At 39.4% G+C, this 144179-nt stretch overlaps 1 protein-coding gene across 1 annotated transcript; it reads left to right on the top strand.

Moving 5' to 3' along the window:
* Positions 1–9527: 9527 nt before the first annotated feature.
* NRG3 (neuregulin 3) lies at positions 9528–111416 on the top strand. Its single transcript, XM_039343347.1, is given in 7 exon segments — positions 9528–9720; positions 54180–54206; positions 86545–86647; positions 92828–92954; positions 101166–101293; positions 106638–106808; positions 110909–111416. Coding segments are annotated over 7 exon segments (1173 nt in total). The 5' UTR covers positions 9528–9611.
* The last annotated feature ends 32763 nt before the right edge of the window (positions 111417–144179 follow it).

A 144179-nucleotide genomic window follows, 5' to 3' on the forward strand; every position in this document is an offset into this window, starting at 1 on the left:
CAGCTAACTTAGTAATAAACTAGAAACTCTGGATTTTTTCCTGATGTCACAATATCAGTGCACCAACTCATTCTATTTTTCCTCATGGTGCATATTATGGGACAGAGGCAAATGGAAGGAAGTTTGGCAATAGCTTGAGTTGTACCCAGACAATCCAAGGCAATCTGAACTTTGTGCTACTATCTTGTATCAATTTTTATTTGGCTTGGCTCAGCCTGGAGGAAGTTAGAGCAAAATTCCTTTAATGTTGACTGCTTAAACAATGTCGATGATCAGATGTACTAGAAAGCCTGAACCGTGTAAGGTTGGAAGTTCTGAGAATTCTTTTACTTCTTCTCTGCCCCTTACAAATGGATGTTTGGGAACCTAGGAAATTTTCACACTTATCATTTAATTAAAAACAAATTAGAAAATGAGCAATGCAATTTTTTTTCGCATTATCTTACTAAAGATAAGCCAATTTATTTCAGAAAATTATATGTCCATCTATCAATCCACCCATCTACCCATCTATCCATCTACCCATCTACCCACCTACCCATATATCCATCAATCCATCTACCTATCTACCTATTTATCCATCTACCTATTTATCCATCTACCCACCTACCCATCTACCCATCTATCCATCTACCCATCTATCCATCTACCCATTTACCCATCTATCCATCTGCCCATTTGCCCATCTACCCATCTACCCACTTACCTATCTGCCTATCTATCCACCTACCCATCTACCCATCACTCCATCTACCCATCTACCCATCTATCCATCTGCCCATCTGCCCATCTACCCATATACCCATATATTCATCTATCCATCTACCTATCTACCTATCTATCCATCTGCCCATCTATCCATCTACATATCTATCCATCTACACATTTACCCGTCTACCCATCTATCTATTTATCCATCTACCCATCTATCCATATACCCATCTACCCATCTACCCATCTTACCCATCTATTCACCTTCAGTCTAGCTAGAATCCTAATCAACATTATCAGCTTGTTTCCATTCAGAATGACTCTGCTGATGGTTGGGCTCCTTTGAATATATCTGAAAAGCTTTGCCATTTTGTGAAGAAATTAATAGTGAGTGAAAATGCAATAAAAATTGAAGTTAGCCAAATCAGTTTCACAGCTGCCGATGACACATCTCCAAACACACATCGTAATGTTCCCCCAACCTGATAAAATAGATTACAGTTCCTATTGCATGAGTTTTGTATTATTATTTTTGGTTAAGAAATGGAAAAGGAATGAGTTTTATCCTCTTTGCCTAGCCATTAAGCTAACTGATAATACATTTGTCAGTTAGATAAATATATATACAGTTCTTCTCCTGCCGCAGTCACGTATTGTTTTTTTTTATTTTCTGTGTTTTTCTTTTTATATTTTTTTTTGCCTGGATTTATGTCCTGATAACAATGATTAGAAAATGAAAAGTCATTTGTGGAGATCATGTCTGCCCAATGAACCCACACCTTGGTGTGCCAGCTAAACCAGACTGAAATTAGGTCACAGTGACTTGGCAGGAAATCTGTATTTTCTACTGAAAAACATAACACAATACAACACAACATCCTATCTAAATGTTCTTCTTTGTGTGGAGGAGAAGCCTTCTTGCTGTGAAGCTTTGGGTCTCAATGACCTTTTGGATACCAAACACAATAGATGCTCAACACCAAAGTTGGTTGATTGATAGTCTTCTCCTTCTCCCCTCCTTCTCCTCCTCCTCCTCCTCCTCCTCCTCCTCCTCCTCCTCCTCCTCCTCCTCCTCCTCCTCCTCCTCCTCCTCCTCCTCCTCCTCCTCCTCCCCCCCTCCTCCTCCTCCTCCTCTTCCTTGTCTCTAGTCTGAATAGAATCAATTTTCCAAGGCATCTTCAGTAGCTTTGTTTTATCAGCTTTTATGTAAAGGAGAATATGGAAGCCCTTAGAATTCTACAGTCCAACTTTTAAATAAAATATAGGATTATTTACTTTAATGATCAGAAAAAATGTTTTTTTTTCCTTGTGTCTTGGACTTTTACTCCTCGTTATTGGCCATCAGTATTGTAAATGGGGAAAATGTACAGTGATATGTTATTACAACAAGCAGTAAATATTGCCAGATGAATTATGTTGTGTCATATTTTTTTTTCATAGAATACTATGTTTTGCTTGCTTTTTTCTTTTCGCTTCTCCCAAATACATTTTCTCCAAAACCTATTCTTTTGTCAGAAGTAAAGACTAGACTATCTTGGAATTGCTTCCAAGAAATAATTTTGCTGTGGGAAGGAAGAAAGCAAAGTTATAAGTCTGCCAGATCTTGAAGGATGAAACAGCCTATAAAAATGTTAAGTAAACATCCAAGAACTCAGCTTCTTGAATGTATTTTACTGTTCCTTGCCTTGTAATAAAAATATTGCTTTGGACCTCCTGACTAGCAGAAAGAACCCTGGGTGGTGAAGAAGAATGAAATAAACAATATAATTAAAACAAGAATTATTTGTAACAAAAAATATCAGTGAGACCCTGATAAACCTAACAACTAGCAACTTGAATTGCACCTGGGTCCTACTAGGAGCCAGTGCAATTCACACAAGAATGGTGTTATGTGGGTGCACTATAGTGGGTCTGCTACCTCTTGTACTGTTGCATTCTGAACCAGATGCAGCTTCCAAATGCTCTCCAAGGGCAGCTCCATGTAAGGCACATTGCAGTAGGCCAACCAAGGCATGAGTGAGCTGGGAGCAGTGCCTCCTGATCTAGGAAAGGGCACAATTTTTGCACAAGATGTATTTTTCCTCTTTTGGCAAGAACCATGAGCCCAGGAGAACCCCAAGATTACATGCCAACTCTGATAGTTCCAGACAGAGTTAAAGATGGAGAATCGCCAGAAGAAAATCACCGCTAAAGCACTCAGTCTTCTCAAGGTTGAGCTGAAATCAGTTCTTCCCCATCCCAGATCCATATAAGCTCCAGGCACTGAGAAAGCATTTGATAGTATTGGTTGGGTGGTCTGGGTCTGAAAGTCCCAATTGAATATATCACAGGCTGATGGATGATCTTACCCAGCAGATTCATGAAGAGCTAAATAGGAATGGGGAGAGAACCTAGCCTTTTGACATCCCATAAATAAGGGGCCAAGGGTTGGCCCTCTCTACCTTACCAACACCAGTTGGATTCAGGTGGAACGGGAGGAGAACCGGTGAAAAACCATACTTCCCAGTTCATCTCGCCAGGTTAAAAAAAAAAAAAATTCATCACTTGGAACCATCCTTATATCATAACGGTCTCCTAGATACTCACAATGTCAATTTGCTCAGAACAATCTGGGAGTCTATGTGTTCATAATAATGAGAAGAAAGAAGGTAGAAACAAATTAGTTCCCATTCTTCTCAAGAAAGCAACATGGAATTAAAAACATGAAGGAAAAAATACTAGATTAAAAACAAAGCAAGTCGGACTTCTCCATGGAAACACCCAATGTTCAGTGTGACTCAATAGAGGCTTAATTTTTTTGGTTTCTGATTCATTCCATTTCTATAGCAGCTCATCCCAGACCACTGATTGGTGGTGAACAATCAGAATTATTTAAAACCAAGGACAAATGCAATACAAAAACAAAGCTTTACTTTCCCCTTAAACTTGCAAACCCAGAATTGCTATCAGGTGGCTGTTGGGTTCTGTTCATGCATGACACCATAGACCATGGAATATCTAAGCCCTGGTGTTGTTACTTGCTGTACAAATTCACAGGCAGTCTAGGAGTAAAACTAATTTAGCAGATTGTCCTTCACTATGCACCTCAAATTAATTAATAACTATTCTTATTCAGTCCTTTTTATGTTCTCTGCTCTGCCTTTAAACCTTGTAGAAATATGCCTAACAAGATGGTAATCTGACTTGCTGGATTGCATAAAGGTAGATGGCTTATTAGAATAGTCCTTTGTGTCCATTCAAAGTGGAGCTGCTGCAGATGAAGCCTGCCTCTTCATTTTTCTAGATGGAGGGCTCTTTGCCAATTAAAACCTTTGCCATATGGAAATGTGGTCCTGTGAACCTCCCACCATATGGAGAAGCTGACCAATTCTGATGCACTACATTCTCTCCTTCGTGCTCACAGCAGACAGATGTTCCTTCTCCATGGTTATCAGAAGAGAACCTTGCACAAATTGAACCAGGCCACAGCTCATTCTAGCCTGGCATTGTTGGGAGACTCTTTGCCTACGGAACAGAGGTTGGTCGGTAGAAGATTTTGCAATTTGTTCTCTTCGTACTTCTTTAAATATCCAGTACTCTCCATGGTAGGAGTGGGTTTATTCCATAAGTCTATTCCATAGGTTTATTCCACAAAAAGCTAACCAAGCAGAGAAGCAACCTAGAACTAAGGAGAAATGTCCTGACAGTGAGAACAATTAACCAGGGACTTGCCTTCAGAAGTTGCCTTCATTCCATCCCCCACCATCCAGTCAGAACTGAAGAAGCTTCTTGAATGAGAAGCAAAATGTCTTCAAGGAAAAACAAAGGAAGTCCAGTGGTCTCTGGAAAAAGCAACTTTGGAACAATCATGACCTGGAATGACTGAGAATCACCACAGATAGCATAGCTTGTCTGCAGTAAAGCAATTTAGGCAGCTGTACCATGTCTTTGAAGTTTCTGCTGTAAGCAAATTTGTGAATCTCTAAATTCAATAACACTAAACACTTACATTCTCCAATAGATTTAGGGGGAGAATGATTCCATTATTCCGATTGAAATAACAACGGTAACAGTAACAGTGAAGTGGTGGTAATGGTGATCTGGATGATACCGAAAAATGGGCAGGCAGGCTTAACTTAATTGCGTAGGCTTACTATTGTGTCGATATCAAACTGTCCCACAAGGTGGATGCAATTCTTGCTCATAATCTGCTAGGTTTGTCGGATAGGATAAAACGAACCTCTGAGCAAATAGCCCAAGGGGGCTGCTTTTGTTATTTAGAAACTCACCTTCTGGAGAGTAGATGGCATTTTTGCTCCCTGAGATTTCATTTCATATGAAAACAAAGAAATAAAGAGAGAAAAGGAAAGATATTCAGTGTTGGCCTCTCTGTGAACGAAGGGGGAAAAAAAACATATTTCTTTGCTTTGAGCAGTCGATTTCTGAGCCAGGCTAAAAAGAAGGGATGTAACCATTTTTTTTTTGTCAACTCACTGCTGACGTTTCATGAAAAAAAAGCAGTTATTTCTTCATTTGCACACATGGTGAATAAGCAGCCCTTATAATCTTTGTGTCGGGCCCCCATCCGAGCCTGACTCCAAGGAAGACATGGAGTTCCCTGTTGAGGCCCAGGAGGGGGTATCTGTGGCTTCGGAGGACTGTGGGGAGGAGCAGGCTGAGGCAGGCTAGGACCCTTCAGGTTTGGAACAGGGAAGGCAGAGTTCAGGCGAGGAGCAAGGAGGCCCCCACCTGATCCTAGAGCAGTAGTGGCGAAGCTATGGCACGCATGCCAGAGGCGGCACTCAGAGCCCTCTCTGTAGGCACGCGCAGCACCGCCACCAGCAACAGGTCCATCAGGCTGCCACCACTGCCCAAAGTAGGAGCCCCACCCAGCACAAAGGGGCAAAGTGGCCAACTAGCTAGCTTGAGTACAGGTGGTAGAGCAGAGGTCACCAACCATTGTCAATTGGTGTACTGGAAGAAAAGGGAGGGGGAAGCATTTTACATGCATGCGTGCGTGCATGGGGCCACGAGCATGCATGTGCTGCAAATGGGATGGGGCTAGTGCCTGCGTGATACTCACCAGCCCTGCCCCATTCTTGCATGATGCTGCGCCTTGTATCTGCACCCCATGGCACGGCCGTTTTTGCGCCTTGCAGCATGCTGGCCCATTTTTGCACTCCTGGTTTTTGCATGCCAGAGGTGGCAATCAGAGGCACCTCCCTGCCTTCCCCATGAGGGCACCACAATGTTGATGCGGCCCTTGCACTTTGCAATAAATAAGTGGGTTCTGGGTTGTGGTTTGGGCACTCAGTCTCTAAAAGGTTCGCCATCACTGTCCTAGAGCAAAGGGAGCAAAGAGGAGGAGAGAACAACGGAGGCAGGCTCACTTGCTCAGGAGGAGAGCATCCCGCCCCATTCCACAAGGCACACCTGGGGAGTAGGTATTTAAGGAGATGCTGTGGGGTGGGGCATTTGCCAGGAACAAAGGTGGGATCTTGAGATTTTTGTGCTCTTGTAATCTGGACATTTGTATGCCGGACCAGTTTGTTTCCTGCTTCACGACCACAGACTACATTCCTGATCTCTCCTTGCAGTCTGCAGTTTGCAGTTCGCAGGCAAGCTGAGAGTTAAAAGGACTCTTTCCGTTTTTTTGTTCTCTGTCTTGCCTTGAGAACAGTGTAAACTTCCCTGGCTGTATTGTTTGAAGTCGTGCCAGCATATGTGGCAGCTTTTGGGTGAACATTGGCAGTGATTAAAAGACTGTTGCCCTTGCCAGCCGACTGCTTTGCCTCCGTTCGGGGCCCTGGGTCATCACACTATGCCAAGGGAAAGCTAATTGACACTGGATTTGGATTACTTATTTCTCTGAGGTTAGTCATGGGAATGCTCACTCAGCAGAAGTGTGAAATCACTCATTTCTGCTTAAAGAATGCAGAGTTCTTATTTTTGTCAAGAGTACCACCATGAGGGTCTCTCTCTCTCTCTCTCTCTGTGTGTGTGTGTTTCTGTGTGTGTGTCGGGACATCACATCACAGAACTCACGAGATTACAACACTAAAGTTCAGGATGTTACAACACAGCCAACCACCCAAGATGTTGCAACACAGAACTCAGGATATCATACACTAGATCTCCGAATGTCATCACACAGCCCATTACCCAGGTCGTTACAACACAAAAGACTAATGGGCACACAGCCAGCACCTCAGCTACTTAGGATGTTATGAAACAGCCGAACAATCGGCAAACAATAACTCCAACACAGCCAACCAACTCACCTACAGCAACTAAGCCAGCACCCCACACACCCCCACCAATATTTATAGAGAGACAGCAGCTCCGATCACACTTTGCTTGCACAAGCACGAAGCTGAACACCCCAGCCTGAAGATGATGAGTGGGACCTCGTTGAAATGTTGCCAAGATACTCTCAATCTTACATGGGAAAAGACCCAAATACGCCAAGACCTGCATACATATATACATATATGTATATGACTCAAAACCTAAAACACTCCATTTTGGCTGTATTTATTTACTAGGTCTATGCAGGGCTCCAGATTTAATCTTTTTTTTTAAAAAAAAATGTTTCAGAGCACATGGGAGCTCAGAACAAGTCTTGATCTTGAAATAGCTGTGCTCTGATTCATGATTAAATGTTCCTCTTCAGGTTATCTTATGCTTCTTATTGACCCACCTGAAGATCTATGCACCATTCATGATTAGAATGGAGTGAAGTTTCAATTCAGACATTTGAAAGGCAATTAACTGAATGTCTAAATCAAACGATGGTCTGAACTGGATCATCAAATCAAAGCAGTGAATTGAAACAGATGCCTTCTCATTCATTGGATGATACAAATGATTTCTCGTGGTTAAATTGCATTGATGATATAGATTGGAACTAATCTGCATAGGCAGAGAGAGAGAAAAAAGAGAGAGAGAGACAGACAGAGAGACAGAGATACTGCTAATTATAAGAAAAATCTCACTGCATTCATTGCGATCTATTTTAGGGATAGCATTGTGCTATGAAACATTCTTTGACAACTTAGGGAATAGGATAGGATAGGATAGGATAGGATAGAATTTAAATAAGAATAGAACAGAACAGAATAGAATAGAATAGAATAGAATAGAATAGAATAGAATAGAATAGAATAGAATAGAATAGAATAGAATAGTTGGAAGGGACCTTGGAGGTCTTCTAGTCCAACCCCCTGCTCAGGCAGGAAACCCTGTACCATTTCAGAGAAATGTTATCCAATCTCTTCTTAAAAACTTCCAGTGTTGGAACATTCACAACTTCTCTTTTTAAAAAAAAAAAAAAAAAAAGATTTTTAAGAAGAGGCTAGACAGTTATTTGTCTGAGATAGTATAGGTTCTCCTGCTTGAGAAAGGGGTTGGACTAGAAGACCTCCAAGATCCCTTCCAGCTTCTATTCCATTCTATTCTATTCTGTTCTATTTTATAGGCATGTTGTTCCATTGGTTAATTGTTCTAACTGTTGGGAAATTTCGTCTCAGTTCTAGGTTGCATTTTATTCCATAGTTATTAGGCCAAGCAGTTTTTTTTTTTAATATTTTGCATTACACTGGGCATCTTTAAGCAGCAAGGTAGAAACCAGCAGCTGTAGCAAGAATAACAGAATGTCTGTTATGCCCTACCCTGATCTGATTATTCAATAACATTGCTAATTTTTCTGCAGGAGTTATGTTTAGCATGCATTATATTTTTTCCCCAGAAGTTACCTCCAGACTCTTTAGACATCCATGTCTCAAACAGAAAATCAACCCTGGTAGTGCTCAGGTGCTTATGTCATGTCTGCCATAAATATTGCGTATTGCCAAACGGATAGTTAAACTATAGGCTTAATCCCATCCCTACACCGCCTTGAATATGAGTTTAGTTCTTGTGTATGTATTTATGTGTGACTTTTGATTCTGTGGCTATTATATGGAGATGGGAAATTCTATGCCTTCCATTCGCTAACCACCAAATGTCTCTATTTGTCTAAGCTACGAGGAGGATTGTACTATATAAGTAGATGAGTTAATCAAAGTTGTATCCAGATAAAATTCAAGTTATAGTGGTAACCATTTTAGGGGACGGAAGATTTATTTAGATCTGGCTGGACTTGGTTTCCTTTGATTTTTCACAAAATTATTTTGTTTGGTGGATAGGAGAGATTGTGAGGAGATGACTCTGTCTATATCAGTGGTTCTCAACCTTTTTAATGCCGTGACCCCCAACCAATCGTAAGTCGAGGACTACTCAACCAGTCGTAAGTCAAGGACTACTCAACTGGTGCAGCACCATTTGCAGAATGGGACTTTTGGCAGGCTGAGCAGGGCAGAGACAGCCTGGACAATTCCTATTGGCTTTTGAAAGCCAACAGAATTAGACTCTATTCAAGAGAGTCTATTCTATTGGCTTTCAAAAGCCAATAGAATAAAAGGGAGTAGCACAGCTAAGGAAAAGGGGGAAAAAATGGCAGCGTTGTTTGGCGACCCCCATGAAATGGTCGTTCGACCCCAAATGGGGTCCCGACCCACAGGTTGAGAACCACTGGTCTATATTATGAAACAGAAAGCGAAAGTAATGCCTTCAGACGTTGTGGGTGCTTCATCACTAGAAGTTTTCAAGAAGAGACTGGACAGCCATTTCTCTGAAATAATATAGGGTCTCCTGCTTGAGCAGGGGGTGGACTAGAAAACCTCCAAGGTCCCTTCCAGCTCTATTCTGATTGGTTGATTGAAATGGTTGCCCAATCTCTTCTTAAAAACCTCAAATGTTGGAGTAACACCCATGTCTCTGGAGGTTGTGGGGGAACACTATGAACAATTATGAACATTATGTATGTTATGAACAAGATTTCCATGCCAATGATGTCTTAAAAATGAGCTTGTTATTACCGCATGCGTATGTTTGTCATTTCTTCCATTTTTCTCAGGTGCAAAGAAGGCTACCAAGGGGTCCGCTGTGACCAATTTTTGCCGAAAACCGACTCCATCTTATCAGATCCAAGTACGTCTTTTCTTTTCTCTCTCCCCCTTCTGCCTTTATTGCTTGCCAGAGGTAACAGTCCTTGCAAAGCATTTGGTATAATCTGACAAAGATAGCTCTTCTTCCTTTTAAAGATAAGCCAATTTATTTTAGAAAATTATATGTCCATCTATCAATCCACCCATCTACCCATCTACCCATCTATCCGTTGCCTATCTGCCCACCTACCCGTATATCCATCAATCCATCTACCTATCTACTTATCTATCCATCTACCCACCTACCCATCTACCCATCTATCCATCTATCCATCTACCCATCTATCTACCTATCTACCCACCTACCCATATATCCATCTACTTATCTACCTATCTATCCATCTACCCACCTACCCATATATCCATCTACCCATCTATCCATCTGCCCATCTACCCATCTATCCATCTGCCCATCTACCCATATACCCATCTTCCAGGGTATTCTTCTGAGTCATTGTATACTGAATTGACAGCAAAAAGTTAGGTTACATGTGAATATTTATGCTCCTTTAAAAGAAGAAGAAAACTTGATTTATTAAGTCAACAGACCGTATCAAAAACATGAAGCTGATTCAAAAATTCAAATAGGTACACAGAAAATGAAATTTCATAATAAAAAAAGATACAAGAGGGACATTCTTCTGAATTATATATATATATATATATATATATATATATATATATATATATATATATATATATATATATATACTGAACTGATGGCAAATGTTGAGTCACATGTGGATATTTATGTCCCTTTAGAAGTAGAAAACTTGATTGATTAAGTCAATTGACCGTACCAAATATATAAAGCGGATTCAAAAATGCAAATAGATCCAAAGAGAACAAAATTTCATAATAAATCGTCAAGCCTACAGTTAATCCTAATCTGATCTGTCCCCTTGGAAATGGTCTTTAAAATTAGGAGCACAGTCTTACTGGTGATATGCAGGTTCGTTCCAGGAAATAAGTAAGATGGCTTCTCCTGAGTGCCCCAATATTTTTCTAGTTTTTAAATAAGAGTCTAAATAAGTAGTTCTTTCTGCAGAGTACAATTTTCAGTCAGAGAAAACCCTCTTTAAAAAGAAAATGAAGGGCCAACTCCTTGAAACATCAAAGCAAGAATCTTGATGCCATTGCTAAAATATTTTTTTTTAAAAAAATGGGTCACTGATTAACCACAGTTTAGGATTCAGTGATCCTCCCCCAAAATTGGTTATCTAAAATAAAAATAAAAACTAAATTTGCAGTAGAAGAATCCATGTGGTTGACCATCAAAACTGGACCTGTGACTTCAGCTGAGGAGATTCTACCATTGTTGAATGTTAAAAGTTGTTTCAAATAGTTTATTTGAAAAGCTCATGATGGGAAGTGAAGATAGTATTTCAGACCAATGAAATACAGATTTGATTTGGCCTGATGAAGTATGTATGGAGATTCTCAATCATCCAGGTTTCCAAAAAGCAACTGGACTTCTTTTATTTTTCTTCGAAGACGTTTTGCTTTGGAAGAACTGGACTTATTGGATAAGAAGTGAAACGTCTTCAAGGAAGAACAAAGAAAGTCTAGTTGCCTTTAGAAAAAGCACCTTTGGGGACCTAACAAAGTGTGTTTGCGTATAGGCTCCTTTGGAATATATATATATATTTCATTATTTCAATTATTCATGGATATAGACAACTCGTCATATGTCAAAGGAAGCTGAAAAATATTCTGTGGTCACCATTGTTCCTATTGTAACAATTCCCCAGAGATTATGATTGTTTTTCATAATTTCTCTCTCTTACATGCACACATATGTACATCCTTGTCTGTGCGATATGTTTCAAATCAGCATCAATTTATCCTTGCTGTGAGATTTTATGATAGGCAAACATAATCTTGAGCATCAGAGCTTTTTCTTTTTGCAAACAACTATTTCATATTCTTTGTGGTTTATTTTTTAGAATGCCCTCTGCCCTGTTTGCAAGGATTATTGGGACAACAATGACAAAGAACACCTAGTTATTTTACTACATTGTTATTCCGGTTGTTGCTTTTTAATTTGGCACGGTTTTCATCTAGTCTTACATTATTAATTGTTGACAAATGAGTCTGCTTTTTCATTGTTTTTAGAATGAACATATGTCTCATATGTTCATTCTAAAGTTCATACTCTAAAGTTCATACTCAAGGTAGAACCAAGTAAGAAAGTAGTAACCTTGATGAAGAAGCAACATTAGACTTATCCAGTTCTAGTGTCACCATGCATACGATGATCCAAGAGTTCAAGATATCAAAATTTCACTTGCTTGCTCTCAAGTTTTAGAAGATTCCTTTTGGTAGGTAACCTGTACTGGAGCCCAGACCTTCAGATTTAATTCATGGCATGGGTCCAGGTTACCTGAGGGACTGTCTTACCCCACTGCCATTGGCACATACCATTCTTGCCAACAGAGGGGGCATGCTGTGGGTCCTGTCAGCCCAATTATTCCAGCTGGTGAAGTCTGGGAGGAGGGCTTTATTTGCGGTGGCTCCTGCCCTCTAGAGCATTCCTCCCCCATGTGAGATTGGCCCCAACCATCCTATCTTTTCATAAGGGCCTAAAGACATGACGGTGCCAGTCAGCTCGGTCCCCAGTTGGGGATCAGCGCAATGTAGATGGTTCATTGAGTAATAACAGGTCCCACCTTCTCCCCCATGTATTTTGGGTTTTAATGTCTGTTTTTAACACTGCCCTTTGCTCTGTTTGCAAGGATTATTGGGACAACAATGATAAAGAACACCTGGTTATTTTATACTGTTAACAGCCCTGGTGGCCAGCAGTTCAACAGTTCGAGTCTCACCAGGTCAAGGTTGACCCGGCCTTCCATCCTTCTGAGGTCGGTAAAATGAGGACCCAGATTGTTGGGGGCAAACAGGCAGACTCTGTAAACCACTTAGAGAGGGCTGTAAAGCACTGTGAAGCAGTATATAAGTCTAAGTGCTATTTCTATTGACTCAGCCTTCTGTCCTTCCATGGTTGGTAAAATGAGGACCCAGATTGTTGGGGGCAAATAGGCAGTCTCTGTAAACCACTTAGAGAGGGCTGTAAAGCACTGTGAAGTGGTATATAAGTCTAATATGTTATATATAATATATACTATTGTATATATTATATACAGTAATATATCATTGCTATGGCTATTTTAACTTTTTATGTTTTAGCTTTTATGTTACTGTTAAGCTGCCCAGAGTTACCCTATGGTAGGATAGGAGTCCAATAAATTTTATAAACAAACAAACAAACAAAATCTAATTTTATCTACAAAAACATTGGAATGCAGCTCTGTCCAAAACTGTGTCTGAACTATGGATAAAATGAGGCTTTTTATATAGCATTGGAGAGAGCGGAGATCACCTCAGGGCATCCAAGATTTGACCAATGTTGCTTTTTTCTCTGGAGAAAATGGCAAAGCTTCATCCCCCTGCTGGAAACGAATTCAGCTGAGCTGAAATCTTAGCATGTTTCACTGGAAGTGAAGTAAATATTTTAAAGCTAGTTACCAAGACCAGTTCCATTAAAGATATCGTTTAGGGATTGCCATGTTTACAAATTGTGGAAAGGGCTGAAAGTGTTTTCCGTTTTAAAAAAAAATATGGGCAGACATCATGCAAAATGTTGTGCAGAGTCTCAAAACAGTATTACGGGGTTTATTGCAGGACAGATTCAGGACAAGCTCAAGGAAAAAAAATAAACATCTTCACTTGAAGCCTTCCTACTTTCCATTCCTTCCAGGTGTCAAAGGATTATAAAACCCCAAATTCTCAGTTCGGCATGGTTTCCTGTGACAGCTTTGGGACATACAATGGTGTTAAAGGAAAAAGTTTGCGATAAACATACGCATCACCTATTGTTATCCAGCCTTCCCGCAGATATGTGTAACAGACATTGTTATGTAAGATTTTGCTTGAAATCTCCTGCTAGATCAGCCCTTAAAAATAGACCAGGTTAGGAAACAGATACTGCTAGAAATACCAGCACTCTAACCTGATTGATGTACGTATAATTAAATCTTTAAAGATAGGCAGTGTCTCTTTCCCTTCTTCTTATGCTGAAGAAAGTGAAGGTGGGGCAGTCTTGAGTTTCTTTCTCACCCTTTCCTGTTTTTGGGGGGTCAGTTTTCCCAAAAGCTGTCCATACCTTCTTCCAGCCCATCTCTGTGATCCATTATACCTGCCAATCTTCTATTTCATCTTAGAGGTTACTTCACTCTTAAGCAGTGCAATTTAGAAATTTGGAATCCTTCCTTCCTTCTGTTATATCTTCGGTTCTTTAGGCATTGAATGAGGCAGAGTGTTGAAACAGCAACAAGTTTATTAACTCAGAACAGAAGCAGCCCTAAAGGCTGCTGCACAGCTATTTATACAGTTAGCCTCTAGGTGGAAACCAATAGGTTTAAAGTAACAGTTCCCCCCCCCCAACCTCATTATCAGCTTGGAGACAGCCAGTCTGGCTTTCAGTAACAGCAACTGTTAAACAATACAGCAATGTAGGTCAGACATTAAGCAAGTGATTTAAAACAGTTGTGGCCAATACATTACACCTTCCTTCCTTCCTTCCTTCCTTCCTTCCTTCCTTCCTTCCTTCCTTCCTTCCTTCCTTCCTTCCTTCCTTCCGTCCTCCCTCCCTCCCTCCCTCCCTCCTTTCTTTCTTTCTTTCTTTCTTTCTTTTTCTTTCTTTCTTTCTCCTTCCTTCCTCCCTCCCTCCCTCCCTCCCTTCTTTCTTTCTTTTTTCCCTTCCTTCCTATCCCCATCTCTTCTTTCTTTCTTTCTTTCTTTCTTTCTTTCTTTCTTTCTTTCTTTCTTTCTTTCTCCTTCCTTCTTTCACCTTTTCCTTCCATCTTTCTTTCTTTTTTCTTTCTTTTTTCTTTCTTTCTTTCTCCTTCCTTCCTCCCTCCCTCCTTTTTCTTTCTTTCTTTCTTTCTTTCTTTCTTTCTTTCTTTTTCTGTCTTTCTCTTTCTTTCTTTCTCTTTCCTCCCTCCCTCCCTCCCTTCTTTCTTTCTTTCTTTCTTTCTTTCTTTCTTTCTTTCTTTCTTTCTCAAACTTCTTAACCACCCATCTCACTTAGAGAAGAGCTCTGAGAAGTGTGTAATTTAATCAATATAACAAAACATTAAAAAAAACATTTAGAATTTTTTTTTAAAAAAGTAAAGGTAAAAATGTAAAACAACTTTATAAAATTTCAGAGAGAGAGAGAGAGAGAGAGAGAGAGAGAGAGAGAGAGAGAGAGAGAGAGAGAGATCCAAGATGGGGAGAATAGGAGCTGTTAATACAAGTGGTGGGGGGAGGGGGAAAGAATTATTGAATTATTCTCATTGGGCCAGGCAGTCCCATGGCTATGTGGGTCCCTGGGTCCTCCCCACATCAGGCTACCCAGCCATTTTTGACCCCTTTCTGGAAAGCCAAGAGATTTTCTTAGAATTGTTTCTTCTTGGTTCCTTCTTTGTGTCAGTGTAAACATATGACAGTACCTTCTTGCCAGTCTTGTGCTTCCCGTGTTTAATAAGGTCATGTCCTCTTTTGCCCTGATGGACAAGCTAAAATTATTCCAAGAACTTGTCAGAATGTATTTTCTGGCCTCAAAGCAAGAAAGTTGAACATTTAAGCAGCCATCATTCTTGAAGACCTAGGAAATAAACACAAGTAATAGAGGTCATTTTGGGATTACCAGGAAAGTGTCCTGAATGGTCAGTTAAGGTGTAAAAAAGTTCTTACACACTGCTTTATATCTGTCTTAAATGACATTAGTTATTTTCAGGTTTCAATTTTGAAAACAGCCATTTGAAAGAGCTCTAATGACCTCTTTCTAACAAATAACAAAATTAAATTGTCACTGAAATAGCACATATATAAAAACTGACAGCAGTGTTTTATCATAGAATGACCAGTAAACATCCCATCTTAACACAGCTAGGAAAAAGCTAAGGTGGGTCACAGAATTTTATGTTCTCTTTGTTCTTCAAGTTTTCAGCAAGAAGGAAGGGGTTCAGCGCAAGCTGGTCAGATAAATATACAGGAAAAAAAAATCTGTACCTGCCCAAAAAAGGGGGGGGATGGCTACCTTTTAAAATGTTATATATTATTAGAAAAAATATATACTGTAGTACTAAAACATGATAATTCATATGCCACTGGAGATGACATCTGTATTGTATGTTCCTGGCAAAATTGGCCGATGCATGTATACACTCTGTCTGTCTCTGTCTGTCTATCTGTCTGTCTGTCTGTCTCTCTATCCATCCATCATCTATCCATCCATTCGTCCATCCATCCATCCATCCTCTATCATCTATCATCTAACAGTCATCTTTCTATCCATCATCTATCATCTATTTATCGTCTGTTTGTATCTACCTATCATGATTTTCTCTCTCTATTTATCTCTGTATCTCTCTACCATCTATCATCTATTCATCATCTATTTCTGTCATCTATATCATCTATCTCTATCTCTCTATTATCTATCCTCTATCAATTATCTATCATTTATTCATCATTTATCTGTCATCTATATCATCTATCTGTCATCTGTCATCTATTTATCATCTACATATCTGTCATCTATCTATCTATCTATCTATCTATCTATCTATCCATCCGTCTATCATCTATCCATCCATTCTTCCATCTATCATCTATCATCTAACAGTCATCTATCTTCTATCCATCATCTACCATCTATTTATCATCTGTTTGTCTGTATCTACCTATCATGATTCTCTCTATTCATCTCTGTATCTCTCTATCATCTATCATGTATCAATTATTTATCATCTGTTCATCATTTATCTGTCATCTATATCATCTATCTCTATCATCTATCAGTCATCTGTCATCTGTTTATCATCTACATATCTATCTATCTATCTATCTATCTATCTATCATCTATCTATCTATCTATCATATACAATTGCTTTGCATTGAGATGGGCCACATATAAATGTAATAAATAAATAAATGCTATGGTGGATATCAGTCACATCTGAAATATTAACTATAACAAATGTGATGCACTTAATAGCCCTAAATAAAACCATAATGAATCACACACTTAAAACAAGTTAATGGAAATGTATTGACAAGGTCTCGATACTAAAAGCTGATATTAAATTGCAACTGCTTTCAAAGGCAATGATTTTGTATGTACCTTTTCCAAAGATACAGTCTTTAGACACAATATTTTGAAACATCCTTCATTTTTTTTATTGTAGTGTTTTGAGCATGAGGAGATAAGCAAGATCAGCATTTGTGGTGCATCCATTCATGCTGTGTTGGAGGCGGTGTCAATTAGTTGTGGCATTTTACTCCTATGGACTTTAGTGTTGTATTTCTTTTCCATGCCTGCTTGATGGCCCTCAGATTCTGCCATCTCTCCAAATGTTACAGAATCAAAGTTCCTTTTCCGTGGTAAGCAGAATCTCTCTCTCTCTCTCTCTCTCTCTCTCTCTCTATATATATATATATATATATATATATATATATATATATATATATATATATATATAGGTCTTTGGTTGTTCGGGTTTTCTCCCGCGTAAAATTGGAAGTGTCTTGGCGACGTTTCGACGAAGTCCCATTCGTCATCTTCAGGCTGGTGTTTTCAGCTTCGTGCTTCGAGCAGCACATTGCTTCTCGAAGCACGAAGCTGAAAACACCAGCCTGAAGATGACGAATGGGACTTCGTCGAAACGTCGCCAAGACACTTCCAATTTTACGTGGGAGAAAACCCGAACAACCAAAGACCTATATACAAAGACCCGCGAAAACCTCAGAAAACATATATCATCTCTATCTTTATCTCTATCTCTATCTATCTATAGATAGAGACAGAGACAGAGACAGAGACAGAGACAGAGACAGAGACAGACAGACATACAGACAGACAAATAGATAGATATAGATATAGATATAGATATATACCTATACAAAATCTCAGGCATTTCAACTGGCTCGGTTAAATAGTGCAATAAACTTTTGATGGGCATAAAGTGCTGCTTCCATGAATGACTCCAAATGAGTAAAAATAACATGAAAAACACATTTGGTAGTGCTTTGCTGTCAAATCATCTTACCCTCACAAGAATGAGATTATTATGATGAGAGATCTCCACTTCTGTCAAGGCTCTTAATGAGTTTCCCATGAGTCTGAAGATCTGAGCCTGCTTCATTCCTACACCACTCAATTCCTCTCTCCACCTTAGTAGCCTTCTAATTTAAGATGAATTTGAAAGTACTGTTCAAACAAAACATTTGATAAAAAGGAAGGAAGGAAGGAAGGAGAGAGAGAGAGAGAGAGAGAGAAAGAAAGAAAGAAAGAAAGAAAGAAAGAAAGAAAGAAAGAAAGAAAGAAAGAAAGAAAGAAAGAAAGAAATTTAAGGGGGAGAGAAATTAGAAGCAAGCCATACATTGTTATGAAAGGTCATGTAATGAATACCAAGTGAAAATTAATGAAAGAAAGGTCATGTAATGAATACCAAGTGAAAATTAATGAAAGAGGCCCAAATAATTATTCATGGAATCCAGTAATCAGTTGTTTGCAGTTATCCAGGGTTGCTATACAATACTTTGCCAACATCATTCACAATATGATTTTTCTTACCTGATTAAAAAAAGTATAATATCACATTCATCTTGCTGCCAGGATCATGTGGTAACTAGGGAAAAAAATAAAATTTCTTTTAATGTCCTAGCAGAAACAGCCAATGTAAGAACGTGTGAAGGATAGAATCCCTGTTGCCCACACATTTTATGTTTACTTCCAAATAAAAGTGCTGGATGAAGGATGGCATATCTCACTCTAAAGAGTAATGATGGTGGAAACAAATACTTCATCATGGTATCTCCAGGATATTTGTACACACACACAAACACACAAATGCACAAATACAATGATTCTGGTTTCTGTTTTACTTAGCTCTCAATATCTTTATGCATTGAACCGAATTACCAAAACAATATGTAAATGGATGGATGGATAAATGGATGGATGGATGAAAACTACAGATAGATAGCTAGATAGCTAGATAGCTAGATAGCTAGATAGCTAGATAGCTAGATAGATAGATAGATAGATAGATAGATAGATAGATAGATAGATAGATAGATAGATAGACAGACAGAGTAGATAGAGTAGATAGATGGATGGATGGATGAGAGAGAGAGTAAGTAGGTGATAGGGTAGGTAGGTAGATAGGGTAGGTAGGTAGATAAGAGATAGATAGATAGATAGATAGATAGATAGATAGATAGATAGATAGATAGATAGAGATGGATGGATGGATGGATGGATGGATGGATGGGTGGGTGGATGAGAGCTACCAATAGATAGATAGATAGATAGAAGTTAAACAACACAATACTAACTTAGACATTTATCTCATGAACAAAACACAGAGAAATTCATTTTTATTAAAGAAGGAGGACATCAAATGTTGACAGATCCCACAAAGCAGGGATCCAAAGTTTTACAATAATTCTCGAGGTCAATTGCTATGCATGAACAATCCATCTTTCTTGATGTCTTGATAGATTCCAAATTTACAAAATGGCAGCAAATGGATAAAAAAATATTCTAGCTCCTTGTTGTCACCTAAGTGATTGACAGGATTTTTGCCGTATCTGTAGTCCTGGATAAATCTTAGAGGATATTTGAATCCTTAACAAGCAATATTTTGTTGTTGTTGTTGTTGTTGTTGGTTGTTTAATTGTGTCTGAATTTGGTTGGTTGTTTAATTGTGTCTGAATTTGGAATCTTGGTTTAATTTAGTTTTGCTTTTATAGCATTAGCTCTCCTGTCCAGACGGTGAGTCAGAGAAGAAACTTTGCAAAACAAAGTTGAAGGCAGCCTAGAAATAAAGTTGCTAGTGATTTTTTTTTTTTTTTGGCTTAAATGAAATGTCAAGTTAAATTAAGCTCTTTTAGATTAGAGTAACATTGAAAGAATCCTGGCAGAAGCAAGCAATGAAGACTTGGTTGGTGTATTGTCGTATGTAAAACCTGTGAGCGTATCTTGGCTTATATGAAACTAATATGCATGACAAAGACACCATTATTATCTCTTTCCAGTTTGTGATAAAAAGCTGTAAAAGAACCAATCCTATTGGTGCCATGATTATCCTAATGGTTTATTGATTGATGGTTTTCAAACACAAAAATCACAGTAACGGGCATACATGCCTACAGAAACCCCAACAAATTGATCCATCGGTTAATCAATAATATTTATTCAGTCAATGACCAGCAAAATTGAAAACCAAGCACACGAAACCAAATTGAAGTAAGTAAATACCATAGAATATCAACAGCTAACAAAATAAATCACAGATTATACATTCACTCCTCTTCGTACATTAATACAGTTGTTTACCCAGGTGATGAATCTAAAATATTAATAGGTATAAAATAAAAATCATATATCCCATTGCAGTTGAAAAATCTAAAAAAAAGGTTTCCGTGCCAACACTGTCAATGCTGTCAACACTGCAAATATTGTATATTCTTGCTTTTGACAATATGCAGAACTGTCTGGTATTTATGGGGTTAATACAGAGCAGATGGGGGGTGGGGGTAAAGCCTGGGAAAGAAAGAGGAAGGAAACCTTTGACCTTCACACTAATTGGATAATGTGATATATGATGGCTAATTTAGGGAGGAAACATGCTGATAATTTAACTGCTCAGAGGAAGAGAACTTAGATCACTGTTTCTCAACCTTGACAATTTTAAGGCATGTGGACTTCAACTCCCAGAATTCCACAGCCAGCAATACTGGCTGTGGAATTCTGGGAGTTGAAGTCCACATGCCTTAAAATTGTCAACGTTGAGAAACACTGCCTTAGATCCTAGCATCCCTCCGTTGTGCCTGTGCCGACATTTTGTAACAATAAAAGACTTTTAGGAAAATAAATGCCTGGAAGTTCTTTGGAATGTTTCATTAGCCGGAACCGTAACAATAACCATACTAATACTATATACCTAAGTGAGTTTTTGCAAGCTGTTAACTAGACATATAACATGCACACCAGTTTTTCCAGCTTGAAGCCTATTGTTCTGTACTTTACACATTTTAAATGTTGCTGTTTTTCAAACATGAAAGTTCCCAGTTCATCTTTTGCCCAAAAGGAAGCGTGAACCATACAGTACAACAGAGAACTGCTTATCCTCATCCAGGATATCTATCAAAAGCTAACTGGACTTCCTTTATTTTTCCTTGAAGACGTTTCCCTTCTCATCCAAGAAGCTTTTTCGGTTCTGAATGGAAGAAGACGTTCCGAAAAAGAACTGAAGAAGCTTTTTGGATGAAAAGTAAAACGTCTTCAAAGAAAAACAAAGAAAGCCTAGTTGCTTTTGGGAAAAAGCACTTTTTAAGACAACCATGATCTGGATGACTGGAAATCTCCACAGACGTTGTGCTTACACTTACAGTGTATTATCAAAAATTCCACTCAATTGCATGAAATGCATTTTGAAGACCCCCCACTGGGTCAGAATCGGTTCTTATCTTAAATCAGAGGATTCCTCTCTTCCTTCCAGCATTTGTCCTGAGCTGTTTTACTGCCCTAAATATCTTTATTAAAGCTTGTTGCTTTTTTTCTTGTACTGCTTACAACTTATACATGAGATACTGGCTAGATACCCGTTCAAATTCAGGGAAATAAATTGTAACTTTTATTATTTCTTTGGGGAATTTTGATATAGCAGGAACCAAACAAGTCTTCTTTCTTGAGTGCGTATGATACTACCTTTACATGTCCTGCTTTTCCTTTGGGGAATTACACAAATATTGAAATAATTAGTTCTTAATCCAGAGAGAGCGGGGTATCTTTCAAATACCTGGCTTGTGCAGGAAAAAAAAACATAAAATCCAGCTGAATGATAAATTAGACATATCTAAATATTTCATAGTGTCGAGTTTTGCAGAAATATTTGATGCTTGGACTGAATAGGAAGTTCCCAATATCTTTAAGTTGAAAGTTAGTTATCAGAAACATCGTTTGTACCTCCTAACTCCAGAAAATGATCAGAATATCAAAGTTGGAAGGGATTTTGTAACCCCTGTTGAAGCAGAAGATCTTTTATCATTCCAGACAAATGGATATCCAATGTCTTCTTAAAAATCTCCAGTGATGGAGCACCTACAACTTCTGAAGGCAAGTCATTCCCCTGATTAATTAGACTCACTGTCAGGAAATTCTATCTTAATTCAAGGTAGGATCTCTCTTTGGTAATCCTCCATCCATTGTGTGATGACCCAGGGCACAGCACCGAGGCAATATAGTCAGCTGGCAATTCAAAACCGCCCTTTAATTGCTCCAAATTTTCCCCAAATGCTCCCACATTTCTGGCAAGCCTCCAAACAAAGGAAGACACACACACCTTCAGCCGCCTCTGGCTGCAAGTAGTTTCACACACAGTCTGATTAGGAGAGTAATTTACTCAAGGCCACGGAGATAACAAGGAATGACACATACATCCAAAATCTAATGAGTCTGTGGAAATACAACCTTGCCTGAGCAGTTTCAGAAGAGAAGCCAAAATACAATTTGAGGTCTTTGAACATCCAAGCAACGTTGTCAGTCAGTCCAATGGTCAGAGAGTCCGGGCTTCCAAGCAGAAGTCACAGAACAAGAGATCAGCAACAACACACACAAAACTCCAAGGAACCAGCATTTGTTCCCAACAAATGCCTCTCCCCACAGCATCTCCTTAAATCTCAGTCTCCAGGTGTGCCTTGTGGAGAGGGGTGGGACATTCTCCTCCTGAGTAGTTGAGCCTCCCTGCGTTGTTCCCTCCTTCTCTCCACTCTCCGTGCTCTAGGATTAGGTGGGGGTGGCCCTTGCTCATTACCTGAACTCTGTCTTTCCTGTTCCTCCTGTCCCAATCCTGAAGGGCCCTGGCCTGCCTTGGCCTGCTCTTCCCCACATTCCTCTGAAACTACAGACCTCCATAGGGTTCCAGTCCAGCTCATTTTCCTCATCAGATTCAGGCTCTGATGGAGGTATGACACATTGCTTCTTGTTATGCCCTTGTGTGGTTTGGACAATAGGTTGACCCCTCTTGTCTGTGAGTTGGCAGATTACTATCAAATCAAATAGCAATGGCATGTAGGCCTATGTGTCACCCCATAGCATACTCTGGGTGATTTATAATGTAGAAGTATTATTTGCATATCACCCCCAACAATCTCCTTTTACCGACCTTGGAAGGAGGGAAGGCTGAGTCAGCCTTGAGCCCCTTCAGGATCGAACTTCAGACTGTGGGCAGAGTTAGCCTGCCATACTGCACTTTAACCACTGCGCCATCAGGGCCCACCATCTGTGATGATGCAATCCTTGCTAAAATCCAAAGCATTTTAAGACAGAGAAGAGCTTCAACCTTCCCCTCCCCAGTCCTGTTTAGAAAACGTGAAGGGAAAACAGAATGAAGCATCTTTCAGGTAGGACTAACGCCGAAGGAACCCTTGAAATGGAAGAGAGGTATAAAGAACGGAGAACACAGGTTGACATTTTATGGCAAGTTTGACCTGACATGATTAAGAGCTATTGACGGGCCTATACACACATCATTGATTCATCTGTTCCTTTTAAGAAGCCATCTGAATTAGTGTCCACCACTATATCTGCAAGCAATAAATAGCTTCCTGGTGTCAATAATTATTTCTTTTGTGTCAGGCTGGAATTTACTGCAAATTAGGGAGCCCACGTTCCATCTCTATATACCAGCCAGGCTTGATTGTGTATTCTGTTACACTTAAAATTAAATTAACCGGAAAGAAATGAAGTTGGTTTGCCTGCAAGAGGAACGTGTGGGTGTTTCCAGATCACTCACTCTGAAATTATGTGAGGTAAAAAGCTCTGGCCATTGAATAACTGTTTTAAAAATTAAATTCTTACTGTTCAAGGGAAGTAGCTGAAGATGAAGGGAAATAAACCTGGGAAATAATGACTTCTACACATACGTATTCATTTTTGCATCTACAGTTCCTCGTCCTGATCCTTGTTCTATTCTGACGTTAGTCTAAGGAAAAGAAATCAGTCTAAAATCATTATTTATTTGGTGTGGGATGAGAACATGACAGAAGAGAAGTAAACATATACACACAATCCACGTAATTGTCTACAAAACCCCTATTGGGGTATGGCAGTGTCCTCATAACTGGATGTCTGATTCAGTTAACCAGATGATGGCCTCTGGCGTTGCTTTGTGCAGATCTTCTAAGGAACCGGAGAATGCACTTTGTAGGCAATCTTGCACACTATGTCCCAAAGGTGCTTTTTCAAGAGGCAACTTGACTTTCTTTTTTCTCTTTGAAGACATTTTGTTTCTCATCCAAGAAGCTTCATCAGCTCTGACTGGATGGTGGGCAATGGAAGGATTGATATTCCTTGCAGACCACTGGTCATTTGCCTTCTTTTAGAGAGTCATTGAGGCCACTTGGAAGTTTCTCTGTGCCTTCTGAGTCATCTGAGTAGTGCAAATGGGTGTTGGGCCTTCTTGGAACTGTTGAAACTGGACTGCATTGTAGACTGATGTCATACCTCTCCCCCTCTGTTGAGAGAAGGTTGTTCAGTTTTGACATAGATGGCCTCTTTGATATGACATCATCTATCTTCAGTCTACAACACAGTCCTTTCAACTGTTCCAAGAAGGCCCAACATCCATTTGCACTACTCCAGGTGACCTCAACAGCTCATTAACAGAAGGCAAATGACCGGCTGTCTGCAAGGAGTATAAATCCTTCCATTCTCCACCCTCCAGTCAGAGCTGAAGAAGCTTCTTGGATGAGAAGTGAAATGTCTTCAAATAGAATAAAAAAAAAAGTCCAGTTGCCTCGTGAAAAAGCATCTTTGGGACAATCAAGACCTGGATGACTGAGGATCTCCATAGACACTTGCACAATGTGTTTAATAGTTTGTACATCAGCACCACAACTGCAGCAAGGGGAATCTTTCGATCCCCAGTGACACAGGGCATAGGCGTTTTTTCCAGTACCACATTTAAAATCCTTGAAAGAATATAATTCCTGAGTCCAGATCTAACGATTGGTATTCACAGTTCTAGTCTAACACCTATCCATCATTTTATTGTATGAATTAATCCACTGAACTGAAAAAAAAAATGCTAACTTTGGAAAGCCGGAGATCTCAGATATCTTCATTCATTTAAAGCAGAGAAAAATATGACACATTTTTTTTTTAGCTTAAAAAACAAAATCTCTCACTTCAGTGCAGTTAGCTTTCAGCCAGTGATCCCATATGCTAGTCAAAAAGCATCTCCTGAAGAGAGCACGAAGGAGATTGATGTTTTTTATTAAAGAAATGGCATACTCCATTTAATCCTCCAGGGAAAGATTGAAGGCAAACGAGGTCCAGGCAGAAGAAGAACATCGTGGCTTCCAAATCTAAAGGACTGGTTTGGACAAAACTCAGCAGCACTTTTTTGTGCGGCTGCTGATAAAAATAGCATGGCCAACATGATCATCAACGTCCGATAATAGATATGCCGGAGGAGGAGGAGGAGGAGGAGGAGGAGGAAGAAGAAGAAGAAGAAGAAGAAGAAGAAGAAGAAGAAGAAGAAGAAGAAGAAGAAGAAGAAGAAGAAGGAAGAAGGAGAAGAAGGAAGAAGAAGAAGAAGAAGAAGAAGAAGAAGAAGAAGAAGAAGAAGAAGAAGAAGAAGAAGAAGAAGAAGAAGAAGAAGAAGAAGAAGAAGACGAAGAAGAAGAAGAAGAAGAAGAAGAAGAAGAAGAAGAAGAAGAAGAAGAAGAAGAAGAAGAAGAAGAAGAAGAAGAAGATTAAAGAAACAATCTAAATTTAGTGCACAGGCATATTAAAAGTTAAGGATTTCCTCTCATTGTGTAGTCAAACAGAAATTCCCTACGAGTAAGCAAAGTGAAAAAGAGGGGAAGCCATTTTCCTTTGAATTAACATGACTCCTCTTACAGCAACAACATCAAAACAAGATTATTCTGACTTTCTTCTCCAATAGTTTCCGGATTCTATTCTCTTTATCAAGTCCCTTCCACCCAAAAGCACACGTCTTCCTTCAGAGCTCCCCAAGATCAATTCTTTTATTTATTTATTTATTTTAAAAAAAATAGGAATGTCATGGTTCCGATAGATGAAATAGGTAAAATAATTTCAAGGCAATAATTCTTCCTTAAAGAACATTTTACTAGGAAACAAAGTATCGGCACTTACATAGTTGAACCCAAGACTGAGATTCCCTCCCCCCAGATACAAAGTAACAAGTTGCAATTCCCACCCCACAAACTCTGTCATAAATCACATTCCCCAATTAACGCAAGACACGGGTTTTTCTCACAGCGTTGACAAGGAATGAATTATTAACAGGTCCCAATGGATCCTACTTTTATTCTGCTTCCTTCAACTTTCTTCATGAATCCTGTTTTAAGCCAATTCGATCATTCTGCAGGAACCTGGCTATCAGTTCTTACTATCGCGATCACAAGGATACTGTGACAGTCATACAGTAAGTCACTTGCTAATAAGTTGGGAATGAGTCTACTAGTAGTAGGACCCATTGTGCCCTCATCAACTGATCTTGTGGTCTTTTTCCTACAGATCAGTTCCTCAAGGCTAAATGGGAAGTAGGTTTATGGCTGATGGACTTAAATAATGTGACATGCAGGACTGTGGTTTTCAAAGCAACTCAGTGTGTAACTGTAACAGCTCACACCAAACCAGGAAAAGCACAACATCTTCATAGAGTACCAATATAAGAGAATATTTATAGCTCAGGGTTGAACTGTGGGGTCCTTGGTGCTCTCTGAGCTTGGTTGATTTCTTGCAGACATTTTGTCAAGATAATGATTTAGAAGCTAACCAGCTTGTTTAATGTGAGATGAATGATGCAATGTTAAGAATGACTCAGCAGGAGTCTGTATCCCTTTAAGAGTTTGAGTATAAAAAGGGAACGCCTTGCTGGAGTCTCTCTCTTTCTTGTCCATTTTCTATGTAATTGCTGTGTATTGGAGTTTGCTGAATGACCACATGTATGTATCTTCTTTCTAAGTGTATATTTGTAGGCATGGGTGCCAGAGGTGGCACTCAGAGCCCTCTCTGTGAGCACTCACGCCGTCACCCAGTCCAAGGCCTTCAGCTGGGTTTTATAAAACCTTTTAACTTTAGGCCTCCACCACCATGTGCAAAAAAAAAAGTTTCAATCAATCAGTCAATTTCAACTTCTTGTGGGAAAAAGATCTTGCAAAGTTGGAATTGATTGATTGAACTTTTTAGTCCCATCCAGTCTGCTGTTACCACCACAGCCATGCCCACATAATGGACCACACCCACCCAATGGGCCACACCCAGCCAATGGGCCACACCCACCCAGCACCCGACGATGCATAAGTGGGTTTTGGGTTGCAGTTTGGGCACTCGGTCTCTGAAAGGTTTGCCATCACTGCACTAGTATATAAAAAGAGCATAAACCTCCCTTCTTGCCTTGATGATGATACCTAGTGGGGTAATGAAACATCTGCAAAAAAAAAAAAAAAAAAGCTCAGAGAGCACCAAGGAATCCATAGTTCTTTACAGGGTTGTTGACAAGTGTTGGCTGAGCACCCTTGCATGTTCTTACTCATTTTTCCCTCTTCAAATCCAGAATTTTTTATAGCCCTAGAAAGTGGCTATTTGGTTATTTCTGTTGTGCCATTCAGTGGAGTTTTATTTATTCCTTTTCAATACCAGCAAAAGATATCCCCCACCCCCCTGGGAGATGCATTTGAACTAACTTCAGTTTTGGAAATGCTTTCCGAGGGAAGTCTTAGAACCACGTGTTGCTGTAGTCCACTCTTGATGTTACCCTAGCCTGAATAACAGCGATCAAAGAATGCCTGCTCACGAGAATTCCCACAAACTGATTAAATATATCCTCGTCACAGCGAGCTCGTTTAAATATACAGTTAGTAAATTAATCCTTTGGGGAGATGGTCTGACCCCAGCTAGGAAGGATTTAATCCCAGAACTCTGAGCCAACCAGCCGACTTGCACAAGACATCTATTTTGTGCATTTCACACCCAGCACAACTCAGTTACAGAACGTATTGCTACAAAAAGTGAGAATTTCCTCTACGGAGAAGATGTTATTTATATTAAAAAAAGGTTGCTAGGGAAACTGATGGCAAACCGTACCCAGTTGGCAGAGAAGATGGACAGGAGACATTATGCATTGTTATTTTTACTTGCAGCTTAACATTCCATGTTTTCAAATAATTTTTGCTGGCCCAATCTCACAAGCTGCACAAAACTCATATTTATTAGGGTTTCCTCCTCCTCATCCTCATTTATTTATTTTATTTATTATTAAATTTGTTTGCCACCTTCTTCCGACACTGCCTCCTCCTCCTTCCCCTCCTCCTTCCCCTCCTCCTCCTCCCACTCCTCTCCTTCTCTTCTGCCTCCTCCTTCTCCTCCTCCTCTCCTCCTCCTTCCCCTCCTCCTCTTCTGCTCCTTCTCCATCTCCTTCTCTTCCACTTTCCCCTCCTCCTCTCCTCCTCCTCCTCTTCTGCCTCCTCCTTCTCTTCCTCCTCTTCTGCCTCCTCCTCTTCTTCCTCTTCCTCTTCTTCCTCCTCCTCCTTCTCCTTCTCCTCCTCCTTCCCCTCCTTTTCCTCCTCCTTTTCTGCCTCCTCCTCCTCCTTCTTCTCCATCTCCTTCTCCTCTTCCTTCCCCTCCTCCTCCTCTCCTCCTCCTCTTCTGCCTCCTCCTCTTCTTCCTCCTTCTCCATCTCCTTCTCCTCCTCCTTCCCCTCCTCCTCCTCCTCCTCTGCCTCCTCCTTCTCCTCTTCTGCCTCCTCCTTCTCCATCTCCTCCTCCTCCCCTTCCTCTTCCTCCTCTTCCTCCTCCTCCTTCTCCTCCTCCTCCTCTCTCCACATGCACAAAGGCTTCAAGGAGCTACAGCATATTTTCATTTGTAAACAAAAACTAGAAGCAGAGTGAACTGTTCTGCTGGAGATACTTATAGTCTCCATGTCCTGTGCATTCCAGCAAAGAGACCCTGCAGAACAGGGGAGGAGAATTAGCATAGAGCTGTAATGTGCCTATGGAAGAACATTCTACTGAGATGCTAAAGAAAGCTTGATTAGGCTTGTGCAACATGGTATTTATGTTATTTTCCCGCTCAATGGTCTACAGTCCTTTATGCCACTGTTTGCATGATGCCCTAAGAGAACTAATTGATGATCCTATTTTTCTTAAGTATGGAAATAATTATTGAAATGTTTTCTTTTGCTCAAAATTATTAGGGGAGTGAGATTACTATGATTAACCAGGAGATGAGGTTTTTAAAGAGTGTTGGATTGATTTCCTGTAAATTATTATCTGGCACGGAAGCAGAAATGTTCTCAAGAGCTTGCTTGTAGTACGTAGCAGGAATCCTGGCTGCTGGGAATAGCCCAGCCAGGCTTACTGTAGAAAATTGACCAAACTCAGATATGCATCCAAGGATTTCATTGTACACAATTGCAAACTTTTGCTGTGGCGAAGGTTACTTTCATCATAGTTCTTACATTCCTTCTCAAGATTTAACATATAAATATATATATATATGGGGGGGTAAGGGGACGTTCAGAACCAAAGGGATTCATTATGGTCCTGAAACCCAAGAGATGTTTGATACAAATATGTGTAGTTGCTAACTCTGGATTGAGTCAGATTGACTGCCCCGTGGATGTGGTTCACCTACCACACAAATGTGATTGATTTAGTGTGAGCCCATCGATTGCTTAAGTCGTGGTTTACGATTAGTGAAATAGTAAATAAACAAACCTTTATTCTATTCTAAGATGTTCAGCCTGTCATGTTTTCGGTTCATTAGGCATTGAATGAGGCAGAGTGTTGAAACTCAGTTTATTAACTCAGAACAGAAGCAGCCCTAAAGGCTGCTGCACAGCTATTTATACAGTTAGCCTCTAGGTGTCAACCAATAGGTTTAAAGTAACAGTTTCCTGCCCAAAACCTCATTATCAGCTTGGAAACAGCCAGTCTGGCTTTCAGTAACAGCAACTGTTAAACAATACAGCAATGTAGGTCAGACACTAAGCAAGTGATTTAAAACAGTTGTGGCCAATACATTACACAGCCCACATCTATCTAAAGTGAATGCCTAAATTTATATATGAGTGTACAATGCTGTAGTAAAAATTACTCACAGAGTGACTTCTTCCAATTTCCCCCCTCATACTCTTTCTTTTATTCCAATTGCTATTTGCTTTCAACTGATTGCATGCATCAGCCTTCAGGGTTTTAGGACTACTCAGTTATGTCTTCTTGCAGGGTGGAGGGGAACAGAGAGACAGAGAATGAGAAGGTTCAGAAATACTTCCTACACCGTTGATGGAGCACAGTGGTTGGATGTGTCTGCCTTTCATTCTTAACGTCTACGGTAGTGGTCCTCAACCTTTTTAATGCCACGACTCCCAACCGGTTGTAAATCAAAGACTACTTAACCGGTCATAATTCAAGGACTACTCAACTGGTGCAGCACCATTTGCAGAATGGGACTTTTGGCGGGCTCAGCAGGGCAGAGACAGCCTGGACAATTCCTATTGGCTTTTGAAAGCCAATAGAATTAGACTCTATTCAAGAGAGTCTATTCTATTGGCTTTCAAAAGCCAATCGAATAAAAGGGAGTAGCACAGCTAAGGAAAAGGGGGGAAAAATGGCGGACTGCGTTGTTTGGTGACCCTCGTGAAATGGTCGTTTGACCCCAAATGGGGTCCCGACCCACAGGTTGAGAACCACTGATCTACGGAGATTCTCAGTAATTCATGGATATGAACAGAATAGAGCTGGAAGGGACCTTGGAGGTCTTCTACTTCAGCCCCCTGCTCGAGCAGGAGAACCTATACCATCTCAGACAAGTGACTATCTTAAAAATCTCCATTGATGGAGTGCCCACAATTTCCGAAGGCAAAAGCTGTTCCACTGGTTAATTGTCCTTGCTGTCAGGAATTAATTCCAGGTTGCTTCTCTCTTTGATCAGTTTCCAACCATTGTTTCTCATCCTGCCCTCTAGTGATTCGCAAAAATAACATGACCCCCTCTTCTATGGAGCAGCCCCTCAAACACTGGAGCACTGCTATCATGTCTCCCCTATTTCTTCTTTTCTTTAGACTAGCCAGACCCAAGTCCTGCAGCCGTTCTTCATATGTTTTAGTCTCCAGGCCTTGGATCATCTTAGTTGCTCTTCTCTGAATTTTTTCCAGACTCTCAACATCTTAGTAATAGTAATAGTAGTAAAGTTGGAAGGAACCTTGGAGGTCATCTAGTCCAACCCCCTGCTCAGGCAGGAAACCCTACACCATTTCGGACAAATGGGTGTCCAGTCTCTTCTTAAAAACTTCCAGTGTTGGAGCATTTACTGCTTCTGGAGGCAAGCTGTTCCACTGATTAATTGTTCTAACTGTCAGGAAGTTTCTCCTTAGTTCTAGGGTGCTTCTCTCCTTGATTAGTTTCCACCCATTGCTTCTTGTCCTGCCTTCAGGTCCTTTGGAAAATAGCTTAATTCCCTCTTCTTTATGGCAGCCCCTGAGATATTGGAATACTGCTATCATGTCCCCCCTTGTCCTTCTCTTCGTTAAACTAGACATACCCAATTCTAGCAACTGTTCCTTATATGTTTTAGCCTCCAGTCTCCTAATCATCTTTGTCGCTCTTCTCTGTACTCTTTCTAGAGTCTCAACATCTTTTTTACATCGTGGTGACCAAAACTGGATCCAGTATTCCAAGTGTGGCCTTACCATCTTTTTTGTGATATGGCGACCAAAATTGGCTGCAGTATTCCAGGTGTGGCCTCGCTAGGGTTTTATAAAGCGGTACTAATACCTCACATGACCTTGATTCTATAGTTCTGTAGCTGAGTTGTATTGGGTGTGAAATGTACAAAATAGATGTCTTATACAATTCAGGTCATAGCTGTCCCAAAGGTGGTTTTTTTTTTTTTTGCCTCCTGAAAAAGCACCTTTGGGACAACCATGATCTGGATGACTGAGAATCTCCATCGACATTTAGCTATGCACTTTGAGATGAACAGCCTCCGAATGCTGCGGGAGTATGAACGTATTTTCAGAAAACATTGCAGACTACAGGAACCATTTGCATTTCAGTTTGAAATTAAGACAACACAGACTCATCCCCAACAGCCTGCGCCTGTCTTCAACAGGGAAGGGGCACATCCTGCAGCCAAGAAGGCTCCACACCAAAAGGCTCCACACCAATTTGCACTGCTCAGGTGACCCTGAGGACACAGCTAACCTCCAAGTGGCCTGAATGACTCTTGAAAAGAAGGTAAATGACCAGCAAGGAATATAAATCCTTCCATTCCCCACCATCCAGTCAGAGCTGAAGAAGCTTCTTGGATGAAAAGCGAAACGCCTTCAAAGAAAAACAAGAAAGTCCAGTTGCCTTCTGAAAAAATCACCTTTGGGACTTTCATTCTTAACTCATTCATTTCCACACACATTCTGTGAGGTTGGGAGTTTATTTATTTATTTATTATTTATTTTTAAAATTTATAAGCTGCCCCACTCCCGGAGGACTGTGGGCGGCTAACAATAAAAACACATAAAACATAACAAAACGAACAGCACAAGAACAGTCATCCAGGGGTCAGATTTTATAAACCCCATTTAATATCCCCATTTTGCCTGTTGGCGTTTACAGCGATGAGACTGATAATGGTTGAACCTGTGCCATCACAGTTAGCCTGCTATTAAATGCACGGGTCTCTGAAGTACATTTCACTGGGCCTGTAGCCAAAAATATTGCAACGTAGGATTCCAGAGGACATTGTGGTTGACATGAAATGATAAAGGTTTAAGCTCCATCCTAATAAGTTTGTAGTATAAATGTATTTAATTTATTAAGTAGCATCAATGCAATTAAACTTCAATTAAGTTAAGCAATCATTGTAAACACTCCAGTGCTTATCCACCTCCCAGCATGTACTTATTTCTTTGTTCAGAGCCTTTGGACTAAATGGGTTGTTTACTTTTTCTCTAGTTCCATAAATAAAAAAAAAATATCTAGAAACATTGGGCACAAAGAATTGGGACCACACATTAAGTTCCAGTTAAGCTGATTCCTACACATACAAGAACCTGATCAACTAGTGGTCAGCACTAAATTGACACTAGATAACAGAATTCAAGAGGGGTTGGACTGAGACCATTTCTGGAAACATAAGGACTCTAGGCTGATTCCTCTCTTGACTCTGCCCCTAAGCTATGCCTGCTGTTCTCCTACAAAATATCTGTGTATTTAAATTTGAAGGAACAGGTAAGAAATTCTACCCCTTTTAAAGACGAGTCAATCAAGTAACAGAAAGCACTAATCTAGAGCTATTTAATTGTGGGTACCGCCATCAATATAGCTCCTTAACTTTATCAGATGTTCTTCCTATATTCTTGCTAACATAATCACACATAATTCTGTGAGAAGAAAAATCAGGTCCAGTTCCAAGCCGGGAGAAAGATCCTGAAAGCAAAATGGAGGCTGCAGGAAAGAAGGTCTCTGCTTATTTGGTAGCCAGAAACTAAAATGGCAGCAGCATGTTTCTGGGATGGCTGAAAAATTAGGTTGGTGAATGCAAGGATTTTTATACAGGTTTTTTTTACAGCATTTAATTATTTAGAGGCTTGCTTTGTGTGCTTTTATTATTTGATTGATTTACTTGTTTCGCAAAAGCTTGTAAAGGGTCTAAAGCAGAGGTCCACAATCCCCGGGCCATAGACTGGTACCCAGGCTGCGGCATGCCAGAAATCAGGCCATGCAAACAAGAGAAGCCCCATCTGTGGGATGCAGGCAGCACACGAAACTTCACTCCCTCCATCTTCTCCCCACAGAACCGGTCCCTGGTGCCTAAAAGATTGGGGACCTCTGGTCTAAAATATCAGCTTCCTAAGGTTTCAATCCTATCAAGCAAATGTAATTAATGTTATCCTCTTATCTTTAGTCTGTCTGTTGCGTCTAGCATGCCTCCCTTAGTGTATTTCTTTTTCTGGGTTTTATTCTTGTAAATTTGGGGGGGGGGCTTAATAGAAAAGGATTGGGGTGAGGTGTTCTTACCACAGTTTACAAATTAGCACTGTAGTCTATTCTTGGAACCACTTTAGATATTTCTTTATAATTTACAGTGGCCAGGACTGTCTTCAACATAGTCTTCAACATAGTCCTATTTTTCTACTTCGGTGCATTCCAAATGATGAATACTTGTTCGTGGAAAGAGGCAACTATGACCCCACAAAAAAAAAATTAGAGGGATTTCCCAATCTTGAACTTACACCCTCTTTGTGGCTTGATGTAAAACAGCTAAGCTGGTCTTTTTTTTCTCTTTCTCTTTTGCCGTAAGACTGATACTAATAAACAAATTAAGAGCACATTTGATATGACGAAGTTTCACTACTTTTAACTGCAAAGCAAATGAGGTTAAAAAAAAAGAATGACTATTAGATTTATACAGAAGTAACAATGTGGTTGTTCGTCCATCGATTTCGATGAGGACCTTGACATCTTGTGGATTATGGGCCATCAACAATGTGACCGTAGGTGGCTGATAAGACCAATGTTAGCACAGAATGTTCTGCCACATACTGAACAAAGAAATGTAGACACTGTTACTTCAGCATTTACAGCTCTGGCTTTGCGGAGTGCTCGCTTTTCTTGTGCCAAGATTGTCCTTCTGTGTTCATATGTCTGGCAACCCTGGTACACCAAGGTGTGCCATGTCAGTCAATCATGCGCCAGAAGTTCCCAAGAGATGTTGTTAATATCCAGGGACTTGAGAGAGGCTTTCAGTGTGTCTTTATATCGCCTCTTTTGTCCCCCGTGTGATCATTTTCCTTGAGACAGCTCACCATAGAAGAACTATTTAGGGATGCGATGATCTGGCATCCTTACAACATGGCCTGCCCAGCGCATTTTTTTTTTATACCACATTGTTGCACTGGGCAACAATGTGGTATAAAAATGAAGGAGGTTTATTTGACGTTGTTTTCTGCAAGCTAACTGTATATAAAACTGTACCCATATTTTTACGTTGCCATACATCATGTCCACAATGCAGTCTTTAAAAACCTGCAATATGGCTTCTGGTTACTTATTTATCTGGCTAGCGAATTCTGGGAGTTGAAGTCCACAAGTCTTAAAGTGGCCAGGTTTGAGGACCTCTGCTTTATCCCTTCAAGTTTATCCCTTCTTTCCTAGTTAATGGATAATTAAATAGCCTTGGGCAATTGAGATATGTTCCCTGTAATATTTCTATCTGGCGAAACTTTTCTTTCCACTTTGTCATCTTGAGGACCAAAATTGCAGGGTAGCGAAGAGTTTTCTGAATCTCACCTTGCCATCTAACATTCATCAAGATTTGTGCAGCTCCTCTCCCAATCGTTAAGTCCCATTTGCCCTAAGTTATCAAACATACTTTACAGAATTATCCACATAACATTGGCGCTTGCGAAGATACTCTGCTTCAGCAGAATTCAAAGAATTTTATTTAATTAAATGTACTTTTCTTGCTGATGGTACCACTACCAAGAAGAAGCACTTGCTGCTTCATTGACTCTGTCGTGAAGATCAATGAACCTTTACGCCATTCTCTCCATTTTGTGGCTTCTCAGAAAATGCTGTTCTTTATTAAGCTACATTGTATTTTATGAACTGTCCATGAAATAGCTTAAAGATTTTGTTAGTGCCTGGTAAAACCTACCAGATCTTATTATGCTCACTCACAAAAAGCTAAGATTGAGCTGGTGTGGCTATGGGAGGTTTCTGAACTGGATGTGAAAAGGCTTAGTTTATAATCTGTTAGATTTGGTTCTTTGATAACATCACAATAAGGAGAAGCATTAATGCCTCCAAGAAGGTGCTGCAATATCTATAAGTAAACAATGAGAGAGAGAGAGAGAGAGAAAGAGAGAGAGAGAGAGAGAGAGAGAGAGAGAGAGAAAGAAAGAAAGAAAGAAAGAAAGAAAGAAAGAAAGAAAGAAAGAAAGAAAGTGTCTGTGTAAGAATTTACGAACTGAAATAGCCATAGCAACAAACCAGCCAATGACAACTGTTTTTGATTAAAACACAGTATTGGCTGTGTGAGGCATGTGATCCAGCCTAGGTCTGGGCATGTCTTAGTCTTCGCTATGTTGTTTTTTCTGATCTCCAAATTAAGAGTTGTTGATGTTCCCCAAAGCTGAATGAAACTGTATGTATCATGTTTATATATATTTTATAGATAAAGTTTTGCTAAACTATGCCTCCTGCTCATTTTGAACGTGTGCTTATTTTGGGGGCTTATTTTTGCACTGGAAAGCTGTAAAGCTCAGAAAGAAAGAAAAAGAAAGAAAGAGAGAGAGAGAGAGAGAGAGAGAGAGAGAGAAAGAAGGAAAGAGGAAGGAAGGAAGGAAGGAAGGAAGGAAGGAAGGAAGGAAGGAAGGAAGGAAGGAAGATAGATAGATTCTGGAGTAGACACATCTCTCCTGTCATTAATATAAAATTATTTAAAGTATCTGTCAGCTATCACCCTTATGCTTGCTGTGCTTCGCTGTTATGTGGTGACAGATTACCATGAACTGTGGAGAGGGGGATGAGGAGGGTGAAGCTTGGGGAATTGAAAGTAGAAACTGTATCACCTCGTGATGCTACCCCAAGGTTACCCATCTGGAAGAAGGAGGGAGATGCATATCAGGCTGGGCATGGATACACTTCTCAGTTCTGGCTATGCAATACTGCAATACACTTGTTCTCTAATAAAACTATATCTTTCTCAACAAACGGAACCAAGGGTCGTTTTTATTTAGAGGTTCAAGTGTGGCAGTGTGTGTGACAATATCTCTCAAGGAGAATTGTTGTTGTTCAGTCTCTAAGTCATGTCTTACTCTTCGCCACCCCATGGACCACAGCACGCCAGACCCCCTCCATCCTCCACTGTCTCCAGGAGTTTGCCCAAATTCATGTTCATTGCGCCAATGACACTATCTAAACATCTTATCCTCTGCCGTCCCCTTCTCCTTTAGCTTTCCATCTTTCCCAACATCGGCCTTTTCCAGCGAGTCTTCTCTTCTCATTTGGCGGCCAAATTATTTCAGTTTCAGCTTCAATATCTGTCCTTCAAAGAACATTCAAGGAGAGTATTGCACCCCAAAATTCAAAGACGAACACTGCAAATAGCAAAGTATCCATGATTATTTGTGTGTGTGTGTGTGTGTGTGTGTGTGTGTGTGTGTGTGTGTGTGTCATAGATATAGTAAAACAGACCTTGAGGGGGTAAAGTGCTGAAATGGTTTTGTACTGATTCAGTGGTGATTTGAAAGGAATGATGAGAATAGATATGCTTTGAGATATCTAAGAAGAACATCCCACTGTTACCAATTGAGTAGGACTAGGTTTGATAACATTATCACTAACCCAAGGGAAATCAGCAGAGAAGCTGATATTCAGGTAAAGTAGTTACAGATTATGTAATTCACAGGAAAGGCACCTGATCTGCCTTATAAGAAATCCCAGGCTAGCTTTAGCATAGCAATATCTTTAACCTGTAATGCTGATGTGAAATAGGAGTCAAGGAAAACGCCTACACATTAAGTGAAAACTGACACCTAGACACAGAATGTTAGTGCCTTAAATTGTCCAGGGAGGCATTGTATTATGTGTTTCCACCAAGAGGGCTTTACGAGGAATTAATTGAAAGAGAAAAAAGTGAAACAGAGAAGGCTGATCTACTGAGACAGTTAAATTTTACAGAACATAGGTTGTCAGATGTATCAAGAGAAGACTTTATCCATAATTATTACCAGATTTTTGCTGCAAAAATACCAAGGATCACCAGATGGTGACAATGGGTTAATGTTTACAGATAGTCCTCAACTTACCAACATAACTGGGACCAGGATTTCTTGTTGCTAAACAAGATGGTTGTTAAGGGAGTCACATCTGTTGCTTCTGTTATTCTGTAAAATCCCTCAAAATGCAGTTGAGGTGCTACAGACGTGTCCTACCTCCCACGGAAGACAATGTGTGAATAATCAACACATGGGGAAAAACTCACTTTTCTTCAATTCCATATCTATATATTGGAGGTGGAAATCCATGGGGAGGGGGTTGAATAATTGATAAACCCCCATCTCAAATTGTCCCTTTCTCTATTGGGTTCCACCAGTGCTTCACAAGTAAGAACACAGGCCTAAAACCGAGCAATGAAAGAAGCTAAGTATATCATCAGAAAATATAATTGGGAAAATCTAATTCAGAATAATCTTGATGCTTGAATTTACAGATCAAGGACATCCAGGATTGTTTAAATGTCTAGCTTCTTTATTTTAAGGGTATATTTTTTTTATGAATTATAGCAGATGCCCTAAACTGCGTACATTTAGAGGAGTACTAAATAAGGTTTTCTGAGTCTTAGTGTCATTCTATGAAACCAAAAAGGGAAATGATAATTGTCACCAGAATATGATGATCCCTTTTAAGTGTATCATGCCCCCCCCCCAAATATCCTAAACCTAGGTGTCTGACAGTCATGTTGTAGACTTCAGTTTCTGCTACTTTAAAACCAGCAAACTAATGATTATTTTTTTTTTAAGTTTAAGAAGAGATGCTGCTACTTGGAATTGATAAGCTCCTTTCTCCCAGAAAACATCTAAAGAAAAATGTATCTTTCCAGTAAAATGTGCTAAAGTATCTACCTAAATTTACCCATTTTAAGAATGAACACCAAAGATATTTCAGCACCTGTTAAAAAAGGAAAGCAAAAACGGCTTACATTGTTGTGGAATCACATCATTACACCCTCCGAATGAGAGTTTGATTTTAGTTAAGGCCATAAGTAAAATCAAAACGACTAGATGTGATTTTATTGTTACTGCGTTGATTACAATGAAACCGAAAATGAGCAACAAATATTTCCCACCATTTACAAAGCCATGTAATTTTAGCGTAATTGTTGTATCCCAGCTGGCTGCCTTGAGGGATACGAAAATGTGTAGCAATTTACAGTTAGAATTTTAGCGCATGGGGAGGGCACAGGAAGGAGGTAGAAAGATGGGAGAGCATGGTAAGAGTGTGGTCTTTCCCAGCCAATTTCTAACATATTAATAAGTGTCATGATTTAGTTGCAAAGATTTATTGGATGAATTAGTGGTAAAAGGAAACCAGGGCACCACAGAACACAGTGTCTGGAAACCATCAAGGCTGAAACCAGCAAGAGCATAGAAAAACCCAAAGGAACAGGGCAAGATCCAAAGATGCAGAGAGAACTGGCCTATGGAATTGCCAAGAGTCAGACATGACTGAATGGATAACATCGCCTTCATTTGATGATACTGCTTCTAGGCAATGCTTTGACTCATTAGACACCTTTCCTTAATTTGTCCCACTTCAAAGTTGTAAGGACAGAGGGGGCAGAGCCCCCGTTAAGCAGAATGGGGGGCACAGTCATCAAGATGTAGTTTTTATTATAGAAACCTTTTCCACTGCTTTAAGAACCAGAGGAAAGGGTTTCAATCAGATCTGAAGAAGAAGAAGAAAAAGAAGAAGAAGAAGAAGAAGAAGAAGAAGAAGAAGAAGAAGAAGAAGAAGAAGAAGAAGAAGAAGAAGAAGAAGAAGAAGAAGAAGAAGAAGAAGAAGAAGAAGAAGAAGAAGAAGAAGGAGGAGAAGGAGAAACATGTTCTGTTGAAACCAGCGTAGCAAGTTTTAATATCAATTTAAAAATAGCAACAGCACTTAGGCTCATAGACTGCTTCACAGTGCTTTACAGCCCTCTCTAAGCCATTGACAGAGTCAGCCTATGGTCCCAAACAATCTGGGTCCTCATTTTACTAACTTTGGAAGGATGGAAGGCGGGGTCAACCTTGAACCGTTCAGAATCAAACTCCTGACCGTGAGCAGTGAATTAGCCTGCAATACTGCATTCTATTTGCCTTTTAGTACTGCCCATGGGGTTTCAAATACTTTGGCCACCTAATGAGAAGGAAGGACTCACTGGAGAAGAGCCTAATGCTGGGAAAGATTGAGGGCACGGAAGAAGGAGACGACAGAGAATGAGGTGGCTGGATGGAGTCACTGAAACAGTAGGCGTGAGCTTCAATGGACTCCAGAAGATGGTAGAGGACAGGAAGGCCTGGAGGAATGTTGTCCATGGGGTCACGAAGGGTCAGATATGACTTCACAACTAACAACAACAACTGCGTTCTAACCACTGTGCCACCATGGCTCCTATCAAGCCTTTTTTAAACAAAACAAACCAAAAACATTTTAGTTTCTTTTCAACAATACCTAGCTTGATGGGACATTGATAAATAATAACTTATCTGTCCAGGTGGGTGGGAGGCCTCGCTACCTCTGAAAATTGGGTTTTGAGGTGGTTATCCTAATATTCGATACTACTATGTAGGTAAGTGGATGGTAAATGGATGGAAAGTAATCAAGGGGAGAACCAACCTAAAAATAAGGAGAAATTTCTTGACAGTGAGAGCAATTAATCAATGGAATGGCTTGCCTGCAGAGGTTGTGGGTATTGCATCACTGGAGACTTTCAAAAAGAGACTGGACTTGTATTATTTGTCTGAAATAATACAAGGTCTCCTGCTTCAGTGGGGGTTGGATTAGAAGACCACCGAGGTCCATTCCAGCTCTCTTATTCTGTAAAACATCTTTGGCAGAGAGGACTGAGAAAATACTACAAGTGGGAGTGCAGGATTTGATCTTAAATGAAGCAAAATACAGGTCAGAGTATTTTCCGTATTGACAAGAAGGATCCATCCATCATCTAAATGAGACTCCTGTCAATCTTGGCTTGAACTGAACAGTTGCCCAGATGCCTTTGCAGCTAAACACTGCTCACTTTGCAAGCTCGGTTTTTCCCTTTTTAATTTCCACATTATTACAGGGCTACAAATCAGACACCACTGCCAACAATGTTAATTGGTTAGCTGTTGTGCTTGAAATTATGTATTTGCTAGAACAATATGCCACAATGATGGGGTGAAATATCGTAATGGTGCCCCTGTTTCCAAGGAATTCACATCCAGCCAATTTTTTAATGAATAAAATGTGAGGTTTGCAAGTCTCCAGAATTGAACCTTATCAGCTCACAACTCATGTTTCTGATGAGGTTGGATTGGCAGACAGCTTGAATTGAGAGTGGATCTACGCCCTGCAGGTCCTTCCAGCATTTATTTTGTGGCGTTCTGAGACTCCCTAAAGTGGATGGACAAAACAGTTTAGCCCATTTTTTTTTTTTTTTGCATTTTGTCAATAGGCAAAATGAGTTATTTAAATGTGGAGTCCTTTACAGCAGAGTTCCATAACCTTTCCATCCAGGTTAGCATCCTGGAAGGTGGGAAGGGGGAAAGAAGGGATGTTTTGTGGGAGGGGCAGGCACTGTATTCACACAAATGAGGGCCCGAGTGCCTGTGATGCTCGTATGAGTGAGACCCTGAGTGCCCGAAACACTTGTGCAAGTGGGACCGCGAGTACCCTTAACTCATATGAGTTAGGCCCCGAGTGCCTGAGATCCTTGCACAAATAAGGCCACAAGCCCCGACAACGCTTGAGTGAGTAAGACCCCAAGCACCCGCAGCACTCTCGTGAATGGGGCTGTGATGACCTAGGGCACAGCACAGAGACAATGCAGTCAGCTGGCAATTCAAACCCCCTTTAACTGCTCCAAATTTTCCCCAAATGCTCCCACATTTCTGACAAGCCTCCAAACACAGGACGACACACACACCTCTGGGTGCAAGTAGCCTCACACACAGTCTGACTAGGAGAGGAATCTACTCAAGGCCATGGAGATAAGAAAGAATGACACATACATCATAAACCTAACGAGTCTGTATGAATACACGCTTGCCTGAGCACTTTCAAAAGGGAAGCCAAACTACAGTCCAAGATCTTTGAACATCCAAGCAATGTTGTCAGCCAGTCCAATGGTCAGAGAGTGCGGGCTTCCAAGCAGAAGTCACAGAACAAGAGATCAGCAACAACACACACAAAACTCCAAGGAGTCAGCGTTTGTTCCTGACAAATGCCTCTCCCCACAGCATCTCCTTAAATCTCAGTCTCCAAGTATGCCTTGTGGAGAGGGGAAGGACGTTCTCCTCCTGAGTAGTTGAGCCTGCCTGCATTGTTCCCTCCTTCTCTCTACTCTCCGTGCTCTAGGATCAGGTGGGGGTAGACCTTGCTCATCATCTGAACTCTGTCACTTTTGTTCCTCCTGTCTCACTCACGAAGGGCCCTGGCCTGCCTTGGCCTGCTCTTCCCCACATTCCTCTGAAGCTACAGACACCTCTCCTTCAGCCTCCATACAGTCCCATTCCAGCTCATTTTCCGACAGAGGCATGACAGGGGCTATGCACGCAGCCCACAGGTTGGGGATCTCTGCTTTACAGGATACCAATAGAAGATAATATTTGTAGCTCAGACTTGAATTGAGAGGTCCTTGGTGCTCTCTGAGCTTCGTGATTTTCTTGCAGATCTTTCATTACCAAACTAGGTAACATCTTCAGTGTGAGTGTGGAGCTGCTGTCTGTTTATATGCAGTAGATTGTCCTACCAGTGTTGTCCTACCGGTCTGATTTTCTCCTTGCTAGGGTCTTGATTAGACCATTGTTGTCTACTTGATTGTTTGTCTGATATCAATCCCTGATTATCTGGGTGTTGGTTATTGGAGTGGATGTGTAGAACAATTTTTTTTTTCTGTTGAGTTCTTTAAGCCGTGTGGGTGTATAGCCCTTCATGTTCCACAAAAAGCTGGCAGTAGCCCTATTAGTTGAAATAGTGCAGTGCTGATAGAGACAATTAGGACTAGGAGAGGCATGATAGCAGTATTCCAGTATTTGAGGGGCTGCAACAAAGTAAAAGGGATCAACTTATTTTCCAAAGCACCAGAAGACAAGACAAGAAACAATGGATGGAAGCTAATGAAGGAGAGAAGCAACCTGGAATTAAGGAGAAACTTTTTAACCGTGAGAACAATTAACCAATGGAATAGCTTGCCTGCAGAAGTTGTGGGTGCTCCATCACCGGAAGATTTTAAGGAGAGAATGGACAGTCAATTGTCTGGAATAGTATAGGATCTCTTGCTTGAATCCAAGATCCTTTCCAACTGTATTCTGATTGATTGATGATTCTAGGGCAGTGGTTCTCAACCTTTTTAATGCCGCGACCCCAACCGGTTGTAAGTCGAGGACTACTCAAACGGTCGTAAGTCAAGGACTACTCAACGGGTGCAGCACCGTTTGCAGAATGGGACTTTTGGCGGGCTCAGCAGGGCAGAGACAGCCTGGACAATTCCTATTGGCTTTGGAAAGCCAATAGAATTAGACTCTATTCAAGAGAGTCTATTCGATTGGCTTTCAAAAGCCAATAGAATAAAAGGGAGTAGAATAAAAGGGAGGAGCACAGCTAAGGAAAAGGGGGAAAAAATGGCGGACTGCGTTGTTTGGCGACCCCCGTGAAATGGTCGTTCGACCCCAAATGGGGTCCCGACCCACAGGTTGAGAACCACTGTTCTAGAGCTATTTCAACAATCTTAAAGAAGTATTTACTAAATATTTTATATTCCTCATTTTTACCAGTAGAAGAGTAACAGGCAGAGAAGCATGTGTCATCAAGTCCAAGACCCCTTAGTCCATTATTTTTTCTTTACAATTAACAATCAATGTTTCTGGGGTGCTCACAAGCAGGAGACCTGAAACATCTCCATCATTTTATCCTCCGAAACTGGTGTTTGAAGACATGTTGCCCTCAACCTAGAGTTAATTTCAGGGTCAAAAATATTTTTTTCCCCGTGAATTTATCTAATTCTGTTTTACAGTCTTCTAAATTAGGGGCTATTTGTTAACTCTTCTCCTGAGTTATTCCTGTAATTGAACCTATAGATTTGAAAAGTGGGTGTCTCTGTGTGAATGCACAGGTCCCTGTACACAGTGCAACGGGGGAGGGGGGGCAAATGTTAAGTAATCTGGAATTACAGGTGTAGGAGCGTATGTGCCTTGCTAAACTTAGGCTCTGTTGTGTGTGAATCTGCTAATTTTGTAAATCTGCATGATTGATTCAACCTGTCTTGTGTTCTATTTTCATGGGCAATGAATGCAGAACAGGCTGGCTTGAATACTTAGAAACGGGACACTTTTTTTGAGTCCTCCCTTCCTGAGATTTAGTTCTCCTGTAAAAACAATTGGAATGCATGGATTTTGTGCACCAAAAAACCCCCAAAAGTATCAGGGAATGACATTATCAACAATCAGAAGTTGACTTGCAACTATTCTTTTAATACCCGTTCAAAGACACAGCAGCACTGAAAAAAAAAATGACTTATGCCCAGAACAGAATAGAATAACAGAGTTGGAAGGGATCTTGGAGGTCATCTAGTCCAATCCTCTGCTCAGGCAGGAAACCCTATACCATTTCAGACAAATGGCTGTCCAATCACTTCTTAAAAACTTCCAGTTTTATGTCATTCACTGCTTTTTGAGGCAGGTTGTTCCAATGGTTAATTGTTCTGTCAGGAAGTTTCTCCTTAGTTCTAGGTTGCTTCTCTCTTTGTTCAGTGTCCATCCATTGCTTCTTGTCCTGCCTTCAAGTGCTTTGGAGAATAGCTTGACTCCCTCTTCTTTGGGGTAGCCCCTGAGATACTGGAGTACTGCTATCATGTCCCCCCTCGTCCTTCTCTTCATTAAACTAGACATACCCAATTCCAGCAACCGTTCCTTATATGTTTTAGCCTCCAGTCCCCTGATCATCTTTGTTGCTCTTCTCTGTACTCTTTCTAGAGTCTCAGCATCTTTTTTACATCAGGGTGACCAAAATTGGATCAGTATTCCAAGTTTTAGTAGGGGCCCAAGTTGGTACTTACGACTGTTGCAGCATCCCATGGACATGTGATCAAAATTCAGCCATGTGGCAACCACTATGTACTTACAACAATTGCACCATTCCGGGACATGTGATTGCTAATTGCAATCATCCCCAACCAGCTTCCAACAAGCAAAGTCAATGGGGAAAACTGGATTCCCTTAATGGCCTCATGACTCAACAACTGAACAGATTTAACAGTTCAGTGATTAATTTAACAACCACAGCAAAAAAAAAATTGCAAAAATCGGATGCAACTCATTTGATAACCAGCTTGGTTAGCAACAGAAATTCTGGTCCCCATTTATAATCATAAGTCAAGGACTATTTCTATGTGAATATGTGCATTTTAGTTCTTCTGTTTTCCATTTTCCTCACTGCAAATGCAGTTTGATCTGTTTCTATGTCAGCATGCAAATCCCAATAAAATGTGTTCATATAAACATAAATATGGTTTCTAATATATGCGTTCTTTCATACATGTCTTGCAATCTATACTTCTTCATTTTTTCCCCATATATGAATTTTGTGCGCATTTTCTCCAGTACATAATATCTGTTTCACTCTGCATAAATTTTAGAGGTATTAGATCTGTCACCTAGGATTTTCTAAATTCATTCTCTTTCTAGTAAGCGGAGCTGTGATTCCATTTCAGAAATGAAATTGTACTTAGAAAGCCCCAGTGGATTTGCAAGCAAAATTGAGATTGCTCAAAAAGTATACAGGGTCAACATTCCTGCAGTAGCCAACTCAAAGAGCTGAAAATGTGTTTACTATTATTGTGAAAGTGTATTGATTAGTGCAAAGGAAAACAGGTTGGTATACACTGTTTTAAAACTGTTCTTCAACTGCTGAAGTCAGATTAATCACAGTTTCTAGCATTTTTATCAATTTTTTTTGTCTAGTGCAACCCCTGAATTCCAACAGAATAACAGAACAGCCATCTATTCAAGCTCTTAGATGCATTCAGTAGATTTTTTAAGAAAAAAAAATACCATCGCAGCATTAATTTCTATCAGTTGTGTACTTATGTTTTTGTATTTGCATAGAAAAGGTCTGAATTGTTCTCACTGTCAGGAAGTTTCTCCTTAGTTCTAGGTTGCTTCTCTCCTTGATTAGTTTCCATCCATTGCTTGTTGTTCTGTCTTCTGGTGCTTTGGAGAATAGGTTGAACTCCTCTTCTTTGTGGCATCCCCCCCCCCAAAAAAAAAATAGTGAAAGACTGCTATCATGTCATCCATTGTCCTTTTTTTTCACTAGGCTAGACATACTCAATTTGATTGCCATTCATTCAATTTTAAATAAATAAAAGAATCTCAGTATAATGGTTTTGTAGTATTCGTTCACTAATATATTTGAGGACATCCATTGTTTTTGGCACCCCTTCCGTTTCCAAACAGAACTTGGCCAGCATTGTAAACAATTAGTTAAACAATTAACCAGTGGAACAACCTGCCTCCAGAAGCGGTGAATGCTCCAACACTGAAAGTTTTTAAGAAGAAACTGGACAGCCATTTGTCTGAAATGGTATAGGGTTTCCTGCCTGAGCAGCCTGAGCAGGGGGTTGGACTAGATGGCCTCCAAGGTCCCTCCCAACTTTATCATTATTATTATTATTATTATTATGGATCATCGCACAGTCAGCCAGATGTTCAGACTGGATTTGGCATTTTGTCTACCTATTGAGTCGTTATCCAGGACCTGGGATAGGCAGATGTGGATGTTTGATGGTATTACAGAGATCGTCGCAGGATGGAAGCAGTTCCTAGTAAGGCCGCCTTTTGCAATTGACTAATGTCAATGCCAATGGTGTTCAAGTGGTGCTCCAGTTGTTTTGGGATTGCACCCAAGGTGCCTATGACCCTTGCTTGCTTTTGCCACAGTCTTTCTATTTCTATTTGTAGGTCTTTGTATTTTGTTATCTTCTCCAGTTCTTTCTCATCTATTCTGCTGTCTCCAGGCACTGCCACATCCACTATCCAGACTTTTTTGTTGTTGTTGTTGTTGTTATTATTATTATTATTATTATTATTATTATTATTATTATTATGGATCATCGCACAGTCAGCCAGATGTTCAGACTGGATTTGGCATTTTGTCTGCCTATGGATGTTTGATGATATTACAGATATCGTCGCAGGATGGAAGCAGTTCCTAGTAAGGCCGCCTTTTGCAATTGACTAATAGTGAATTTTTCAATGCCAATGGTGTTCAAGTGGTGCTCCAGTTGTTTTGGGATTGCACCCAAGGAGCCTATCACTATTGGTATTACCCTTGCTTGCCTTTGCCACAGTCTTTCTATTTCTATTTGTAGGTTTTTGTATTTTGTTATCTTCTCCAGTTCTTCCTCATCTATTCTGCTGTCTCCAGACACTGCCACGTCCACTATCCAGACTTTTTTGTCTTTCTTATCGACAATTGTTAAGTCTGGGGTGTTATGTTGCAGGTGCTTGTCTGTTTGAATTCTGAAGTCCCAGAGCAGTTTAATTTTATCGTTTTCTGTGACTTTCTCTATTTGATGATGATGATGATGATGATGATGATGATTACAAGATACTGAACTAAGGCAAGTTTGAGTCCCCAAGATATTGCTGAAAATACAAACCTTTGCAGCCAGATTCAGCATTCCCAGTAGAGGAGGATACTGGCATATGTAGTTTAACAGCATTCAGAGGACAGACAGCAAATTCCCTTCCCTTGAGCCAGGAAGATGTTCATTTATTGGGAAAAATAAGTCCAAAAACTTTTTGGGTGTAGTTTTATTCTTCTTCTGCAGTGATCTTTGGCTCCTAGCCATTAGCTCTCACCAGTAGTGACAATAACTATTTATTTAACATGGAGGAGAACATCTTGAGACTTTGAGTCTGTTAAGCCATAGTGTTCTTTTGTCATGCTACGGCTACCTGTGCTGGATATTTTGTGACCCAGTTGGAATCACTTAGGGCTAAAATTGTCATAATCCTCTCAGGCAAGACTAGCCATGGATGAATTCTTCCTGGCAGGTTTATCTAGCCAAGGTGGAATCAGGGGAAGGAAGAGGAAAGCGGTGACATGACAGCTGTTTCAACAACTTAGAAAAAAATAAGACACAGAGGCTGATGGCTAGCTTAACGGAAAGAAAATGTACTTATAGATGACAGGGCTTATTTTTGCCCCCCCCCCAAAAAAAAGACTTCAGAATGTCTTTGCAGGAAGGAAGAGCAACTAAAGAATCTGATATTTCCTTGAGGTTTCAGACTCTAAAATTTGAAGCTAACTTCATGCAAATAAACAGTAGTCCAAGATCAACATATGGATTTGGGCACTAAACGCACACAGACAAAAAAATTCTCTAAAGATCAGGACTTTGAGCAGGCTTGGATGTTACAAGGGAATCGTGATTTTAAGCCTTTGAGGACTTTAGGAACTACAAGGGCATCCACAGTGGAACGTAGTCACCGAGATATTAAATCTTCCGTATAAAGAGCACACGCAAAGTATAAATCTAGAATATTCAGTTGTTGAACTTCCCAGTGCTTGTTTGGCAACAAAAGCTGCATTTCGTTCATCCATCGAATTGTCTTCAATGGACAGAGCTACAGTGCTCAGCAGACTAAGATAGCAGTTTCAAACCAAGCTTACTCTCTTATGGAAAGTGCAACATGGGTGGATGTAGGCAGGTAGTGCATTTAATATATAGTTTATATCTAATTTGAAGCTAACCATGTAAATAAACAGTAATCCAAGATCAACATATGGATTTGTGCACTAAACGCACACACACACAAAAATTCTCTAAAGATCAGGACTTTGAGCTGGCTTGGATATTACACGGGAATCATATGCAGCAGTTGTTTCCCCGGAGTATCGTCCAGAGATGTGACAGTTCAGATCCTTTATTTGCCATCCAATGGTTTTCCATTTGTAGTTCAGATCCTGTACTTGCCATCCAATCCGTGTCTTCCATTTGTGTTCCATTACTTTGCTGCTGTTGTATTTTCACTTTCCATTTCTCCATATTATTGTTGTAATTCACCAAGAGTAGCCCCATGGTGAGATAGGCAATGAATAAAATTCAACAAATAAATTACAGATAAATAATACATTTGCTCTTTTGGCAAAGCAACACCCAGGGCAAACATCACAAAAACGTTGCGGTCCTGCAAAAGAGGCTTAAACATCTGGAGTGAGATTGATCCTTTCTTTATATGTTGTCTTAGAAGGTAAGCCAAAATGAAATGTGTTTATTTCAATCTTAGTGTGATAGGCAAAGCCAGATCTTAGTTTTTGACTTGTCAGATGTGTAATCAAGCTACTAAAGTGTTGTTCAGCAAGTTGTAATTAAAAGAAGCTGCAGGTTTATGTGATGTGTGAACGCAAACTCTAGGCCCCAATGTACTGAAACTGCATTCACCAGCAAAGTTAAGCTGTGAGTAAAATAAGAGGAGGAAGGTGCACTAGCTATGTTCACTGCCTTGAGTTATTTATAAAAATAATAAAGTTGGGGTGCAAATGAATGAATGAATGAATTGGTTTTTGTGCTTTTTTTTTGTAAACCACCCCAAACTGCAGGAAGATGGGCAGCCTATAAAAATGACCTAATAACAACAACCACAGCAATAATACTTATTCCTATTTGTGAGAGTGTTTGGTATATTGTATTACTCAAGCCCACTCGATTTGGTTAGTTCAAGATCCTGTGCATTGCGTGATCCCTCCAGACTGGGTTAATAATAATAATAATAATAATAATAATAATAATAATAGAGAAGATAACAAAATACAAAGACCTACAAATAGAAATAGAAAGACTGTGGCAAAAGCAAGCAAGGTAGTACCAATAGTAATAGGCGCCTTGGGTGCAATCCCAAAACAACTGGAGCACCACTTGAACACAATCATCGGCATTGACAAATTCGCCATTAGTCAATTGCAAAAGGCAGCCTTACTAGGAACTGCTTCCATCCTGCGACGATCTCTGTAATACCATCAAACATCCACATCTGCCTATCCCAGGTCTTTGGTAAGGACTCGATAGGTAGACAAAATGCCAAATCCAGTCTGAACATCTGCCTGTGTGATGATCCATAATAATAATAATAAAGTTAGAAGGGACCTTGTAGGTCATCTAGTCCAACCCCCTGCTCAGGCAGGAAACCCTACACCATTTCGGACAAATGGCTGTCCAGTCTCTTCTTAAAAACGTCCAGTGTTGGAGCATTCACCGCTTCTGGAGACAGGTTGTTCCACTGGTTAATTGTTCTCACTGTCAGGAAGTTTCTCCTTAGTTCTAGGTTGCTTCTCTCCTTGATGAGTTTCCATCCGTTGCTTCTTCTCCTGCCTTCTGGCGCTTTGGAGAATAACTTGACTCACTCTTCTTTGGGGCAGGGTTAATTCATTGCAAGGTTAAACATGTTGCATGCACGTAGTCCATATATAAGTAGGAAGTGGGTTTTTTTTTTAAAAAAAAATTCTATCAGATGGCAGACTTGTTGTCTTTTTCTCTTAGCATAGTTTGATAAGGATAAGGAATAAAAGCGATTTTTGTTTGTTTCCCCTAAGAAAAGGCTAACAAGCAGATTATGCAGCAATAAATGTTGTTTTCATGGTAATGGGATAATAGCCATTGATGCGCAAGCCAAACGTGGTGAGTTTATTGTTTTCTATTGTCTGATTGTTGGAATGGCAAAGCGTCAAATTGGATGATACAACGGACGACATTAATTTTAAAGCCTTCCTGGCAGATTTTTCAGAGGCTTTGAAATTTCTCTTTACTTAACATTAATCTCTTTAAGCACCCATTGTTTGCATTAAAACCAAAGCTGAGTCTGTTTTTGACAAGGTCTCAAGTCACTTGGGCTTTTGTTTCGATTTTAGCTAGTTTATTAGTTCTATTGATGGGTTTGTTTTTTTTTCACATTCAGTTTCTACTGAGAAGTAACAACTACAGTAGTGGCCAAAATTGTGGAAACCTTTTGGGAAAAGTGTATTTTTGAGGTTAGATGGCTAATAACACCACTTTTTTGGGGGGGAGTAGTACCATAAAATTATATATCAATGGAAGGATAATTTAATCAAGAATGTAATGCAGCATAGTTTGTTCAATTATCTGTACTGTATTCTATGAAAAGTTGCAGCTAAATAACCAGAAAAAAAAAGCACAACTTGCTTAGGTTGATCTCAGGTAGCTTTCCTTCATCTGATGGTAGCCAATGAGCATGAGTGTTTAGAGAGCCAATCAGGTGTCAACTTGTTTTGGCAATGAGCCAATTAGATCACAGTAGGATTCAGTTGTTGATGTCAAGGATTGAAGCCAAGAGGAGGACATTTGTCAGTGTGTTATGTGATGGCTATCAAGTCGGTTGGGTTTTTTTGTGTTCTTTCATTTAGTGAGCTTGTAAAACGTAGTAAAATTAAAGTAATGGTGCAAAGAGTTGACTGGTTGCCCAGAAAGCGATGCAAAATGGTGTTATTCAGTGAACAAGGCTAGAATTATAAAGAAATTAGAAGAAAAATGGGTGGAAACTTAACCAAAGGTGGCATTTCTACTGTACACTTTTCCCAAAAGGTTTCCACAATTTTGGCCACTACTGTAAGTAAAAACAGACAACTCTCTCTCTCTCTCTCTCTCTCTCTCTCTCTGTGTATGCAGCTGAAGAGAAGTTTGGAATCAAATAATTCCCCTCAACCTGAATATTCAGTGTTCACTCATATATTTTTGATGATCACTTGGATCATTTGCAAAGTTTGACTATGTAGCTTGAGAGTTCTTCTTTCAACCACTTCAGCAAAGAGTCTGTTTTAAATCTCTTCAGCTGAGTAGAGCAGGGATTTCTAACATGCCCCTTCTGTATTCATTCCACATTTCAACATGTAGCTACAAATACTCTTTGGCAAAACCTCTTTTCCCAAACACAGATGCTCATTTGTTGCTAAAAATAGATATTTTTTGAGGGGGGGAGGGAGTTAATTCTTCTCATAAAGGATGAGATAAAAAGAGACAATCTGTAGCAGAAATGGCAAAAATTTCTGCTTATTTAAAGGATCATACACGAGAAAGATATATTATTGTATGGAGAAGGTGGATAGATTATATTCAGAAGAAGAATGGGACTATAAAGTTTCATTTATTTTATGAGTAAATTTTATAGTAAATGTTGTATAAGAGATTTGTTTATGATGATGTAATTTAAGGGGAGTTAAGGGCTAAGTATGAATTTTTTTCTCTTTTTCTTTTTTCTTTTTTATTGTATATTGTTAATTTTGTTGTTAATAACTCTGTACTCTGCTCTGGGAAGTGAGGGGGGGGTTGAGGGTGGGTGGGTGAGTGTGTGGGTAAATAGGTCGAATAGGATAATATAGATATGGTAATTTATGAGAGAGGTGCTGCTTGGGCATTACCCCTATGCTGTATTCCTGTATTTGAGAGGGATGAGAGGGGAGGAAGGTGAAGGGAGGAAGTAAGATGGTAAGAGGAGAAGGGGGGGGGAAGAGAGTAGTGAGGGGAGGAGAGAAAGAGGAGAGAAGTAAGGAAGGTATTAGGGAGGGTGGATGCAGTTTGGGGGGAACGAGCAAGCGGTACCTATGGTTATGGTTATGATTATGAATTTATTTTATTTTGTAAAGTGACTTTTGTTGTATAACTATGTTGGATAAATGGAAAATAAAAAAATATATTAAAAAAAAGAGAGAGAAAATCTGTATTCCCCCTCCATAATTTTATCATTAGCTCTGCAAGTAATAAAAACTGTGTTTCTCTCCTGCTTGGATATTAATTAAGAAGTGAAAAGTGGAAGCCACAGTATGGAGTCCTTGGTGTTCTCTGAGCTTGGTTATTTCCTTGAAGACATTTCTTTAACTGACTAGGTAACAGCATCAGTGCTAGTGAAGTTTGTTCCTCTGTTTATATACAGTAGCTATCCTATATATAGTTAACACTGGAAGGGCAAACTACTGTATATAAACAGGAAATAAACCCCACACTCACTCACACTGTTGATGTTCCCTAGTTGGGTAATGAGATGATATAGGTTCTCCTGCTTGAGCAGGGGGCTGGACTAGAATACCTCCAAGGTCCCTTCCAGCTCTATTCTATTCGAAGATTTTCCTAAGGCAGAATCCCTAAAGTTGCATGATTAGTTCTCAGAAGGGTATAGAATGTCTTGCATAAACCTTCCTTGAAACCCTTGCACAGCTTGATCTAACAAATTGGAACATAATAAAAACTTTGGCTCTTTGCTAACAATCCCACATTTGTCAGTGTTCACCAAGGAGCCCTTTTCTTTCGTGGATTTTAATTGTCCAGGGAAATACAGCGTTGTGCTGTGATTGCACAATACAATTAATATGATTTCACCCTATACTTCAGTCTAAATAAAACGTGTGGTTCAGATAAAGCTCTTAATTATATTGTTGTTAATTCGGCGCACATGCTTTATGGCTTTTAAATGTGTTTTCAAACGACACGATTAACGCTCTTGAGCTTGGCAATTGCTCAGCTTAAACAAACTCAGAAAGTTTTAGGCTTAGGCATCTTCAGAAACTGCACGGCGGACGTTGTTGCTTCTCAGTGGTGTGTAAAAGACTACAGTATTTTGAATTAATTCCCCCTTGCAGCCATTCTTCCCAAAGGAAAAAATGTACAGGGCCACCTTTTGTGACAATTTACGTGCAAGCTACACTGGCTTGGATTAAAAGCATCGCATACTTTGCTACTGATTTTAAGCCTTTGAGAACAGGACTTTTGGAACCACGAGGGCACCCACAGTGGAACGTAGTCACCGAGATATTAATTCTTCTGTATAAAGAGCACACACAAAGTATAAATCTAGAATGTTCAGTTGTTGAACTTCACAGTGGTTGTTTGGCAACAAAGCTGCATTTCTTTCACCCATCAAATTTTCTCTTCAATGGACAGAGCTTCATTACTCAAACTAGGTGCACTGATGATATTACATAGTTAGGATCATGAAATGTCTGCAAGAAAACAACCAAGTTCAGAGAGCACCCCCCCCCAGGACCCCTCATTTCAACCCTGAGCTACAAATATTCCCCTTTATTGGCTATCAGTTCTGGGGTGCAAACGTCCAATTGACCATTAGATGGAAGCAAAACTGTTTTGTGTAACTGGAATTTGCAGAATGTTCTGTAACTGAAGTTTTCCAAGATTCCTGGATTCATTCAGAGCATTTGGAGTCTATCCGTTTAGGAAGAATTGTGGATTTTGCATGCATGGAGAGATGACCAGCTCAAATAAAACAGGCTGTTTTCACATGCATTTAATTTCCGTTTTTATATAGTTTTCCATAAAGCAATTTGTAGTTGGCTATGAACATACTGAGCTGTAATTTGTGTTTGGGCTAACTTAATACGATAACAAACTTCTTGAAATAAGTAGGGCAAGGCAGTCATAATTAAGTAATTTATGTTCTATTATGATAACACACACACACATATACAGAGAGAAACACACACACACACTTGAACAAGCTGTATTTTTAAAATCAGTTTCTGATATTTTACTAACGTCGTCCCTTCTCTTCCCTTTCTCCTTTGTTTCCATGCTTCCATCGGTACAGCTCACCATTTAGGAATCGAATTCATGGGTAAGTTTCTCACTTTCCTTTTATATTTTGTATATCGGATTTGTTTGTTGCACGGAGCAAACCATTTTCCCTGGGGGAGCTCAAATAGCTGGGGGGGGGAGAGGAGATGTATGGGAATATTCCCTAATTATGCTGCTGGAACAATGGCTGTGCAATAAATAGGATGCCTTAAGTCAGTGGTTCTCAACCTTTTTAATGCCACGACCCCCCCCCCAACTGGTCGTAAGTCGAGGGCTACTCAACCAGTCGTAAGTCGAGGACTACTCAACTGGTGCAGCACCGTTTGCAGAATGGGACTTTTGGCGGGCTCAGCAGGGCAGAGACAGCCTGGACAATTCCTATTGGCTTTTGAAAGCCAATAGAATTAGACTCTATTCAAGAGAGTCTATTCTATTGGCTTTCGAAAGCCAATAGAATAAAAGGGAGTAGCACAGCTAAGGAAAAGTACTCAGTGTCAATTTAAGAACAAGCCTACCAGTCTTTATTTAAGAATACTGATTAATTCACAGGACAGAGTCAGGAATATTTGCTCCAGTCAGAAGGCTGATCTGAGATTGTTAACCGAGATACCACAGCAACAGAACAGGAGTCTTCAACACTGCATGTGCCAGGAAAAAAAATGCAACGTGAATTACTGGCACAGGAAAATCTAATCAGCATGAAAAGAAATAGCAAGGAACTTTCAAACAGGTTGTCGACGCAAGGCTTTGGAAGGAGCGTGTTAAATGAAATGGATTCTGAAATAGGTTTGTTTTTTTTCCCCAGCATAGGGAAAAGGAAGTATACATCTGAAGGGAGGGAGGGGGGGGAAAGCCATTTGGTTCACACATGCAACAGACAGCAAAAAAACTTCATAGGGTGCAAGGATACCCAGCACTGTATTAAATAGAGGAAGTCAAGAACTGGATCATAAGAAAATGCATGGCTGGGCTTTAAACAACAAATGCCAGAAATATATCAAAGATTGTGTTTTGTTGAAGAGAGGGAAGGAAGGAAGGAAGGAAGGAAGGAAGGAAGGAGGGAAGGAAGGAAGGAAGGAAGGAAGGAAGGAAGGAAGGAAGGAAGGAAGGAAGGGAAGGAGACAGGAAGGGAGGGAGGGAGGGAGGGAGGGAGGGAGGGAGGGAGGAAGGAAGGAAGGAAGGAAGGAAGGAAGGAAGGAAGGAAGGAAGGAAGGAAGGAAGGAAGAAGAACCAGTGCAGAATTTTTCTCCTGATCAGCAGAATCTTAAATAGGATCTGAGTTGAGATATGTCCACGGCTTCTTTGAAAGATGAAGACTGCATGGGTTCTTGATTGACAGACAGTCATGACAAGATAGACAGTAGTAGCGGTTGCAACTTTTATTATACACTATGCACAGAACAAACATAAAATACAGCCATTGATACAATGAAGTCTGACCATACGTTATAACATTATATAAAATAGGGACCCTCTAAACTAAAAGATCCATGGCATTTAAAAATATTAAGTTCTGCTATCTATATTCAAAGTAACAGGTAAGAATAACAGTTACAACTCAGAGGAATAATAAATCAGAAATTAGAAAACAAAGAGCAGTGGGGATGGGCTGTGCCGTGAATAGTAACAGCTAACTTCAATGGGTTTAATTTCCAAATTGATTTGTAAAAACGAATTGGTTTAAGTCAGACTTACAGTAATTCAAAATCAGGACAGGCACGCTTATGCCCTTCCAAAGCCTGTCAAACCATTTTTTTCCCCAGAAGCCTCCCTTTTGATCTGACCCTTCCATTCATTTGGGAGGGTTGATTTGATATCGAAGTGATCAAATTTCCTCCCATCAAATTTCCAAATGGAATATTTGGCAGAGCCAAATGGGATTGTGGCACCAACGTTATGGAATTCTCTCCTTCTTGGTCTGCTCTCCTCTTTTTTTTTTTTTTGTTGTTGTTGTTATGCTTTAACTAAAAAAAATGAACACTTATTTTTATTCTGGCCTGCATTTTAATGCTAGCTTTTAATTATTGAGCCACTGAGTATTTTATTCTCTTGGTATATTGTTTTGATGACATAATCATGTATTGTTTTTCATTTTAAATATTCTTAAGACACTGACATTTTTGTTGTGTAAGCCCTACTTTTCGTTCTGATTGTGACTTGTGGATTTTATTATTAATCACTGCTGGCCAGCCAGTAGATAAACAAACAAAACATAGACAAAAGCATCAACTGAATTGTGAGTGCAAATAACATCAACTAAATTCTTAAATTCATATACTTATTTCAGCTGAGACAAATAGTCTGTGTAATCAATTCAGGCATCAGGAAGTTGCATGTTCTCCAATCCCAAACCAGTCCTGATGTTCCCCAGCATTAAAATCAGAGTAGAGATCAACCTTCTTGAGTTCTGTGGGATGTTGCAGTAGCTATCCCGACTCTTACTTGGTCTAGACCAGGGGTAGGCAACCTTGACTCTTTTATGACTTGTGGACTTCAACTCCCAGAATTCCTGAGCCAGCCTGGCTCAGCTTGGAAACCTCTCCCTTTCCTCTCAGCATGGCTGGCTCAGGAATTCTGGGAGTTGAAGTCCACGAGTCATAAAAGAGCCAAGGTGGCCGACCCCTGGACTAGACTTTTCAAAATGGCATGATTTGATCCTTCTGACATAGGTTTGTAACTTCTGTGAGATCTGCCGGTATGACAGCTAGTCTGTAGGTCAGTGCCTCATATCAACAAATGCCTTTCAAATCATCCTTCTTGTTTTCTGAACAACTTCAGGCTAATTGCTTCCTTGGGTGAGAAAAACAAACCGACCCATCACTTGTATGAGAGAGTTTGACTAACCCTCATGGATGGTGTCAGAAATGTACAAGATACCAAGTCAGCTAAAACCTACATGAGTCCGTCTGTCTTTGCAAGATACGTCAGTTAAACATCTATCCATCATCTTATTTATCTATCTATCTATCTATCTATCTATCTATCTATCTATCTATCTATCTATCTATCTATTATCTGTCTGTCTGTCTATCTATCTATCATCTATCATCTATCTATCTATCATCTATATCTATCTATCCATCCATCCATCCATCCATCCAATCTGTCTCTCTCGCTCCCTCCCTATCATTATCTATCTATCTATCTATCTATCTATCTATCTATCTATCTATCTCTATCTATCTATCTATCTGTTATCTATCTATCTATATAATCTATATCTATCTATCTATCTATCTATCCATCCATCCATCCATCCATCCATCCATCCATCCATCCTATCTCTCTCTTTCACTCCCTCCCTCTCTACCATTATCTATCTATCTATCTATCTATCTATCTATCTATCTATCTATCTATCTATCTATCTATTTATCTAATCTATATCCATCCATCCATCCATCCATCCTATCTCTCTCTTTCACTCCCTCCCTCTCTATCATTATCTATCTATCTATCTATCTATCTATCTATCTATCTATCTATCTAATCTATATCTATCTATCCATCCATCCATCCATCCATCCATCCATCCATCCATCCTATCTCTCTCTTTCACTCCCTCCCTCTCTATCATTATCTATCTATCTATCTATCTATCTATCTATCTATCTATCTAATCTATATCTATCCATCCATCCATCCATCCATCCATCCATCCATCCTATCTCTCTCTTTCACTCCCTCCCTCTCTATCATTATCTATCTATCTATCTATCTATCTAATCTATATCCATCCATCCATCCATCCATCCATCCTATCTCTCTCTTTCACTCCCTCCCTCTCTATCATTATCTATCTATCTATCTATCTATCTATCTATCTATTTATCTAATCTATATCCATCCATCCATCCATCCATCCTATCTCTCTCTTTCACTCCCTCCCTCTCTATCATTATCTATCTATCTATCTATCTATCTATCTATCTATCTATCTAATCTATATCTATCCATCCATCCATCCATCCATCCATCCATCCATCCTATCTCTCTCTTTCACTCCCTCCCTCTCTATCATTATCTATCTATCTATCTATCTATCTATCTATCTAATCTATATCTATCTATCCATCCATCCATCCATCCATCCATCCATCCTATCTCTCTTTCACTCCCTCCCTCTCTATCATTATCTATCTATCTATCTATCTATCTATCTATCTATCTATCTATCTATCTATCTATCTATCTATCTATCTATCTATCTATCTATCTATGTAATGATTTGGATAAGGGATGGTCTGTTGGCCAAGGAAACAATCTTTCTCATTTTCGGTTTCTCTCGCTTTCTTCCTCTGTCAATTCTTGCCAATTCTTTTAAAAAAATAATAATAATGAATTTAGCTTTATCCTGATTCAGTACTAATGGCTCCTACCTTCCCTCCGCTGCCCAGACACAAAATCTAAACTATTACTGACTTCCTTTTTATACCAGTAAATTACTTCCTTCATTTAATCTGACATAAAGTCTTTCTTATACCTGCTTCTAAGAAAAGTGTCTTAATAAGCTAACGGTAGTTGAAATAAAATGATCAGTTTCATAATACGTCTGGCTGAACCCTGCAGCTCCAATGCAAATCCTGCCTTACTGTCCAAATAGGCCATTACAGACATGCTGAAAATGTGATGGAACCCAGTTTTAGTCAATCATCTGTGATATAATTTTAGAGCAAGATTGAGATCTTTTGCCGCAAAACCTGTAATTTTGGAGATATATTGCCCAGAGTAATTTCAGACACAGCCTGAGAAACAGAGGAGTGGAGAGTGGAGATGGACTTTACTTAGTCACAGCAAGGGTTGGGAGAAATAGTCTGCAGCTTCTGCTTTTAAAGGAGCTTCCAATCTGTCTGTCTGGCTGGCTGGCTATCCGTCCATTTTGTGGAAAAGCTAAAATAATTACAACAAATATGTTTTAAATAATGCAGAGTTACCTTGTGTGAGATGGGTAGCAAATATATTAATGATAGATAGACAGATAGATGATAGATGATAGATAGATGATAGATAGACACAGAGAGAGATGATGGATGGATGGATGGATGATAAATAGATGATAGATAGATGATAGATAGATAGATAGATAGATAGATAGATAGATAGATAGATAGATAGATAGATAGATAGATAGATAGATAGATATGATGGATGGATGAATGAATGGATGGATGGATGATGGATGGATGGATAGATGATAGATAGATGATAGATAGACACAGAGAGAGATGATGGATGGATGGATGGATGATAAATAGATGATAGATAGATGATAGATAGATAGATAGATAGATAGATAGATAGATAGATAGATAGATGATGGATGGATAGATAGATATGATGGATGGATGAATGGATGGATGGATGATAGATGGATGGATGGATGGATAGATGATAGATAGATGATAGATAGATAGCTAGCTAGATAGATAGATAGATAGATAGATAGATAGATAGATAGATAGATAGATAGATAGATAGATAGATATAGACAGATGATGGATGGATGGATGGATGGATGGATAGATGGATGGATGGATGGACGGACGGACGGACAGACGGACAGACAGATTGGAAGCTCCTTTAAAAGCAGACACTGCAGACTATTTCTCCCCACTCCTGCTGTGACCGTGCAAACTCATGTTTAACCTTCTTTAACCTTCCTGAACTGAGGTTGGACGGAACATTTCACTAATGGTTTAATTACAATTATTATTCAGAAAGGAAAACCTCCTAAATCCTTAACCAAACCTGGGTCGACAGCATAAGAGCATGACAAATGCTACGGGATGAAGAAGAAAAAAAAGCATAAGCTAGCCCAAGATTAATTCTCAGGGATGGTGTGTTTGGGCAGGTATCTCTATCAACAAATCAGCATCTGCTATTCTTACTGTGTCGTGGCAATCATATGTCTGATAATGCACGGGTGTCAAACTCATCGCGTCACGTGACATGTCGTGACATATCGTGACTTTTTTTGCATTGCTGGGGTGGACACGGCCTCTGTACAATGCAACCGGCCCGCGGGCTGGCAGTTTGACACCCCTGTGATAAGGTATCAAAAATGCCCAAGAGAAGAAAGTTGGGATTTATTTATTTATTTATTTGAGGCATGAAAGGAAAAGAAGTCATTTTCACTCAGCTCTCTAATATTAATAATGATATTCGAAGGCTGTTGAAAACTTCTCAAGGAAGCCTAAGGGCATCTGTTCCCCAGAAATGAGATTATTATCATTCTCACTCTCTCTTGTGCTTGTGTGTCTTTAAGTCTCTACGTCAGTGTAGGGGAGTCTTATAGGCAGGAGAAAATGGGGGAAAATTGGCTACGTGTGTGTGTGTTGGGAGGAGGGTGTTCACATTCCTGTTGTCGCTAACGGCCTTGGTGATATTTGAAGGTGAATTTCAATTCCACTTCACTTTCTTCAGGCTTTCCCCACTTTGACCTCCCCATTTGTCTCAACTTGCAATTGGTTCTTGCAAGTCAGACACGGGGATATTAGCAATACTCTCAAGGTCCCCATTGCACTTTGCAATGTTTCTATGGGGACCTTGAATTTTGTCCCCCCTGGTGATGGTAAAGCTTTGGTTTTACAAAACCAAAGAGGTCAATTCCCTTGATGATTCTACAAAAGCCTTCAAAACAGGTAAGTGCTTCTTTGTAAGGAAAACTAAGATTCACTTCTATGCAATACATTCAATGGAATTACTAATTTGGTTCAGTTTCCTGTCTACCTTTTTCCTCTGAAGGGATCACTTATGAAGTAGAGGTTTGGTACTGTGAATATTGTGAATATTTTGTATGGGTTTTTTGTTGTTGTTGTTGTTTGAGTCATTAATAGAATATAATTATTTATTGGCCAAGGGAACTTGTCTCCGGTTCATAAGCTCTCAACAAAAAAGTGATAGGTCATAGATACATCATAAATCATAGTTACAATCATTAATCGTAAGATGCAAACAACAAGGCGACATAGGGGAAGGTGAATTGTCATTGAGTCTAGTTGTTTTGACATGCTCTATAGTGGTGTCCTGAGGGCAGAAATTGAAACAGTTTATGTCCCGGATATGATGAGTCTGTAGATATTTTCTCAGCCCTCTTTCTGACTCATGCAGTATTGTTGTTGTTGTTAGTTGCGAAGTCAGGTCTGACCCATCACGACCCCATGGACAACATTCCTCCAGGCCTTCCTGTCCTCTACTATTTTCTGGAGTCCATTTAAGCTCACACCTACTGCTTCAGTGACTCCATCCAGCCACCTCATTCTCTGCCATCCCCTTCTTCTATTGCCCTCCATCTTTCCCAGCATTAGGCTCTTCCCCAGTGAGTCCTTCCTTCTCATTAGGTGGCCAAAGTACTTGAGTTTCAACCTCTGGCCTTCTAAAGAGCAGTCAGGGTTGATCTCCTCTAGGACTGACTGGTTTGATTGCCTTGCAGTCCAGGGGACTCGCAGGAGTCTTCTCTAGCACCAGAGTTCAAAGGCCTCAATTCTTTTGCGCTCAGTCTTTCTTATGGTCCAACTTTCACAGCCATACATTGCAACTGGGAAAACCATGGCCTTGACTACATGTACTTTTGTTGGCAGGGTGATGTCTCTGCTTTTTAGTATGCTGTCTAGATTTACTATAGCGTTCCTCCCAAGGAAAGTATATAGGTCCTCAATGGAAGACAGGCTGGTTGCAATTATTTTCTCTGTAATAACATATTACAATACTACTGCTTGATTTTGAAAATCTGATTTTTTTGATTTTGAAAATCTGCCTGATTTTCAAATCTTGCTAATTTGTTAATTCTTTGGTGCTAGATATGGATACTTTCAAAGAAAAATCATAATTTATATCTTGAAAAAAACCCAAACCATTGGAAGATGTCTAGAAATAATTACATTTACCCACAGCAATTTAACATAGGTAGTTTTCAGAGTGTTTGTTTGCATTGAAAAGTTGGAAAGAATTTTGTTTGCACAAGCATTTTCTGCTAATTGACCTAATTTCATTTTTTTGCTAACCAGTCCATTAGCCATATGTTAATGATCCTTTGATTTCTCTTTTTCTGAATTTTGCCATTCAGTTCTATAAAGCAAAATGTCTATCCAAATGCTTATTGAGGGGGAAATTGTATATAATATACAGATATGATTATATCTAGGGAAAAACAGACAAGAAAATGCATGTCTATTCTTAGATGAAAAATAGAATGAAATTTACAGGACTGGACCAATGAGAAAATTGTGTTGATCGCTAGTTAGAACATAGAACAATAGGTTTAGAAGGGACTTTGGAGATCTTCTAGTCCAGTTGTTCTCAACCTTTTTAATGGCGCGACCCCCAACCGGTCGTAAGTCGAGGACTACTCAACCGGTCGTAAGTCAAGGACTACTCAACTGGTGCAGCACCGTTTGCAGAATGGGACTTTTGGCGGGCTCAGCAGGGCAGAGACAGCCTGGACAATTCCTATTGGCTTTTGAAAGCCAATAGAATTAGACTCTATTCAAGAGAGTCTGTTCTATTGGCTTTCAAAAGCCAATAGAATAAAAGGGAGTAGCACAGCTAAGGAAAAGGGGGAAAAAATGGCGGACTGCGTTGTTTGGCGACCCCCGTGAAATGGTCGTTCGACCCCACATGGGGTCCCGACCCACAGGTTGAGAACCGCTGTTCTAGTCCAACCCTCAAGAGTCAAGTTTAATGTCTAGTTTAATGAAAAGGAGGACTTGGGATGATATGATAGCAGTCTTCCAATATCTGAGGGGCTACCACAAAGAAGAAGCGGGTCAACCTATTCTCCAAAGCGCCTGAGGGCAGGACAAGAAACAATGGATGGAAACTAATCAAGGAGAGAAGCAATCTAGAACTAAGGAGAAATTTCCTGACAGGGAGAACAATAAATCAGTGGTACAACTTGTCTCCAGAAGTTGTGGGTGCTCCTATCACTGGAAACTTTTAAGAAGATATTGGACAATATTTGTCTGGAATGGTATAGGATCTCATGCTTGAGCAGAGGGTTGGATTACAAGACCTCCATGATCTCTTCCAGCTCTGTTATTCCCAGAATTCCCCAGTCTATGTGCAATTCTGGGAATTCCAGGAATTGAAGTCCACTCATCTTAAATTTGCAGAGGTTGAGAAACACTGATCTAAGGTTAGAGCACCCATTTATTCTTGCCTGTTGAGAAAAGGTGGGCTATAAATTTGAATGCATACGCAATGTGCAACAGTTAGCTGCTTCCCTTCTGTCTGCTTTCTTTAACTGGCACGTCTGTAAAATGTATGCATGTTGTTTCTGATATAATTCATCAAGCGAAAGGACCAGGAGTTGTAGCGGAAGAACAAATTAGCGGGAACGTATTGCAACAGACACGGGCAGATTGTGAAGCGTTGCTCCTTTGCAACTGGAATGGAGTTGTTGTTGTTGCCACTGCTGATGATATAATACTTGAAAAAGTGGGGCTGAAGTACCAGTTAAAATGCCTAGTTCATGAAATATGAATGCCCAGTAAATGAATACGCAAACGTTAAGCTAGTTAATGAGCTTCAGAGAAACCAAAGAACATTTTAGCTATGATAGGATGTGGCTCTTTGGGGTATTAATGAAGTCATAACAAAGGCACTATTGCCGGTGTATCGTGCGTTTATTTATCCATTACTTTTGTTCAGCCAAGACAGAATGAAAGGCACGTGGGCTTACTTAGGCAATCCAGATTTAAGTATACTCTTAGCACAATTTCCATTATTCATTGAATTTGCATCTTACCTTTTTGCTGAGTAGTATATCAAGGCTGCACAATAGCTCCACCAGAAACATTGAAAAGAGGCAGAGCAGAGATTTTTTTCATCCCAGTTGCTTCCGACTATCTATCTATTTATCTATCTATCTATCTATCTATCTATCTATCTATCTATCTATCTATCTATCTATCATCTACCTACCTACCTGCCTACGTACCTACCTACCTATTTATCATCTACCTACCTACCTACTTACCTTCCTGCCTATCTATCTATCTATCTATCTATCTATCTATCTATCTATCTATCATCTACCTACCTACCTATCTATATCTACCTACCTACCTATCTCTATCTATCTATCTATCTATCTATCTATCTATCTATCTATCTATCTATCTACCTATCTATCTATCATCTATCATCTATCTATCTAGCTATCATTTATCTATTTATCATCTGTCTATTTATCATTTATCTATTTATCATCTATCTGTCTACCTATCTATCTGTCTAGCGATCTATCTATCTATCTATCTGTTATCTCTCTCTCTCTCTATCTATCTATCTCTCTATCTCTCATCTATCTATCTATCTATATCTACCTAACTACCTAGCTATCTATCTATATCTATCTATCTATCTATCTATCTATCTATCTATCTATCTATCTATCTATCTATCTATCTATCTATCTATCTAATTTCTTAAACCACTCATCTCTCTCGGACTTTTGTCTAAATATCACTCTGCATATGAGTTCTTAAAGACTCAGTGTAACAAAAAGTGGTTCCTCTCCTATATCATAATTACAAAACGGATTTAAAAAATATGTTAAAAACTGAAACCATTTTCCACCCCAAATTGCTCCCCATCCGGAAAAGGAAAAGGTCCTATCACGTGCAGACTCTAGTCGTGGCTTCTCAGGGTTTTGATTTAAACCACAGCAAAGCAGAATCTGTCCATTGTCTAAGAAATTCATTTTGTTTGGATTCCTTGGACTGAGGGTTTCAGTGATGTCCCAGGCAGTATGAGGGAAGCTGGACATTGTGGCAATCAATGGAGAAAACATTGTAGACACCAGGACGGCCTTCTCTGAAGGTTCAGCAAAATGCAAGAGATAGGAAGATAAGTATTGTTGGTTTCCCTCCCCCCCCCAAAAAAAAAGTATTGTGCAATGCAGCTGATTCAGCTGAAGCATCACCTAATGCTTTTAATCTGGAAGGGTGTTTTCAATCCTTCTTGAGGGGGCTGGAATTGGACTGATGGATGGTGAGATCATGAAAGGCCTGCAGAGTGCAGGAGAAGGATCACAGCCCTTGAATTTTTCAGGAGCTCCAACTGTGACTCCTGAGTCTATGAAGTTGCTCACCCTACTACTTTCTACTATCCTTCCTCATAAGGCTGGACACAACTCTGGATGGCTGTTGCTTTGTAGCCAGAATCAGGCCAGGGTGTTAAGTGAACTTTAAGGTTTGTAGAAATAATGAAGGTGGGGAAATGGACAGATGGAAATGAAGATAAAGGGAAGGAAGGAAGGAAAGAAGGAAGGAAGGAAGGAAGGGAGGGAGGGAGGGAGGGAGGGAGGGAGGGAGGGAGGGAGCGAAGGAAGGAGGGAGGGAGGGTGGAAGGGAAGGAAGGAAGAAAGGAAGGAAGGAGGGAGGGAAGGGAAGGAAGGAAGGAGGGTGGGAGGGAATGAAGGAAGAAAGGAAGGAAGGAAGGAAGGAAGGAAGGAAGGAAGGAAGGAAGGAAGGAAGGAAGGGGTTTATATGCCATTATATCTGGCAGACAATGAAAAGGAACAGTAACACAACAGTTGAAATGCTGCTACAATGGAATGGAATCATAAAGTCAAGAGAAGAACTTAAGATTACGTGAAGGAAAAATTAGTGAGCAGACAGGAGCAGGAAGGAACAATACCTAGACAAGTGTCAAAACACAAATGAGACCTGAGGAATGGATCTGAATTCAAAAGCATTCTCAAACACAGACACCAATAAAAATGCTTCCCCGGATTATCCTTAGGTTGCCTCTTCCTCTTAGCATCTAACCATCGCTTTCCTCAATTCCCCAGGCAAAAATAATCCCTAATATCGTCAGGAGTGATACATTTCAGCGGCAACAAGGGCCCCACAATCTGCCTTGATACAGAGAGGAGATGAGGATTTCTATGCAGTTACCGAAGCTGCTCTGTTGCATGGATGCTTATTTTGCAATGCGTGGGAACACAGAGCTAAGCGGTTAACAGCATGTCCTACATTTCACAGTCTTGGCACAATGATTGTAGGTTATTGTTGGCATTCCTTTTGAGAAGGCGGTTAATGCTTTCGATGATTTCTTTGTGGTAATGTCGTATTCAGCGCTGAGGTTTGCCAATGTTGATGGATACAGGAAGCTCAATTTCACAAAACACGCTGGGAAGCTTACAAGATTACAACTTTAGTCTGGCAAGATTCTGGCCCTTAGGTGTAAGCAATTAAAGGTTTGAACTTGATTGGGTCTCACTGTCTTATCTTTGGGCTTAGCTTAACAATTATTTTCGATAGGACTTATATACTAGGCTTTTTTTGAATTGAAATTAAGAGTGTTTATTAGTGAAATTACATTGGTGTCATCCTATAAAGAAAATTCGTATAAGATGATTTATAGATGGCATCTCCCTCCAGCAAGACTAGCCAAAATGTATAAAGGATACTCAGCCTTATGTTGGAAATGTAAAAAAGAAAGGGCACTTTTTTCATGTGTGGTGGTCATGTAAGGAAACACAGGGGTATTGGCGTATGGTTTGGAAATGGGTAACAGAAATGAGCATACAAAATATTCAGTATAAGCCTGAGACATTTTTGTTAGGAATTGTTGAAGAAAATGTTAGTAAAGAGGATATGTATTTATTTATTCATGCGGTTACAGCGGCAAGAATAGTATTCGCTCAGAATTGGAAAAATTCAGCTGTACCTAGTGAGGAAATTTTAATTTATAAAATTATGCATTGTGCAGAATTAGATAGGTTAACTAAAAGACTCAAAAATCAGGATGTTATGGATTTTTACCAAATATGGAATAAATTTTATAAATGGTGGGGGAAAAAAATTTGGAGGTCACTGTGATGAGATACGTTAAGATTGAGTTTAGAGTGATGTTTTTGTATAGAATTTAATTAATTATGAATAGGAATGAACTGAGATGTTGGTCAAGTCTGATTTACCATGTTCAATGTTTTTAAACTTTTTCTTTTTTGTTATTTAATAAAAATTTATATATATATATTAAAAAGAGTGTTTATTAGTGGTACCTTTTGAACATAGCTTAAAGTGCAGCCCTTGAAATCTTCAGGAAAGAAAAAAAAAAGCTTTGTAAGCTGAAGGTCTATAGCAGTGGTTCTCAACCTTTCTAATGCCATGACCCCATAATATAGTTCCCCATGTTGTGGTGACCCCCAAGTGGGTGTGGCCACCAATAAGAGGGAGTACGACAGCTAGGGAAAAGGGAACAAAATGGCGGACAGCGTGGTTTGGCGACCCCCGTGAAATGGTCATTCGACCCCAAATGGGGTCCCGACCCACAGGTTGAGAACCACTGGTCTATAGTGAAGCAATGATACAATAAATAACTTTGATTCCTAAAGGCTAAAACAGTGTTTCTCAACCTTGACAACTGTAAGTTGTGTGGACTTCCACTCCCAGAATTCCCCAGCCAAGATGATTAAGAGACTGCACAGTCCTGAGCTGGATGGAGAAGGCAAAAGAGATTCAGGGGAGCCACACCCTAAAATATTTCAGGATATATCTTGTAGATTAGAAAGTTATAGCTTTAGTCTGGCAAGATTCTGTCCATTAGGTTCAAAGGATTGAATTCAATTGGGTCTCGTCTCTGGGCTTGGATTTGATAATAGAGTGCCAAACTATCAGGAATCTGTGCAAAACACCCTTGCCCTATGCTGCCATTCCAGGTCAACCTCTGACAAGTTCATGGATTAAAGAAAAACACAGGAGACTAACCAGGTATTCAAACTGCATATTATATCACAAACGAGATGGACATAAGCCAGTATTTTTCAACCTTGAAGATATTTGGCTGGGGAATTCTGGGAGCTGAAGTCCAGATGTCTTCTAGTGGCCAAGGTTGAGAAAAACTGGTATAATAATAATAATAATAATAATAATAATAATAATAATAAGAAGAAGAAGAAGAAGAAGGAGAAGGAGAAGGAGAAGGAGAAGGAGAAGGGAAGGAGAGGAGAAGGAGAAGGAGAAGGAGAAGGGAGGAGGAGGAGGAGGAGGAGGAGGAGGAGGAGAAAAGGAGAAGGAGAGAAGGAGAAGGAGAAGGAGAAGAAGAAGAAGAAAGAAGAAGAAGAAGAAGAAGAAGAAGAAGAAGAAGAAGAAGAAGAAGAAAGAAGAAGAAGAAGAAGAAGAAGAAGAAGAAGAAGAAGAAGAAGAAGAAGAAGAAGAAGAAGAAGAAGAAGAAGAAGAAGAAGAAGAAGTTGTTGCAGGAAGGAACCTTGGAGGTCATCGAGTCCAACCCCCTGCTCAGGCAGGAAACCCTACACCATTTCAGACAAATGTCTGTCCAGTCTCTTCTTAAAAACTTCCAGTGTTGGAGCATTCACCGTTCCTGGAGGCAGGTTGTTCCACTAGTTAATTGTTCTAACTGTCAGAAAATTTCTCCTTAGTTCTAGGTTGTTTCTCTCCTTGATTAGTTTCCATCCGTTGCTTCTTGTCCTGCCTCCCTCTTCTTTGTGGCAGCCCCTGAGATATTGGAAGACTGCTATCATGTCCCCCCTCATCCTTCTCTTCATTAAACTAGACATACCCAATTCCAGCAACTGTTCCTTATATGCTTTAGCATCCAGTCCCCTGATCATCTTTGTTGCTCTTCTCTGTACTATTTCTAGAATCTCAACATCTTTTTTACATCATGGTGACCAAAACTGGACGCCGTATTTCACATATGGCCTTACCAAGGCATTGTAAAGTGGTATTAATACTTCATGTGATCTTGATTCTATCCCTCTGTTAATGCAGCCCAGCACTGTGTTGGCTTTTTTGGCAGCTGCTCATATTTAATAATTTATTTTTAATATTTAATTTAATATTTAATAATTTAACAAGCTATTGTTAGGACTGAATATACTTTGCCTTCCTTGTTTCCATTTCCATCATTTCCCCCTGAGCTGAACTGGACTATTATTAACCCAACAATTACGTTAAAAATAGTTCATTTCAGATACAGAAATGGGTCAAGATTTCAATGCTGTGCTTTTAGCCATTCGTTTTGCGTAGGCAGTTGTTAAACTTTGATCCATCTCTGCCTTCTGATCTGTGCGCAATGTTCCTCGTGCAATCTCTGGGAATCATTTTATAATTGGTAATGTGAACCGTACATTGAAGGCAACGCTGACACTTTGCACAACACTACATCTCTAACCTGCTGCAGACAGCTTTGATTTTCTTTGGGAGGAATTGTAGAAGGGTGCCGTATTGATGAACATTGCTGCTTTTTGCTGCAAGCAATATGGTATTTTCATCATAAGGGATTTCATTTTTTTCTCTGTGGGAGAAACCCAGATCTATTAAAATCAATGAGAGTGTTACCGTGTTAGTGTTACTCTAGCACAGGGGTAGGCAACCTCGGCTCTTTTATGACTCATGGACTTCAACTCCCAGAATTCCTGAGCCAGCATGGCTCAGCATGGAAACCTCTCCATTTCTCCTCAGAATGGATGGCTCAGGAATTCTGGGAGTTGAAGTCCATGAGTCATAAAAGAGCCAAGGTTGCCTACCCCTGCTCTAGCAGAATGTAGATTGAACTCTAAAATCTGCTGTTGTGAAGTTCAGGATATGTAACTTCAAAAATGGTTCCCAGAAAATGAATTTGCTTTGCATCCAAAATTCTCAGCCAAAAGGACGAATGAATGAAACCTCCGTTTCCACCTCACCATCTGCCTTAAGCCATGTTCAGCTTTGTCACGTTAAGATTTGTTTCGGAAATTCAAAGGGCAGCTTTGAAACCATTCCAAAGCTTTTCTAGTCCTGTGAGAGGTTTTTTTTTTTCCATCTGGGTTGAAAAGATTAGCTGGTGACATCACCACTGCCTGGGGATGCCCATTATTGACTCTTTTCATGCCCCTGGCAGGAGCTGGAGTGAAGGACAAGAGAATCAAGATCACAGAAAGTATTAGTACCGCTCTATAAAACCCTAGTAAGACCACACCTGGAATATTGCAGCCAATTTTGGTCACCATACTGCAAAAAAAAAAAAAAAAAAGATGTTGAGACCTTGGAAAATGTTCAGAGAAGAGCAACTAAGATTCTCCAAGGCCTGGAGACTAAAACATACAAAGAACGTCTGTGGGACTTGGGTTTGGCTAGACCAGTGGTTCTCAACCTGTGGGTCGGGACCCCATTTGGGGTCGAACGACCATTTCACGGGGGTCGCCAAACAACGCAGTCCACTATTTTTCCCACCTTTTCATTAGCTGTGCTACTCCCTTTTATTCTATTGGCTTTTGAAAGCCAATAGAATAGACTCTCTTGAATAGAGTCTAATTCTATTGGCTTTCAAAAGCCAATAGGAATTGTCCAGGCTGTCTCTGCCCTGCTGAGCCCGCCAAAAGTCCCATTCTGCAAATGGTGCTGCACCAGTTGAGTAGTCCTTGACTTACGCCGATTGAGTAGTCCTTGACTTACGACCGGTTGGGAATTGCGGGCATTAAAAAGGTTGAAAACCACTGGGCTAGACCAAAGAAAAGAAGAAATAGGGGTGACATGATAGCAGTATTCCAGTATTTGAGGGGCTACCACAAAGAAGAGGGGGTCAACCTATTTTCCAAAGCACCAGAAGATAGGACAAGAAACAATGGTTGGAAACTTACCAAAGAGAGAAGCAACCTGGAACTAAGGAGAAACTTCCTAACAGTTTGGACAATTAACCAATGGAACAGCTTTGCCTTCAGAAATCATGGATGATCCATCACTGGAGATTTTTAAGAAGAGACTGGACAATCACCTGTCTGAGATGGTATAGGTTAGGGGGGCTGGAAAAGAAGAACTCCAAGGTTCCTTCCAGCTCTATTGTATTCAATACTCCCCATTAAACAAATCTGGTGATATTTTGTACCAACTGAAGCTTCCGGTTACTTTTCAAATGTAGCCCCATATAAGAGCCTATTACTTTGAGCAAGAGTTTGGACTAGAAGACTTCCAAAATCCCTCCAAACTCTCTTATTCTGTTTCCATTTCTGATTTTGTTTCATGTGAACTTCGTTGGCTGCACACTTGAATCCTCTTTACAAAATCCTCTTCTTGATCTGAAATCCTAACTCCAATCACTCCCAGGGGGAAAAAAAAAAAAGCATCCCTTGTTGTTATCCCATCTTTCTGCGCTACAAAATTGTTGGAGACCGAATGGTGAGTCGCAAGCTTTTAGTGTTCTTTGAGGGGGAAAAAAAAGAAGAAGAAGAAGGCTTCTCATTCAGAAATGCCTTTGCCCAACTTTACCCTATTTATTCCCTCCAGCTCTTCTATTAAAATTAAATTGTATAAATAATTAAAAGTTGAAATTGGTTTCTGTTTATTTTACTCCGTCAAAGCCGAGAGGTCCCCATGCGATGGTGAGCTTTGTAGCTCCCGCCTTATTTCCTGTCTCTCTCTCCCCCTCCCCATGAAACGCAACCATCATTGAATGAAATGCAGCTCAAATGTCCCAGGGAGATGGGGAATGGGTGCAAATAAATAACTTGTTAGTTAAATTAGGGAAGAACAAATGAACTCGATCTGATTACCATCAAGGGCTGTAGTTTCAACAAACAGACACTCAATTGCGTTGCCAAGCAGAGACGTTGGTTTAACAGACATACCCAATGGATTGGAGCATGTAATTAAGAGAAAGGTAGGTTTATAATCCTTCCATATGCCCTTTTATACAATTGTTCAATCTAGAAACACACTGGGAAGCCTGGGGAAGCAGTTCCCTACAGTCAGAAAGATTCTTAGAGTGGATGGCTGGTAAAGTTTTCCAATGATGCATTCCAAATTAATGTTGGCCCAAAAGGGCTGCAATTCTTTTTCCCATATGTTCTGTTTTGCTGTTCTGCCTTATTCTCAGAGAGCCTAAAAGTTTGGCTTTTCTCTGCGTATTCCTTTTTTCTTTGGAACTTGCAAAATGGTCAGGGGGAGTGGAGGTATCAATATATATATTGATGAGTAAGCAGTTAGACCAGCAAGGTGTATAAAAAGAATCTCCCCACCCCATGAGCCTCACTCTAAGGACGCTGGCAGGGGACCAGCGAAAGCTAAGTTGTTTCTTTGAATATTGTAAATAGTTGTTTTTATTGTTTTTAAATATATTTTTAGCAATAAACAACTGGTTTATACTTCTCCCGGAGATCGAAGTTTGTGCTATTGAATGTAGGTCTTTGGTTATTCGGGTTTTCTCCCATGTCAAATTGGAAGTGTCTTGGCGATGTTTCGATGAAGTCTCATTCGTCATCTTCAGGCGGTGTTTTCGGCTTCGTGCTTCTAGGAGCGTTGAAATGTCGCCAAGACACTTCCAATTTTACGCGAGAGAAAACCTGAATAACCAAAGACCTACAATGACCTACAATGAGCCTACAAACCCCTCAGAATCCAAATCAACCACACAGCCAACCAGAGATAGCATCGATCCTCAACTGACCCACTCAAGCTTCCCTCTACCACCCACCAGCAGCTCAGCTCCCAATGACCTCCCCATCACAAGATCCATCACAAGACCTTCACTGATGACCCACACCTGACCCATCTGCACCTGAAGGCAGGACAAGAAGCAACGGATAGAAGGAGAAATTTCCTGACCGTTAGAACTGTTGAACAACTTGCCTCCAGAAGTTGTGAATGTTCCAACACTGGAAGTTTTTAAGAAGAGATTGTACAACCATTTGTCTGAAATAGTATAGTCTTTCCTGCCTGAGCATGAGATCGGATTAGAAGACCTCCAAGATCCCTTCCAACTCTGTTATTCTACTCTACTCTACTCTACTCTACTCTACTCTACTCTACTCTACTCTACTCTACTCTACTCTACTTTACTCTACTCTACTCTACTCTACTCTATTCTATTCATTTTCTATTCTATTCATTTTCTGTTCTATTCTATTCTATTCTATTCTATTCATTTTCTATTCTATTCTATTCTGTTCTATTCATTTTCTATTCTATTCTATTCCTATTTCTTTCTATTTCTATTCCTATTTCCATTCCTTCTCTATGAGAATTTCATGAAACTTCTCTTCTTGGATAAAATTTTGAAAGCAAGCCTTCTTTCCCCAAACTCAATTAAAAACAGACAGAATAAAATTCAGGAGGATTTTTTTCCCCCCGCACAAGCACTCAATTGAACTGATCAAAATTCAAGCTGCCACAAGTGTGGGTCACCATCTGTATAATCTGGCATGAAGGCTGAACATCTGTCCTTCTTTATCCCATTTAATAAGAGAAAAAATGTCCTCGTGGCCAGAATGAACGTGAAATTTTAGTGCGAGTAAATTCTTCAAGAGAATTTATATGCTGGTACAGCTATATACCACCTCTGGTAGAGATCAAATTTTCAGTGAGGGAGAATAGTTTATAATCTACTCTTTTTTAAAAAAAAAATAAAGGGTTGAAGTTTATTGTCAGATAAAACACAAATGAAAATAAAGATAATAGGAAAATGAGGAAGGGGAAAAAAGAAGGAAAACAGTGTGGATCATAGGGGAAAGGGGGAAAAAAAAGAGCAGTGATTTTACTTTGGAATTCTCTACCTGAATGGAGACTGTATATCTGCTTGTTTATCTATTTGCCCTGGGGTGTACAGTAGCTTTGACATTTGCTTTTTATTTTCCTTTAAGAGGAACAGGAGAAGTTTTAGAGATATTTGGATAAATACATACATAGAGAGACAGACCATTTTTTTTAGACTCTCTCATATAATCCTCGTTTTCTCTTTATTTTGTTTATTTTATCGAACTGAAGAAATTCCTAAATTAGCTCTGCACATTCCACCTAAAATTGCGACTGACAAGAGTTGGAATGGAGGAATGTTACCTGGTTTCCTTTATTCCACATTTGTATTATAAATGAAAAGACGTACCAAAAGTTTGGTTGCAAGTGTTTTTTTTCAAATCTTTCTTTAAAATTTTTTCTTGGTATTCGCATTTTAACAGGGATCCAGTGCTCGTTTGGCTGAATTCATACCTGCTCTAAGGTAGATGAGAAGTAATTTTTAGCAAAAGGTTGATAATCATTTTCAGAGAATCTTCTCCCAGATCAACAGATGTGGCTTGAATTTGCCCTGTTCACTTTACATTCTTTTTTTTTTTTGTTCATCACTCCAGTACATTTTTATTTTTATTTTTTTAAAATATGTTTTATTGATTTTTAACATAATCACCTTAATATTTGGTAAACAGTGTGTGGTCTGGGTTAGTATTTAAAAAAACAATTAATAACAATTTCTATAATTCTATAATCCATATAATGGCTTTGCTTCATTTTCTCTTCTTCCAATAATATTCTCTTTTGTCAACCTTAAATTAATACAGTTCTTATTATTTGAATGTATGACAATTAAATAAAGACATTTTTCTCATGTTTAACCACATCAGTATAAAGCTTCTTTTCTAATTGATCATCTTGCTTGCCTCATCATACATCCTGTTTACAAAATTCTTATTTAAATTTGTTTTCCCCACAATATTCAAAGCATTCTTACTGGTTAAGATTTTCTCAAAATTAGTTACACATACAAGCCATCCCAACACTTTTACATTTCTCATATCTTAAAAAGGGGGGGGGGGAAACCAGAGAAAATATCGCTTTTAGGTAAACCATCCCAACATATTTATATTTCTCATGTCAAAAAACAAAACACAAAGAAAAAAAAGAAAGAAAAAAATACTATGTTACTTGAGGGGTTCATCCCTCTTAAACTAATCTTCATTTACATCCAAAATCTTTCCATTTATAATAATATTTGGCTATAACTTTTCATAGAGTACAGTACAGATAATTGAACAAACTATGTTGCATTACATTCTTGATTAAATTATCTTTCCATGATATATAATTTTAGGGTATTACTCCAAAAAAAAAGCAGTGTTATTAGCCATCAAACCTCAAAAATACACTTTTCCCAAAAGATTTCCACAATTTTGGCCACTACTGTAACTAGATTAACTAATAGATATAATAAATGTTAACCTGTAAATCATGATCACACTTGCCTGTATATTCCCTGATTTTTTCTTTATTGCACTCTTGATGAGAAGCTGAACTCAAGCAGACTTCAGTGGATTTGAGGCAATCTGCAATAATGTGATTATCTCTGTCTCTGGTTTACACAGACAATTATCCTTTCACACATGGATATTTTTATTGGAAGATTAAGTGGTATCTACCACTTATATCCTGTAAACTCATTATCAAGGACTCGTCAATCCTACTCTTTCACTTAGGACACTAAAAGTTGTGTTTATCCTGCTAACTGAAATCCCTTTATGACATGGTCAGCTGAGATGGCAACTTAAATGATAAATAAGGCACGGCTTATGTTCCTTCAAAAACGATATCAGTGAACGATGGGCACATTAAGACAATTACAGTGTAGAAATAGGAAACTGATAACAAGATTTCAATCTTTCTGACCGTGGCTATATTTTAGTATATGTATTTCACCAAGAATATGTGTGCTAACGACAACATCTTTTTTCCTCTTTTATATGTCGTTATGTTATTGTTATGCATCTCCATAATTATTCTCTGTTGGCCAGTATGTTTCATTTTGCAAAGAGCGGTTGACGTGAATTTTAAGAAAAGATTGTCTAGCAAAAGGAGTAGAAATCACTAACAGTATGTGCTAACAATGAAGTTCCATTTCCCAGAGGTTCAAATAAGTAAGAAATACTGTACATAAAGGTAGTACTATTGGTTTGTTAAATAGTTACCACCCTTCAATTAAAATTTATGTTTAAAATAGCTAAGATTTTGAAGAGAACTAGCACAATTTGAGATTTAGATGTGATGTTGGGATACCGATATCAAGTTCCATATTGATCAGGAGTCTAAAATTTGGGGTAACATGACAAGTTTAGTAGCTAATACAATGAATAATCCTGAACTACATCACAGCTTGTATGGCTCTGCTATGAAATCATAAAAGTAACCTTTTAAAAATAATAGTAGTAGTAGTAGTAGTAGTAGTAGTAGTAGTAGTAGTAGTAGTAGTAGAAGTAGTAGTAGAGTTGGAAGGGACCTTGGAGATCTTCTAGTCCAACCCCCAGCTCAGACAGGAAAACCTACACCATTTTAGACAAATGGTTGTCCAGTCTCCTCTTTAAAACTTCCAGTGTTGGAGCATTCACCACTTCTGGAGGCAGGCGGTTCCACTGATTAATTGTTCGAACTGTCAGGAAATTTTTCCTTAGTTCTAGGTTGCTTCTCTCTTTGATTAGTTTCCATCCATGGCTTCTTGTCCTGCCTTCAGGGGCTTTGGAGAATAGCTTGACCCCTTCTTCTTTGTGGCAACCCCTTTATCATTAGGTGATAAATGCAATCAAAGTCAAAATACTCCAAAACATATTGCAGTGATTAAGAAGTACTTTTTATGAATGTAATGAAAAATCAAAATAAAAAAAAAATTATCAAAAAAAAATATTCAATCCATGGAAGTCCAATTGAATTCATTTGCATTACTATAGAGTGATTCTAAGCAGGTAAGCAAGATTTGAGGAAACACAAAACAGATTACATGTGATTATGTTAAGGACATTTGACTTAATCTGAATAAATTCAAACCTGCATCAAATTAGTACTACTTATTCAGAACCCTTGATTGCTTACACCGAATATTACAGCTATTACTGTCCTCGAATTTCTTTAAATAAGATATATAAGAAAAGATATCTTGAGATAGAAAAGCTAAACAATGGAGTTTGAGTTTAAATATATACTCTCTTTTGTGTGTCTGTCTGTGTGTCTGTTTATGTATAGATATATACAGTACATTACAAATTAGCTGGGCAAGCAAGCGTACCTGAACAACGCTGGTGGATTTAACATTAAAAAAAAACCAAAAAACAAGGAGCTGTATTTATTGAAGGCCAACAAACCAGGATGATTTTGTCAGTGTAGAACCACAATTCCCAGCTATCAGAATACTGTCCATTAGGGTGGTCTACAAGTGCTTTCCAGAAACACGGTGCGATGTGTGCTTTGAAGACTGAGCCACAAATTAAATGTGGCCTTTGCCATCTAGTCACGCTAGATGCCCTCTCTTCCACAGACTTTTAAAGTATACAGTAGTGGCCAAAATTGTGGAAACCTTTTGGGAAAAGTGTACAGTAGAAATGCCACCTTTGCTTAAGTTTCTACCATTTTTTCTTCCAATTTCTTTATAACTGTAGTCTTGTTCACTTGATAACACTATTTTACATCGCTTTCTGGGTGACCAGTCAACTTTTTGCACGGTTACTTTAATTTTATTACGTTTTACAAGCTCACTCAATGAAAGAACACCAAAAACCCCAACCAACTGGATAGCCATCACATAACACACCGACCAATGTCCTCCTCTCAGCTTCAATACAGGACATCAATAACTGAATCCTGCTGTGATCTGATTGGCTCATGGCCAAAACAAGATGACACCTGATTGACTCTCTAAACACTCATGCTCATTGGCTACAATCAGATGAAGGAAAGCTACCTGAGATCAACCTAAGCGAGTTGTGCTTCCTTTTTCTGGTTATTTGGCTATAGCTTTTCATAGAGTACAGTACAGATAATTGAACAAACTATATTGCATTAGATTCTTGATTAAATTATCTTTCCATTGATATATAATGTTATGATACTACTCCCACAAAATAGTGGCGTTATTAGGCATCAAACCTCAAAAAGACACTTTTCCCAAAAGGTTTCCAAAATTTGGGCCACTACTGTAATTGTAACTAAAGGATCAGCCACCAAAAAGTGAAGCCGAAGTGCTTTGGACAAGTCACTGGAGAGGAAATGAATTTAACCCACAACTGACAGCTTCCACGAGAGGATTCATTAAAAGGGGGGGGGAAGATGATAATTAAATTGTGAGGTGCTTTCAGCGTGTCCCTGCTGCCATCTATGAAATGTTGCAGGGTATCAAATTAACATGAGCAATTCTATTTTAAAAGCATCGCAAAACATCTGTTGTTGTTGTTGTTTTCAAAAAAAAAAAAAAATCAAATTGGAATTATCTTGCAGCTGCAGTGAACCAGAACATCATGCTGCCGATGACAGCTCAGAAAACTCTTCAATTCCTTGATGCTTACTATTTCTTTGATAAGATGCTGCCGGAAGAAGAGTTTTTCTGTAGCATGCACAATGGTGATAGATACAGGGAAGGGCAATGCCATTATAAGTCTGTGCATTCAAAGAGAGCTTGATTTTTAATTAAGATCTCCAGCTCCTCTCCCAGCCCAGTGACCAACGTCCTGATTCCCACAACAATGATAATGTTTCGTTTTGTTTTGCTTTGCTTTTTTGCTTTTACAGCGTTGGCAAAAGTAAAATGAATCTTTTTTTTTTAATTGGAAACAATCCTCTTCAGAGTTATAAAACTCCACCTTCTTGTCAAAACACACTTAGGATCTTTGACTATGCATTTGAGAAAATAACTTCCTTGCCACTAGATTGGGTGTGGACAATGTTTGGTGGCAGAGAAGTACACCTTGCCCCCTCCCTCTGTGTGTGCGTGTGTGTGTATGTGTGTGTGTGTGTGCGTTTTGCACTCTCTTGATGAAAGCCCAGATACGCTGGGCCGGCCATGTTGTAAGGATGCCAGATCATCGCATCCCTAAACAGCTCTTCTATGGTGAGCTGTCTCAAGGAAAGCGATCACACGGGGGACAAAAGAAGCGATACAAAGATACGTTAAAGCTTCTCTTAAGTCCCTGGATATTAACACCATCTCTTGGGAACTTCTGGCACATGATCGACCGACATGGCGCACCTTGGTGTACCAGGGTTGCCGGACATATGAACACAGAAGGACAATCTTGACACAAGAAAAGCGAGCACTCCGCAAAGCTATCGATGTTCATTGATGGATGAACAACAATGTGTATGTTTCTTTCAGGAGAGAGAAGGTTTAGAACCGTGCACTAAAAGAAGCACATTTTTGTGTGTTTTTTCCTTCAATATGGCAGAAGTCCATAGGGGTCTTCTAGGGCACTTCACTTTCCATTTCTAAGGCAGAAGATCCCAAGAATCTTCTAGGTGTCCTAGGTATGTTCTAGGGGAGAAGATCCTTGGGATCCTAGAGATCAAAAGAGTTTTGGGGCTATAGGCCATCTAGTGTGGAGAGTAAGGAAGGTGACCTTATCAAAAATTTGCAACAATATTACTAGGTACTGAGGATAAAATAATTAAAAAGCTATATCATCATTTGTTAGATCAGGCAATGTATGAAGAACAGGTAAAAGAAACCATGGAGCAGGGCTGTTGTTTTTTTTAATAATTTTTTATTTTTCCAAACTCTCCCCCATACATATACCGTGATATTTATCAGATGTTAACATACATTCTTTTTACATTCATATATAAGATACTTTTAATAAAATGAAATAAATACATACACAGGACTTTTGGTGTTGCTCGCCCATTTCCCCTTTCACTGTATCCATACTCCTCCTGCTCTATCTTCTTCCTCCCTTTCTTCTCTTCCCTACTTCCCTCTTCTTCCTCTCCTCTTCTCTTTCCTTCACCTCCCCACTTCTCTTCTCCTACTTCCTACTTCCTTCTCCCCTCCTTTACTCTTTTCTCTCTCCTCTCCTTTCTTCCCTCTCATCCCTCTTCAGATGCAATTCAGGGGTAATGTCCCAGCAACTCCAAATTTCCCTATCTGTATTATATACAATAAGATTAATTTTCTCTTACATTAATACTTCTATTTATCTAACCTTCTCGGTATATACTTCTATAAATATTTATACAACCTCCAGTTATTCAATACTGTGTCGCCTGGGTCTCCCTCCTTATCTGCTTGTTATGTTATGTGGAGTAGGGATTTTGATCTCAACTTTGATCTGCATATCTGGCAAGAACTACGGGTACAAAATAGGAAGCTTACTTTGGCCACTTCCTACAAAGAAAACCTCTACAAAATGTTCTACAGATGGCATCTCCCACCCACCGGATTAGTTAAAATGGGTCCAAATATTTCTTCCACGTGCTGGAATGGTAAATTGGCAAGAGGGACATATTACCACATGTGGTGGGAGTGCTCAAAAGCCTGTGACTTTTGGAACAAGGTTAAAAAAATGGCTGGAAGAAATACTAATGATAGAGGCAGAGCTAAAGCCATAACTCTTCCTACTAGGTATAACTACGCAGAAATACGACAAAGGGATACTTTACTTGATGCTACACATTCTCACGGCTGCTAGATTGGCATATGCACAAAACTGGAGGAATAAAGAAATTCCAACAGAAGAAGAGATTTTATATAAAATCTTGTCGTGTGCTGATATGGATAGGCTCACAATGGAAATGAAGGACAAGACAGAGTCAGATTACTTTGAAATCTGGGACAAATTCTATTGTTGGTGTGAATCAAGGAGAACTGTTCGGGTTTTAAGTTAGTGTTAAGATAGAGATATATAAAACTGTATGTTAGTATATAGAGAAACAAATTAGAGACTGTATTGTATAGAAAAATATGTATATAGAGAGATTAAGAATTGTATGTATGATGAGGAACAAAGTGTTAGGAATATATACACTGGAATGTTACGTTATGTCCATCTTTGTTTTAATTGTTTTATAAATAAAAAACTTAAAAAAAAAGAAATATGCAACAGTGGTTACTTAGGCAGACGAGGCTGAAATATTCTTCAAGTGGGGTCTTTTGTGCAAGCCGCACTTTCTTCTAGCACCGATGATGTGAACTTGGGGTCCTTGGTCTTCCTTGCAAATGTTCTTGCAGTATCCAGTATCCAAATGGGCAATGGAACTTCTGCAAGAGAACAACCAAGCACAGAGAACACCAAGGACCTTACAGTATGTATTCCTTATTTATTTCTTCTAATGAATCAAATTTGTATAGCTGCCCATCTCAGGGCAAGTGACTTTGGGCTGTGTACAATAGTGCAGTTTGTACACAGTTAGTACAATGAGTTTAAGTTGTGGATTAAGGCCGTCACTCTAAGCGCATTTGATGAATAAAATGTAACAGGAGTTCAGATATGATTAGATGTCTTTTATTGCTTGGATTTTGTTATTGAATGTTTTTTTGGGGGGGAAACCACATTAATCTGTGAATAGTCATCATCTACAAAGGAGTGAATTCATATTCAGGAAACATTTTGACACTGCTGCTTCATAGAATGTTTTCTTCTAATTTCTGCTCTTTTCCTAACATGTCAGGGAATTAATTGATCACACAGAGTCGTGGATAAAAGGGTCCATGTTGCAAATGCAATATCTTGTATTTTATTAATTAGCTGAGTCATATTAAGGACGTCCTTTTTTCCAAAATTAAAAATGAATTACAAATTAAAAAAAAAACCTTTTCTAATTTTCCGTTCAAGCAACTTGATGGCAATTTTTATTGCCATTATAATGGATTGTATTATAGTCAAACTGTGAAGCAAATGAGATCTGTTATTGGAACTGGGGGTTCCTAGTAGTCTTCCATCCAAATAGTAATCAGGTCTGAATTTGCTTAGTTGTTTGAGACCTCATGAGATCAGCTTTGGACCTCATCCTGTGAAAATTCATCCTAGAATGTCAGCATTTCAGGGTTCCTGGGTAGATGTACACTTGGCAACAGATGTAGCAAAATAATGTGTGACATACTTGGGATAATTGATATGTGGTTAAATGTAGAATCGGCATGAATACAATTTATGCCTGCCAATTGGAACAAAAAGTCTGCAGAAACCATTTTATACTCTGAGCAATGGAATGGACATTTTTGAGATAGCCACAAATTGGAAAAAGGAGATACATATATGACAGTAGGTGTAACAAAATCAATAAATAGATACAGAAGGAATGTCTATGAAGATTCTCAGTCATCCAGGTCATGGTTGTCCCCAAGGTGCTTTTCCAAAATACTTTCTTGTTTGTTTGTTTTTTGAAAATGTTTCACTTCTCATTGGCTAATCCTTTCAACCCAGAAATGCCTTGATACTTCTAACACAAGTGCAATGCAAACCTTCCTATCAAGTAATTACCTTCTATCATGTAAAAATAAGTATTGCTTCATGTTGATTGTTGTTCTGATATTTAGCTTGCCCCAATATGCCTTTCCAAAGATCCCAGAATGCAGAGTTGATCACTCTGTTCTCATTGGAGAATCAAATCAGTGAAGTAAACTTACGGAACTTTTTCTCACGAGGACTTGGCAAGTGGCACACTGTACCTTCACGATCCTCCACTTAATCATCTTGAAAAGCTATTTCAAAGAGGCAGATATAAACATGGGTAACCTCTAGCTTGTTGTTGCCCTTTTTTATGACATAATGCATCTGCACAAAACAACTCAGCTGGACAGTCAATTCATTCTTCCCCGCTTCGTTAATGACTCAAGTTAAACAGCTTAGCCACTTCCAAAGCTAATGAATTGTGCATGTATTTTAATTATACAACATCAGGTAGCAAACTGTGAACATGATGAGTCCAGGAAAGGTGACCTACTTGTTTTTTCCAAGGCTTCACTTAAACAATTCAACCCAACAACACTTATAGCCTGTTGAGACTTTCCCAAAACTAGTATCCATCTCAGATTAAGGTCTTCAGTGCTCTTTGTGGTGTGAAAACTTCCCTTAATGTTTCCAGCCAAAATTCCATTTTCTCGTTTGCTTTGGTGGACCTTTCTTATGTACTTGTCTGTGATGCTACTGAATGCTCTCTAGAAGTTCAGGACTACAGTTCCCATATGCTCTAGTCAATCTGAGTAACAACAAGCCTTTGTGGAATGGGTTTAAATATCAGAAGATAACCAGGTCACCAAATCAAGATGCTCGTTGTCCAGTAAAAGTCACTATTGTATAAGGAGATAAATTGAAAGCTAGACAGTGTCGTTCATTTCTAGATAGTAAAAGACTCTCATATCAACCCTAATATTTTGCATTAGGTTTAGTTTACAAAAACCTAATGCAGGAGTTGACAGAGATATAAAATGAGGCCATAAATTCATGTAAGACTGTTTTCCTTGTGGAAAAGCACTCAGATGAAACTATAAGTAAATAATGCACTTGTCTGATTGACTGGAAAATATGGATACAGCCAATACTTAATCTATTTTCTCAACGTAAATGAAACATTTACTTTCAGCCTTAACTTTCAGGTTCACATATGTTTACTGGTTCATGACATGTGCAAGGATCATCTGACTGTTCTGCAGACATTCCTTGACATGTACAATGCTTTTTGTAAATCATAATATTTCTTCTGTGGGATTAACCTGGAGAAATCTGTCTGGTTTTATATAAACAGAATACAAGCAATTGCTGTGGATTTCAGCAGCTGACTTTACCTGCTCCGGATGTGTATTCAAAAGTATAGTTTGCATTTCTGAATGTGTGGATGAGAAATAATCCTAGCTGGTTTTTCCAAGCTTTGGGTTGTTGTTTTTTTTAAAATGGATGGAAAAGTGGTTGTGGAATGAGGGATCGTAGCCTTTTTTTGATGCATTTAGAATATTTAGAATAGAATAGAGCTGGAAGGGACCTTGGAGGTCTTCTAGTCCAGCCCCCTGCTCAAGCAGGAGAACTTATACTATCTCAGATAAGTGACTGTCCAGTCTCTTTTTAAAAACCTCCAGTGATGGAGCGCCCACAATTTCTGAAGGCAAGTAGTTCCACTGATTAATTGGCCTCATTGTCAGGAAGTTTCTCCTTAATTCCAGGTTGCTTTTCTCTTTGGTCAGTTTCCATCCATTGTTTCTTGTCCTGCCCTCTGGTGCTTTGGAGAATAATTTGACCCCCTCTTCTTGGTGGCAGCCCCTCAAATACTGGAATACTACTATCATGTCTCCCCTATTTCTTCTTTGTGTTTAGACTAGCCAAACCCAAGTCCTGCAGCCGTTCTTCGTATGTTTTAGTCTCCAGGCCTTGGATCATCTTAGTTGCTCTAAAGTCTCAACATCTTTTTTGTAGTATGATTCAGATTGTAGCCTTGATTCAGATGAAGAGATTAGGTAGCTGTTGGCTCTCTTCGCCCATATATTATGGCTGCATCTGAGATATTTTAAATATGTGTGTAAAACAAATGGGTGTGTCAGTTGTTCATACATTTAGAACAGTGTTTCTCAATCTTGACAATTTTAAGGCATGTGGACTTCAACTCCCAGAATTCCACATGCCTTAAAATTGTCAAGGTTGAGAAACACTGATTTAGAAGGGTGTATATTTTACAGGCATTAAAAACCAGATCTTCGCCAAATATCTCTGCACAATGTAGAATGGGTCTGATGAATTTCCGTGGGAGAGTTAAAACACTTGCTTCACTCTTTCCTCTTAAAATGAATGAGCTTGAAAAATAACTTCAGCTCATTCATGTCCCTTTGCATTATTCAAACCATCATGGCAGAAAGCTCTTCTATGAATATTCATATTAAATATTTAATTAAAATGCTACTCCTCACAGATATGTGTGAGGGAAGGAGGTGCTTTGCAGATTCTTGTTCAAAATCAACAATGATTGTTTAGTCTCCTTAGATCAGTGGTTCTCAACCTGTGGGTCGGGACCCCATTTGGTCGAACGACCATTTCACGGGGGTCGCCAAACAATGCAATCCGCCATTTTTTTCCCCTTTTCCTTAGCTGTGCTACTCCCTTTTATTCTATTGGCTTTCAGAAGTCAATAGGAATTGTCCAGGCTGTCTCTGTCCTGCTGAGCCCGCCAAAAGTCCCATTCTGCAAACAGTGCTGCACCAGTTGAGTAGTCCTCGACTTACGATCGGTTGGGGGTCGCAGCATTAAAAAGGTTGAGAACCACTGCCTTAGATAAAAAGTGCTAATCACTATGCCATTTCTATCAGAGAAAACAGCCAATCCTCTTTGTATTACTCTGTTCCTATCTTTGGGTTGGCTCTGGAAATGATCAAATAAATAACACATTTCTTTCCAAGTTTTAATTCAATATTTTTACCCAGATATTTGTCAATATCCTTCAGGCTGTAAGCTTGCTGTTCAACCTTAGTGTAATTAATGCTTGCATTATATGTTAATGTACAACAATATAATCCAGAGGAATGAAAAGACCAGTGAGAAAAGAAAGGCTTTGATTAAAATATTAAAATACAGTGGGGAATTCTTGATTCACTTCTACTTAAGTGTCTCAGCTGCATATTAATTGTCCAGTAATTGTCATCTTATCATCTGGAGTGTTTCCTTCAGTGTTGTGATAACTATGTTTACCATAGACATTGCTTTGAATATTTTATTTTTTAAAAAAATCAAAATTGATAGGAATATCCTGTGTATATTAGACCATGTCTAAGATTACAGAAACCCCTGACAGAATTGGCTTGTTTCCAAACTAGAGGAAATTCTTTTGAGTTGCTTTTTATTCCCCCCCCCCTTTTTTTTTTAGTGCTGTAGGTTTCAACATATGATATTGCTTTTTTGCTTGACACTCAGAGAAACAATATGGAGGTTAAACACATCTTTTTGTGTAGTTAAACGGAAAAACAAAGTCCTGAAGTACAGTAATAATTGTGTTCATGAAAGAAATTTCTGTTACTTATATGATTTTCTGAAGAAATGGGCAGCTATTGCTGTGTCTGAATACATTTGGTTTTATAATAGTGTTCTCCTAGATCCATGGGAAACATTAAGAGATATTTTTAAGAAGTTTCTTTTTTTTGGGGGGGGGGGGTGGAAGCTGTTAAATCCAAGCTTTTAGGTGAACAGTTAAATATTGGGCTGTAGGGACACTGGCCAGCTACTTAAAATAGCTTGCCATCCTATCTCAAATTCTTCCATATATACCATATAAAACGTAGGAATATTTCCATGTGATATAGTATTCCCTATAGGAAAATAGGTTGGTTAAAAGAGCTGAAGATCATGCAATAAGCTTTATTATGCATTATGAGGTCTTGGAGGATTCATGAAAGTTTAGTATATTGTTTAATATATTGTGTTGGCCAACATCCAGTGAGATTCAGCTGGTTTGCACCAGTTTGGCAGAACTGGTAGCTAATTTTTTGTTGACTTTGGTGAACCAGCTGATGCCCTAGCCCTTTTTCACAATGCCTAGAATGGACTGTCGGAAGTGCATGGATGCCACTTCCGGAAGTCTGCTCTGAGCTGGGAAGACCTCAGAATGGATTCCTGGAAGTGGCGTTCTTGCACTTCTGGTGGGCTGTTCTGGGCCTGGAAGGCCTTCCTGGCTCAGAACAGACATCTGGAAAGACATCCACACAGAGAACCAGTTGTTCAGGTATTTGAATCCCACCACTGCCAACAACTCAATGTCCCATGTAACACAAAGCTCCTTAATAAAGCCAAAGGCTTTTCATCAAAATGAGAAGCACATGCTATTGACCACATGAGCAAAGTGTTGACTACGTTTACATGTTTTTTGAAAGAAACAATCCCTGTAATTCTCAATATTTCTGTTTAACGTTGTCATTATTCTTAATTTTACTGTCCACAGAGAGCGAAGAGGTTTACCAGCGACAAGTGCTGTCTATTTCCTGCATTGTCTTTGGGATCGTCATTGTGGGCACAATCTCGGCAGCGTTCTACTTCAGAACAAAGTAAGACTCCCTAACTCGTCTCCACCCTTTCCTTCTAGTCTGCCAAGACATTGGTGTTTTCCACTCATTGTATAATTTATGTAGGCTCTTGTTCTGGAAAAAGACATACCAGAGACCTGTTTCATGCAGACTGTCTTTCTGAGATGATGCCCTGAAGTTAAAATACATGTAGTAGAATGGCAATTATGTGCTTAGGTACTACTTTAAATCAATTCAGATCAGGTGAGATGATTTTTTTCGCGGGTGTTTGTATGTAGGTCTTTGGTTGTTCAGGTTTTCTCCCGCGTAAAATTGGAAGTGTCTTGGTGACATTTCGACGAAATCCCATTCGTCATCTTCAGGCTGGTGTTTTCAGCTTCGTGCTCCTCGAAGCACGAAGCTGAAAACATCAGCCTGAAGATGACGAATGGGACTTTGTCGAAACGTCGCCAAGACACTTCCAATTTTACGCCGGAGAAAACCCGAACAACCAAAGACCTGTGTGTGTGTGTGTGTGTGTGTGTGTGTGTGTGTGTGTGTTTAATGGGACCAGTTTTTTATATTAAATTTATATGCCATCCATCCATCCATCTTACCTTGCCATGCAACTTTGCAAAGAGTCAGGATCAGCTCTAGGTTTGAATCAATATGGATCGAGGACATTGTCCACGTTTGTGTTAAAGTGGATCTAATTTACACAATTTCATGCAACAGGGTCTTTAGGATTTGAATTGTACTACCAAAATGTAGAGAAACAAGTGAAGGTCTTGGTTAGTTTTTGGCCGTCCCATTTAGGTCAGATGGCTGTAAGAATATGTAAAAAGAAGCTGATCCTTACTTACCTTAGTTCCTTATTTTATCATCTTTCAAAAATACTGAACGTTCTAGAGAACAACGTGGTTGGAAGCATTTGGCTTGATTCGTGATAGAATAATTTATTGCAGGAATGGAAGTTTGTCACTTTCTGATTAGTTGCTGAGTTACAACTTCCATCAGCCATGTTATCTGAATCTGATGAATGTTTCCAACTCCTAGAAGTAGAGAGGCTGACTTTGTACTATGCCCAGTACAAAATGTAGCAGTGATTAAAAAATAACCCATTACTTTTCTATGAATAATTCTTATATTATACTCAGGTATTTTATTTTTATATTATGATTCATTGTGCTCAGCCAGATGTTTGAACTGGACTTGTTATTTACCACCTATCGAATCCTTCCCAAGGACCTGAGATAGGCAGATGTTATTCTTCATCGGTGTTAAAGGTATAGTTGCAGGATGTAAGTTGTTCCAGTAAAACTGCCTCTTGCAATTGATGGATGGTGTTTTCGACAATGCCAAGGGTGTAAAGATGGTACTCCAGTTGTGCTGGGATTGCACGCAAGGCACCTATTACTATTGGTAATATTGGTGTCTTTGCTTTCTTTTGCCACAATTTATAGTATTATTAAAATAATTCATTGCACAGTTAGCCAGGCGTTCAGAGCACATTTTGGCATTTTTATCCTCCTATTGAGTCCTATCCAAGGAGCTGGGATAGACATATGTGGATGTTTGATGGGGTTAGAAGTCTTATTATCCTGTGTGTAGAGTGAAATGGATAAGATTGCAAATACCTGTGAATCTCGTGGCATCACAAGACTCCACTGGAGAGAGCTAAGACTTTCAATAAACAATTATCTCTCGTGAAATTGTTCTTGCTATCAGGAATGTTATGTTCTTTGCAAGAATAAAGTGCTTTGGCACTTTTATGCTACTTCCTCCTTGTTTGTGTTTCTTTTTCTTCCTTTTGTGGTTTTATTCCTGGAAGCAAAGAGAAATATTTGCTTTCTTCAAAAAAACAAAAACAAAAACCTCGACATTCTTCAGGGGAAACTGAACAGGTCAATTATCCTAATGTACTGTAGAATATTAGTGAGAAAACTCACAGTACTGGGAGTTGTTGTGAGTTGAGACCTGCCAATTTCAGAGGAAGGGGCTTTAAAACAATGTTTATTTGCCCATTATATTAAATTGGATTCAATCCAATGCCTCTTCCTTCCAGATATTTTTAAATTTTCATTTCATTTACTCCGTTTCTTTGTTCCACTTCACACTATTTAATCTGGCAAAGTCTCACAGTGGCTTGCAGTAATCTGTAAGAAAACTCACTGAAGCTGAGGGAGAAGAAAGGAAGTATATCAAAGCAACAATAGCAAATGGCAGGTGGATGTTAAATGCCTCATTTATCTTCGAAAATGGCTATTAGCCCTTCAGTTGCCCACTCTGAGGGAAAAAAAATAGATTAGGCAACACAAAGAGACCCAAGGTAATGATTTTTTTTTTTGTTAATTCAGTTTCCAAGATTTTTAACCTAACTCCTTCCAACTTAAAATTAAACCTCATTAATGAAATTCAGTATGAATCTTGCTTTCATGATTAAGCTCTGCTGTTAAGGGTTGGATATTAACCAATGATTAATCATTACCCATTGCCATCACATCCATTGTAAAAATGTACAGAGGAGAAAGAGAAAGAGGAGAAGGAGAAGAGGGAGAAGGAGGAAGTGAAGGAGAAGGAGAAGAAAGAGGAGAAGAACAGGAAAAAGAGAAGAGAGAGAAGGAGAAGAGGGAGAAGGAAAAGGAGGAGAGGGAGGAGAGGAATAGGGAGAAGAGAGAGAAGGAGAAGAGGGAGAAAGAAAAGGAGGAGAGGGAGGAGAAGTAACAGGGAGAAGAGAGAAGGAGAAGAGGGAGAAGGAAAAGGAGGAGAGAGAGGAGAGGAACAGGGAGAAGAGAGAGAAGGAGAAGAGGGAGAAGGAAAAGGAGAAGGAGAAGAGGGAGAAGGAGGAAGTGAAGGAGAAGAAGGAGAAGAAGAACAGGAAAAAGAGGAGAGAGAAGGAGAAGAGGGAGGAGAGGAAGGAGAGGAATAGGGAGAAGAGAGAGAAGGAGGAGGGAGAAAGAAAAGGAGGAGAGGGAGGAGAAGGAACAGGGAGGAGAGAAGGAGAAGAGGGAGGAGAAGAACAGGAAGAAGAGAAGAGAGAGAAGGAGAAGAAGGAGAAGGAGGAAGTGAAGGAGAAGAAGGAGGAGAAGAACAGGAAGAAGAGAAGAGAGAGAAGGAGAAGAGGGAGAAGGAAAAGGAGGAGAGGGAGGAGAGGAACAGGGAGAAGAGAGAGAAGGAGAAGAGGGAGAAGGAAAAGGAGAAGGAGAAGAGGGAGAAGAGGAACAGGGAGAAGAGAGAGGAGAGGGAGGAGAAGAACAGGAAGAAGAGAAGAGGGAGAAGGAGAAGAGGGGGGAGAAGAAAGAGAAAGGGAAGACAAGGGAAAGGAAAAGGAGAAGAGGGAGAACAAGAACAAGGGAAGGGAGAAAGAAAAGAACAAGGAGATGATGGAGGAGGAGAAGGAGGAGAAAGAGAGGGAGAAGGACAAAGAAGAGGAGAAGGAGGAGAAGGAGAAGGAATACTGATACCCTCTTTAGAAAAAACTCCACCTTAATCAATACCTGGAACTTTACAAAATTTTAATTCTAAGAAAATGCTGTTCTATAAGATTAGGCTACAACAAACCTCGGTTTCTCTTCCTGAAAAATTGTCCGACTGCCAAGCTTCCAGGAATTCCCGAGCATTTGTATTTTATCCAAAAAAGATTCCACAAGCACCACCTGGCAGTCAGAAGCAATCAGGTAAAATTTCTTCTCCATGCACAGGCAGACTCAACCACTCAATTTCAGCAGGAAAATGGTTGACCGAGCCAAATCCAAACATGCCAGGGAATTCCTGGAAAGCGAAGGACTGAGGCAGATCCGCCATCCACAGAAAAATACAGATAAACATGTCTGCACACCATTTAAATGGCAGAATAAAAGGCGGGAACAACTTATCTAGAGAAGAGTAGCATCAGATGAACAATCAAGGCAGAAACAGTCTCCTAATCATAAGGTGACCAACCGTCCTCCTTTACGGAGGACAGTCCTCCTTTTGTAAGTTCTGTCCTCTCTCGAAATATGTCCTCCTACATGTCCTCCTTTTCGATATTTGAAGACTAATCTGTAAATCTCCGTATTCGATCGATGCCGATCCGATCTGTTGTGTGTGATGTGACGTATTTGTATTTGACATGACAATTCGTCAAGGCTCGGTACAGTACGGTGAGACGTGATTATGAGACGCATGCGCTCCACACAGAAAAATTGTTTTGAGAGAGTGCGCCGCACACAAGTGGCTTTGTTTACTTCTTACTGAAACGTGACACGGCACACATGCACGCATTAGACTCACTTTTTTTTCTTCAATTTATTTGTGTCCTCCTTCTCATTGTAAAAAAGTTGGTCACCTTACTAATCAGGGAACCATTAAGAAGGAAAACCTCCATGTCCACCAAGACTGACAAGCAGGGCTACTATATGTAAGCAATACATAGTTATATATATTGCAGTTATATAGTTATATGTTTCATTCTGGGGTCCTTGCTGCTCTCTGAGCTTGGTGGTTTTCTTACAGATGTTTCATTAGCCAACTAGGTAACATCATCAGTACAGTTTTATGTGACTCAGTTGGCAAATGAAACACAGCATTGATGCTGCTACTGTCAGAAGTAAGTCTTCATCCTGGTTCATCCAAGCCGGGGATAAATTAGCAACATGGCGACTGCTTTGGGAAGAAGGTTACAGTTTATTGAAGAAGCAGAAAGATGGTCTTTGCAAGAAAGAGCAGAGGAGAAGAAAGAGAGGTTGAGCACATGGGCAGTAGGTTTTTATACCCACTCCAGCCTTGTTTAGAATAGTTTCCTATTCCTGTGGCATGAATCTTGAGGCTATTTCTGAGTGTTTTTCTAGGCCTTAATATCTGTGGTTTAATCCTATTATCATATCCTGCTTCCCAGGTGATGGGGCTAATGACTCCTAGAGTTTGGGTGGGGCATGCAGATTTTCTCTTTGTCTTCTTGAGTGCTCTGGCTTCAACTTTCTGATGGCTTTACATCTGCATTTGTATGGGGCTAGCTCTTGCTTGGGGCAGAGAGATAGATTTGGGGCCAGATTTGGTTTTAAAAAATCCTTTTGAGGAAAAATATATTTTTCTGCCCTTTTAATATTTCCTTCTCTGGGCTAACTTCCCTCACTACCTAATCTGGTAATGAAACATCTACAGGAAAACAACAAAAGCTCAGAATTCTGATCTACAGATATTCTGCACTATGAAATCCTTAAATCTCTACCTACACTCTATTGCCCTCTTGTGATCATGAGTTGCTGAACAGTCCTTACCACTGGATGAGTATCTTCCAACAAGTTGAATTCTATGTAATGAAAGAGTCACAGTTAATGATTCTCCAATGTATTGTTATTATTATAGCAAAGTCTACTGAGATGCTGATGTATACCCCAAACCTTGTATTTCTACAAACTATTACTCCCCATTTAGGCATTCCAGAGCATTTTTCATAAATCAGTTGCTTAATAATCCCTTTAACATTCACTTTTAACATTCCATGTTAATCTGAGAGCAATTGAGGTATTGAAGAACACTGTCTGTATAATTGTGAGAAACACAGTCTGTTGTTTATGTGGCATTTATTGTACTGACTGCATAGGTAATAATTTCTTACAAAAGGCAGAACAACTCCCTTTTATGGATATTTCAATAAATGAAATTACAGGAGTTTGACTTCTTTTCCAGAGAAAGTGCTGATGTTTAAATAGAATCTTCCGGTCCTGGTTTTATTTTTAATCCATTTGATAACAAGCTTCTGCTCCAACATAGTCAATGCAAAATAATTATTCCCATCATTTTCCCCCCTCATTTTCATAAGAGGGAGCCAGTTTAATGATCGATCCATTCTCATTTTGCAAAATAGATCTCCGTGTTTGCACTGTTTATTTCAGCCTTGTCCTAATCTGCTCTCTCTCGATGAGTTCCAAATTTTCAGTCACCATGGCATTCCATCACCCACTTCTAAAAACCTGGTTTATTTCAAATGAAGTCAGTTGTCCCATTTCAATCTCTTCAGGCTGTGAGTTGCTCTACATCCAGGGGACCAACCCTAAACCATATGATGTCATTGTCATGATGTCATTAGGACCTTGCTAAGGAAGAACCCAGTGCAACATCTGATTGGATCTGTTCTTCCATTGCCACTCACTTTCAATTACTAGTGAAAAAAACCAAAGTGAATTAGAGTAACTAAACCAATTTTTTTTTGTCTGTTGGTTGGTTGGTATTTCTCTGTAGAAAGCAAACAAAATACATCCAGGAACAGTTGAAAGAGATACAGAATGGGAAAACCTACAGCCTTAATGCTTCCAGCATCATGGCAAAAACAGAGACCAGGGCCCAAAGCCAAATCCATCTGCAAAACGTGAGTAAATGTGCCAATGTTAATCCTTATTATGCTGGCTGAATGTGGGAATGCTGATGGCACGGTCACTGTCACTTCTTCCTGTGTCACAAAGTGGACCTAGTTTGCACCTGTGATCCTGAGCGTAAAACAGGGGAGAAGAGAGTGTCAGCTTTATGCTTGCTTTGTCAAAGTTGGCCATGATGAATGTCAACATCTCAACTGGCTTAGCAAGAGTTGATTCAAATATGGTCAGGCACAAAATATTCAAGAGCCGATTTTATGGGACACATGGGAGACAATTTGGGTTAGAAATGTAAAATTTACTCAAGCTCAAAATTTGAGAGAAAAATTTTATAAAATGTTTTATAGGTGGCATTTGGATCCCCAAAAGTTGTCTTGTATGTATCCCAACTTGCAGCCCAAATGTTGGAGATGTGGTAGTTTGGATGCAATTTACCATATATGCCGGCCTTTAAGGTGACCTGGCGTATAAGACGACCCCCGTCTTTGGCGCTGAGTCGCATGCCTAGAATGTTATCTTATACGCCGGAAACTACCAGTATTTCCAGCGTATAAGATGACTCGGCGTATAAGACGACCCCCGACTTCAGCGCCAATTTTAGCGCTTGCAGAAGTCGCCTTATATGCCGGCATATATGGTACTTTCATATTTGGTGGACTTGTAGATATATAAAAGCTTTTTGGATTAAAATTTGGTGGAACATTCAAAAGATTTTTAAAAGAAAGATAAAGTTTACTCCTCAACTATTTTTGTTGGGTATTATTGTAGATTTTGATGTTAAGGAAACTAATTTGATATTGAATTTAATAACAGCAGCAAGGCTGTTGGTAGGGCAATATTGGAAGAAGAATTGTTTGCCAACTATAGAAGAATGGATGCTTAAAGTGTCAAATTTAGCAGAAATGGCTAAGATTTATGCTTATTTGAAGGATCATTCACAAGAAAGATACATTTCGGTTTGGAGAAGATGGATAGATTATATTCAGAATAAATATGGGACTAAAAAGTTCCATTTATTTTATGAATAAATTTTAGAATATTATTATTGTATGGATCATCGCATAGTCAGCCAGATGTTCAGACTGGATTTGGCATTTTGTCTACCTATTGAATCCTTACCCAGGACCTGGGATAGGCAGATGTGAATGTTTGATGGTATTACAAATATCGTCATTATTAGTATTAGTATTAGTATTAGTATTAGTTTAGTATAGTGGAATTTTTATTATATTATATTGTTTATGAATTAGGATTTTAATTTATTTATATGATTAAGTTTATTTGCAAATTGTTTATTCTGTGTTAAAAGGGAGTTAAAGCGCATTATATTTGTTTATCTACATAGTTGGTTAATAGTAGTTAGATTATGATTATTATATTTTTTACCCTGTATTCAGCTCTGGGAAGTGGGGGAGGGGGGAAGGGGGGTGGGTTTGGGGTATATTTTGTAATTTTTTGTAAAACTTTTTAATAAAAAAAAATATGGTCAAAGGTGGATGCTTCCACCACCTGCCACATCAGGAGAGGACATTTATATGTGATGCTGCAGCCATCAACGATACTGCTCATGCTTTGTTTGATTGTTAACTATATGCCTGTCTTAGGTTTAGATATTTAACATCTCTACTTGAAATGACAGCTCACTAAGATCTGTATTGAAAATTGTCTTTTTTCTTCCTGGCTGCTAATCTATACATCATCAGCAGAACTGCTAAGTTTATGGCTAAGGCAGTTGACCAAAATACCCATTATTTCAAATAGATTGGGGTATCCTATAAAGGCGAAGTATTTACCTGAATGTTGACCTTTTTCTTCTTCTTAACACATACCATATTTTCCCCAAAATAAGACCGGATCTTATATTAATTTTTGCTCCAAAAGATGTATTAAGGCTTACTTTCAGATGATCTTATTTTTTCATGTACAACAATCTACATTTATTCAAATAAATAATGTCAATAATATGACTTATTTAGACATCACCCTGCCAACAAAAGTGCGTATAGTTAAGGCCATGGTTTTCCCAGTTGCAATGTATGGCTGTGAAAGTTGGACCATAAGAAAGGCCGAGCGCCAAAGAATTGAGGCCTTTGAACTATGGGGCTGAAGAAGACTCCTGCGAGTCCCCTGGACTGCAAGGCATTCAAACCAGTCAGTCCTAGAGGAGATCAACCCCGACTGCTCTTTAGAAGGCCAGATCCAAGGACCTGTTTTTTGTTATTGTTTGCTCCTCTTACATGCCATTACGTCAATAAACAGCTCTCTTGAAGGGGTGGCATTCACAGGGATTTTTTTTTTCCATCTCAGAGTTTTAATCTGTTTTTCCAGGGCTTTCTTCCTTCATTGAGAGAAAATTGGAACACATGCATTATTCATTGTAGTGGATGATTTTATAATAGAGGGTTACTTGTTACTTGAAAGATACTTTGCATAAAAGCACAGGTCGAACTCTAACTGTGATTTAAAATAAGGCCAGTTTTGGCTAGATCAAATTTTGTCTCCCAGATCACAGCATTGAACTGCAACTATAGGGCAGTATTAACTTGGTTTTAATCTCATTGAGATTTCACTGGGAAAAGCCGAGATATTTTGACATTCCCAAAGACTGGAAAATATGTCAGGTAATCCTTGACATACATCCTTTCATTTAATAGCCGTTTAATAACAATGGCATTGAAAAAAGTTGACTTATGACCATTTTCAGATGCACGACCATCACAGCATCCCCACGATCATGTGATCAAAATTCGAATGCTGGGCAACAGATTCATATTTACAATGGTTGCAGTTTATAAAACTATGCAAAACTCACTGAACAACTGCCTCACTTAGTAACAGAAATATTGTGATTATGAGTCAAGGACTACCTGCTCTATATTTAGTTGTGAAGGGTTGACCATTACTGAATTCATCACTTACGTGAGTGTTGCCATTTCCCTTCAGAAACTTTAGGAAGTGCTTATTTTATCTGCTTATGTTTTTATTTATGTCCTCAGTTTTTATATCATGCCAATCAACAGGTGACTCTGTGTTCTTTTAGACTTTGGGTCTGGTGTCACTGAATTTATTTTGCCCCTTTAGGTGGGACTTCCCTTCTACCCCCAGTTGGCATGCACAGTGTAGAAATATACATTACCGTTGCTCGCTTGCTTCTTGCTCAGGAGAATGTGAGATGTAAATGTGAAGAAATAACTATAATTCTTCTACTTCTCCTTGTAGCTGGTTATAATGCATTGCAAATTTGCTTTCCACTTCAGCCAGCTCATTTATGTTTTCAGCTGTTTGCCTAGCTGCAGTTAAAAAAATGATAATACATTCCTTCCCTTCTTTGTCACCTCTCCGTGCCAGCTACAAATTCAGCCACTTGAAATACAAAAATAGTATGCAGAGCTAAAACTGCATTACAAAATCAGTGTGGAAGACTGTGCTTCCAATATATTTGTATTAACGCTTCACACACACTTTTGAGAAAAAAAAATAGTTTCCACTCTAAAATCTTCTATGTGAGGTTTAATGAATGGAAATTCATGGAAGTCGTTGAAAATTCAAATGGTAAGACTGATTCTTGACTTTGTGCAGAAATAGGTACAGTGTCATGGTTCTGACAGATGAAACTCTTCAAAAGAACTTCGAGGCATTGTTTACCTTAAAGAATCTTTATTTTGAGTAGCACAACATTGGCAGTGCATAATCAAGCCAAAAACTGAATTCCCCTCCCCTGAGCAGATAGTATCAAAGCACAATTCCCTCCTCCAATTAACAGTCATAAATCACATTCCCCAATTAGTTTGAAGCGGGGGGGGCTCCTCTCCAGTTCTCCAGCCCACCAATTCTTTATCAGCTCTGGTTACAATAACTTTGATTCTCACGCTAGGTCTAGTATTGTTATGTCTAGCTGGACTCTCATTCATCCCCCCTCCCAGCCCCATCTAACTCTAAAAGCAAAAGGTAAAAGATGGCTACATTTCCCTTTGTTGTCAATGCAATGATGTTTGCAGTGTTGACATACAGTATATAGAGAAATGACTGCCACAGGATTTTTGTAGGAACACCGGCGGTGATGCGTATGAAAATCCATTTCAAAGGTTTCTTTCCATTGGAAAATAATTATGTATGGAATTATTTAAATTGGTTATTATTGTTGCTGTTATTATTGTTATTTTAATGATTGTTGTGACTTTTGAACTGATTTGGGCCAGATATCTGAATCTGACCCAATTTGATTCAATCGATTTTTTATTAGTAGTAAAAGACAAGTATGGAAGCATCTTAATTTATCTTTATTTGATGGGATATATTTAATTTGATTTGTCAATTTAAATTGACCATCTGAAAGAGAAGAATCAGTTTAAATCAATTTGAAATGTCCAGTAGCCACAGAGACCTAATTAATACACTTATCAGGTATCTCTTCAAGATGTGGTAAAAAACAACAACAATATGGTAGCTGTATTGTGGCACACGTGACGCACTGTTTAAACTGTCAAGTTTAAATGAAAAATATCTCTGAGACATTAGATAGTTCGAGCCATCGAAACAGAACTGTATGACTTAGACATGGATTTAGTCTTAACAGAATTAGTCATGATCAAGATATGGCTCCAAGACAACAACAATAACAACAACAACAACAACAACAACAACAACAACAACAACAATAATAATAATAATAATAATAATAATAATAATAATAATAATTCTGCAACAAATATCATTTGCCTGTAAGCAAGAACTGGTGGGATCATAAAATAGAGATAGTCATAGAAAATGATAAAATTAAACTACTCTGGGACTTCAGAATTCAAACAGACAAGAACCTGCAACGTAACACCCCAGACTTAACAATTGTTGATAAGAAAGACAAAAAAGTCTGGATAGTGGACGTGGCAGTGCCTGGAGACAGCAGAATAGATGAGAAAGAATTGGAGAAAGTAACACTCTATAAAGACCTACAAATAGAAATAGAAAGACTGTGGCAAAGGCAAGCAAGGGTAGTACCAATAATAATAGGCGCCTTGAGTGCAATTCCAAAACAACTGGAGCACCACTTGAACACCATTGGCATTGACAAATTCGCTATTAGTCAATTGCAAAAGGCGGCCTTACTAGGAACTGCTTCCATCCTGCGACAATATCTGTAATACCATCAAACATCCACATCTGCCTATCCCAGGTCCTGGGTAAGGACTCGATAGGTAGATAAAAATGCCAAATCCAGTCTGAACATCTGGCTGACTTGGCAATGATCAATAATAATAATAATAATAATAATAATAATAATAATAATAATAATGTATTCCAAGTATGGCCTTACCAAGGCATTGTAAAGTGGTATTAACACTTCACGTGATCTTGATTCTATCCTTCTGTTAATGCAGCCCAACACTGTGTTGGCTTCCAAGTATCTTAGAATAAAAGCTTAAAGACATTTTGTACAACTACACAAATGTTCCAGATTTTGCAACGGAGAAGGTGGCCAGTCTGGGTTGACTTTTACTTGAAGAGCATTTTTTTTTTCGGTGCATGAATGGAAGTAAAGTAGAATACTTGAATTTTAATGAGATTCCCTATTTTCCATGCAGGACAGATTCTCAACAGGAATGTCTACGTGTTTGGGAAGCTGTGCAATTATTTAACTGGGAAATTACAGAGGGGAGATTGAGAGGTTGGAGAGAATGAAAATAGAATGGTAGCCTATTTAAACTAAAATAGAATGTAGTCTATAGGTTAGTTTTCAACAAAAATAAGAGTTATACTGATAACTAAAATAGAAGCATGCTGAAAGACTAGAGACTAGATTTAAAGAAATATGCGCTGAAAGAGTATATATGCATATCTCACATCAAAGAGTAATGCAACTCTTTCTAAGGAAAAAAACCTTGTGTTTTCTATTAAGATCTGTGAGAGGTTGGCTTTTGATCCTCATTTGAGGAAAATGTTAATGATTTTATTGAGAGGAGAAACAATAGAGCTATACTTTAAATTCCCATGTAATTTTGTGCATCTGTTTGATCCTAAATGGTCTTGGCTAAAAAAAAAATGGAAACAGACACATATGCAAAACTGTAATTGCATATTCAGTCATGTTCTTCATAAACCATTCACCATTTCGATTTATTTTGCTCTTTATTCGGTGCTTATTTTTAAGCCAAATGGCATCGCATGAAGGAGCGTATTCAGTCATAAGGCATTACAAATCTATATCTGGATTTTTGCTGAAATGTGAATTCTTTACTTTATTGCCTTGCACCTTAATCAATGTTTATACAATGCACTGGCATACACAGGGATGAAGGGTTTAGCAGAAACTATATTTGGATTGTTATTTAGATGTGGATTATTATTTTATTGCCTTGCACCTTATCATAATCAACTTTTGTACATTGTACTAGTATACACAGGGATGAAGGGTTATAAGAAGAAGCCATATTAAAAATGAGTTACTTGACAAATAAAGCATGAAAGGGGGTCCTCGTTGCTTAGAAAGACAGCAAAGTGGAACATCTTCCAGATTTTTATTATTTTTATTTTATTGTTGGAATTTGAAGAACCTCAGTGCAAGAAACTGCTTTGGGTTTGGGCCATTCTCAGCCTGCAAACATCTATACTTGTCAAGTGCGAAGAATCAGAACCACATGTCTTGCTCCAGTGGAGATGATTTATTTCTCATGCGTGTGCACGAAGAATCTAATCAATTAACAAGCACTAAATTGGCACTAAATAAGAGTCAATGGAGTTCAGGAGGAATGGACTTAGACTACTTGTGGCAATGTGATGATTCCTGGCTGATTCCTCTCTTGACTCCACACTCAGGCGTCTCCTGCTCTTCTTCTACAATGCTAGCTTAAAATGTCTTGCCTCCAGGGCTTCTGGTGTCTTTGTTTTCAGGCTCTGCTTGCCAAAATAACAGATAAAGCCCAATAGAGTCAATAAATCGTGAGATGCCTTTGAGTAATGTCAGTGGAAGGAAGAATAAAAATTTATTTTATTTTATGTTATTTTATTTATTATTTTATTATTTTACTTTATTTTATTTTACTTTACTTTATTTTACTTTATTTTAATTTAATTTAACTTAATTTAATTTATTTATTATTTTATTATTTTAATTTATTTTATTTTATTATTTTAATTTACTTTTTTACTTTATTATTTTATTTTATTATTTTAATTTATTTTAATTTATTTTATTAATTTATTTTATTTTATTTTACTTTACTTTATTATTTTTTATTTTATTTTATTTATTTTATTATTTATTTTTTATTATTTTATATTATAATATAATATATTATTATTTTATTATTTTATTTTATTATTTTATTTTATTATTTTATATTATTTTATTTTACTTTACTTTATTATTATTATTTTATTATTTTATTTTATTATTTATTTTATTTTATTTTTTATTATTATATTATTATTTTATTATTTTATTTTATTTATTTATTTTATTTTATTTTACTTTACTTTATTATTTTATTATTTTATTTTATTATTTTATTTTATTTATTTTATTATTTATTTTATTTTATTATTTTATTATATTATATTATATTATATTATTATTTTATTATTTTATTTTATCATTATTTTATTTTATTTTATTTTATTATTTATTTATTTATATTATATTGTATTATATTATTATTTTATTATTTTATTATTATTTTATTTTATTTTATTTTATTTTATTTTATTATGTTCCATTCTTTTATTTTGGGAGTACAATAGTCCTCACCTTGAAAACATTGTTCAGTTCTAACAAAGGTGAACCAGTAACCTACCTTAGCTTAAACCAAGGAACCATATTACAAACCACAAATAAACCAAGCCACCATATCTGGAGAGGGGGCTTGTTTTGCAAGACCAAAACTATTGTTGCTTATGTGCCAAAGATTCTCATTGTAGGATCCAGATTTAACGCAAGCAAGATTCTTAGGAGATGAACTTTTTTTTTTCACTAGACACATTTAATTTGAGCAAAGACATGATGGCTGTCTATTAGAAGTGAACTAGATCGAAGCTGTTTTCATCTAGCTTGATGTCCAGCTTTGAAAGAGCCACCGTGTTTAACCTGCTTCCTTCCTTCCTTCCTTCCTTCCTTCCTTCCTTCCTTCCTTCCTTCCTTCCTTCCTTCCTTCCTTCCTTCCTTCCTCCCTCCCTCCCTCCCTCCCTCCCTCCCTCCCTCCCTCCATCCACAGTATTCAACCACAAGAAGACATCAAGAGCCAGTGATGGGGAAAATGATGGAATCTAGTTTTTCAGGCACGCAGTCTTTCCCTGAAGCTTTATCTGCAGAAAGAGGATTCCAGGCTACAAAACCACATAGGTAAGGACATGTTTGTTTTTTTTTAATGGCTGTTTCTTTTGTGAGACAAATGCAAGGCAAGTGGTCACTTAGGAAACCTCTGTTTGTTTGTTAAGCAGAGAGCATGGAGAGTCTTCCCTTACAGATGTCAAAGCCATTATTCCAGCTGATGGATTGCCACCTTTCCGCTTTTCCATAAAAGGCCTAGAGGACTCTTCAACTAGAGTCACAGACCAGCGAATCAGATCATTGTATTCCATTCCCTCCTCTGATCAATTCATGAAGTTAATGACCCAGCCGAAGGCAGGCTACAGAGTTAACTTGGGCTGACAAATACGATTCAGTGTAAAAAAAGGGGGGGGCTGCACTACATGGCGCCTGTAACTAGCAAAGGCTGGTTAAGTGGAGCCTTCCTATTGGTTTTTAGTGACTGAAAGCAAAGGGCGTTATAAGGAGAGTGGATCCATGTGTGCATATTGGTCATGATGTATCTCTACCTCTATCTCATCTCTGTTTCTGTCTCTGTTTCCATCTCCACCTCTACCTCATCTCCATCTCCAACTCTATTAACCTTTACCTCTATCTATCTATCTATCTATCTATCTATCTATCTATCTATCTATCTATCTATCCATCCATCCATCTATCTATCTATCTATCTATCTATCTATCTATCTAACTATCTGTCTATTTATCTATCTATCTATCTGTCTGTCTGTCTGTCTATCTATCTATCTATCTAATCTCTATCTCTATCTCTGTTTATCTCTATATCTATCTCTACCTGTACCTCTACCTCATCTCCATCTCTATCAACCTCTACATCTATCTATCTATCTATCTATCTATCTATCTATCTATCTATCTATCTATCTATCTTTCTTTCTTTCTTTCTTTCCCTATCTCCCTCTCCCCTTCTCTTCTTTTCTCTCTTTTTCTCCTTCCTTCCGTCTTTCCTTCTTTCTTTCCCTATCTCCCTCTCCCCTCTCTCTCTTCCTTTCTCTCTCTCTTTCTCCTTCATTCCTTCCTTCCCTCCCTCCCTTCTTTCTTTCTTTCTTTCTTTCTTTCTTTCTTTCTTTCCCTATCTCCCTCTCCCCATCTCTCTCTTCTTTTCTCTCTCTTTCTCCTTCCTTCTTTCTTTCTTTCCCTATCTCCCTCTCCCCTCTCTCTCTTCCTTTCTCTCTCTCTTTCTCCTTCATTCCCTCTCTCCCTCCCTCCCTCCCTCTTTCTTTCTTTCTTTCTTTCTTTCTTTCTTTCTTTCTTTCTTTCTTTCTACTTTCTTTTTTCTGCCATGTTTAATCAAACACTTTTCAAGCCCCACATGAAGCACATTTTAGCCAGATGCATCCATCTGAGGAAATCAGGAGCCAGGACAAAGGTCTAAAATCACTATGAGTTTATTCCATGCTACCTATACACAAGAACCTGATCTACTAATGGACAAGGCCAATTGGCACCAGATAAGAGTCAACGGACTTTGAGGGGGGGTGGACATGGGTCTCTTAAAGGGGTGTAGCGACTTCATACTGATGATGCACTTGATCATTCCCTTGATCATCTCCTACAGCATGTCCTGATCTGCTCCTCTAACCCTTGAGTGGATTTCTGCCCGTGGAATGAATCCACCTGTGTTGAAGAAAGGCAAACGAGCAGTAACAAGCAGGGCATCATGTTGCAATGTAATGCTTCCATGGCTTCTCTTTGAGCATTGCTTGAAGTTAGTTAACAGTGTGGATCACAACTAATTATTGTTGTTATTTATTAGTTTGCTTTTCTCCAAGAAAACCAAACAACATACTGTATTTTTCCGTCTATAAAACGCACCTGTGTATAAGACACTCTCCGCGCCAAACGGCTGAGCTGGCAAATCTGCAAGTTCAGCTGGCAGAAGATCTTGCCCCCTGCCCCCTCCTGTTTTAGTGGCAAGCCCAGAGGGGCTTGACACCTGCACCAGGTGTCCTGGCAACCCACACAGGCATGCCCTGGTCTGCGGAGGTTACCATTATTTTTCCGTGTATAAGACGCACCTGGTTTTTGAAAAGGATGTTTGCAGGAAAAAATAGTGCCTTATACACAGAAAAATACCCTATTTTCTTCCCATAATAATAGCCCTCTATAATAAGCCAGATTTAGGTAGTGAATAACTGGCAGAAAGTTGAGTTCCAGAGTTGAACTGGGACTTGAAACAGTTTCCCTAATTCAAGTCCAACAGCTTATCTGCTCCATGTGCTGCATCATAGTCATAATGTTAGCCTAGTAATGTATAAACAGATTTGAGCTGAAGAGATTTGCGCCTGAGATGATTTTTTAAAGCTTGCTTTGGTACATTTTACAGCTCAGATCTTTAATACATCAAATACACGTGGAGGGGAGAGAGACGGGGAATAGACTTCTAAATTTAGTGATTAATAAACCTCAAGTTGAGGTTCTTCATCAATGTAGCTCCTTAAACATTGCTTTATGTTATTAGATTATGAGTGTTACGCATAGGTGAGATATTAGTCATCTGTCTGATTTCATATTTTGGTCCTGCATCACCACCAGAGTGACATATAGCACCTTCCAAACTCATCTTGATTTATTCTTGCCCTACAGCAATTTTAAAAACCTCGCATAGGAACTGGAAGTGCAGATGTTAGAATCATGACCATTTAGTGTTTGTGAAGCCAGAATTCTGAGTATCTATTAAGCAAATCACTTATAGAAACTCTGTGAAGGGTTTTTTGTGGGTTTTTTTTTTTTTTGAAAATTATAAATTGCCACTGATCAGGTGAAGTAATTACATAAATGTATGTGATATTGTGGCAGCTATGGTGGCGCAGTGGTTAGAATGAAGTATTGCAGGCTACTTCTGTTGGCTGCCTGCAGTTTGACAGTTCGATTCTCACCAGCTCAAGGTTGACTCAGCCTTCTGTCCTTCTGAGGTTGGTCAAATGAGGACCCAGATTGTTGAGGACAAGATGATGACTCTGTAAACCGCTTAGAGAAGACTGTGAATCACTCTGAAGTGGTATATAAGTCTAAGTGCTACTGCTATTGACTCAGCCTTCTGTCCTTCTGAGGTCAGTAAAATGAGGACCCAGATTGTTGGGGGCAAGATGCTGATTCTGTAAACCACTTAGAGACGGCTATAAAGCTCTGTGAAGTGGTATATAAGTTTAAGTGCTATTGTTATTTTAATTGAAGTTTTGGTAAACATAATACAAACTAATACAAATTAAACTAAAAGAAGAAGGAGAAAAAATCCATATGGTTCCAGAGGAATAAATGGTGGACTGATATACAAAAATGTATAGCTGACCTTGGGGGATGATTAAAATTGAATTAAGAGCTGGTAAATCAGCTCTTCCTCTCCAGACAAAGAAAGGAGCTGAGATCAACCACAAATGTTCCAGACAGCTATTTCTCATGAGAAGACAGCAAGATAGAGGTCTTCAGTGGGTTTAGAACTGTGGAAGATATTTTGCTCACACCATGGTTAATACCTTTGAAAGGATACAAAGTTCACATACTTGATTTTCTAATTACTTCTGGAAATTACAGGCTAACTGTTTTTTCAGATATTAGGAATCCTTGTGCCAAAAAGTTTTATAGCATCAGATGAGTTTCTTTCAAGAAAGGGAAGTTTTCATTACAAGCTTAAGAATTTTTTTTTAATAAATTGCCAAAGAGTGCTTGAAATTATGATTTTAGAAACTTACAAAGAATCCACATAAATTTGAAATAAAATTTTGGAATTAATGATAAAGAATTCTTCTCGTGGGAAAATGGTTTTGTTTTATTTATTTTTTTAAAAAAAATGTAAGATAAGATTTAAAAATCTGGACACTAGAGGGAACTAGAGATTAAAGCTGAAGGAAAAGAAGACATCAGTTTGATTTACAATTACAGAACGAAGCAAAATATTCTGACATTGCACATATTGGAGGATATTTTTGAACAATGAATTCAGAACCTAATTTTAATAGTGTCAACAGAGACATCTGCTTCCATGAATAGACTGTGTCTAAAACACGTGACATGGAAACAAGTTCTATCTGAGAACTTCAAGACTGAGTTGAAAGGGGATTTACAAATGGCAGGCTACAAGAAAGACATGGATAAAAAAAGTTACACTGGACATGAAAGAAAGGGAAGGGAAGGGAAGGGAAGGGAAGGGAAGGGAAGAGAAGAGAAGAGAAGAGAAGAGAAGAGAAGAGAAGAGAAGAGAAGAGAAGAGAAGAGAAGAGAAGAGAAGAGAAGAGAAGAGAAGAGAAGCATGGCTGATATCTTAATAATTTAAAGAAATATAGAAACAGAGTGTGACCTGGCTAATTTTCCCATATTGGATTTACAAAAGAGGCTTCTTAACGTTTTGAATCATCTTGTGAGAAGGAACAAACAAATGAGAAGAAATCAAATTTTAGGACATCATTTGAATGGACTAAAGATTAAATCTGTTAGAAATAACAAGAAGGGATATCATATTGATTTAGTTGGTCAAGGTTAAAGTTGACATATCTATACTAACCCTTAATGGACTTTTTGTGAAGGCAAGACAAGTAAAGCTTGTTAAAGAGCAATCTACCTTAGATGTAAAGACAAATTTCCAGATAGTTTCAACAATTAATCAGTGGAACAGCTTGCCTCCAGAAGTTATGGGTGCTCAATCACTGGAGGTATCCAAAAATAGAATGGAGAACCATTTGACCTGGATGGTATAAGGTCTCCTGCCTTGAGCAAGGGGTTGGACTAAGATCTCTGAAGTCCCTTTCCAAAATTATTATTCTATGCTTTTTATTGCTGATGTAGTACAACCTCCTTCCAAGAGCTAAACTCTGATGGTTTAGAATAGAATAGAGCTGGAAGGGACCTTGGAGGTCTTCTAGACCAGCCCCCCGCTCAAGCAGGAGAACCTATACTATCTCAGACAAGTGTCTGTCCAGTCTCTTCTTAAAAACCTCCAGTGATGGAGCACCCATGACTTCTGGAGGCAGCTGTCCAACTGGTTAATTGTCCTCATTTAGGAACTTTCTCCTTAATTCCAGGTTGCTTCTCTCTTTGGTCAGTTTCCAACCATTGTTTCTTGTCCTGCCCTCTGGTGCTTTGGAAAATAGGTTGACCCCCTCTTCTTTGTGGCAGCCCCTCAAATACTGGAACCTCGCTGTCATGTCTCCCGTACAGTATTTCTTCTTTTCTTTAGACTAGCCAAACCCAAGTCCTGCCACTGTTTTTCGTATGTTTTAGTCTCCAGGCCTTGGATCATCTTAGTTGCTCTTCTCTGCACTTTTCCCAAGGTCTCAACATCTCTTTTGTAGTATGGTGACCAAAATTGGTTGCAGTATTCCAGGTGTGGCCTCACTAGTTTCTGTCGCTTTGTTCCCAGGAATTTTTCTTCATGCTGCAGTACAGGTCAACAACCTGGAATGATGCACAAAAATGCCTTCCGAAGGACTCCCCCTTTACCACGGGGTAGATTCAATGGCATTGCAGGACCAGCTTACCAACAACTAGAAGAGTCCAAGATCATGGATCAGGAGACCGGATCTTCTCAAGAGTAAGTAAGAGAAAATGAGAGGAACCAGTCTGTTGTTGAGAATTAAACCGAAGGAAGGCATACGAAAATGAAGGAATGAATACTTTGTAATGAAACCCACATGTAGGTTTGACAGAACTCTCTTAAAACAGCATAGATGATGTCCCAAAAGTGCTTTTTTCCATGAGGCAACTGGACTTTTCTTGTTTTTCTTTGAAGTCGTTTCGCTTCTCATCCAAGAAGCTTCTTCAGTTCTGGCTGGATGGTGGGAAATGGAAGGATGTATACTCCTTGCAGACAGCTGGTCATTTGCATTCTTTTAGAGCAGGGGTGTCAGACTGGAAGCTGCACCCACCCCAGCTCTGGCAAGGGGAAAAAAGTTGTGATACATAGTGACACATCATGAGACGTGGTGAGTTTAATACCCCTGTTTTAGAGAGTCATTGAGGCCATTTGACTTTGTAAAGAGAGAGCAGTAAAGTATTATGAAGCTGTATAAGTCTGTGCTATTGCTATTGCCTTTGACTCAGCCTTCCATCCTTCTAAGGTCAGTAAAATGAGGACCCAGATTGTTGTGGGCAATATGCTGACTCTGTAAACCACTTAGAGAGGGCTATAAAGCACTGTGAAGTGATATATAAGTCTAGAGGGCTATAAAGCACTGTGAAGTGGTATATAAGTCTATGTGCTATTGCTATTGCTATTCATTGTAATAGGATACCACTAGTTCCTCTATCTGGGGCTACCAGATCTAGACTATAAAAATCATGGCACTCACTAGTTGAAAGCCAAGATACATAAAATCCTAATGTCTTGTGGTCATCTAACAGTTATCCAGAGTTTTGCAGCCCAACTCTGATAGATGGGTTTAATAATCTATAGAGTGGTTAAGTTTATCTAATTTTTTTTAAAGTCTTTTTAATAATATTTAATAAAAATGCACGATCTTATCAGCAAAGATGGCATGCTTAGTGGGCAATCCTTCATAGCTTATTGTTATAGGTAACCCTTAATTTCTAACGGTAACAAAGCACAGGATATTTCTGTCATAAGTCATCCCTGTCATAAGTCAAGGCACCCATGTGACCAGCCCCAATGTTCTGACTTTTTTTGTGGCGGCTGATCAACAAACATTATGATTGTTAAGTGAATAAATTTCTTCTTATGGGTGTTTTTTGCAAGAATCCAGCTGAAATGGCCAGAAACCGGCAAAGGTACCATTAAATCATGGTCACATGACCGTGTAACAGCCCTAAAGGTGTGCCCAAAATATGGTCATGTGACTATGGGGTGGTGTGCAGTCATTAGAACTATTTCCAAACTGCGTTGTTGGCCTTTGGTGTGTCTGTTGTAACTTTGAACACTTGCTAAGCACCCAGTCATTAAGATAGGAATACCTGCATGGACTAGATATACAGTATTTCTTGTGTTCATCTGTTTACTTTTAAACAGTAATATATATCTAATATCTATATACACTACTTCAGACATGTCAAACACAAGGCCTGGGGTCCAGATGCGGCCCGCGAAGTGGTTTCATGTGGCCCGTGAAGCCATCCTGGAAACAGTGAGGGAATGGCCCACATTGCCTTGGCCCTGGCCCAAGCTGGCCGGGAGCCAATGTACAATTTTGTGGTGGCCATCTATGCTGAAATGCATTCAGTCTTAGCTCCACAAGGCTGTCTAGAAACAGCAAGGAACCAGCCCCTGCTGCGTCGGCCCCGCCCCCTGGGTGCATGCTGGGGAGGTGTCACCCTTTGTGAGGAATGAAGAAATGGACCATGACTTGGCGCTTGCCCCGGTCCTACCCCCTTCTGCCAGAGACCCTCAGATCTGTCCCACTCCTGCCCAGGCCCCCACAGGCACCCTTGACGCGAATGATGTAGAGCTGGCCGTGCCCACCCAGTAGGCCACACCCACTCCATCCACACCCATCCAGTAGGCTGCACCCACCCTGGTCACACCCACCCTGCCTCCCGAGGGCAACCGCAATGCTGATGCGGCCCTCAATGAAATTGAGTTTGACACCCCTGCACTACTTGATGTAAGGAGATATTCCTTTAGGAATCCTGTTTGCAGAACATTTGGGTTGCCCTTGAATTAATTTTTAATTTCTTTTCTTTGATGTTGAATGCGTAATAAAAAGAAAAGAAGAACAAGCATGTACAGCATGAAACTCGGCTTCTTTTAGATCAAATACACCAGAGTCTTTCTTCCAGAGGAAAAAAACAATCCTCTTAGCTGATGCTCACAGACAAAGCATTTCAAATTCTTCATGCCTCAATAGATTCCAAATTTCTGGAATATAATTTAACATCACATTCACATCTCTGACCCTTATTTCTTTTTCCAGTGCACTATTTACAACCTTATGAATATTAAATCAAAAGGTGTCAACAGAGAACAGGCCCTAAACATATTTTTTCAATTATACCATCAGACTTATATTTTGACCTTTATTGCTTCCCGGAACTCAAGCAATTTATTTCAAAAACCATTATGGGCACCCCTGGAAAGTTATTATCTTTCCCCTTTAATACTTTAGCAGGGCCTTGCTTCTTATTTTATTCATAACTCAGTTGCTTTTCCCATATCAAAAGCTTTAAAACACATTTTGGAATCTGTTGAGAAGGTGATTCAGGTTTGATCTCATGAAAACTTGACATTATGAGATAATCCAACCCTGAAGATTGCTGACAAACCATTCTTATGGAATTAATGGACAAAACAGATATTAACACTTTGGTCCAGCTCATTGCTAATTAAAACTTTTAATGTTTCACAACAATAAGATTGCTGAATGACAACAGATACAATTAAAACACCTTGTCGCTCAATCTAGAGTTAGTTTTGACTTTCAGTTGGAAACATATGTTAAGAGATGTGATTAATTTGGAATATGGACCTGGACTATCCTATTTCAAAATCAGTGGTGGGATTCAAATAGGTGAACAACCGGTTCTCTGTGTGGGTGCCGCTTCCGGAAGTCCATTCTGGACCTGGGCAACAAAAAAATTAGCTACCAGTTCTGCCGAAGTGGTGCAAACCGGCTGAATCCCACCACTGGCTATGGCCCTGATTTAAAAGTAAAAGTAAAGGACATTTGGAAATTTTCTGAGAACAGCCAAGAAATTTCCCATTGAGCATAGAAAGATTGCTGAAGTTACAATGATGGAATGACATAAAGGTATAGAATAGGTGTCCCAAAGGTGTTTTTGCACGAGGCAACTGGACTTTCTTGCTTTTTCTTTGAAGAGGTTTCGCTACTCATCCAAGAAGCTTCTTCAGCTTCTGAAGACTTGAAGAAGCTTCTTGGATGAGAAGCGAAACATCTACAAAGAAAAACAAGAAAGTCAAGTTGCCTTGTGAAAAAGCACCCTTGGGACAACCATGACCTGGATGACTGAGAATCCCCATAGAAAAGGAGGTACCTGGCTCAACAGTAGCACCCATGAGAGGGATCTAGAAGTCCTAGTGGACAATCACTTAAGTATGAGCCAAAAAAAAAAAAGCCAATGCAGTCTTGAGCTGCAACAACAGATGGAGAGTTCACAAGATCACAAGGGGTAGCACCACTCTAGACTGCACTAGTGAGGCCACACTTGGAATACTGTGTCCAGTTTTGGTCACCGTGTTCCAAAAAAAGATGCTAAGATCCTAGAAAGAGTACAGAGAAGAGGAACCAAGATGATAAGGGGTCTGGAGGCTAACTTATACAATAAACAGATAAGGGAACGAAGTATGTTTAGCTTCATGAAAAGGAGGATTAGGAATGACATGATAGTAACCTTCCAGTATTTGAGGGGCAGTCACAGACAAGAGGAGGTTGACTTATTCTCCAAACAATGAGGGCAGGACAAGAAGCCACAGGTGGAAATGCCTCAAAGGGAGATTCAACTGGTAGTGAGAACAATTGATTAATGGAACAGCTTCCTTCCAGGAGCTGTGGGTGCTCCATTGCTGGAAGGTTGAACAATAATTTGTCTGTAAGGACTCCTGCTTAGAAGACGTCTAAGGTCTCTTCCACTCTACGATTGCCTGATGTTCTAACATCAAAGTACCTGTCGTGTTGACTCGTTGTCTCTTATAAACCAATGATTCTCACCTATTTTCCTTCTTAGGTTACCTCCTGGTTTAAAAACATCACAGAACGCTTCGATAAATATGCAACTGCCTTCGAGAGAAGCAAGCTCTTATTTCAATAGCGCAGCTCCAAGAAATACAATGGGCTACTCATCGCCGAGAGCCAATTCTGTTCCCATCATCCCTTCGGTGGGCCTAGATGAAGCCTGCATGCAGACTCAAAACACTTCAGACACCACAGGCATCAAATGGTGCAAAAACTCCTAGTCCACTGAAATGGTCAATATGAGTGCCCCAGCCAGCAGCTGTCTTATTGCAGAACAACAAGAAGTCAAACTGTTGTTAGAAACTGTCCAGGAACAGATCCGAATTCTGACCGACGCAAGGAGGTCAGACAACTTCGACCTTTCCAAGGTCAAGGCGGAGAACAGTAGAAGTGGGAACACAGCTTTTCTGCCCATGAGCCCTGTGGCCAAATCGGAGCGAGAGCAGACACAGTTTGTCTTAAAAAGGGAATCGAAAAGAGACTCGGCATCAATCAATTGACTTTGACCCGGGGGGGGATGGGAGGGTAAGATGGGTGGGGTGGGGTGGGGCTGATTGGTTCTGTGCATTTGAAGCTTTGCTAAAACAGGAAAGAGAGGAAATTACAAATTATTTATATGCATTAATTTAAAAAAAACATCTACTTAGAAGAAACCAAATAGTCTATCACCCTCATCTCAGTGTTTTTTAACAAAATATTTTTTTAACGGAAAGAGTTACCAGGTGGTATGGCCCTTAACCAGAAGTTCTGTTTTTTTTTTTGTTTTGTTGTTTTTTAATTCTTTCTGGTTGGTTTTCTTTCTTCTTTCTTTTGTCCCTTTCTTTTACTTTTGCCCATCTCTCTTTTTTGGTTGTTCCTTCCAAGCCTATGTATTCTCCCCCAACTTTGTTGACTGAACTGTCAATGAGACGTTTTCACCTAAATCAGTGATGGCGAACCTTTTAGAGACCGAGTGCCCAAACTACAACCCAAAATCCACTTATTTATCACTGGGTGCCAGGTGGGCGTGGCCCACTGGGTGGATGTGGCTGCAGTGGTCATGGCAGACAGAGTGGGTGTGGCCAAGGTGGGTGTAATCACCTCAATGTTGCTCGTGGGGAGGGACGCCTGTGGGGGCTGGGCTGTGTTGAGGGAGATTCAGGGGGTCTCTGGCAGGTGGGATGGTGGGCAGGAGGCAAGGTGAGGCAGTTGGGGGTGCCATTGTTGCAGGGCAAGGTGAGGCAGGGGCCGACTGCTGCCTGACACCATCGGCCCCTGCACACAGAGGCCAGCGAGTACACAGGGGCCGACAGTGTCCATCAGCAGCCACAGCCTGCTGGCCCCTCGACCGGCACACTCTGGGGCTCTGCAGCCCACCGCCAGAAGTTCAGAGAAGCTGCATCTGAGCTGGATGGACAGCCGACAGCTGAGGAGGCAATGCAGTGGGTCATGCCCGGGAAAACGAGAGCATGTGAGGCCAGGAGGGATGGGATGGAGGGGAGAGAAACCAGATGTGCTGGGATGCATCTGGCCACATGGGACCTCAGCGAGTTAGCAGGCGGCTGGTTGAAGAGGGACAGTTGCCATCTCCAGGGCATGGTGCATGTGCCCATAGAGAGGGCTCTGAGTGCTGCCTCTGGCACACGTGCCATAGCTTGGAATGGAACCGTACTAGAATGCAGCTCCTAGTCTCACTAAATTCCCACTGATTTTAGAGCATTTTATGTGAAAGGTTTTCGACTGCTTACAAGGAATTCACGACTTGTCATCCAAATCTCTGAAGTCCTTTAGTAATAATTTGACTCCTTCGTTCTCCAGATCTACAGCGAACACCGTTGCTATACCCTAAGCCTTAGGGCACACATTTGTAATAATAAAACAAATACAAATGATAAAATCAATGAAAGACAATCCCAAGTTGTTTTCACCAAATCTCTCCAGATTCTGTGACTGATACCTCTCACCCCAGCTAGCCATGCTGTGTGGGACATGATGACCAACCCAACCAGTATATCTGAAGGAGAACGTCAGAACATTGGCTTAAGCCAGTGGTTCTCAACCTTTTTAATGCCGCGACCCCCCCAACCAGTCGTAAGTCGAGGACTACTCAAACAGTCGTAAGTCAAGGACTATTCAACTGGTGCAGAACCGTTTACAGAATGGGACTTTTAGCGGGCTCAGCAGGGCAGAGACAGCCTGGACAATTCCTATTGGCTTTTGAAAGCCAATAGAATTAGACTCTATTCAAGAGAGTCTATTCTATTGGCTTTCAAAAGCCAATAGAATAAAAGGGAGTAGCACAGCTAAGGAAAAGGGGGGGGGAAATGGCGGACTGCGTTGTTTGGCAACCCCCGTGAAATGGTCATTCGACCCCAAATGGGGTCCCGACCCACAGGTTGAGAACCACTGCCTTAAGCAGAAAACTAAATATAACAGCAACATCTTCACAAGTAGTGAACTATTTGCCTGGGTTAATAAATTTATTATGAGGGTGAAGGTGAAGAGAATTTGGAAAGAGGGTGTGTGTGTTCATTTGTTTGGGCTTTTTTTTTTTGGCAAGTGTCTTTTCTCCTAAAATTTTAAGGAAATCCCAAAGTGCTTTTAGATAAGGCTAGCAACATTCTTCAGGAGAATGTTCTTTTCCCTTCATTAATGCAAACAGACTCTTCTCCTTTATGATCCTCAGTGTTTATTGTCACGTCAAGATTCACTTTCTAATACTCCAGCAAATATAAACATTTGGCAACTCCCTTTTCTAACCAGATCGCTTGCATTTGCAGTTCTCCAAACTCAACCAGTACAATGAAAGATGATTTTTTTTTTTGAATTTGTGAGTTATAATTTAACACCATCTGCACAATGCCAGATTGAGTATGACTGTCTCACAATAGATTTTTCTTTGTTCCTCTTTCACCTAGTCCAGAAAGCTTAGTTTCAGAAGAAGAGTATTTAAGTAGAAAAAAAAATCTAGGAAACTGTTTTGCCTGTTTTATCTTCAGGATCTTTGGGAAGGAGGTAAAACATTGCAAATATGCAGGTTATATTTATATATTATGATTTTAAAAAAAAAAAAAAATTAAGAAGGTCCCTTAAATTACATTATTTTCCAGGAAATGTATGCTATTATTACCATGTTGTTCCTGAAGGTTACCTGTGAACTCCAAGGAAATTGTTCAAATATATGCTTTATCTGGTGGGTTTTTTGGTTTGTTTGTTCTTACCCAAGAACTAAAGGATCCAATATGTTTCTCTATTAAACATATATTTATAATTGTCAGTTCCATTTCTACAATCCCTATTGGTGCCAGCTATTGAGTACTGAAACCTACTTTGGCCGTGTCAAAAAGTAAGGCTTAATTTTCTCACATTATTCCTGATTGCCCTCATGAGGAGTTTCATGGAATACAAGAAAATGGATTAACCAATGTGGACTTTTTTGTGAACTTCATACCCTCTTTTACACGTTTGAAGTCTTCAGGCATTAAGAGATGGTAGAAAAAGGTTTCTTGGGTATAACTTAGGGGGCCTTTGGCTGTCAAAACGAGAAATACACGTCCCATTTTCTCTTCTCCTTTGCAAAGTTATTAGAAGAATTTACACATTTACCCACAGAGGCATCATGCTAATTTAACTTCTGAGGTTATGAAAGCACAGGACGGTTATGTACCCTCTGCAAATTGTAAGGTCCTGAGCTATCATTCCAATTTGCCCTTACAGGCCTATAAAGTGGCAATTGGTGATACTCCCCAATCTTAACGGGCCCATTCGCATCTATCTGTAGTTGGATGCTAATTATATACATTGTGCATTCTGCTCAGCCAAAGTGGTTTTAGAAAAAGTGTTTATTGGTTTAAAGGGATTTCTGGCTGAGCACAGGATCAAATCCTTGTTTTTTTTAAAAAAAGAAAAAGAAAGAAAGATAATTTGGGGTTTTCTTAAGCACTTGAAATTTATTTTGTATTGTTTTTATTTAACCACAAACCACACTATGGCATCAGAATAAAGAAGTTGTGTTCAGTAACCACCTATCTATTAGTACTTTTTTAATTTTGTTTTTGAAGAAACAGCTAGTTCAATTGTTATCTATTCTCTCTCTCTCTCTCTCTCTCTCTCTCCTCTCCCCCCCCTCTCTCCACACACTAATGCAGAATCATATATTTTAAAATGTATGCACAATGAAGATAAAATACATTTAACACTCCGACCCAAAGCCAAAATAAATTGTGTTAGTGTGATTCCATGCTTCTCTAATTGGAGTGGCGTAACACCATTGTTCTGTTTCCAAACTGAATCCGAAAAAAAGCAATATTTGTGCTCTTGTGAAATGAACTGGATAAAAAGACCTTGAAAAGTATCTTGCATTTTTTTTCTCCCAGTTCCACAGCCCTCATATATATATATATATATATATATATATATATATATATATATATATATATATATGAACAGAGTGCCCAAAACACATGTTTTCTCCCTTTCCAATGTCGATGAAAGTATCTTTATACAACTTGATACAACTTTCTAAAGCTGCAATCTTTCAACGTGTGTTTTCAACGTAGCCATATGGGAGGGCAAATTTGTACCAGGTCTGATAATTCCCACAAAGTAACAAGAATGATCCAATATTTTGCCCCTAAGAGCAAGGGCCCTCTTAAGGCTAGATAATTCTTAAGGTTTCTCTTGACAAGAAATATTGAATTGGCAGTAATGCCTAAGAATGAACATATAAAACATTTTTGCATCCCAACGATCTTCAAAAAATACTTTGGAAACACACTGAAGGATTTCTGTTGGAGAAAGAATTCTCTGCTTTAGACTATATCTGTCTTAAAACGTAACACCATTTACTTTTCTTGAATGCAGCAAATTTAGACCAGCACTGTATTAATGATTCGATTATTGGGTTTCCCCCCTTTTTTTGTTTAGTTTTGACTTTTGTTTTGAACTGACCTGAGAGTTGAAGATCTAAAAAGGTGGGAAATCTTCCATTTGTGTTAGCAATGCTCTCTGTATCCAATTAAGGATGTGTGTGACTGTTATATGTTATCTGTTCTATTCAGTTTTTAGCATGTTTGAATAGAGAGACATTAATATTAACCACATGAAAGACTAATGTAGTTATTTGCTAAGAACATAACTTCATCTTCTCGATACAATTAAGGGGAAATCTGAAAGATGTTCAGATCCAGGGCATTTTTAATCTGGAGAATGTTTCTGTTCTCTGATTTATTTTCCCTGTTAGAGATTGAATACTTTTTCTACTCCGATCTGACATTTTAATTACGGCGATTGGGCATTTTATTACATACATTTGCTGCACACAAAATCCAAAGGTACTGGTGGAATTGTGCTCTGCCTTTATCCACCCTATGAAAGAGAATATATAATAATATGGAATATACTGTATACTCTGATGCACAAAGGGTCCCAGAGTGGGAATCAAAGCTACCTAATAAATGTTAAAAGCAGCATCAGATGTATGCAGCCTGAGGTCCACTTCTTTTGGCCATGGACAACACATCACACACACACAACTTAGATTGCATCACTGCAGTGCTCCTTTTCTTCATTGGAAGGAAAATATCAGATTCCAGCGTGCTTCTGCTGACAGGCTTGATCCATGGGAATCTGTGGAGCATCACGTGATGTCACATGCCTCAGGATCCTTAGAGTCCAGTGATGACAAACCTTTTAGAGACCGAGTGCCCAAACTGCAACCCAAAACCCACTTATGCATCATAGAGTGCCGGGTGGGTGTGGCCCATTGGCTGGGTATGGCCAATTGGGTGGGGGTGGTCCATTATGTGGGCATGGCTGAGATGGTAACAGCAGACTGGGTGGGACTAAAAAGTTCAATCAATCAATTCCAACTTTGCAAGATCTTTTTTTTTCCCCATGAGAAGTTGAAATTGACTGATTGAAACTTTTTTTTTGCACGCGGCGGTGGAGGCCTAAAGCGAAAAGGTTTTATAAAACCCAGATGAAGGCCTAGGACTGGGGTGATGGTGCAAGTGCCCACAGAGAGGGCTCTGAGTGCCACCTCTGGCACTCGTGCCATAGGTTCGCCACCACTGTTATAGTCTGATCCAGCTAGATGCATATCCTCTGTAAGCACTGCAGAAAATGCTCTTTTGCTCATGGTGGGAGGAAAAGTCCCATGTTAAGAATAGCAGGGACTATAAAATATATCCCGTTTCCTATAGTTTATACTGTTGAACCATCATTTTGGATTTTATCGATGTATTTGCAGAAATTGCAGATGTGATGATGCTGGCAGCTGTTGCAACAATTGAATGTGGAGTACAGTTTTGAAACAGATGGGTAAAAATGCATTTAGAGCAGTGGTTCTCAACCTGTAGGTCGGGACCCCATTTGGGGTCGAACGACCATTTCATGGGGGTCGCCAAACAAGACTGTCCGCCATTTTTCCCCCCTTTTCTTTGTCCACGCCCCTGGCACCCGGTGATGTATAAGTGGTTGGGGGTCACCACAACATGGGGAACTGTATTATGGGGTCGTGGCATTAGAAAGGTTGAGAACCACTGATTTAGAGGCACCACAACTCATTTACATGAGCATGTGGTTCTTTTATCCTACATGGTCTGACAACCCCACCCAGCAAGACTTTTCTATATCAGCACCAGGTGAGATGGTCAGCATAGAAGTTGAATGGAATGAATGAATGAATGGCTCTGTTGGCACTTGACATACAAATAAAAAGAGTTAAAATTAGAGTAAGGAGAATTAATTTGTAAATTCCATCCATTTAGGCTGGTGCAGGATTCTGTGTGTCCCATTTTACCCTTTCTAACAGATTTTAATTTTTGTGAGTTTTCAAGGCCTTGGCAATATTCAAGATTCAAGGGCAATTTGGAAATAAACCTCCATTTGGTTATCAATAACAGACACTGGCAGAAAGAGAAATTTTATTATTCACATTGGAATAATTCCTTAGTAATAGTCGCCAGGTGCCAAATCTGGGCTATAGGAGGGGTGATCAAAAACATCCCAACGGAACTGCTTCAAAAATTCTTGGGTGCGTCTAGCAGTATACAAGGGAGCATTATCATGAACCAACACCACACCAGAAGTGGTGCCATAGAAAATCCCGCCAAATGTGAAGATGCCAAAAGAGTAACTGTTAGTGAAGTTCACGGAGCGTGGTTCGACCATCAATTCATAAGTTTACTGTGAAACATTACAAAAACTCAGACAAGCCATCCATAACAAGTGTCAGGGCCTGCTGACTTCCATTGTGGTGTTGGTTTGTGATAATGCTCACCCACACACTGCTAGATGCACCCAAGAACTTCTGAAGCAGTTCTGTTGGGATGTTTTTGATCTATAGCCCAGATCTGGCACCGAGCGACTACTACTAAGGCATTTCAAACCTTGTAAGATGTTATGACAGGGGCCTCAATTTGAATGGCGATTAGGTTGAAAGCTAATATAATGTTGTAGTTTTCTAATGTGTATAATAAAAGCTCTGTATCTGCGAGTGTCTGTCATTGATAAGCAAATGGAGGTTTATTTCCGAATTGCCTTCATAGATCAAAGGATCATAGAATAGATCAGATCAAGATTGAGGAGAAATGCTCAGTTCTTTTCCAAATGATGGAGTTCTGAAATTAGAAGAAACGAAAGCATAGAGAGGAACTATGGGGGGGAAAAAAACCTCTCTGGCCACGCAGCTCTTTTCTTTCATCTCTTGGTAACACAGAAAACTTGAATTAACCCTAATATTCCATTTTTTTTCCCAACCAGACAATTCTGTCTACTAGTTTGGGGATCCATTAGGACTATTAATAATTCCAATGCCTGGCTTTTTCTGAAGCTGGACAGAAATGTATTTGTTAGATTTCTTTCCTGGGCAGCTTCATGAAATTAAAAGCATTATAAAACAAAAAGAAATGTTGTTGTTGTTAATTGTGAAGTCGTGTCCGACCCATCGCGACCCCATGGACAACGTTCCTCCAGGTCTTCCTGTCCTCTACCATCTTCTGGAGTCCATTTAAATTCACACCTACTGCTTCAGTGACTCCATCCAGCCATCTCATTCTCTGTCGTCCCCTTCTTCTATTGACCTCAATCTTTCCCAGCATTAGGCTCTTCTCCAGTGAATCCTTCCTTCTCATTAGGTGGCCAAAGTACTTGAGTTTCAACTTCAGGATCTGGCCTTCTAAGGAGCAGTCGGGGTTGATCTCTTCTAGGACTGACCGGTTTGAACGCCTTGCAGTCCAAGGGACTCGCAGGAGTCTTCTCCATAGTATGGTATAAAACCAGCATCATATGAAAACATACTCTCCTTCTACATTATCCTGGACTTAAAGAGGTCCATCCAAACATCCTAACTCAAAATCTGGAGGAAAAGCCACATCTTTAATGAGGGGCAAGGTAGGGGTCATAAAAAAATCTCTGGAGATGTTCCAGAGAATAGACACAGTGTTAGAGAAATCCCACCTCTTGGATCCAACTCCATGAATTGCACCTGGAAGCAAACCGGTGTAGCTCAACTAGAATAGAATAGAGCTGGAATGGACTTTGGAGGTCTTCCAGTCTAGCCCCCTTCTCAAGAACCTATACCATTTCAGACGAATGAAAAAAATCTCCAGTGATGAAGCGCCCATGATTTCTGAAGGCAACTAGTGAGCAAATGAGCAAATTGAAAAGTTACCCATCATTGTTCCTGAGGCCAAAACCTCAGGAACTTAAGCAAGTCTTAAAAACAAGCTAAATAGTCAATTTCAACATCTACCTTTATTTATTTTTCCAAATTTCTCATTACTAATTTATAAAGAAAGATATTGTGTGTGTGTGTGTGTGTGTGTGTGTGTGTGTTTTCTGAGGTTTTCGCGGGTGTTTGTATGTAGGTCTTTGGTTATTCGGGTTTTCTCCTGCGTCAAATTGGAAGTGTCTTGGCGACGTTTCGATGAAGTCTCATTTGTCATCTTCAGGCTGGTGTTTTCGGCTTCGTGCTTCTAGGAGCAATGTGTGATCGTAGCTGTTTCTTCCTTTATACCCCCACTGGCAGTTAAAAGGAAGAAACAGCTATGATCACACAACCCGAATAACCAAAGACCTATATATATATATATTAGGTTGCTAACAAAGAATAAAGAGAGAACTGGTATAGCTATTTCGAGTTCCATTAACTCTCTTCAGCCAGACTTACTCTTCTGAGATTCGAACCTGGGCTTATCTGCATGTTAGGCAGTTGTTATAACCTCTAAGCCACAGGCTCTCTCCCACTCTGTTAGCTATCAGGAGAGAGACAGGGGGAGGAGATTTTTACCTTGAATGTACACCCTGTCAGCCCAAATATGGGAGAAAGAAATCTTCTTTCTTTTTCTTTTTCTTTTCATATATATATATATATATATATATATATATATATATAGAGAGAGAGAGAGAGAGAGAGAGAGAGAGCATTTATTTAGGATTTATTGAGCGAGATTTACTTCTCAATAAGGTACAATAGATTGGATCTGTCCTTTCAATACCAAATATTTCTCTGTGAGCATTCTTGTATTTTACTTTTTAACCTTGCCATACCACCCGTTCTTTTATGAAGAAAAAAAAAATAGGTTAAGTTGGTCTTATGTAATGTTTTTCTACCAAGCTGCTTTTCATCATCTTGCAGTTCAATAAAGCATCAGTTTCAATGATTCACGATATTGAAGATATATCTTCAGAGTGATGAATAAGAGGTACATTTTTTTAATTCCACTTAAGATATACAGCAATATGTCTACGAGGTGTGGTGAGTAAAAGAACTAACGCAGAATAAAAGCACCATAATTCACAAACCAGTTGATCGAGGAGGGAGGCAAAATAGACAAAAACTGTGCTTTAGCCTCAGGCTACAGACTTTTTTATCCCAGAGGATAATATCTATCTATCTATCTATCTATCTATCTATCTATCTATCTATCTCCACTGGACTGGATAGCTTTTGATTTTCTTTTCCCAAAATAATTTACAATTCAAAAAAAATGGAATTGTCCATTGATTAGCATTATTATTTATTTAAATTTATAGGCCACCTGACTCCCAATGACTTCTTCAATGTCTGTAATACAGGGATTCCTCAAAGTATGACCATAATTGACTTTCCTTGTCAGAAGATCGCAAAAGGGGATCACATGACTGCAAATGTTGTAAATATGAACCAGCTGTCAAGCATCCAAATTTTAATCATGGCCAAGATGCCCCAATAGGCTTAATTGTGAAAAACGAGTCATGTCCCTTTTTTGAGGGCTGTTGTAAGTTCGAACAGTCACTAAATTGGAAATTGCAAGTTGAGGACTATCTATAAATTCCTAACTTAAAAGATGAGCAAATTAAATATAAATACATAATAAAATAAATAAAACTAAAAGGCATTCTGTATGTGTTCCGGGATACAATGCTTACAATAATACTGTGTTTTATTTTTTGTTTGTTTGTTTTGTAAAATTGAAATTAAATAAAATTACCACTCTAAAAAGCTGACAGAAGAACTTTAGGAAAGAACAGATGTAACACTGCCATAGATCAGTGGCAGATAGAATCAGTAAAGTCCTAGAATTGTACGTGATTCATATTCTTCGTCTCGTCCCAGAATATTAAATAAGATTTACATCTTTTCCTGCCAGTGTCAGCCAATAGTGAACAGCTGGGATGGAAAATGCGAAATAATAGAGATTGGCAGGCTTAATTCTTAATTTATTTTCCAACTTCTATTTAAAAATGGCAATATACGGTAAATGGCTTTACAGAGGCAGAAAATTGCAAACAGGTTTTGTTAGTTTGGGTGCACAGAGTGTATCTACTGGAATATAATATTTTTATTGCTTTTTTTAAAAAAAAAGTCTGGATGTGGATACACTTTTAGGAGCATCGTTTTCTAAATGTACTATAAAATGTATCATGAACAGCGTGGTTAACAATTCTCTTCTTCTCTCATGTGTTACAGGTAGTCTTCAACCAATTGGTGCCAAAATTTGCATTGCTGAGCAAGGTGGTTGTTCACTTAACTGAGCCTGATTTTGTGACCTTTTTTTTTTTTTGCCATGTTTAAGGGAATCATGTAGTTGTTTAAGTGACTCACGGACCTTAAACAAATTGGCTTTCTCTATTCACTTTACACATCAGAAGCTAGCTGGAAAGCCTATGTCTGTGTAATGCTTTCATGCTTAGATTTTGTCACTGAGAATAGATGATGTCCTTAAGATTTACAAGGAATGAAAAAAAATTCAAATTCAAGTCAGGAGGCTAATACAGAAATACCGAAATAGCACTAGAGAAATGGGCTGAGCAGAGTGAAAGTCTATGAAAAGTCCAAGGTCAACCATTTAACCAGTGTGTAGTTGTGGGTGGACCTCATCATAGATCTTCCTGGCCCCAACCCATCATGTAAAGCACAACTCAGCCTGTAAGGACATCCTGTTATCCAAAATACCTATGAATACAAAAATTGGCCAAACTTTTTAACTTTTTAACCTCTATAAATATTATTCAGAATTCTTTCAGAAAGGATAAACTCCCATCTATTGAGCAGTGAGGGGCACACTGAAGTTTCTCTGCTCCTGTCTCATTTGCGTCCCCAAATTCACATTCTGAGGCAAAATTTTGAATGCGGTAAAATCAGCAGGAGAATTCTATTTATATGGCTGGATGCCGGTTGAAGAGCTAAATTTGAGATCCTCAATAGATGCCGTTCTGAAAAAAAAAATGACGTGTTTCCCTCCCACCATTCATAAAGATGTAAGTGGGGTTTTGTCTTCTTGATTTTGTCCTTTTCATCCAGCTGAGAAAAAAAATCTACCTCATGCTAAGTTTTGGAAGAGCAACCTGGAGAGATGCGATGTAAAAGAGGAGCCATTTCCTATGTCAACAGAATATTTTAAGAACCATCATGTGTGAAGAATCATCAGAGCAATGCTGGAAACCCTTAATATAATTTTAATCAGGAAGCTGACTTGATAAGATTTAATCGCTGTGATCAACATCATCATCAGAGTGACTGAACCCATAATTATTTGCAAAACTTATCTGGAGCTGATACTTCCTGTCCCTTCAAGGGGGTTCATTAGAAATCTATCCAAGATGTTTTGAATAGATGTCTTACCTGGAAAGGGATAGAGTAGCATTCATTGCCCTTGAAAGAGGAAGAAAAGGAACCCACCACAAAAAGCATTATTTTTTTGGTCTAATACATCATGAGTGATAGATTGCAATCTTACTTTTTTTTTAGGGGGAGGGAGCCTGTGCAGTACATGACAAAATGAAATCTTCTAGTGTTTTATGTTAGATCTCATCTCTAATACATAAGAACCCGACTGTTCTTTAATCCAGGAAGTGGTGATTTTTTAAAATGAGGAATTAGACTTAACAGGAGAGCTTGAAACAAAGAAACACCTCCTGAATAATTGTCTTTATGGGATACCTCCCACCATCACCCCAACCCCTAGAATGAAAGGGCAAGAAAGATGCTTAGCAATTCTGAAGGAGCTAAGAAAAGAGAGGGAGATAGAAAAAGGATAGGTAAGCTCTTATTGTCTGGGGACCACTCAGGGATATCTGCAAGGTCTGGTCAAAAAAAGTCAAGATGGCGTTTGTGATGGATCGATGGAAGATCTACTTGTTTTTGGTGGATATTGCACTTTTAAAAACAGATAGAGCTTTGTGCCATTGCGGCCACCATGTTGACTTTTGACTCGACGTGGTGGCCACAGTGACACAACCAAAACTCCGTATGTGTGTGTATATATATATATATATATATATATATATATATATATATATATATATATATATATGGTTAAAAAGGTTAAAAATATGAACCCTGGGAGTATACATGGTAAAGAAATAAAATGAACACCAGGGTAATAAAAACTGTAAAAGTTTTTAATTAATTAAAACTATAAAAGTTTAATTAAAAGCGCCAAGCTTTCGCCGTCACCTGCCGGCATCTTCAGGGCTAGCGCACCAGAGAATGAGGAAGTCCTTTATAGGCGTGTCAAGGTTTGCGCCCGGTTCCTTGACCTTGTTATTGGGCCTGATTGATTCAATTGCGTACGGTTAACCTGTTTTTCCTTTCTCTTTTTGGTTGCATTTCTATCTTCATCTATCCTTATTTCTCTCAACCTTGGGGTGGTTGGGTGGCAACTCCAGTTGTTTCGGTTGTCTTTGCATTCTAATCTCCCCCCAGGTTCAGGTGGTAGTGCACATTCCACGTTCCTTTCACAGCCATATCCTACCCAAATGTTCCTTTTAAAGTAACTTTCCTTTTTAGTCCCAATACTTTCATTTTTGGTGCGCCCGTCATCCGGATGGTCTTGCGAGCTGTTACGAGTCAAATACGGTGTGGGGGGGTGTTCAGCAAGGTGGAGGGGTCGTTTCCTGGTCATCGCCATACCCAGCTGTCTTGCGCGCGTCCTGCTTCAGGTACAATTGAATCAATCAGGCCCGATAACAAGGTCAAGGAGCCGGGCGCAAACCTTGACACGCCTATAAAGGACGTCCTCATTCTCTGGCGCGCTAGCCCTGAAGATGCCGGCAGGTGACGGCGAAAGCTTGGCGCTTTTAATTAAACTTTTATAGTTTTAATTAATTAAAAACTTTTACAGTTTTTATTACCCTGGTGTTCATTTTATTTCTTTACCATATATATATATATATATATATATATATATATATATATATATATATATATATATATATATATATATATATATATGTCTTTGGTTATTCGGGTTTTCTCCCGCGTCAAATTGGAAGTGTCTTGGCACGTTTCGACGAAGTCTCATTCATCATCTTCAGGCTGGTGTTTTCGGCTTCATGCTTCTAGGAGCACGAAGTCGAAAACACCAGCCTGAAGATGACGAATGAGACTTTGTCGAAACGTCGCCAAGACACTTCCAATTTGATGCGGGAGAAAACCCGAATAACCAAAAACCTACATACAAACACCCGCGAAAACCTCAGAATATATATATATATACACACACACACATATATATACACACACACACACACACATATATATATATATATATGTGTGTGTGTGTGTGTGTGTGTGTGTGTGTATGTATATATATAAAATGCAATACCCACAAAAACAGGGCTTCCATTCATCCATCATGAACATCATCTTGACTTTTTTTTTTTACCACATTCTGTGGACACCCTTCCTTTTACCCTTAACATTTTGGAAGAGGTAGGGATCAATGTTGTGTAATGATGGTTCTAAATAAGCAATTCTTAGATTTTAAGGTTTCTTTTCCCCCTCTGAAATGAAGGGTTGTAACCTTTGCTTATTTTGAAAAAAAAAATGTATCTTAAAATGAATGCTTCATGCTTCCAAATCATTAGAAACTCTGCCACTATTCTCAACAAGATCAAAAGGGAGCTTCAAAGCCTTTCCCTAAACAAGATGATAAAAAATAATAAAATAGCACATTAAAAGATAAAACCCATACTTTATCCCTGTTACAAGCAGCAAAGCAAAACAAATGGTCCTGAATTTATTTATAACTTAGCTTTCAGAGCATATTTTCATACACATGTCCATCTTTTGATGGGCATCTTGAATCTGTCAATTGGTCTAGTCAAGAATCCACCCCGAGTTAGCATAAAATCACATACAGTGGGAATGTAAATTTTAAATCAGGCAAAGTTGTGACTAAGGAACATTGTTGGGATAGAGAAGAGCATATTTGGCAGATCAAAAAAATCCTCCATCTCCCACACAGTCACTCTGTTGTGTCAAGGGAAAGACCAGGGCAGAAAACCGCCCCTGAAAACTCATCCATTAAATCTTTTCATTTGAACATTGTGCTGAATGTCGTTCGCTCAATGAAATTAGTGGAGACGCCATGTGGGAGACGACTATTCAATAATACCATGGCTTAGATCGCAAGGCTGCCAAGCCTGGCATGATGTAGACGGAGGTCAGCGCCTCCACTAAGGATGCTGCCTGGCTGAATCTAAGAATAAATGTTCTTATTAGCACATACAAGAAATGCTGCAGTTTTAGCTATTGGCTGGGTTGGATGGATAAAGAATATGCATCCAAGGTTTTGGGGCCCAGAAGTAAGGGAGGCATTTTGCAGACCTTTGTAGTTGGCACCAAATACTCTTTGTATCTTCCGAATTTTCCCAGCCCATTCTTCACTGTGAAAGGGCTTAAAACCAGCCAAAGCATCGAAATGTCCTTGTTGTTTAGTATGGTGATATCTCTTTGTTACATTATCTTTTTCATATGGATGGGGTGAGGACTAGAAGGAGGAGGAGGAGGAGGAGGAGGGGGAGAGGGAAGGAGGAGCAGGTGGAGGAGAAGGAGAAGCAGGTGGAGGAGGAGGAGGAGAAGAAGGGGAGGGGGAAAGGGAGGTGGAGGGGAGGAGGAGGAGGAGAAGGAGAAGCAGGTGGAGGAGGAGGAGGAGAAGAAGGGGAGGGGGAAAGGGAGGTGGAGGGGAGGAGGAGGAGGAGAAGGAGAAGCAAGTGGAGGAAGAGGAGTAGAAGGAGAAGGAAGAGCAGGATGAGGAGGGGAAGGGAGAGGAGGAGCAGGAGGAGGAGAATAAGAAGCAATGGAAGAGAAGGAAGGGGAGAGGAATAGCAGGAGGAGGAGGAGAAGCAGGTGGAAGAGAGGAGTAGAAGGAGAAAGAAGAGGGGAAGGGGAAAAAGGAGGGGAGGGGAGGAGGAGCAGGAGGAGGAAGAGAAGAAGGAAGAGGAGTATAAGGACAAGGAAGAGCAGGATGGGGAGAGAGAGGGAGAGGGGAAGGGAGAGTAGAGCAGGAGAAGGAGAAGGAGAAGGAAAATCAACTGGAAGAGAAGGAGGAGAAGGAGAAGCAGGTGGAGGGGAGGAAAAGGGGAAGGGAAGGGGAAGGAAAACTGGTGGAGAACTGGTGGAGAAGAAGGAGAAGGAGAACTGGTGGTGGGCAAGGAGAAGGAGGAGGAGAATAGCTAGGTTTAGCAGACCACTGGTGAACTGTAGCTTACCCAAGGCAATTCAAGAATTCAAGGTAGAATAAAGGCGGCTTTCTTTGAGGTAGGTTGGTCTGAAAGGGAATTACTGGCCCAAAAACATCCACTCAGCTGCTCTAACCGAAATCCTATAAGAGAAATCCTATGCTCACTTCAGAATCTTAACCATTACACCCTATCGGTTCTTAACCTGAAATGCATCAGAGGTTTTGTTGATGGTGCCAGGAATAAATGGCCTTCTGCAAAGGTCTAGAGAGGCTTCATGTCAAACTCTTTAAGGAGCATAAAAATTTTTAACATTTTATTTTAGCGAGCATAAGGAATCCAATGCAGAACAGAAGGTCTTCTACTGAATTTTTTAAAGGCCTTTTTTTTTTATGTCCATACCTTTTGGCCCAACCAAAATCAAGATTTGTACGTGCATTTAGGGAAATGCCAAAAATAAGAATAGGAGAGGGGAATTTATTTTATTTTATTTTATTTGGGGCGGGATACAAATGTTTTTAAGAAGAGACTGGACAGCCATTTGTCCGAAATGGTGTAGGGTTTCCTGCCTGAGCAGAGGGTGGGACTTGATGACCTCCAAGATCCCTTCCAACTTTATTACTATTACTATTACATTTTTTATTACCTGCTTTCTAGTACATTCATGGCAAGTTTTCAATCTTATCCAACAAAGGGGGTTTGAAGTTCACGTGAAAAATCAGACCGTTTTTAACAAGCAATTACAATAACTGAATGTTATTTCTAAACATTAATAACGCCGAGAGAAGCATGCACACACCAAGTCTTTATCCCTCAGTCAGACCGCAATTAGCAAAGCTTATCGCTAAAGAGAAAATGTATTTTATTTAGAATGGGAAGAAGTCCGCATTAAGGAGAACCCGTAAATTGGATTACCACTCAGCTGGTGTGGTGAGGAGAAAACAGACGGCACTCAGTCTATCCATGTAACACAATTATTAAGGGCTTTAATGGGCTCCCATATAACTTTTAATATTTTTTAATGAAATTTATAAAGCAGGGTAGCCATTCAGAACTAGAATTTTCAGACAAGCAGATCTATTCAATCAATGAATGCGTGAGGCTTTTTAATCACAGAAAGCAGCAATTATAAAGAAATAATGTCTTTCAATCAAAAAAGGAGGGGAAAAAAACTGTGTCTTTTCTCTTTTCTATCTCAAAAAATACTCAACCCCATTAAAGTCCAGAATTCTAAAGAGCTTCTAAGGAAGATGGATCTTCGCTAAAAAAAAAAGTTATGCATATTTTATGGGCCAATTAACTTTCTCTTTACGCCTTTTCGCAGCGAGCCTTCCCCTCTATAATGTGTGAAATTAAAACAAAACTTTAAAAAAAAATGAAAGTCTGGTTCTTTTTTTTTTTTTTTTGCTTTCATTGATGAATAGTGTCGAGATTTATACAGGATGATAAGAAGGATGAGCAGCTGGGACCAGTTTTTGGCTGAGAAAGGAACGGGTAACTCCAAAGTTGAGTTCACAGCCCAGTGGACACTTGATGCAGTTCATGCTCTCTGTCAGCAAGTTGTCCATAAATTGCATGAAGCATCAATGTCTCAGTCTATTGAGCAAGGCATCTATCATGACGCCTGCTTTCCAGGGTTAAGCAATCAGACTAGAACTGGAAGGGACCTTGGAGGTCTTCTAGTCCATCCCCCTGCCCAAACAGGAGACCTTATACCATTTCAGATAAATGGCTGTCCAGTCTCTTCTTAAAAATCTCTAGTGATGAAGCACCCACGACATCCAAAGGCAAGCTGTTCCACTGGTTAATTGTCCTCACTGTTAGGAAGTTTCTCCTTAATTCCAAGTTGCATCTCTCCTTGATTAGTTTCCATCCATTGTTTCTTGTCTTCTGATGCTTTGGAAAATAAATTGACCCCCTTAAATACTGGAATACTGCTATTATGTCCCTCCCCCCCAGTTCTTCATTTCTCTAGACTGGCCATACCCAAGTCCTGCAACCGTTCTTCATTATCTTTTAGTCTCCAGGACTTTCATCATCTTAGTTGCTGTTCTTTGCATTTTTTTTTCCAAAGTCTCCACATCTTTTTTGTAATGTGGACCAAAACTATTTTCAAAAATACTGTTGAAGGACTAGACTTTAACAACAACCACATAAAATGGTCAGAGAATCTATTTTTTACTGTCCATCAGCCATTTTCCAGGCAATAGTTATGTTGTTCAAAAAAAATACAAACATACAAAAATGCTAAATCGTGTTCCAAAGAAAAGTTTGTATATGTAGTGATGTCTTCCCAGCACATAAAAACATTAGAATGTTACCGAAACAGGTTTTAATGAAGCACTATTGGAGTTAACAGTTAACAGACTGTAAAAATAAGGCATCACCCTGCCATCAAAAGTATGTATAGTCAAGGCCATGGTTTTCCCAGTTGCAATGTATGGCTGTGAAAGTTGGACCCTAAGAAAGGCTCAGCACCAAAAAATGGAGGCCTTTGAACTCTGGTGCTGGAGAAGACTCCTGCGAGTCCCCTGGACTGCAAGGCGATCCAACCGGTCAGTCCTATAGGAGATCAACCCCGACTGCTCTTTAGAAGGCCAGATCCTGAAGTTGAAACTCAAGTACTTTGGCCACCTAATGAGAAGGAAGGACTCACTGAAGAAGAGCCTGATGCTGGGAAAGATTGAGGGCCATAGAAGAAGGGGATGACAGAGAAGGAGGTGGCTGGATGGAGTCACTGAAGCAGCAGGTGGGAGCTTCAATGGACTCCAGAAGATGGTAGAAGACAGGAAGGCCTGGAGGAACGTTGTCCATGGGGTCGTGATGGGTTGGACATGACTTCGCAACTAACAACAACTACAAAAAAGGTTATGTTCCCTTCTCATTTCCATTTTCCTCCTAATTCTTTTCATTTTTGATCAAGTCAGTGTCACCTCTTAGTGATTACATAGATGTTTTCACATGATGATTGTCCCTAAGTCATCTCTCAAGTCTTAATAACAGTATGCTCATCATTGCTGTCATTGAGTCCATCTATATTGCTGTTGTTCATCCTCTTTTTCTCTTCCTGTCCACCTTTTCCAGCATTAGAGACTTCTTGGAGATCCAGCTGTTGAAGTAAAATAATTTGATCATTTGTGCCTTGAGTGAGAACTTTGGGTTGATTTGTTCAATGGCCCATCTGTTCATTCAAGAGTCTTCAACACCAAAATTCAAAGGAATCAATACTTTCTATTGTGCAGAATTCTTTTACCTCCTGCAAGAGAACAAAATAATGAAAATTAGCCATTAGATTATAGTTTTGAATTGTAATATGGAAGATGGTTTTTGACAATAAAAGATAGCTTATTAGTAAATGATGAGATACTAAGATGAGAAATAAAATATATTTGTGAAATAAAGTAAGAATGTAATTCACTGAATAATATGCATATTTTAGATATGATAACTATTTTGTAATGAAACTAGGAAAATGTGGGTTACCCAAAGTCTAAATATTATGGATATTAAAGGCTAAATTAGAAGAAAAATCAAATAAAGAATATTTATAAATATTTATTGGAACATAGGTTATTTGAAGAACAAGTTAAAGAAACAGTGGTGACATGGGCGATGGATTTAGGACATAATAGTAATTTGGATCAATGGCAACAGGTATGGATACGAAACAATAAAATTACATTGGTGTCATCCTATAAAGAAAATTCGTATAAGATGATTTATAGATGGTATCTCCCTCCAGCAAGACTAGCCAAAATGTATAAAGGATACTCAGCCTTATGTTGGAAATGTCAAAAAGAAAGGGCACTTTTTTCATGTGTGGTGGTCATGTAAGGAAACACAGGGGTATTGGCGTATGGTTTGGAAATGGGTAACAGAAATGAGCATACAAAATATTCAATATAAGCCTGAGACATTTTTGTTAGGAATTGTTGAAGAAAAGAGAATATGTATTTATTTATTCATGTCGTTACAGCAGCAAGAATAGTATTCGCTCAGAATTGGAAAAATTCAGCTGTACCTAGTGAGGAAATTTTAATTTATAAAATTATGCATTGCGCAGAATTAGATAGGTTAACTAAAAGACTCAAAAATCAGGATGTTATGGATTTTTACCAAATATGGAATAAATTTTATAAATGATAGGGGAAAAAATTTGGAAGTCACTGTGATGAGATAAGTTAAGATTGAGTTTAGAGTGATGTTTTTGTATAGAGTTTAATTAATTATGAATAGGAATGAACTGAGATGTTGGTCAAGTCTGATTTACCATGTTCAATGTTTTTAATTTTTTTTCTTTTTTTGTTATTTAATAAAAATTTATAAAAAAAAAGGCTAAATTGGAATATGGCAATTGAAATTAGGTAAAATTTAAAAAGAGGACTTGGATATGTATAAGTAAAATTATATTGACAAATGTATTGATCGACTGAGCTATAATTAGAAATATATTAACTTGAATATGATATAATAATTAAGGAAAATATAGAGGGAACTTTTAATGACGTAACCTGAGATATGTAGGAAAGATTCTGTTATTGGATTGTTGACTACCCAATCCCCACGCTGCTTCCTAAATATCTGAATGTACAATTGAAAAATTAATAAAACTTGTTTTAAAAAAAGAACAGAATAACAGAGCTGGAAGAGACCTTGGAGGTCATCTAGTCCAACCTCCTGCTCAAGCAGGAGATCCTATATCATTTCAGACAAACGGCTGTCCAGTCTCTTCTTGAAAATCTTTAGCGATGGAGCACCTACAACTCATGAAGGCAAGTCATTCTGTTGATTGATTGTTCTCACTGTCAGGAAATTTCTCCTTAGTTCTAGGTTAGTTCTCTCCATGATTAGATCCCATCCATTGTTTCTTCTCCAGCCTCTTTCTCCAGGAATAAAGGGATTTGCCAAGACCAGGCAGGGCATTTAGACATTAATAGTTAGTGTTTGATTTTGTCTGTTCTGTCTCAATTCAACCACTAAACAGACTTGGCTGAATGGGTAAGAAAAGTAATGACTCTCATCCTTGCAATGAGCAATGCCGAAAGAAAAGGTGACATCAAAGACATTGGATTTTCAACCTTTAAATTACTACAATCCTCCAGGGTCCCTTTGCTGCCTATTTAGCAAGTATTCATTGCTTCCTCCACACAGTTATTAAGCTTAGATTTGGAATTGTGGAAATTCAGAAGTTTGCACTCAAGCAGGAAGGTGAGTCCCTTTCCTGCAGCCTCATTTGACCCAAGAAGGCCCAAACCACTGCGTGTGGCAGCCACAGAGAATATTTTTTTTTAAAAAAAATGTTTGTGGGGAGGACTTGTACTATTTAAATACATTTTTAATCTGTCCACCATTTAGGGCAGCGATGGCGAACCTTTTAGAGACCGAGTGCTCAAACTGCAACCCAAAACCCACTTATGCATCGTCGAGTGCCGGGTGGGCGTGGCCCATTGGGTGGGCATGGCTATTGGGTGGGTGTGGCTGCAGTGGTAATGGCATACTGGATGGGACTAAAAAGTTCAATCAATCAATTCCAACTTTGCAAGATCTTTTTTTTTTCCGCGAGAAGTTGAAATTGACTGATTGAAACTTTTTTTTTTTTTTTTTGCACACAGCAGAGGAGATCTAAAGCGAAAAGGTTTTATAAAACCCAGCTGAAGGCCTAGGACTGGGACGACGGCGCGTGTGCCCACAGAGAGGGCTCTGAGTGCCGCCTCTGGCACCCGTGCCATAGGTTCACCACCACTGATTTAAGGTCATAAGGGACATGGAACAGGAGGTCAGATGTGAAATTTGAGGAAATGATTGATTTAATAAGCAGACATTTTAGTAAATTTGATTGAGTCACTCTTTTTATTGTTGTTATTTGGCTGCAGATTTTTTTCTGGAGAAGAGTTGAAGATTGTGTAAAATTGGGGTCTGGTTTTTGTTTTTATTTTATTTTTATTTTATTTTTTGGGTTATGGGGGATTGGGTTTAGTGTGTGTGTGTTTGTGGTTGTTTTGTTGTTGATGATGTTTTGCTAATTGGGCCAAAGCAAAGAAAGATTTTATCCATTTGCTTGCACCTCTGAGAAGCTGGTGTTATGTTATTTCAATAAGTAATAATACAAGATAATCAATGACAAAGTTAAAAATAACAAGTAAAATTGCAAGTTAGACTTTGTCCACTCAGGGGTCATAAATATCCGGGCCCCACTGGGAGGAGGGCTTCAGCTCATAACCAAATCCTGTCAGAGCTCTCGTTAAAAATACATATAAGTTTGGTAATAGTAATAGTAGTAAAGTGGAAGACCTTGGAGGTCATCTAGTCCAAACCCCTGCTCAGGCAGGAAACCCTACACCATTTCGGACAAATGGCTGTCCAGTCTCTTCTTAAAAACTTCCAGTGTTGGAGCACTTACTGCTTCTGGAGGCAAGCTGTTCCACTGATTAATTGTTCTCACTGTCAGGAAGTTTCTCCTTAGTTCTAGTTGCTTCTCTCCTTGATTAGTTTCCACCCGTTGCTTCTTGTCCTGCCTTCATGTGCTTTGGAAAATAGCTTAATTCCCTCTTCTTTATGGCAGCCCCTGAGATATTGGAACACTGCTATCATGTCCCCCCTTGTCCTTCTCTTCGTTAAACTAGACATACCCAATTCTAGCAACCGTTCCTTATATGTTTTAGCCTCCATTCCCCTAATCATCTTTGTTGCTCTTCTCTGTACTCTTTCTAGAGTCTCAACATCTTTTTTACATCGTGGTGACCACAACTGGATGCAGTATTCCAAGTGTGGCCTTACCAAGGCATTGAAGAGTGGTATTAATACTTCACGTGATCTTGATTCTATCCCTCTGTTAATGCAGCCTAGCACTGTGTTGGCCTTTTTTGGCAGCTGCAGCACACTGCTGGCTCATATTTAAGTGATTGTCTACTAGGACTCCGAGGTCCCTCTCACAGTTACTACTATTGAGCATGGTGCCACCTATGCTGTACTTGTGCATTTGGTTTTTCTTGCCTAAATGTAGAACTTTGCTTTTTTCACCATTGAATTTCATTTTGTTAGTTAGTGCCCAGTGTTCAAGTCTGTCCAGATACTCCTGTATCTTAAGCCTGTCTTCTGGAGTGGTGGCTATTCCTGCCAGCTTGGTGTCGTCTGCAAATTTGATGAGTTCCCCATCTATCTCTTCATCCAAATCGTTGATGAAGATGTTGAAGAGCACTGGGCCCAGAACAGAGCCCTGGGGCACCCCACTACACAATTCCCTCCATATAGATGAAGTTCCATTGAGGACCACTCGCTGAGTACAGCCGCTCAGCCAGCTACGGATCCATCTGGTGGTGATTCTGTCTACCCCACATTTTTCTATCTTATCAAGTAGTAGGTTGTGATCTACTTTATCAAATGCCTTACTGAAGTCCAAGTAAATTATGTCCACAGCATTCCTCTGATCCACTAATTTTGTCACTTGGTCAAAGAATGCAATAAGATTTGTCTGGCATGATCTATTTTTGACAAACCCATGTTGGCTTTTAGTAATGACTTTGTTTGCCTCTAGGTGTTCGTTGATTCGTTGTTTGATTATCTTTTCCAGGATCTTCCCAGGTATTGAGGTCAGGCTGATAGGTCTGTAATTTCCTGGATCCATTTTTTTTTCCCCTTTTTTGAGGATAGGAACTACATCAGCTCTTTTCCAGCCCTCTGGTAGTTCCCCTGTGTTCCAGGATCTTTGAAATATATATATATATATATATATATATATATATATATATATATATATATATATATATATATACAGCTAAGACCACACATTGCTGCTCAAAGCACGAAGCTGAAAGCACCAGCCTGAAGATGACGAATGGGACTTCGTCGAAACGTCGCCAAGACACTTCCAATTTTACGTGGGAGAAAACCCGAACAACCAAAGACCTACATACAAATACCCGCGAAAACCTCAGAAAACATATATATATATATATATATATATATATATATATATATATATATATATATATATGTGTGTGTGTGTGTGTGTGTGTGTGTGTGTGTGTGTGTGTGTGTGTCTTTACTAAAACTCAATGGGGTGAAGGTTAATCTTATCTCAGGATACGTTTCTCTTGAGGTTCAAAGAGTTTATTCTCCAGATAGTATCCTCAAAGAGCTATTTAAGACAAGATTGAGTTTTATCTCTAAGACTGAATTTGGGAAAAGACCTCCAGTCTCAAACGGAAGAGTGCAGCATAAATAAAGCTATACCCGTGGACAGTTATGAGCAACTGTCTTTAATAAAGAAGTAGAATAAAACAAAATGTTCCTGAAAAATCCAAGCTAAAACATCAGACATTTCCCCAAGCACTTTAGTAATGCATAAATAGAAAAGGTGTCAAGCAATAGATGTGATCAACCGGTATTTTTTTTTTCCCCTCAATGCTTGGAAACTATTGCAATGCCTGGAAACCAAGTCAAACCCACTACACTGCACTACCACCATAAAAAGCAGATAATAATAATAATAATAATAATAATAATAATAATAATAATAATAAGAAGAAGAAGAAGAAGAAGAAGAAGAAGAAGAAGAAGAAGAAGAAGAAGAAGAAGAAGAAGAAGAAGAAGAAGAAGAAGAAGAAGAAGAAGAAATAATTGGAAGGGACCTTTGAGGTCATCTAGTTCAACCCCCTGTTCAGGCAGGAAACCCTATACCATTTCAGACAAATGGCTGACTGGTCTCTTCTTAAGAACTTCTAGTGTTGGAACAATCTGGAGGCAGATTGTTCCACTGGTTAATTGTTCTAACTGTCAGGAAGTTTCTCCTTAGTTCTAGGCTGCTTCTCTCCTTGATTAGTTTCCATCTGTTGTTTCTTGTTCTGAAATAATTTTCCATTTCCTGATTTCTTTGACACCAAACTTTTGGCTATTTGATGTGTGACAACTGTTTTCATCATCGCTGGGAATGGAAACTCTCTCTCTTGTGTATCATTGTGTTTGTGTAGTCTCTTTATAATTTGATTGACCTCAACCCATTTCGGCCATTCCCTCCAGGCCAAGAACCAGGTGATGTTCAAAATGGACTTCCTGATAAACTTCTATCTCGGTTCTGACCCTGAACATTGTGAAGCGTAGAGTTTCTTGCACTAATCCTTGGATTTAATGTATCCTTAGAGTTTACTTTTTTGATGGGACTGTCTCCAGTCTGCATAACTGAGCTGCTATTTTACATTGCAACAAAGAATAAGAACTTTATAGGACATTAGGTTATGATCGGCTTGAGAGCTAAGATGATCTTGAGCACTAAGTTGCCCATTGTTGATTTATCACGATGGCTTCTCAACTTCATGAGCCAATCTGATAATGTCCAAAATTCTAATTAATATTTTTTTAATGTCTCTTGAAATTAAGTCTACTCACCTCATGAATGAAATCTCGCTCTTAAAAATTAAAACTAGATTATAATTCTGTAAAAAAAAAACTCCTGTAAAAACTGGTAGAATTGTTGACTAATATTTCCTCCCTTGAAATTGGCAAAATGGTCTTTCTGACTTTTGTTCCCCTCAGAAATAGGTTAAAATGGTCAAGATGCTATTTCAATGTAGCATGGACTTGATCCTTCTTTTTCGGTCCAAATATCACATAATAAGGGGTCCTTGGTGTTCCCTGAGTTTGGTTTTTTTCTTGAAGACATTTCATTGCCCAAACTACAGGAGGTAACTGCTTTGATTCCTGGCCAGCCAGTAGACCCAGCAACTGAGTCTGAGGAATCAGAGGAGGAGGAGGAGGGGCCTGGAGTGACATCAGAGTCAGAGGAAGGCTCTGAGGAGCTCCAAGACTTACAGCCTGGCCTCTCTACTCGCACTCAGGCTGAGACACAGCTGTGCTGGGAGTCTGAGTTGGACAGTGATGAATCACAGCTGGGAGATATCCAGGATGCACGTAAGCAGCAGCAAGAAAAGAGAGTAGGACAGAGGAATGCAATGGGGTGGCTCCAAAGGCAAAGGAGAAGGCATTAAGAAGCCACACCTTGGCTGCATAATAAAAGAGAAGATGTGGGAGGTGCTGGTTGCTGAAGGCAGCCATTTTTGTTGAGGAATTGAGTTTCTGTGAACTGTGTTTGTTTGCCTTGGACATTGACTCAGGTCTGTGAACAATAAAAGGGGATTGTTTTTTTCCTGCGTTTCCAGCCTTTTTGTTGGAAGAGGCACTTCTCCTTGTGAGCTTAACAAGGACTCATGTAGGCTGGGACAGAACAGTAACATCAGTGGTCCACTAACACTGATGATGTTACTTAGTTGGGTAATGAAACATCTGTTTCATTACCCAACAAACACCAAGAATACCTCATTTCAATCTGGAGCTACAAATATTCTCCTTTATTGATAAATATCGCATAATAGGAAACTTTACAGAAGGCAGCAGTATTTTGGTATGGCTTCCCCATTTCACAAGGAAGGAAGAATTTTACGTATCTGCCAACTTTTGCTAGATTGTACCAAAAATCCATGCGCATGTGAGAATTCATTCTCAAGTAAAATGAGGGATTTTAAGGAACCCTAAAGCATTTTAACAAAATAGGTGTACGGTTGGGTGAAACAGATCAGGCTAAACATTCACCTACATAGCAGATTTAATTGTGTTTACTTCCAAGGTTGTTGCAGTTTCTATAAAAATAATTTATGTGCTGGTTCTGAATATTATAACCCTGAGAAGCACGTAGGAGGGAATGTGATTTACAGTTCTTTAGGCTGAAGAAAATGCTTTGGTTGCGTCTTACTGCAGGGAAATGGGGATGGTTGCAAGCATTCATCTTAATCAATTATCAAAATATGCTTTGAGATTTGAATGCTGGTGTGATTCCATGGCAATAATGCAAAAGTCTTGTTGCGTTCTTCTGCTTAGCTTCGTAAGAGGCAAGGTCAGCCAGGTGCTGCCACCTGCGTAGGCCTTACAAGTAAAATATACTTGAATTCAGCTCTCCTCCTATGACTTCATGACCGTTGTTTTCTTGGCAATAATAAATAACTAGTTTGTCATTGGTTTTTTTCCTTTTTTTAAACTTCCCAGTCTAGCCTACAGATGTGGCATTTCCAGTGGTCTGTATTCAATAACGAACCAGGATTAACACTAGTTTGTTTTTTTGAAACCAGCTAAGATCAATTTGGTGACTTTATCTGACTAAGCCAATTAGGCGTGTGTCTATGTCTCTCTGTGTGAGTTTCTCTCTCTCTCTCTCTCTCTCTCTCTCTCTCTCTCTCTCTCCCTCTCTCTCTCTCTCTCTCTCTCTCTCTCTCTCTCTCTCTCTCTCTCTCTCTCTCTCTCTCTCTCTGTCTCTTGTGTGTCCCTAAAGTTATCTTGGCAACATTTTTTTACAAGTGTCTTGCCATTACTTTCTTCCTAGGGCTGAGAGAATCTGACTAGTCCAGAATCACACATGGCTTTGTGCATGATGTATGATTGGAACTGACAGTGTTCCTTTCTAGTCCTTTCTGATATCTTACCTACTACACCTAACTGGCTCATTTGGCATTAGAGATGTATAAAAATGCTCAAGCAGGAGAATGTCCTATACCATGTCAGACAAGTGACTGTCTAGCTTCTTCTTAAAAACCTCCAGTGATGGAGCGCCCACAATTTCTGGAGGCAAGGTGTTCCACTGGTTGATTGCCTTCACTGTCAGGAAGTTTCTCCTTAGTTCCAGGTTGCTTCTCTCTTTGGTCAGTTTCCAATCATTATTTCTTGTCCTTTCCTCTGGTGCTTTGGAGAATAACATGACCCCCTCTTCTTGGTGGCAGCCCCTCAAATACTGGAATACTGCTATCATGTCTCCCCTATTTCTTCTTTTCTTTAGACTAGACAAATCCAAGTCCTGCAGCCGTTCTTCATGTTTTAATCTCCAAGCCTTTGATCATCTTCGTAGCTCTTCTCTGAATTTTTTCCAAACTCTCAACATCTTTTTTGTGATATGGTGACCCAAACTGGGTGCAATATTCCAGGTGTGGTCTTACTAGGGTTTTATAAAGCGGTACTAATATTTTGTGTGACCATGATACTATGCCTGTTTATACAACCCAGGACTGTATTAGGTTTTTTTGTCTGCTGCTGCACACGGCTGGCTCATAGTCAAATGATCATCCACCAGGACTCTCACAGTTACTGTTTTTAGGCCAAGTCACGCCCCATCTGTACTTGTGTTTTTCCTGCCTAAACATAAAACTTTGCTTTTCTCCACACTGAAACTCATTTTGTTGGATAGGGCCCATTGTTCGGGTTTGTCAAGATCTTTTTGGATCCTGAGTTTGTCTTCTGGGGTGTTGGCTACTCCTGCCAGTTTGGTGTCATCTCCAAATTTGATGAGTTCCCCTTTAATTCCCTCCTCTAAGTCATTGATAAAGCTATTAAAGAGTATTAGGCCTAAGACGGAACCTTGTTGTACCCCACTGCTTACTTCTAGAAGACCTCTGATCTCCCTTTCAACTCTTTTACTCTATGTTCTATGAATTGAGACCACAGCATTGATATTGAGTTAATGGCAGGCTAGTCCAATCATTAAAATCTGCATGGTGAGAACCTGACTCAGCGTAGAGTAGAACCTACTCAATTGAGTGCTGTCATGATTTTATCTAAAGTAGTTAATGACCATCATGTTATTCTGGCTCTTTAATAAACAGAAGGGGAAGAAGAGAAATCCCAAGCATATTATCCCAGCCAAGTTTCCTTTTATTGGTGATGGATTACATATACATCTTACATTAATGGCCATTTCCAGTTCATCCTGTGCCTTGATTTCAGTTAAAGTCTCATTATTCTTCTTTAACTTCTTATTAATGAGGACATGAAAAGGACAAAGGAATCCGTTCCGAATACAAATGTGTTGGAAGAAGATGAAAAAGGGGAACAAAATAGCTTACCTTATTAAAACAGAATAAGTAACGACGGGGTTAAATGGTAGGTCCATCTTCACGTTTGGAAAATTGTTCCTCACTGTATCAGCAACTTCGGATGTTGCTTAGCGATCAGTTTCCTGTTTTGGATTTTTTTCAAGGAGAAATCTGCTGTTTCAGGAATATAATAAAACTTAATATTCTACAAATGCTGCACTGGTCAGCATCAATAGATACATCAGCCATAGCAGCTGTTCTCTCCTCGGGTAGCAGTTTTTAAATATGAAATTCAATTCTATGATTGCTTATACCATTCTGGCGGACTTAAAGCTGGTAAGGTGTACGCAAAGACTTTGTGATGTTAGAGCAGGGGTGTCAAACTCAATTTCATTGAGGGCTGCATCAGCATTGCGGTTGCCCTCGGGGGGCGGGGGTGTGTGGCCAGGGTGGATGCGGCCTACTGGGTGGACATGGGTGGAGTGGGTATGTCCTACTGGGTGGGTGTGGCCAGCTCTACATCGTTCGCGTCAAGGGTGCCTGGGCAGGAGTGGGACAGATCTGAGGGTCTCTGGCAGAAGGAGGTGGGACCGGGGTAAGCGCCAAGGTATGGTCCATTTCTTCATTACTCACAAAGGGTGACCTCTCCCCAGCATGCACTCAGGGGGTGGGGCCGACATGGCAGGGGCTGGTTCCTCGCTGTTTCTAGACAGCATTATGGAGCTAAGACTGAATGTGTTTCAGCATAGATGGCCACCACAAAATTGTACATTGGCTCCCGGCCAGCCTGGGCCAGGACCAAGACAGTGGGGGCCATTCCCTCACTGTTTCCAGGATGGCTTCGCAGGCCACATGAAACTACTTTGCAGGACGCATTCGGTTCCCTAGCCTTGTGTTTGACATGTCTGTGTTAGAGCCACCAAAGCTGAACTGAGCTGTAGAAGGTCAGCAGATAAGAGCAAAGTGCTGTGGCTCTCTGGAGCTCTGGATAATAATAATAATATTATTAAATTTGTTAATATAAAGAATCAGAACTGTTTCATAGGCACAAGTTAACACTCTGGTATTTTCCCCTGGAAAGCAAAAGAAAACACAGAGGGTTACAAGCTTTTAAACTCTAGGTTTTAATGACCCAATTATAGCTCATGATTATATATTCTGACCCTTGTATTACTGGACAAATCACAAGGCTCACTGATGACTCACACCCGACCCATCACAAGACCCATCACAGACCCTCACTTCACACACCCACACCTGAAGCCTTTATAAACAGAAGAACACTGACATCCCCTAAACCAGGGGTGTCAAACTGCTGGCCCGCAGGCCTGATGCATCACGCGGAAGCCATACCCACCCCAGTTCCAGCAAGGGGGGAAAAGTTGTGATATGTCACGACACGTCACGTGACGCAGCAAGTTTGACACCCCTGCCCTAAACTCTGCTGAAGATGTTACCTACGGTGGTAATGAAAAGTTCAGAAACCAACCCATAAGCTTGGAGACCGAATCTTCACCCTCATCCTACGCCCGAGCTACAGATATTTGCCCCTATAGTAATGCTAAATGTGGTAGACTCCATTCAGAGAAGAACAAAACACAGATACCTATGAAAAGATGGCCTTGAGGCTTGCTGCAGTAATATGGTTATGGATTCCTTGTATCTAGATGTATCTGGCTTGGAATTCTAGAAGTTGTAGTCCCACCCGGAAGAGAGATACAAATGGCTTCTCCTTTTGAATATTAGAAAGATGATCCTGTGGTTTGGTTTGGTTGGCTGAGTGAGTGAATGAATGAAAACAGGGTTTTATGCTAGCTGGGAATTTAGAGTTCATTAGCTTTGGGGCAATGAAGATGTAATTGGTGAAATTTGAAATAAGAAACTAATAATAAGAATGGTTGGAAACTGACCAAAGAGAGAAACAACCTGGAATTAAAGAGAAAGTTCCTACGTTGTGGATGCTTCATCACTGGAGATTTTTAAGAAGAGACTGGACAGCCACTTGTCTGAAATGGTATAGGGTCTCCTGCTTGAGCAAGGGGCTGGAGTAGAAGACCTCCAAGGCCCCCTCCAGCTCTATTCTGTTTGATTGATTGAAATTATGGACATCTACTAAGCCCCGTCTCAGTAGGAACAGAAGTTGCCTTGTAAAGTTCTCCTAACTTATCTGTAAAGAATAGTGAATAAAATTGAAAAGGTCATTTTTTTTATTTTTATTTTTTTTGCATTTTCTCATAGTTAAGTACCGTATATTCCGGCATATAAGACGACTTTTGAGAGCATCGAAACAGCCTCTGAACTCGGGGGTCGTCTTATACACTGAGTCATCTTATACGCTGGAAATAAGGTAGTTTCTGGCATATACCACAACTTTCTAGGCATGCAACTCGGTGTCGATGGTGTTATATGCTGGAAATAAGGTAGTTTCCGGCGTATAAGATGACTTTCTAGGCATGCGACTCGGCGTCGATGGTCTTGCAACTCGGTGTCGATCATCTTGCGACCCGGCATCGAACTAGGGGGTCATCTTATACGCCGGGTTGCCCTATACGCCGGAATATATGGTATATGTCACTTTGGGGACTACATCTATCATAGGTTCGTTCTTTCAGCTAATGAATACCTGCAGACAGTTTCTTAGGCTGTAGATTAAATAATCTAATCTCCATTACTAAGAGAATGACTAATTCCCTTAGTTGTTACACCAAACAGTGTGAAATTTTACAGGTAATCCTTTCTTTTTGTATCATGTTCTTGGAGAATACACAAGAGTCCTAAGATAAGCATTTTGCACATTGGGCTGTGGCCATCTGCAAAGGTTCTGACTCAGATATTGATTCCAATAATTGACCATCTGTTTAGGAAGTGCTAAGATTTCATAGTGTGCTCTTCTGAACCTCATGAATGAAGTTCCATTGACTGAATTTTGCACATCGGCAGGAAGTGACAATCAATCCAAATAAAGGATACGCTTGATGTATGGCAAATGATCTCAAAAAGGCCCTTATTCAACTGCTGATCTCCCAACCAACATCTAAAATGACACACACATGCTCACACCCGTTTAGTAAGATAAACTGTTTTAAACTTTGGGAAGTGAGCCAAGTGCTTCTCGGACCATTGAACACATCAAGACTATGCCTATCTACTTTGCAGACTATTCAAAGTTTTCTGATCATGCAGAGAAAATGCTTATTTGAACATTGTCATTTTGCTGATGTTTCTCTGCGATTGCTTGCATGGTTCTAGTACTTGAATACATTTTTTATTTATACTTCCAGGAAAAAAAAAGTCAGATTTGTACTACAATTAATTAGAAAGAGTACAAAGAAGAGCAACAAAGATGATTAGGGGACTGGAGGCTAAAGCATATAAGGAAAGGCTGCTGGAATTGGGTATGTCTAGTTTAATGAAGAGAAGGACGAGGGGGGACATGATAACAGTCTTCCAATATCTCAGGGGCTGCCCCAAAGAAGAGGGAGTCAAGCTATTCTCCAAAGCGCCTGAAGGCAGGACAAGAAGCAATGGGTAGAAACTAACCAAAGAGAGAAGCAACCTAGAACTAAGGAGAATCTTCCTGACAGTTAGAACAATTAACCAGTGGAACAACCTGCCTCCAGAAGCGGTGAATGCTCCAACACTGGAAGTTTTTAAGAAGAGATTGGACAGCCATTTGTCTGAAATGGTATAGGGTTTCCTGCCTGAGCAGAGGGTTGGACTAGATGACCTCCAAGGTCCCTTCCAACTTTATTATTATTATTATTATTATTATTAGTAGTAGTAGTAGTAGTAGTAGTAGTAGTAGTAGTAGTAGCAGTAGTAGTAGTAGTAGTAGTATTTTGCTTAGGGTGCAAAAATATAATTGATCACTAGATGGCCGCAAAGTATTAATTTTCTGTCTCTTTTTGTTGTCACCCTAGTGCAGGGGTTCCTAACCTCCAGTGTGTGGACTGGCACTGGACTACAGCATGCTAAAAACCAGGTCATGCAAATGAGTAAAGCCCATCAGCGGAATGCAGGCAGCACACAAAACCACACAGTTGGCAGAAAAATCTCTCTCCATGGAACTAGTCCCTGATGCCCAAAATGTTGAGGGCTGCTGCCCTAGTGGCTATCTGAAATTTTGCACCCAGATCTGTTCATTGTCTAGTTCCGACTGAGAAGCCCAACGAAGTAAACCACCAGAGACATTGCGATCTCTAATGTAAACATTAGCAAACAGGAATGATAGAAGGAAAGCTAGCTCTGGTAATATAGCGGGAAAGAGATAATTAAAAGAGTCAAACTTTCCCTCCCCTGTCTGACAATTCAGGTGTTGTGGTTCCGACAGATGAAACTCTTCCAAGAACATCGAGGTGTTGTTTACCTTAAAGAATCTTTATTCGAGTAGCAACACATCGGCACGTACATAGTCCAAGCCAAAATCTGACTTCCCCTCCCCTAAGCACATAGTATCAAAGCACAATTCCCTCCTCTAACTAACAG

This window comes from Crotalus tigris, unplaced genomic scaffold (assembly GCF_016545835.1).
Source record: "Crotalus tigris isolate CLP2741 ecotype Arizona unplaced genomic scaffold, ASM1654583v1 scf7180000017847.2079705, whole genome shotgun sequence".
NCBI lineage: Eukaryota > Metazoa > Chordata > Lepidosauria > Squamata > Viperidae > Crotalus > Crotalus tigris.